General features: G+C 43.2%; 2 protein-coding genes, 1 long non-coding RNA gene and 1 pseudogene across 4 annotated transcripts; 3 read left to right on the top strand and 1 right to left on the bottom strand.

The window, feature by feature from the left end:
* Positions 1 to 83232: 83232 nt before the first annotated feature.
* LOC139991093 (traf2 and NCK-interacting protein kinase-like) lies at positions 83233 to 107855 on the bottom strand (annotated as a pseudogene).
* A 765-nt stretch (positions 107856 to 108620) lies between these two features.
* On the top strand, positions 108621 to 110186 carry LOC139990871 (uncharacterized). Of its 2 annotated transcripts, XR_011800678.1 has the most exons (3): positions 108621 to 108962; positions 109716 to 109822; positions 110096 to 110186. It is a non-coding gene; the product is annotated as an uncharacterized lncRNA (long non-coding RNA). The 2 variants fall into 2 exon arrangements; XR_011800677.1 differs by lacking the exon at positions 110096 to 110186 and having other exon boundaries at positions 109716 to 109922.
* Positions 110187 to 112441: 2255 nt separating this feature from the next.
* On the top strand, positions 112442 to 114778 carry LOC139991094 (uncharacterized). The gene has a single exon (XM_072010909.1). The coding sequence runs from the start codon at positions 112442 to 112444 to the stop codon at positions 114776 to 114778; it is 2337 nt and encodes a 778-aa protein (XP_071867010.1).
* Positions 114779 to 115821: 1043 nt separating this feature from the next.
* LOC139991095 (uncharacterized) lies at positions 115822 to 116370 on the top strand. Its single transcript, XM_072010910.1, has one exon. The coding sequence runs from the start codon at positions 115822 to 115824 to the stop codon at positions 116368 to 116370; it is 549 nt and encodes a 182-aa protein (XP_071867011.1).
* Positions 116371 to 121896: the final 5526 nt, after the last annotated feature.

The raw sequence follows: 121896 nt of genomic DNA on the forward strand, positions 1-121896 counted from the left end.
TCCATTTTACACGCCGAATGTAGTGCACCACCGTTTCAGAGTGGAAACAAGCCCAGGCGCACGCAAAACCCGATCGTTCGTGAAATTTTGACGAAAATCGACCGAAATTCCTTCCCATTGGAGATATTTCGTCGTTTAAACGCTCATTTTACTCCATTTTACACGCCGAATGTAGTGCACCACCGTTTCAGAGTGGAAACAAGCCCAGGCGCTCGCAAAACCCGATCGTTCGTAAAATTTTGACGAAAATCGACTGTAATTTCCTTCCCGTTGGAGATATTTCGTCGTTTAAACGCTCATTTTACTCCATTTTACACGCCGAATGTAGTGCACCACCGTTTCAGAGTGGAAACAAGCCCAGGCGCTCGCAAAACCCGATCGTTCGTAAAATTTTGACGAAAATCGACTGTAATTTCCTTCCCGTTGGAGATATTTCGTCGTTTAAACGCTCATTTTACTCCATTTTACACGCCGAATGTAGTGCACCACCGTTTCAGAGTGGAAACAAGCCCAGGCGCACGCAAAACCCGATCGTTCGTGAAATTTTGACGAAAATCGACCGAAATTCCTTCCCATTGGAGATATTTCGTCGTTTAAACGCTCATTTTACTCCATTTTACACGCCGAATGTAGTGCACCACCGTTTCAGAGTGGAAACAAGCCCAGGCGCTCGCAAAACCCGATCGCTCATAAAATTTTGACGAAAATCGACTGTAATTTCCTTCCCGTTGGAGATATTTCGTCGTTTAAACGCTCATTTTACTCCATTTTACACGCCGAATGTAGTGCACCACCGTTTCAGAGTGGAAACAAGCCCAGGCGCACGCAAAACCCGATCGTTCGTGAAATTTTGACGAAAATCGACCGAAATTCCTTCCCATTGGAGATATTTCGTCGTTTAAACGCTCATTTTACTCCATTTTACACGCCGAATGTAGTGCACCACCGTTTCAGAGTGGAAACAAGCCCAGGCGCTCGCAAAACCCGATCGTTCGTAAAATTTTGACGAAAATCGACTGTAATTTCCTTCCCTTTGGAGATATTTCGTCGTTTAAACGCTCATTTTACTCCATTTTACACGCCGAATGTAGTGCACCACCGTTTCAGAGTGGAAACAAGCCCAGGCGCTCGCAAAACCCGATCGTTCGTAAAATTTTGACGAAAATCGACTGTAATTTCCTTCCCGTTGGAGATATTTCGTCGTTTAAACGCTCATTTTACTCCATTTTACACGCCGAATGTAGTGCACCACCGTTTCAGAGTGGAAACAAGCCCAGGCGCACGCAAAACCCGATCGTTCGTGAAATTTTGACGAAAATCGACCGAAATTCCTTCCCATTGGAGATATTTCGTCGTTTAAACGCTCATTTTACTCCATTTTACACGCCGAATGTAGTGCACCACCGTTTCAGAGTGGAAACAAGCCCAGGCGCTCGCAAAACCCGATCGTTCGTAAAATTTTGACGAAAATCGACTGTAATTTCCTTCCCATTGGAGATATTTCGTCGTTTAAACGCTCATTTCACTCCATTTTACACGCCGAATGTAGTGCACCACCGTTTCAGAGTGGAAACAAGCCCAGGCGCTCGCAAAACCCGATCGTTCCTAAAATTTTGACGAAAATCGACTGTAATTTCCTTCCCGTTGGAGATATTTCGTCGTTTAAACGCTCATTTTACTCCATTTTACACGCCGAATGTAGTGCACCACCGTTTCAGAGTGGAAACAAGCCCAGGCGCACGCAAAACCCGATCGTTCGTGAAATTTTGACGAAAATCGACCGAAATTCCTTCCCATTGGAGATATTTCGTCGTTTAAACGCTCATTTTACTCCATTTTACACGCCGAATGTAGTGCACCACCGTTTCAGAGTGGAAACAAGCCCAGGCGCTCGCAAAACCCGATCGTTCGTAAAATTTTGACGAAAATCGACTGTAATTTCCTTCCCGTTGGAGATATTTCGTCGTTTAAACGCTCATTTTACTCCATTTTACACGCCGAATGTAGTGCACCACCGTTTCAGAGTGGAAACAAGCCCAGGCGCTCGCAAAACCCGATCGTTCGTAAAATTTTGACGAAAATCGACTGTAATTTCCTTCCCGTTGGAGATATTTCGTCGTTTAAACGCTCATTTTACTCCATTTTACACGCCGAATGTAGTGCACCACCGTTTCAGAGTGGAAACAAGCCCAGGCGCACGCAAAACCCGATCGTTCGTGAAATTTTGACGAAAATCGACCGAAATTCCTTCCCATTGGAGATATTTCGTCGTTTAAACGCTCATTTTACTCCATTTTACACGCCGAATGTAGTGCACCACCGTTTCAGAGTGGAAACAAGCCCAGGCGCTCGCAAAACCCGATCGCTCATAAAATTTTGACGAAAATCGACTGTAATTTCCTTCCCGTTGGAGATATTTCGTCGTTTAAACGCTCATTTTACTCCATTTTACACGCCGAATGTAGTGCACCACCGTTTCAGAGTGGAAACAAGCCCAGGCGCACGCAAAACCCGATCGTTCGTGAAATTTTGACGAAAATCGACCGAAATTCCTTCCCATTGGAGATATTTCGTCGTTTAAACGCTCATTTTACTCCATTTTACACGCCGAATGTAGTGCACCACCGTTTCAGAGTGGAAACAAGCCCAGGCGCTCGCAAAACCCGATCGTTCGTAAAATTTTGACGAAAATCGACTGTAATTTCCTTCCCTTTGGAGATATTTCGTCGTTTAAACGCTCATTTTACTCCATTTTACACGCCGAATGTAGTGCACCACCGTTTCAGAGTGGAAACAAGCCCAGGCGCTCGCAAAACCCGATCGTTCGTAAAATTTTGACGAAAATCGACTGTAATTTCCTTCCCGTTGGAGATATTTCGTCGTTTAAACGCTCATTTTACTCCATTTTACACGCCGAATGTAGTGCACCACCGTTTCAGAGTGGAAACAAGCCCAGGCGCACGCAAAACCCGATCGTTCGTGAAATTTTGACGAAAATCGACCGAAATTCCTTCCCATTGGAGATATTTCGTCGTTTAAACGCTCATTTTACTCCATTTTACACGCCGAATGTAGTGCACCACCGTTTCAGAGTGGAAACAAGCCCAGGCGCTCGCAAAACCCGATCGTTCGTAAAATTTTGACGAAAATCGACTGTAATTTCCTTCCCGTTGGAGATATTTCGTCGTTTAAACGCTCATTTTACTCCATTTTACACGCCGAATGTAGTGCACCACCGTTTCAGAGTGGAAACAAGCCCAGGCGCACGCAAAACCCGATCGTTCGTGAAATTTTGACGAAAATCGACCGAAATTCCTTCCCATTGGAGATATTTCGTCGTTTAAACGCTCATTTTACTCCATTTTACACGCCGAATGTAGTGCACCACCGTTTCAGAGTGGAAACAAGCCCAGGCGCTCGCAAAACCCGATCGTTCGTAAAATTTTGACGAAAATCGACTGTAATTTCCTTCCCATTGGAGATATTTCGTCGTTTAAACGCTCATTTCACTCCATTTTACACGCCGAATGTAGTGCACCACCGTTTCAGAGTGGAAACAAGCCCAGGCGCTCGCAAAACCCGATCGTTCGTAAAATTTTGACGAAAATCGACTGTAATTTCCTTCCCGTTGGAGATATTTCGTCGTTTAAACGCTCATTTTACTCCATTTTACACGCCGAATGTAGTGCACCACCGTTTCAGAGTGGAAACAAGCCCAGGCGCACGCAAAACCCGATCGTTCGTGAAATTTTGACGAAAATCGACCGAAATTCCTTCCCATTGGAGATATTTCGTCGTTTAAACGCTCATTTTACTCCATTTTACACGCCGCATGTAGTGCACCACCGTTTCAGAGTGGAAACAAGCCCAGGCGCTCGCAAAACCCGATCGTTCGTAAAATTTTGACGAAAATCGACTGTAATTTCCTTCCCGTTGGAGATATTTCGTCGTTTAAACGCTCATTTTACACCATTTTACACGCCGAATGTAGTGCACCACCGTTTCAGAGTGGAAACAAGCCCAGGCGCTCGCAAAACCCGATCGTTCGTAAAATTTTGACGAAAATCGACTGTAATTTCCTTCCCGTTGGAGATATTTCGTCGTTTAAACGCTCATTTTACTCCATTTTACACGCCGAATGTAGTGCACCACCGTTTCAGAGTGGAAACAAGCCCAGGCGCTCGCAAAACCCGATCGTTCGTAAAATTTTGACGAAAATCGACTGTAATTTCCTTCCCGTTGGAGATATTTCGTCGTTTAAACGCTCATTTCACTCCATTTTACACGCCGAATGTAGTGCACCACCGTTTCAGAGTGGTAACAAGCCCAGGCGCTCGCAAAACCCGATCGTTCGTAAAATTTTGACGAAAATCGACTGTAATTTCCTTCCCGTTGGAGATATTTCGTCGTTTAAACGCTCATTTTACTCCATTTTACACGCCGAATGTAGTGCACCACCGTTTCAGAGTGGAAACAAGCCCAGGCGCACGCAAAACCCGATCGTTCGTGAAATTTTGACGAAAATCGACCGAAATTCCTTCCCATTGGAGATATTTCGTCGTTTAAACGCTCATTTTACTCCATTTTACACGCCGAATGTAGTGCACCACCGTTTCAGAGTGGAAACAAGCCCAGGCGCACGCAAAACCCGATCGTTCGTGAAATTTTGACGAAAATCGACCGAAATTCCTTCCCATTGGAGATATTTCGTCGTTTAAACGCTCATTTTACTCCATTTTACACGCCGAATGTAGTGCACCACCGTTTCAGAGTGGAAACAAGCCCAGGCGCTCGCAAAACCCGATCGTTCGTAAAATTTTGACGAAAATCGACTGTAATTTCCTTCCCGTTGGAGATATTTCGTCGTTTAAACGCTCATTTTACTCCATTTTACACGCCGAATGTAGTGCACCACCGTTTCAGAGTGGAAACAAGCCCAGGCGCACGCAAAACCCGATCGTTCGTGAAATTTTGACGAAAATCGACCGAAATTCCTTCCCATTGGAGATATTTCGTCGTTTAAACGCTCATTTTACTCCATTTTACACGCCGAATGTAGTGCACCACCGTTTCAGAGTGGAAACAAGCCCAGGCGCACGCAAAACCCGATCGTTCGTGAAATTTTGACGAAAATCGACCGAAATTCCTTCCCATTGGAGATATTTCGTCGTTTAAACGCTCATTTTACTCCATTTTACACGCCGAATGTTAGTGCACCACCGTTTCAGAGTGGCAACAAGCCCAGGCGCACGCAAAACCCGATCGTTCCTAAAATTTTGACGAAAATCGACTGTAATTTCCTTCCCGTTGGAGATATTTCGTCGTTTAAACGCTCATTTTACTCCATTTTACACGCCGAATGTAGTGCACCACCGTTTCAGAGTGGCAACAAGCCCAGGCGCACGCAAAACCCGATCGTTCGTGAAATTTTGACGAAAATCGACCGAAATTCCTTCCCATTGGAGATATTTCGTCGTTTAAACGCTCATTTTACTCCATTTTACACGCCGAATGTAGTGCACCACCGTTTCAGAGTGGAAACAAGCCCAGGCGCACGCAAAACCCGATCGTTCGTGAAATTTTGACGAAAATCGACCGAAATTCCTTCCCGTTGGAGATATTTCGTGGTTTAAACGCTCATTTTACTCCATTTTACACGCCGAATGTAGTGCACCACCGTTTCGGAGTGGAAACAAGCCCAGGCGCTCGCAAAACCCGATCGTTCGTAAAATTTTGACGAAAATCGACTGTACTTTCCTTCCCGTTGGAGATATTTCGTCGTTTAAACGCTCATTTTACTCCATTTTACACGCCGAATGTAGTGCACCACCGTTTCAGAGTGGAAACAAGCCCAGGCGCACGCAAAACCCGATCGTTCGTGAAATTTTGACGAAAATCGACCGAAATTCCTTCCCGTTGGAGATATTTCGTCGTTTAAACGCTCATTTTACTCCATTTTACACGCCGAATGTTAGTGCACCACCGTTTCAGAGTGGCAACAAGCCCAGGCGCACGCAAAACCCGATCGTTCCTAAAATTTTGACGAAAATCGACTGTAATTTCCTTCCCGTTGGAGATATTTCGTCGTTTAAACGCTCATTTTACTCCATTTTACACGCCGAATGTAGTGCACCACCGTTTCAGAGTGGCAACAAGCCCAGGCGCACGCAAAACCCGATCGTTCGTGAAATTTTGACGAAAATCGACCGAAATTCCTTCCCATTGGAGATATTTCGTCGTTTAAACGCTCATTTTACTCCATTTTACACGCCGAATGTAGTGCACCACCGTTTCAGAGTGGAAACAAGCCCAGGCGCACGCAAAACCCGATCGTTCGTGAAATTTTGACGAAAATCGACTGTAATTTCCTTCCCATTGGAGATATTTCGTCGTTTAAACGCTCATTTTACTCCATTTTACACGCCGAATGTAGTGCACCACCGTTTCAGAGTGGCAACAAGCCCAGGCGCACGCAAAACCCGACCGTTCGTAAAATTTTGACGAAAATCGACTGTAATTTCCTTCCCGTTGGAGATATTTCGTCGTTTAAACGCTCATTTTACTCCATTTTACACGCCGCATGTAGTGCACCACCGTTTCAGAGTGGAAACAAGCCCAGGCGCTCGCAAAACCCGATCGTTCGTGAAATTTTGACGAAAATCGACCGAAATTCCTTCCCATTGGAGATATTTCGTCGTTTAAACGCTCATTTTACTCCATTTTACACGCCGAATGTAGTGCACCACCGTTTCAGAGTGGAAACAAGCCCAGGCGCTCGCAAAACCCGATCGTTCGTAAAATTTTGACGAAAATCGACTGTAATTTCCTTCCCGTTGGAGATATTTCGTCGTTTAAACGCTCATTTTACTCCATTTTACACGCCGAATGTAGTGCACCACCGTTTCAGAGTGGAAACAAGCCCAGGCGCACGCAAAACCCGATCGTTCGTGAAATTTTGACGAAAATCGACCGAAATTCCTTCCCATTGGAGATATTTCGTCGTTTAAACGCTCATTTTACTCCATTTTACACGCCGAATGTAGTGCACCACCGTTTCAGAGTGGAAACAAGCCCAGGCGCTCGCAAAACCCGATCGTTCGTAAAATTTTGACGAAAATCGACTGTAATTTCCTTCCCGTTGGAGATATTTCGTCGTTTAAACGCTCATTTTACTCCATTTTACACGCCGAATGTAGTGCACCACCGTTTCAGAGTGGAAACAAGCCCAGGCGCACGCAAAACCCGATCGTTCGTGAAATTTTGACGAAAATCGACCGAAATTCCTTCCCATTGGAGATATTTCGTCGTTTAAACGCTCATTTTACTCCATTTTACACGCCGAATGTAGTGCACCACCGTTTCAGAGTGGAAACAAGCCCAGGCGCTCGCAAAACCCGATCGTTTGTAAAATTTTGACGAAAATCGACTGTAATTTCCTTCCCATTGGAGATATTTCGTCGTTTAAACGCTCATTTCACTCCATTTTACACGCCGAATGTAGTGCACCACCGTTTCAGAGTGGAATCAAGCCCAGGCGCATGCAAAACCCGATCGTTCGTGAAATTTTGACGAAAAACGACTGTAATTTCCTTCCCATTGGAGATATTTCGTCGTTTAAACGCTCATTTTACTCCATTTTACACGCCGAATGTAGTGCACCACCGTTTCAGAGTGGAAACAAGCCCAGGCGCACGCAAAACCCGATCGTTCGTGAAATTTTGACGAAAATCGACCGAAATTCCTTCCCATTGGAGATATTTCGTCGTTTAAACGCTCATTTTACTCCATTTTACACGCCGAATGTTAGTGCACCACCGTTTCAGAGTGGCAACAAGCCCAGGCGCACGCAAAACCCGATCGTTCGTGAAATTTTGACGAAAATCGACCGAAATTCCTTCCCGTTGGAGATATTTCGTCGTTTAAACGCTCATTTTACTCCATTTTACACGCCGAATGTTAGTGCACCACCGTTTCAGAGTGGCAACAAGCCCAGGCGCACGCAAAACCCGATCGTTCCTAAAATTTTGACGAAAATCGACTGTAATTTCCTTCCCGTTGGAGATATTTCGTCGTTTAAACGCTCATTTTACTCCATTTTACACGCCGAATGTAGTGCACCACCGTTTCAGAGTGGCAACAAGCCCAGGCGCACGCAAAACCCGACCGTTCGTAAAATTTTGACGAAAATCGACTGTAATTTCCTTCCCGTTGGAGATATTTCGTCGTTTAAACGCTCATTTTACTCCATTTTACACGCCGCATGTAGTGCACCACCGTTTCAGAGTGGAAACAAGCCCAGGCGCTCGCAAAACCCGATCGTTCGTGAAATTTTGACGAAAATCGACCGAAATTCCTTCCCATTGGAGATATTTCGTCGTTTAAACGCTCATTTTACTCCATTTTACACGCCGAATGTAGTGCACCACCGTTTCAGAGTGGAAACAAGCCCAGGCGCTCGCAAAACCCGATCGTTCGTAAAATTTTGACGAAAATCGACTGTAATTTCCTTCCCGTTGGAGATATTTCGTCGTTTAAACGCTCATTTTACTCCATTTTACACGCCGAATGTAGTGCACCACCGTTTCAGAGTGGAAACAAGCCCAGGCGCACGCAAAACCCGATCGTTCGTGAAATTTTGACGAAAATCGACCGAAATTCCTTCCCATTGGAGATATTTCGTCGTTTAAACGCTCATTTTACTCCATTTTACACGCCGAATGTAGTGCACCACCGTTTCAGAGTGGAAACAAGCCCAGGCGCTCGCAAAACCCGATCGTTCGTAAAATTTTGACGAAAATCGACTGTAATTTCCTTCCCGTTGGAGATATTTCGTCGTTTAAACGCTCATTTTACTCCATTTTACACGCCGAATGTAGTGCACCACCGTTTCAGAGTGGAAACAAGCCCAGGCGCACGCAAAACCCGATCGTTCGTGAAATTTTGACGAAAATCGACCGAAATTCCTTCCCATTGGAGATATTTCGTCGTTTAAACGCTCATTTTACTCCATTTTACACGCCGAATGTAGTGCACCACCGTTTCAGAGTGGAAACAAGCCCAGGCGCTCGCAAAACCCGATCGTTTGTAAAATTTTGACGAAAATCGACTGTAATTTCCTTCCCATTGGAGATATTTCGTCGTTTAAACGCTCATTTCACTCCATTTTACACGCCGAATGTAGTGCACCACCGTTTCAGAGTGGAATCAAGCCCAGGCGCATGCAAAACCCGATCGTTCGTGAAATTTTGACGAAAAACGACTGTAATTTCCTTCCCATTGGAGATATTTCGTCGTTTAAACGCTCATTTTACTCCATTTTACACGCCGAATGTAGTGCACCACCGTTTCAGAGTGGAAACAAGCCCAGGCGCACGCAAAACCCGATCGTTCGTGAAATTTTGACGAAAATCGACCGAAATTCCTTCCCATTGGAGATATTTCGTCGTTTAAACGCTCATTTTACTCCATTTTACACGCCGAATGTTAGTGCACCACCGTTTCAGAGTGGCAACAAGCCCAGGCGCACGCAAAACCCGATCGTTCCTAAAATTTTGACGAAAATCGACTGTAATTTCCTTCCCGTTGGAGATATTTCGTCGTTTAAACGCTCATTTTACTCCATTTTACACGCCGAATGTAGTGCACCACCGTTTCAGAGTGGCAACAAGCCCAGGCGCACGCAAAACCCGACCGTTCGTAAAATTTTGACGAAAATCGACTGTAATTTCCTTCCCGTTGGAGATATTTCGTCGTTTAAACGCTCATTTTACTCCATTTTACACGCCGAATGTAGTGCACCACCGTTTCAGAGTGGAAACAAGCCCAGGCGCACGCAAAACCCGATCGTTCGTGAAATTTTGACGACAATCGACCGAAATTCCTTCCCATTGGAGATATTTCGTCGTTTAAACGCTCATTTTACTCCATTTTACACGCCGAATGTAGTGCACCACCGTTTCAGAGTGGAAACAAGCCCAGGCGCACGCAAAACCCGATCGTTCGTGAAATTTTGACGAAAATCGACCGAAATTCCTTCCCATTGGAGATATTTCGTCGTTTAAACGCTCATTTTACTCCATTTTACACGCCGAATGTAGTGCACCACCGTTTCAGAGTGGAAACAAGCCCAGGCGCTCGCAAAACCCGATCGTTTGTAAAATTTTGACGAAAATCGACTGTAATTTCCTTCCCATTGGAGATATTTCGTCGTTTAAACGCTCATTTCACTCCATTTTACACGCCGAATGTAGTGCACCACCATTTCAGAGTGGAATCAAGCCCAGGCGCATGCAAAACCCGATCGTTCGTGAAATTTTGACGAAAAACGACTGTAATTTCCTTCCCATTGGAGATATTTCGTCGTTTAAACGCTCATTTTACTCCATTTTACACGCCGAATGTAGTGCACCACCGTTTCAGAGTGGAAACAAGCCCAGGCGCACGCAAAACCCGATCGTTCGTGAAATTTTGACGAAAATCGACCGAAATTCCTTCCCATTGGAGATATTTCGTCGTTTAAACGCTCATTTTACTCCATTTTACACGCCGAATGTTAGTGCACCACCGTTTCAGAGTGGCAACAAGCCCAGGCGCACGCAAAACCCGATCGTTCCTAAAATTTTGACGAAAATCGACTGTAATTTCCTTCCCGTTGGAGATATTTCGTCGTTTAAACGCTCATTTTACTCCATTTTACACGCCGAATGTAGTGCACCACCGTTTCAGAGTGGCAACAAGCCCAGGCGCACGCAAAACCCGACCGTTCGTAAAATTTTGACGAAAATCGACTGTAATTTCCTTCCCGTTGGAGATATTTCGTCGTTTAAACGCTCATTTTACTCCATTTTACACGCCGAATGTAGTGCACCACCGTTTCAGAGTGGAAACAAGCCCAGGCGCACGCAAAACCCGATCGTTCGTGAAATTTTGACGACAATCGACCGAAATTCCTTCCCATTGGAGATATTTCGTCGTTTAAACGCTCATTTTACTCCATTTTACACGCCGAATGTAGTGCACCACCGTTTCAGAGTGGCAACAAGCCCAGGCGCACGCAAAACCCGATCGTTCGTAAAATTTTGACGAAAATCGACTGTAATTTCCTTCCCGTTGGAGATATTTCGTCGTTTAAACGCTCATTTTACTCCATTTTACACGCCGAATGTAGTGCACCACCGTTTCAGAGTGGAAACAAGCCCAGGCGCACGCAAAACCCGATCGTTCGTGAAATTTTGACGAAAATCGACCGAAATTCCTTCCCATTGGAGATATTTCGTCGTTTAAACGCTCATTTTACTCCATTTTACACGCCGAATGTAGTGCACCACCGTTTCAGAGTGGAAACAAGCCCAGGCGCTCGCAAAACCCGATCGTCCGTAAAATTTTGACGAAAATCGACTGTAATTTCCTTGCCGTTGGAGATATTTCGTCGTTTAAACGCTCATTTTACTCCATTTTACACGCCGAATGTAGTGCACCACCGTTTCAGAGTGGAAACAAGCCCAGGCGCACGCAAAACCCGATCGTTCGTGAAATTTTGACGAAAATCGACCGAAATTCCTTCCCATTGGAGATATTTCGTCGTTTAAACGCTCATTTTACTCCATTTTACACGCCGAATGTAGTGCACCACCGTTTCAGAGTGGAAACAAGCCCAGGCGCTCGCAAAACCCGATCGTTCGTAAAATTTTGACGAAAATCGACTGTAATTTCCTTCCCGTTGGAGATATTTCGTCGTTTAAACGCTCATTTTACTCCATTTTACACGCCGAATGTAGTGCACCACCGTTTCAGAGTGGAAACAAGCCCAGGCGCTCGCAAAACCCGATCGTTCGTGAAATTTTGACGAAAATCGACCGAAATTCCTTCCCATTGGAGATATTTCGTCGTTTAAACGCTCATTTTACTCCATTTTACACGCCGAATGTAGTGCACCACCGTTTCAGAGTGGAAACAAGCCCAGGCGCACGCAAAACCCGATCGTTCGTGAAATTTTGACGAAAATCGACCGAAATTCCTTCCCGTTGGAGATATTTCGTCGTTTAAACGCTCATTTTACTCCATTTTACACGCCGAATGTAGTGCACCACCGTTTCAGAGTGGAAACAAGCCCAGGCGCACGCAAAACCCGATCGTTCGTGAAATTTTGACGAAAATCGACCGAAATTCCTTCCCATTGGAGATATTTCGTCGTTTAAACGCTCATTTTACTCCATTTTACACGCCGAATGTAGTGCACCACCGTTTCAGAGTGGCAACAAGCCTAGTCGCACGCAAAACCCGATCGTTCCTAAAATTTTGACGAAAATCGACTGTAATTTCCTTCCCGTTGGAGATATTTCGTCGTTTAAACGCTCATTTTACTCCATTTTACACGCCGAATGTAGTGCACCACCGTTTCAGAGTGGAAACAAGCCCAGGCGCTCGCAAAACCCGATCGTTCGTAAAATTTTGACGAAAATCGACTGTAATTTCCTTCCCGTTGGCGATATTTCGTCGTTTAAACGCTCATTCTACTCCATTTTACACGCCGAATGTAGTGCACCACCGTTTCAGAGTGGAAACAAGCCCAGGCGCACGCAAAACCCGATCGTTCGTGAAATTTTGACGAAAATCGACCGAAATTCCTTCCCATTGGAGATATTTCGTCGTTTAAACGCTCATTTTACTCCATTTTACACGCCGAATGTAGAGCACCACCGTTTAAGAGTGGAAACAAGCCCAGGCGCACGCAAAACCCGATCGTTCGTAAAATTTTGACGAAAATCGACCGAAATTCCTTCCCATTGGAGATATTTCGTCGTTTAAACGCTCATTTTACTCCATTTTACACGCCGAATGTAGTGCACCACCGTTTCAGAGTGGAAACAAGCCCAGGCGCTCGCAAAACCCGATCGTTCGTGAAATTTTGACGAAAATCGACTGTAATTTCCTTCCCGTTGGCGATATTTCGTCGTTTAAACGCTCATTTTACTCCATTTTACACGCCGAATGTAGTGCACCACCGTTTCAGAGTGGAAACAAGCCCAGGCGCTCGCAAAACCCGATCGTTCCTAAAATTTTGACGAAAATCGACTGTAATTTCCTTCCCGTTCGCGATATTTCGTCGTTTAAACGCTCATTTTACTCCATTTTACACGCCGAATGTAGTGCACCACCGTTTCAGAGTGGAAACAAGCCCAGGCGCAGGCAAAACCCGATCGTTCGTAAAATTTTGACGAAAATCGACCGAAATTCCTTCCCATTGGAGATATTTCGTCGTTTAAACGCTCATTTCACTCCACTTTACACGCCGAATGTAGAGCACCACCGTTTCAGAGTGGAAACAAGCCCAGGCGCTCGCAAAACCCGATCGTTCGTAAAATTTTGACGAAAATCGACCGAAATTCCTTCCCATTGGAGATATTTCGTCGTTTAAACGCTAATTTTACTCCATTTTACACGCCGAATGTAGTGCACCACCGTTTCAGAGTGGAAACAAGCCCAGGCGCTCGCACAACCCGATCGTTCGTGAAATTTTGACGAAAATCGACTGTAATTTCCTTCCCGTTGGAGATATTTCGTCGTTTAAACGCTCAATTTAGTCCATTTTACACGCCGAATGTAGTGCACCACCGTTTCAGAGTGGAAACAAGCCCAGGCGCTCGCAAAACCCGATCGTTCGTGAAATTTTGACGAAAATGGACTGAAATTCCTTCCCATTGGAGATATTTCGTCGTTTAAACGCTCATTTTACTCCATTTTACACGCCGAATGTAGTGCACCACCGTTTCAGAGTGGAATCAAGCCCAGGCGCACGCAAAACCCGATCGTTCGTGAAATTTTGACGAAAATGGACTGAAATTCCTTCCCATTGGAGATATTTCGTCGTTTAAACGCTCATTTTACTCCATTTTACACGCCGAATGTAGTGCACCACCGTTTCAGAGTGGAAACAAGCCCAGGCGCACGCAAAACCCGATCGTTCGTGAAATTTTGACGAAAATCGACCGAAATTCCTTCCCATTGGAGATATTTCGTCGTTTAAACGCTCATTTTACTCCATTTTACACGCCGAATGTAGTGCACCACCGTTTCAGAGTGGAAACAAGCCCAGGCGCTCGCAAAACCCGATCGTTCGTAAAATTTTGACGAAAATCGACTGTAATTTCCTTCCCGTTGGAGATATTTCGTCGTTTAAACGCTCATTTTACTCCATTTTACACGCCGAATGTAGTGCACCAGCGTTTCAGAGTGGAAACAAGCCCAGGCGCTCGCAAAACCCGATCGTTCGTGAAATTTTGACGAAAATGGACTGAAATTCCTTCCCATTGGAGATATTTCGTCGTTTAAACGCTCATTTTACTCCATTTTACACGCCGAATGTAGTGCACCACCGTTTCAGAGTGGAATCAAGCCCAGGCGCACGCAAAACCCGATCGTTCGTGAAATTTTGACGAAAATGGACTGAAATTCCTTCCCATTGGAGATATTTCGTCGTTTAAACGCTCATTTTACTCCATTTTACACGCCGAATGTAGTGCACCACCGTTTCAGAGTGGAAACAAGCCCAGGCGCACGCAAAACCCGATCGTTCGTGAAATTTTGACGAAAATCGACTGTAATTTCCTTCCCATTGGAGATATTTCGTCGTTTAAACGCTCATTTTACTCCATTTTACACGCCGAATGTAGTGCACCACCGTTTCAGAGTGGAATCAAGCCCAGGCGCACGCAAAACCCGATCGTTCGTGAAATTTTGACGAAAATGGACTGAAATTCCTTCCCATTGGAGATATTTCGTCGTTTAAACGCTCATTTTACTCCATTTTACACGCCGAATGTAGTGCACCACCGTTTCAGAGTGGAAACAAGCCCAGGCGCACGCAAAACCCGATCGTTCGTGAAATTTTGACGAAAATCGACCGAAATTCCTTCCCATTGGAGATATTTCGTCGTTTAAACGCTCATTTTACTCCATTTTACACGCCGAATGTAGTGCACCACCGTTTCAGAGTGGAAACAAGCCCAGGCGCTCGCAAAACCCGATCGTTCGTAAAATTTTGACGAAAATCGACTGTAATTTCCTTCCCGTTGGAGATATTTCGTCGTTTAAACGCTCATTTTACTCCATTTTACACGCCGAATGTAGTGCACCAGCGTTTCAGAGTGGAAACAAGCCCAGGCGCTCGCAAAACCCGATCGTTCGTAAAATTTTGACGAAAATCGACTGTAATTTCCTTCCCGTTGGAGATATTTCGTCGTTTAAACGCTCATTTTACTCCATTTTACACGCCGAATGTAGTGCACCAGCGTTTCAGAGTGGAAACAAGCCCAGGCGCTCGCAAAACCCGATCGTTCGTGAAATTTTGACGAAAATGGACTGAAATTCCTTCCCATTGGAGATATTTCGTCGTTTAAACGCTCATTTTACTCCATTTTACACGCCGAATGTAGTGCACCACCGTTTCAGAGTGGAATCAAGCCCAGGCGCACGCAAAACCCGATCGTTCGTGAAATTTTGACGAAAATGGACTGAAATTCCTTCCCATTGGAGATATTTCGTCGTTTAAACGCTCATTTTACTCCATTTTACACGCCGAATGTAGTGCACCACCGTTTCAGAGTGGAAACAAGCCCAGGCGCACGCAAAACCCGATCGTTCGTGAAATTTTGACGAAAATCGACTGTAATTTCCTTCCCATTGGAGATATTTCGTCGTTTAAACGCTCATTTTACTCCATTTTACACGCCGAATGTAGTGCATCACCGTTTCAGAGTGGAAACAAGCCCAGGCGCACGCAAAACCCGATCGTTCGTGAAATTTTGACGAAAATCGACTGTAATTTCCTTCCCATTGGAGATATTTCGTCGTTTAAACGCTCATTTTACTCCATTTTACACGCCGAATGTAGTGCACCACCGTTTCAGAGTGGAAACAAGCCCAGGCGCTCGCAAAACCCGATCGTTCGTGAAATTTTGACGAAAATGGACTGAAATTCCTTCCCATTGGAGATATTTCGTCGTTTAAACGCTCATTTTACTCCATTTTACACGCCGAATGTAGTGCACCACCGTTTCAGAGTGGAAACAAGCCCAGGCGCTCGCAAAACCCGATCGTTCGTGAAATTTTGACGAAAAGCGACTGTAATTTCCTTCCCGTTGGAGATATTTCGTTGTTAAAACGCTCATTTTACTCCATTTTACACGCCGAATGTAGTGCACCACCGTTTCAGAGTGGAAACAAGCCCAGGCGCACGCAAAACCCGATCGTTCTTGAAATTTTGTCGAAAATCGACCGAAATTCCTTCCCATTGGAGATATTTCGTCGTTTAAACGCTCATTTTACTCCATTTTACACGCCGAATGTAGTGCACCACCGTTTCAGAGTGGCAACAAGCCCAGGCGCACGCAAAACCCGATCGTTCCTAAGATTTTGACGAAAATCGACTGTAATTTCCTTCCCGTTGGAGATATTTCGTCGTTTAAACGCTCATTTTACTCCATTTTACACGCCGAATGTAGAGCACCACCGTTTCAGAGTGGAAACAAGCCCAGGCGCACGCAAAACCCGATCGTTCGTGAAATTTTGACGAAAATCGACCGAAATTCCTTCCCATTGGAGATATTTCGTCGTTTAAACGCTCATGTTACTCCATTTTACACGCCGAATGTAGTGCACCACCGTTTCAGAGTGGAAACAAGCCCAGGCGCTCGCAAAACCCGATCGTTCGTGAAATTTTGACGAAAATCGACCGAAATTCCTTCCCATTGGAGATATTTCGTCGTTTAAACGCTCATTTTACTCCATTTTACACGCCGAATGTAGTGCACCACCGTTTCAGAGTGGAAACAAGCCCAGGCGCACGCAAGACCCGATCGTTCGTGAAATTTTGACGAAAATCGACCGAAATTCCTTCCTATTGGAGATATTTCGTCGTTTAAACGCTCATGTTACTCCATTTTACACGCCGAATGTAGTGCACCATCGTTTCAGAGTGGAAACAAGCCCAGGCGCTCGCAAAACCCGATCGTTCGTGAAATTTTGACGAAAATCGACCGAAATTCCTTCCCATTGGAGATATTTCGTCGTTTAAACGCTCAGTTTACTCCATTTTACACGCCGAATGTAGTGCACCACCGTTTCAGAGTGGAAACAAGGCCAGGCGCACGCAAAACCCGATCGTTCGTGAAATTTTGACGAAAATCGACCGAAATTCCTTCCCATTGGAGATATTTCGTCGTTTAAACGCTCATTTTACTCCATTTTACACGCCGAATGTAGTGCACCACCGTTTCAGAGTGGAAACAAGCCCAGGCGCTCGCAAAACCCGATCGTTCGTGAAATTTTGACGAAAATCGACTGTAATTTCCTTCCCGTTGGAGATATTTCGTTGTTAAAACGCTCATTTTACTCCATTTTACACGCCGAATGTAGTGCACCACCGTTTCAGAGTGGAAACAAGCCCAGGCGCACGCAAAACCCGATCGTTCTTGAAATTTTGTCGAAAATCGACCGAAATTCCTTCCCATTGGAGATATTTCGTCGTTTAAACGCTCATTTTACTCCATTTTACACGCCGAATGTAGTGCACCACCGTTTCAGAGTGGCAACAAGCCCAGGCGCACGCAAAACCCGATCGTTCCTAAGATTTTGACGAAAATCGACTGTAATTTCCTTCCCGTTGGAGATATTTCGTCGTTTAAACGCTCATTTTACTCCATTTTACACGCCGAATGTAGAGCACCACCGTTTCAGAGTGGAAACAAGCCCAGGCGCACGCAAAACCCGATCGTTCGTGAAATTTTGACGAAAATCGACCGAAATTCCTTCCCATTGGAGATATTTCGTCGTTTAAACGCTCATGTTACTCCATTTTACACGCCGGATGTAGTGCACCACCGTTTCAGAGTGGAAACAAGCCCAGGCGCTCGCAAAACCCGATCGTTCGTGAAATTTTGACGAAAATCGACCGAAATTCCTTCCCATTGGAGATATTTCGTCGTTTAAACGCTCATTTTACTCCATTTTACACGCCGAATGTAGTGCACCACCGTTTCAGAGTGGAAACAAGCCCAGGCGCACGCAAGACCCGATCGTTCGTGAAATTTTGACGAAAATCGACCGAAATTCCTTCCCATTGGAGATATTTCGTCGTTTAAACGCTCATGTTACTCCATTGTACACGCCGAATGTAGTGCACCACCGTTTCAGAGTGGAAACAAGCCCAGGCGCTCGCAAAACCCGATCGTTCGTGAAATTTTGACGAAAATCGACCGAAATTCCTTCCCATTGGAGATATTTCGTCGTTTAAACGCTCATGTTACTCCATTTTACACGCCGAATGTAGTGCACCACCGTTTCAGAGTGGAAACAAGCCCAGGCGCTCGCAAAACCCGATCGTTCGTGAAATTTTGACGAAAATCGACCGAAATTCCTTCCCATTGGAGATATTTCGTCGTTTAAACGCTCATTTTACTCCATTTTACACGCCGAATGTAGTGCACCACCGTTTCAGAGTGGAAACAAGCCCAGGCGCACGCAAGACCCGATCGTTCGTGAAATTTTGACGAAAATCGACCGAAATTCCTTCCCATTGGAGATATTTCGTCGTTTAAACGCTCATGTTACTCCATTTTACACGCCGAATGTAGTGCACCACCGTTTCAGAGTGGAAACAAGCCCAGGCGCTCGCAAAACCCGATCGTTCGTGAAATTTTGACGAAAATCGACCGAAATTCCTTCCCATTGGAGATATTTCGTCGTTTAAACGCTCAGTTTACTCCATTTTACACGCCGAATGTAGTGCACCACCGTTTCAGAGTGGAAACAAGGCCAGGCGCACGCAAAACCCGATCGTTCGTGAAATTTTGACGAAAATCGACCGAAATTCCTTCCCATTGGAGATATTTCGTCGTTTAAACGCTCATTTTACTCCATTTTACACGCCGAATGTAGTGCACCACCGTTTCAGAGTGGAAACAAGCCCAGGCGCTCGCAAAACCCGATCGTTCGTGAAATTTTGACGAAAATCGACTGTAATTTCCTTCCCGTTGGAGATATTTCGTTGTTAAAACGCTCATTTTACTCCATTTTACACGCCGAATGTAGTGCACCACCGTTTCAGAGTGGAAACAAGCCCAGGCGCACGCAAAACCCGATCGTTCTTGAAATTTTGTCGAAAATCGACCGAAGTTCCTTCCCATTGGAGATATTTCGTCGTTTAAACGCTCATTTTACTCCATTTTACACGCCGAATGTAGTGCACCACCGTTTCAGATTGGCAACAAGCCCAGGCGCACGCAAAACCCGATCGTTCCTAAGATTTTGACGAAAATCGACTGTAATTTCCTTCCCGTTGGAGATATTTCGTCGTTTAAACGCTCATTTTACTCCATTTTACACGCCGAATGTAGAGCACCACCGTTTCAGAGTGGAAACAAGCCCAGGCGCACGCAAGACCCGATCGTTCGTGAAATTTTGACGAAAATCGACCGAAATTCCTTCCCATTGGAGATATTTCGTCGTTTAAACGCTCATGTTACTCCATTTTACACGCCGAATGTAGTGCACCACCGTTTCAGAGTGGAAACAAGCCCAGGCGCACGCAAAACCCGATCGTTCGTGAAATTTTGACGAAAATCGACCGAAATTCCTTCCCATTGGAGATATTTCGTCGTTTAAACGCTCATGTTACTCCATTTTACACGCCGAATGTAGTGCACCACCGTTTCAGAGTGGAAACAAGCCCAGGCGCTCGCAAAACCCGATCGTTCGTGAAATTTTGACGAAAATCGACCGAAATTCCTTCCCATTGGAGATATTTCGTCGTTTAAACGCTCATTTTACTCCATTTTACACGCCGAATGTAGTGCACCACCGTTTCAGAGTGGAAACAAGCCCAGGCGCACGCAAGACCCGATCGTTCGTGAAATTTTGACGAAAATCGACCGAAATTCCTTCCCATTGGAGATATTTCGTCGTTTAAACGCTCATGTTACTCCATTTTACACGCCGAATGTAGTGCACCACCGTTTCAGAGTGGAAACAAGCCCAGGCGCTCGCAAAACCCGATCGTTCGTGAAATTTTGACGAAAATCGACCGAAATTCCTTCCCATTGGAGATATTTCGTCGTTTAAACGCTCAGTTTACTCCATTTTACACGCTGAATGTAGTGCACCACCGTTTCAGAGTGGAAACAAGGCCAGGCGCACGCAAAACCCGATCGTTCGTGAAATTTTGACGAAAATCGACCGAAATTCCTTCCCATTGGAGATATTTCGTCGTTTAAACGCTCATTTTACTCCATTTTACACGCCGAATGTAGTGCACCACCGTTTCAGAGTGGAAACAAGCCCAGGCGCTCGCAAAACCCGATCGTTCGTGAAATTTTGACGAAAATCGACTGTAATTTCCTTCCCGTTGGAGATATTTCGTTGTTAAAACGCTCATTTTACTCCATTTTACACGCCGAATGTAGTGCACCACCGTTTCAGACTGGAAACAAGCCCAGGCGCACGCAAAACCCGATCGTTCGTGAAATTTTGACGAAAATCGACCGAAATTCCTTCCCATTGGAGATATTTCGTCGTTTAAACGCTCATTTTACTCCATTTTACACGCCGAATGTAGTGCACCACCGTTTCAGAGTGGAAACAAGCCCAGGCGCTCGCAAAACCCGATCGTTCGTAAAATTTTGACGAAAATCGACTGTAATTTCCTTCCCGTGGGAGATATTTCGTCGTTTAAACGCTCATTTTACTCCATTTTACACGCCGAATGTAGTGCACCAACGTTTCAGAGTGGAAACAAGCCCAGGCGCTCGCAAAACCCGATCGTTCGTGAAATTTTGACGAAAATCGACCGAAATTCCTTCCCATTGGAGATATTTCGTCGTTTAAATGCTCATTTTACTCCATTTTACACGCCGAATGTAGTGCACCACCGTTTCAGAGTGGAAACAAGCCCAGGCGCACGCAAGACCCGATCGTTCGTGAAATTTTGACGAAAATCGACCGAAATTCCTTCCCATTGGAGATATTTCGTCGTTTAAACGCTCATGTTACTCCATTTTACACGCCGAATGTAGTGCACCACCGTTTCAGAGTGGAAACAAGCCCAGGCGCTCGCAAAACCCGATCGTTCGTGAAATTTTGACGAAAATCGACCGAAATTCCTTCCCATTGGAGATATTTCGTCGTTTAAACGCTCATTTTACTCCATTTTACACGCCGAATGTAGTGCACCACCGTTTCAGAGTGGAAACAAGCCCAGGCGCTCGCAAAACCCGATCGTTCGTGAAATTTTGACGAAAATCGACCGAAATTCCTTCCCATTGGAGATATTTCGTCGTTTAAACGCTCATTTTACTCCATTTTACACGCCGAATGTAGTGCACCACCGTTTCAGAGTGGAAACAAGCCCAGGCGCACGCAAGACCCGATCGTTCGTGAAATTTTGACGAAAATCGACCGAAATTCCTTCCCATTGGAGATATTTCGTCGTTTAAACGCTCATGTTACTCCATTTTACACGCCGAATGTAGTGCACCACCGTTTCAGAGTGGAAACAAGCCCAGGCGCTCGCAAAACCCGATCGTTCGTGAAATTTTGACGAAAATCGACCGAAATTCCTTCCCATTGGAGATATTTCGTCGTTTAAACGCTCATTTTACTCCATTTTACACGCCGAATGTAGTGCACCACCGTTTCAGAGTGGAAACAAGCCCAGGCGCTCGCAAATCCCGATCGTTCGTAAAATTTTGACGAAAATCGACTGTAATTTCCTTCCCGTTGGAGATATTTCGTCGTTTAAACGCTCATTTTACTCCATTTTACACGCCGAATGTAGTGCACCACCGTTTCAGAGTGGAAACAAGCCCAGGCGCTCGCAAATCCCGATCGTTCGTAAAATTTTGACGAAAATCGACTGTAATTTCCTTCCCGTTGGAGATATTTCGTCGTTTAAACGCTCATTTTACTCCATTTTACACGCCGAATGTAGTGCACCACCGTTTCGGAGTGGAAACAAGCCCAGGCGCTCGCAAAACCCGATCGTTCGTAAAATTTTGACGAAAATCGACTGTAATTTCCTTCCCGTTGGAGATATTTCGTCGTTTAAACGCTCATTTTACTCCATTTTACACGCCGAATGTAGTGCACCACCGTTTCAGAGTGGAAACAAGCCCAGGCGCACGCAAGACCCGATCGTTCGTGAAATTTTGACGAAAATCGACCGAAATTCCTTCCCATTGGAGATATTTCGTCGTTTAAACGCTCATGTTACTCCATTTTACACGCCGAATGTAGTGCACCACCGTTTCAGAGTGGAAACAAGCCCAGGCGCTCGCAAAACCCGATCGTTCGTGAAATTTTGACGAAAATCGACCGAAATTCCTTCCCATTGGAGATATTTCGTCGTTTAAACGCTCATTTTACTCCATTTTACACGCCGAATGTAGTGCACCACCGTTTCAGAGTGGAAACAAGCCCAGGCGCTCGCAAATCCCGATCGTTCGTAAAATTTTGACGAAAATCGACTGTAATTTCCTTCCCGTTGGAGATATTTCGTCGTTTAAACGCTCATTTTACTCCATTTTACACGCCGAATGTAGTGCACCACCGTTTCAGAGTGGAAACAAGCCCAGGCGCTCGCAAATCCCGATCGTTCGTAAAATTTTGACGAAAATCGACTGTAATTTCCTTCCCGTTGGAGATATTTCGTCGTTTAAACGCTCATTTTACTCCATTTTACACGCCGAATGTAGTGCACCACCGTTTCGGAGTGGAAACAAGCCCAGGCGCTCGCAAAACCCGATCGTTCGTAAAATTTTGACGAAAATCGACTGTAATTTCCTTCCCGTTGGAGATATTTCGTCGTTTAAACGCTCATTTTACTCCATTTTACACGCCGAATGTAGTGCACCACCGTTTCAGAGTGGAAACAAGCCCAGGCGCTCGCAAAACCCGATCGTTCGTAAAATTTTGACGAAAATCGACTGTAATTTCCTTCCCGTTGGAGATATTTCGTCGTTTAAACGCTCATTTTACTCCATTTTACACGCCGAATGTAGTGCACCACCGTTTCAGAGTGGAAACAAGCCCAGGCGCACGCAAAACCCGATCGTTCGTGAAATTTTGACGAAAATCGACCGAAATTCCTTCCCATTGGAGATATTTCGTCGTTTAAACGCTCATTTTACTCCATTTTACACGCCGAATGTAGTGCACCACCGTTTCAGAGTGGAAACAAGCCCAGGCGCTCGCAAAACCCGATCGTTCGTAAAATTTTGACGAAAATCGACTGTAATTTCCTTCCCGTTGGAGATTTTTCGTCGTTTAAACGCTCATTTTACTCCATTTTACACGCCGAATGTAGTGCACCACCGTTTCAGAGTGGAAACAAGCCCAGGCGCTCGCAAAACCCGATCGTTCGTAAAATTTTGACGAAAATCGACTGTAATTTCCTTCCCGTTGGAGATATTTCGTCGTTTAAACGCTCATTTTACTCCATTTTACACGCCGAATGTAGTGCACCACCGTTTCAGAGTGGAAACAAGCCCAGGCGCACGCAAAACCCGATCGTTCGTGAAATTTTGACGAAAATCGACCGAAATTCCTTCCCATTGGAGATATTTCGTCGTTTAAACGCTCATTTTACTCCATTTTACACGCCGAATGTAGTGCACCACCGTTTCAGAGTGGAAACAAGCCCAGGCGCTCGCAAAACCCGATCGTTCGTAAAATTTTGACGAAAATCGACTGTAATTTCCTTCCCGTTGGAGATATTTCGTCGTTTAAACGCTCATTTTACTCCATTTTACACGCCGAATGTAGTGCACCACCGTTTCAGAGTGGAAACAAGCCCAGGCGCTCGCAAAACCCGATCGTCCGTAAAATTTTGACGAAAATCGACTGTAATTTCCTTCCCGTTGGAGATATTTCGTCGTTTAAACGCTCATTTTACTCCATTTTACACGCCGAATGTAGTGCACCTCCGTTTCAGAGTGGAAACAAGCCCAGGCGCTCGCAAAACCTGATCGTTCGTAAAATTTTGACGAAAATCGACTGTAATTTCCTTCCCGTTGGAGATATTTCGTCGTTTAAACGCTCATTTTACTCCATTTTACACGCCGAATGTAGTGCACCACCGTTTCAGAGTGGAAACAAGCCCAGGCGCTCGCAAAACCCGATCGTTCGTAAAATTTTGACGAAAATCGACTGTAATTTCCTTCCCGTTGGAGATATTTCGTCGTTTAAACGCTCATTTTACTCCATTTTACACGCCGAATGTAGTGCACCACCGTTTCAGAGTGGAAACAAGCCCAGGCGCACGCAAAACCCGATCGTTCGTGAAATTTTGACGAAAATCGACCGAAATTCCTTCCCATTGGAGATATTTCGTCGTTTAAACGCTCATTTTACTCCATTTTACACGCCGAATGTAGTGCACCAGCGTTTCAGAGTGGAAACAAGCCCAGGCGCTCGCAAAACCCGATCGTTCGTAAAATTTTGACGAAAATCGACTGTAATTTCCTTCCCGTTGGAGATATTTCGTCGCTTAAACGCTCAATTTAGTCCATTTTACACGCCGAATGTAGTGCACCACCGTTTCAGAGTGGAAACAAGCCCAGGCGCTCGCAAAACCCGATCGTTCGTGAAATTTTGACGAAAATGGACTGAAATTCCTTCCCATTGGAGATATTTCGTCGTTTAAACGCTCATTTTACTCCATTTTACACGCCGAATGTAGTGCACCACCGTTTCAGAGTGGAAACAAGCCCAGGCGCACGCAAAACCCGATCGTTCGTGAAATTTTGACGAAAATCGACCGAAATTCCTTCCCATTGGAGATATTTCGTCGTTTAAACGCTCATTTTACTCCATTTTACACGCCGAATGTAGTGCACCACCGTTTCAGAGTGGAAACAAGCCCAGGCGCTCGCAAAACCCGATCGTTCGTAAAATTTTGACGAAAATCGACTGTAATTTCCTTCCCGTTGGAGATATTTCGTCGTTTAAACGCTCATTTTACTCCATTTTACACGCCGAATGTAGTGCACCACCGTTTCAGAGTGGAAACAAGCCCAGGCGCTCGCAAAACCCGATCGTTCGTAAAATTTTGACGAAAATCGACTGTAATTTCCTTCCCGTTGGAGATATTTCGTCGTTTAAACGCTCATTTTACTCCATTTTACACGCCGAATGTAGTGCACCACCGTTTCAGAGTGGAAACAAGCCCAGGCGCACGCAAAACCCGATCGTTCGTGAAATTTTGACGAAAATCGACCGAAATTCCTTCCCATTGGAGATATTTCGTCGTTTAAACGCTCATTTTACTCCATTTTACACGCCGAATGTAGTGCACCAGCGTTTCAGAGTGGAAACAAGCCCAGGCGCTCGCAAAACCCGATCGTTCGTAAAATTTTGACGAAAATCGACTGTAATTTCCTTCCCGTTGGAGATATTTCGTCGTTTAAACGCTCAATTTAGTCCATTTTACACGCCGAATGTAGTGCACCACCGTTTCAGAGTGGAAACAAGCCCAGGCGCTCGCAAAACCCGATCGTTCGTGAAATTTTGACGAAAATGGACTGAAATTCCTTCCCATTGGAGATATTTCGTCGTTTAAACGCTCATTTTACTCCATTTTACACGCCGAATGTAGTGCACCACCGTTTCAGAGTGGAATCAAGCCCAGGCGCACGCAAAACCCGATCGTTCGTGAAATTTTGACGAAAATGGACTGAAATTCCTTCCCATTGGAGATATTTCGTCGTTTAAACGCTCATTTTACTCCATTTTACACGCCGAATGTAGTGCACCACCGTTTCAGAGTGGAAACAAGCCCAGGCGCACGCAAAACCCGATCGTTCGTGAAATTTTGACGAAAATCGACTGTAATTTCCTTCCCATTGGAGATATTTCGTCGTTTAAACGCTCATTTTACTCCATTTTACACGCCGAATGTAGTGCATCACCGTTTCAGAGTGGAAACAAGCCCAGGCGCACGCAAAACACGATCGTTCGTGAAATTTTGACGAAAATCGACTGTAATTTCCTTCCCATTGGAGATATTTCGTCGTTTAAACGCTCATTTTGCTCCATTTTACACGCCGAATGTAGTGCACCACCGTTTCAGAGTGGAAACAAGCCCAGGCGCACGCAAGACCCGATCGTTCGTGAAATTTTGACGAAAATCGACCGAAATTCCTTCCCATTGGAGATATTTCGTCGTTTAAACGCTCATTTTACTCCATTTTACACGCCGAATGTAGTGCACCACCGTTTCAGAGTGGCAACAAGCCCAGGCGCACGCAAAACCCGATCGTTCCTAAGATTTTGACGAAAATCGACTGTAATTTCCTTCCCGTTGGAGATATTTCGTCGTTTAAACGCTCATTTTACTCCATTTTACACGCCGAATGTAGAGCACCACCGTTTCAGAGTGGAAACAAGCCCAGGCGCACGCAAAACCCGATCGTTCGTGAAATTTTGACGAAAATCGACCGAAATTCCTTCCCATTGGAGATATTTCGTCGTTTAAACGCTCATTTTACTCCATTTTACACGCCGAATGTAGTGCACCACCGTTTCAGAGTGGAAACAAGCCCAGGCGCACGCAAAACCCGATCGTTCGTGAAATTTTGACGAAATTCGACCGAAATTCCTTCCCATTGGAGATATTTCGTCGTTTAAACGTTCATTTTACTCCATCTTACACGCCGAATGTAGTGCACCACCGCTTCAGAGTGGAAACAAGCCCAGGCGCACGCAAAACCCGATCGTTCGTAAAATTTTGACGAAAATCGACCGAAATTCCTTCCCATTGGAGATATTTCGTCGTTTAAACGCTCATTTCACTCCACTTTACACGCCGAATGTAGAGCACCACCGTTTCAGAGTGGAAACAAGCCCAGGCGCACGCAAAACCCGATCGTTCGTGAAATTTTGACGAAAATCGACCGAAATTCCTTCCCATTGGAGATATTTCGTCGTTTAAACGCTCATTTTACTCCATTTTACACGCCGAATGTAGTGCACCACCGTTTCAGAGTGGAAACAAGCCCAGGCGCTCGCAAAACCCGATCGTTCGTGAAATTTTGACGAAAATCGACTGTAATTTCCTTCCCGTTGGCGATATTTCGTCGTTTAAACGCTCATTTTACTCCATTTTACACGCCGAATGTAGTGCACCACCGTTTCAGAGTGGAAACAAGCCCAGGCGCTCGCAAAACCCGATCGTTCCTAAAATTTTGACGAAAATCGACTGTAATTTCCTTCCCGTTGGCGATATTTCGTCGTTTAAACGCTCATTTTACTCCATTTTACACGCCGAATGTAGTGCACCACCGTTTCAGAGTGGAAACAAGCTAAGGCGCACGCAAAACCCGATCGTTCGTAAAATTTTGACGAAAATCGACCGAAATTCCTTCCCATTGGAGATATTTCGTCGTTTAAACGCTCATTTCACTCCACTTTACACGCCGAATGTAGAGCACCACCGTTTCAGAGTGGAAACAAGCCCAGGCGCTCGCAAAACCCGATCGTTCCTAAAATTTTGACGAAAATCGACTGTAATTTCCTTCCCGTTCGCGATATTTCGTCGTTTAAACGCTCATTTTACTCCATTTTACACGCCGAATGTAGTGCACCACCGTTTCAGAGTGGAAACAAGCCCAGGCGCACGCAAAACCCGATCGTTCGTAAAATTTTGACGAAAATCGACCGAAATTCCTTCCCATTGGAGATATTTCGTCGTTTAAACGCTCATTTTACTCCATTTTGCACGCCGAATGTAGTGCACCACCGTTTCAGAGTGGAAACAAGCCCAGGCGCTCGCAAAACCCGATCGTTCGTGAAATTTTGACGAAAATCGACTGTAATTTCCTTCCCGTTGGCGATATTTCGTCGTTTAAACGCTCATTTTACTCCATTTTACACGCCGAATGTAGTGCACCACCGTTTCAGAGTGGAAACAAGCCCAGGCGCTCGCAAAACCCGATCGTTCCTAAAATTTTGACGAAAATCGACTGTAATTTCCTTCCCGTTCGCGATATTTCGTCGTTTAAACGCTCATTTGACTCCATTTTACACGCCGAATGTAGTGCACCACCGTTTCAGAGTGGAAACAAGCCCAGGCGCACGCAAAACCCGATCGTTCGTAAAATTTTGACGAAAATCGACCGAAATTCCTTCCCATTGGAGATATTTCGTCGTTTAAACGCTCATTTTACTCCATTTTGCACGCCGAATGTAGTGCACCACCGTTTCAGAGTGGAAACAAGCCCAGGCGCTCGCAAAACCCGATCGTTCGTGAAATTTTGACGAAAATCGACTGTAATTTCCTTCCCGTTGGCGATATTTCGTCGTTTAAACGCTCATTTTACTCCATTTTACACGCCGAATGTAGTGCACCACCGTTTCAGAGTGGAAACAAGCCCAGGCGCTCGCAAAACCCGATCGTTCCTAAAATTTTGACGAAAATCGACTGTAATTTCCTTCCCGTTGGCGATATTTCGTCGTTTAAACGCTCATTTTACTCCATTTTACACGCCGAATGTACGGCACCACCGTTTCAGAGTGGAAACAAGCCCAGGCGCTCGCAAAACCCGATCGTTCGTAAAATTTTGACGAAAATCGACTGTAATTTCCTTCCCGTTGGCGATATTTCGTCGTTTAAACGCTCATTCTACTCCATTTTACACGCCGAATGTAGTGCACCACCGTTTCAGAGTGGAAACAAGCCCAGGCGCACGCAAAACCCGATCGTTCGTGAAATTTTGACGAAAATCGACCGAAATTCCTTCCCATTGGAGATATTTCGTCGTTTAAACGCTCATTTTACTCCATTTTACACGCCGAATGTAGAGCACCACCGTTTAAGAGTGGAAACAAGCCCAGGCGCACGCAAAACCCGATCGTTCGTAAAATTTTGACGAAAATCGACCGAAATTCCTTCCCATTGGAGATATTTCGTCGTTTAAACGCTCATTTTACTCCATTTTACACGCCGAATGTAGTGCACCACCGTTTCAGAGTGGAAACAAGCCCAGGCGCTCGCAAAACCCGATCGTTCGTGAAATTTTGACGAAAATCGACTGTAATTTCCTTCCCGTTGGCGATATTTCGTCGTTTAAACGCTCATTTTACTCCATTTTACACGCCGAATGTAGTGCACCACCGTTTCAGAGTGGAAACAAGCCCAGGCGCTCGCAAAACCCGATCGTTCCTAAAATTTTGACGAAAATCGACTGTAATTTCCTTCCCGTTCGCGATATTTCGTCGTTTAAACGCTCATTTTACTCCATTTTACACGCCGAATGTAGTGCACCACCGTTTCAGAGTGGAAACAAGCCCAGGCGCACGCAAAACCCGATCGTTCGTAAAATTTTGACGAAAATCGACCGAAATTCCTTCCCATTGGAGATATTTCGTCGTTTAAACGCTCATTTCACTCCACTTTACACGCCGAATGTAGAGCACCACCGTTTCAGAGTGGAAAAAAGCCCAGGCGCACGCAAAACCCGATCGTTCGTGAAATTTTGACGAAAATCGACCGAAATTCCTTCCCATTGGAGATATTTCGTCGTTTAAACGCTCATTTTACTCCATTTTACACGCCGAATGTAGTGCACCACCGTTTCAGAGTGGAAACAAGCCCAGGCGCACGCAAAACCCGATCGTTCGTGAAATTTTGACGAAAATCGACCGAAATTCCTTCCCATTGGAGATATTTCGTCGTTTAAACGCTCATTTTACTCCATTTTACACGCCGAATGTAGTGCACCACCGTTTCAGAGTGGAAACAAGCCCAGGCGCTCGCAAAACCCGATCGTTCGTGAAATTTTGACGAAAATCGACTGTAATTTCCTTCCCGTTGGCGATATTTCGTCGTTTAAACGCTCATTTTACTCCATTTTACACGCCGAATGTAGTGCACCACCGTTTCAGAGTGGAAACAAGCCCAGGCGCTCGCAAAACCCGATCGTTCCTAAAATTTTGACGAAAATCGACTGTAATTTCCTTCCCGTTCGCGATATTTCGTCGTTTAAACGCTCATTTGACTCCATTTTACACGCCGAATGTAGTGCACCACCGTTTCAGAGTGGAAACAAGCCCAGGCGCACGCAAAACCCGATCGTTCGTAAAATTTTGACGAAAATCGACCGAAATTCCTTCCCATTGGAGATATTTCGTCGTTTAAACGCTCATTTTACTCCATTTTACACGCCGAATGTAGTGCACCACCGTTTCAGAGTGGAAACAAGCCCAGGCGCTCGCAAAACCCGATCGTTCGTGAAATTTTGACGAAAATCGACTGTAATTTCCTTCCCGTTGGCGATATTTCGTCGTTTAAACGCTCATTTTACTCCATTTTACACGCCGAATGTAGTGCACCACCGTTTCAGAGTGGAAACAAGCCCAGGCGCTCGCAAAACCCGATCGTTCCTAAAATTTTGACGAAAATCGACTGTAATTTCCTTCCCGTTCGCGATATTTCGTCGTTTAAACGCTCATTTTACTCCATTTTACACGCCGAATGTAGTGCACCACCGTTTCAGAGTGGAAACAAGCCCAGGCGCACGCAAAACCCGATCGTTCGTAAAATTTTGACGAAAATCGACCGAAATTCCTTCCCATTGGAGATATTTCGTCGTTTAAACGCTCATTTCACTCCACTTTACACGCCGAATGTAGAGCACCACCGTTTCAGAGTGGAAAAAAGCCCAGGCGCACGCAAAACCCGATCGTTCGTGAAATTTTGACGAAAATCGACCGAAATTCCTTCCCATTGGAGATATTTCGTCGTTTAAACGCTCATTTTACTCCATTTTACACGCCGAATGTAGTGCACCACCGTTTCAGAGTGGAAACAAGCCCAGGCGCACGCAAAACCCGATCGTTCGTGAAATTTTGACGAAAATCGACCGAAATTCCTTCCCATTGGAGATATTTCGTCGTTTAAACGCTCATTTTACTCCATTTTACACGCCGAATGTAGTGCACCACCGTTTCAGAGTGGAAACAAGCCCAGGCGCTCGCAAAACCCGATCGTTCGTGAAATTTTGACGAAAATCGACTGTAATTTCCTTCCCGTTGGCGATATTTCGTCGTTTAAACGCTCATTTTACTCCATTTTACACGCCGAATGTAGTGCACCACCGTTTCAGAGTGGAAACAAGCCCAGGCGCTCGCAAAACCCGATCGTTCCTAAAATTTTGACGAAAATCGACTGTAATTTCCTTCCCGTTCGCGATATTTCGTCGTTTAAACGCTCATTTGACTCCATTTTACACGCCGAATGTAGTGCACCACCGTTTCAGAGTGGAAACAAGCCCAGGCGCACGCAAAACCCGATCGTTCGTAAAATTTTGACGAAAATCGACCGAAATTCCTTCCCATTGGAGATATTTCGTCGTTTAAACGCTCATTTTACTCCATTTTGCACGCCGAATGTAGTGCACCACCGTTTCAGAGTGGAAACAAGCCCAGGCGCTCGCAAAACCCGATCGTTCGTGAAATTTTGACGAAAATCGACTGTAATTTCCTTCCCGTTGGCGATATTTCGTCGTTTAAACGCTCATTTTACTCCATTTTACACGCCGAATGTAGTGCACCACCGTTTCAGAGTGGAAACAAGCCCAGGCGCTCGCAAAACCCGATCGTTCCTAAAATTTTGACGAAAATCGACTGTAATTTCCTTCCCGTTGGCGATATTTCGTCGTTTAAACGCTCATTTTACTCCATTTTACACGCCGAATGTACGGCACCACCGTTTCAGAGTGGAAACAAGCTAAGGCGCACGCAAAACCCGATCGTTCGTAAAATTTTGACGAAAATCGACCGAAATTCCTTCCCATTGGAGATATTTCGTCGTTTAAACGCTCATTTTACTCCATTTTACACGCCGAATGTAGTGCACCACCGTTTCAGAGTGGAAACAAGCCCAGGCGCACGCAAAACCCGATCGTTCGTGAAATTTTGACGAAAATCGACCGAAATTCCTTCCCATTGGAGATATTTCGTCGTTTAAACGCTCATTTTACTCCATTTTACACGCCGAATGTAGTGCGCCACCGTTTCAGAGTGGAAACAAGCCCAGGCGCTCGCAAAACCCGATCGTTCGTGAAATTTTGACGAAAATCGACTGTAATTTCCTTCCCGTTGGCGATATTTCGTCGTTTAAACGCTCATTTTACTCCATTTTACACGCCGAATGTAGTGCACCACCGTTTCAGAGTGGAAACAAGCCCAGGCGCTCGCAAAACCCGATCGTTCCTAAACTTTTGACGAAAATCGACTGTAATTTCCTTCCCGTTCGCGATATTTCGTCGTTTAAACGCTCATTTTACTCCATTTTACACGCCGAATGTAGTGCACCACCGTTTCAGAGTGGAAACAAGCCCAGGCGCTCGCAAAACCCGATCGTTCCTAAAATTTTGACGAAAATCGACTGTAATTTCCTTCCCGTTGGCGATATTTCGTCGTTTAAACGCTCATTTTACTCCATTTTACACGCCGAATGTAGTGCACCACCGTTTCAGAGTGGAAACAAGCTAAGGCGCACGCAAAACCCGATCGTTCGTAAAATTTTGACGAAAATCGACCGAAATTCCTTCCCATTGGAGATATTTCGTCGTTTAAACGCTCATTTCACTCCACTTTACACGCCGAATGTAGAGCACCACCGTTTCAGAGTGGAAACAAGCCCAGGCGCTCGCAAAACCCGATCGTTCCTAAAATTTTGACGAAAATCGACTGTAATTTCCTTCCCGTTCGCGATATTTCGTCGTTTAAACGCTCATTTTACTCCATTTTACACGCCGAATGTAGTGCACCACCGTTTCAGAGTGGAAACAAGCCCAGGCGCTCGCAAAACCCGATCGTTCCTAAAATTTTGACGAAAATCGACTGTAATTTCCTTCCCGTTGGCGATATTTCGTCGTTTAAACGCTCATTTTACTCCATTTTACACGCCGAATGTAGTGCACCACCGTTTCAGAGTGGAAACAAGCTAAGGCGCACGCAAAACCCGATCGTTCGTAAAATTTTGACGAAAATCGACCGAAATTCCTTCCCATTGGAGATATTTCGTCGTTTAAACGCTCATTTTACTCCATTTTACACGCCGAATGTAGAGCACCACCGTTTCAGAGTGGAAACAAGCCCAGGCGCTCGCAAAACCCGATCGTTCGTAAAATTTTGACGAAAATCGACCGAAATTCCTTCCCATTGGAGATATTTCGTCGTTTAAACGCTCATTTTACTCCATTTTGCACGCCGAATGTAGTGCACCACCGTTTCAGAGTGGAAACAAGCCCAGGCGCTCGCAAAACCCGATCGTTCGTGAAATTTTGACGAAAATCGACTGTAATTTCCTTCCCGTTGGCGATATTTCGTCGTTTAAACGCTCATTTTACTCCATTTTACACGCCGAATGTAGAGCACCACCGTTTCAGAGTGGAAACAAGCCCAGGCGCTCGCAAAACCCGATCGTTCGTAAAATTTTGACGAAAATCGACCGAAATTCCTTCCCATTGGAGATATTTCGTCGTTTAAACGCTCATTTTACTCCATTTTACACGCCGAATGTAGTGCACCACCGTTTCAGAGTGGAAACAAGCCCAGGCGCTCGCAAAACCCGATCGTTCGTGAAATTTTGACGAAAATCGACTGTAATTTCCTTCCCGTTCGCGATATTTCGTCGTTTAAACGCTCATTTTACTCCATTTTACACGCCGAATGTAGTGCACCACCGTTTCAGAGTGGAAACAAGCCCAGGCGCTCGCAAAACCCTATCGTTCCTAAAATTTTGACGAAAATCGACTGTAATTTCCTTCCCGTTCGCGATATTTCGTCGTTTAAACGCTCATTTTACTCCATTTTACACGCCGAATGTAGTGCACCACCGTTTCAGAGTGGAAACAAGCCCAGGCGCTCGCAAAACCCGATCGTTCGTAAAATTTTGACGAAAATCGACCGAAATTCCTTCCCATTGGAGATATTTCGTCGTTTAAACGCTCATTTTACTCCATTTTACACGCCGAATGTAGTGCACCACCGTTTCAGAGTGGAAACAAGCCCAGGCGCTCGCAAAACCCGATCGTTCGTGAAATTTTGACGAAAATCGACTGTAATTTCCTTCCCGTTGGCGATATTTCGTCGTTTAAACGCTCATTTTACTCCATTTTACACGCCGAATGTAGTGCACCACCGTTTCAGAGTGGAAACAAGCCCAGGCGCTCGCAAAACCCGATCGTTCCTAAAATTTTGACGAAAATCGACTGTAATTTCCTTCCCGTTCGCGATATTTCGTCGTTTAAACGCTCATTTGACTCCATTTTACACGCCGAATGTAGTGCACCACCGTTTCAGAGTGGAAACAAGCCCAGGCGCACGCAAAACCCGATCGTTCGTAAAATTTTGACGAAAATCGACCGAAATTCCTTCCCATTGGAGATATTTCGTCGTTTAAACGCTCATTTTACTCCATTTTGCACGCCGAATGTAGTGCACCACCGTTTCAGAGTGGAAACAAGCCCAGGCGCTCGCAAAACCCGATCGTTCGTGAAATTTTGACGAAAATCGACTGTAATTTCCTTCCCGTTGGCGATATTTCGTCGTTTAAACGCTCATTTTACTCCATTTTACACGCCGAATGTAGTGCACCACCGTTTCAGAGTGGAAACAAGCCCAGGCGCTCGCAAAACCCGATCGTTCCTAAAATTTTGACGAAAATCGACTGTAATTTCCTTCCCGTTCGCGATATTTCGTCGTTTAAACGCTCATTTGACTCCATTTTACACGCCGAATGTAGTGCACCACCGTTTCAGAGTGGAAACAAGCCCAGGCGCACGCAAAACCCGATCGTTCGTAAAATTTTGACGAAAATCGACCGAAATTCCTTCCCATTGGAGATATTTCGTCGTTTAAACGCTCATTTTACTCCATTTTGCACGCCGAATGTAGTGCACCACCGTTTCAGAGTGGAAACAAGCCCAGGCGCTCGCAAAACCCGATCGTTCCTAAAATTTTGACGAAAATCGACTGTAATTTCCTTCCCGTTGGCGATATTTCGTCGTTTAAACGCTCATTTTACTCCATTTTACACGCCGAATGTACGGCACCACCGTTTCAGAGTGGAAACAAGCTAAGGCGCACGCAAAACCCGATCGTTCGTAAAATTTTGACGAAAATCGACCGAAATTCCTTCCCATTGGAGATATTTCGTCGTTTAAACGCTCATTTCACTCCACTTTACACGCCGAATGTAGAGCACCACCGTTTCAGAGTGGAAACAAGCCCAGGCGCTCGCAAAACCCGATCGTTCGTAAAATTTTGACGAAAATCGACCGAAATTCCTTCCCATTGGAGAAATTTCGTCGTTTAAACGCTCATTTTACTCCATTTTGCACGCCGAATGTAGTGCACCACCGTTTCAGAGTGGAAACAAGCCCAGGCGCTCGCAAAACCCGATCGTTCGTGAAATTTTGACGAAAATCGACTGTAATTTCCTTCCCGTTGGCGATATTTCGTCGTTTAAACGCTCATTTTACTCCATTTTACACGCCGAATGTAGTGCACCACCGTTTCAGAGTGGAAACAAGCCCAGGCGCTCGCAAAACCCGATCGTTCCTAAAATTTTGACGAAAATCGACTGTAATTTCCTTCCCGTTCGCGATATTTCGTCGTTTAAACGCTCATTTGACTCCATTTTACACGCCGAATGTAGTGCACCACCGTTTCAGAGTGGAAACAAGCCCAGGCGCACGCAAAACCCGATCGTTCGTAAAATTTTGACGAAAATCGACCGAAATTCCTTCCCATTGGAGATATTTCGTCGTTTAAACGCTCATTTTACTCCATTTTGCACGCCGAATGTAGTGCACCACCGTTTCAGAGTGGAAACAAGCCCAGGCGCTCGCAAAACCCGATCGTTCGTGAAATTTTGACGAAAATCGACTGTAATTTCCTTCCCGTTGGCGATATTTCGTCGTTTAAACGCTCATTTTACTCCATTTTACACGCCGAATGTAGTGCACCACCGTTTCAGAGTGGAAACAAGCCCAGGCGCTCGCAAACCCCGATCGTTCCTAAAATTTTGACGAAAATCGACTGTAATTTCCTTCCCGTTGGCGATATTTCGTCGTTTAAACGCTCATTTTACTCCATTTTACACGCCGAATGTACGGCACCACCGTTTCAGAGTGGAAACAAGCTAAGGCGCACGCAAAACCCGATCGTTCGTAAAATTTTGACGAAAATCGACCGAAATTCCTTCCCATTGGAGATATTTCGTCGTTTAAACGCTCATTTCACTCCACTTTACACGCCGAATGTAGAGCACCACCGTTTCAGAGTGGAAACAAGCCCAGGCGCTCGCAAAACCCGATCGTTCGTAAAATTTTGACGAAAATCGACCGAAATTCCTTCCCATTGGAGAAATTTCGTCGTTTAAACGCTCATTTTACTCCATTTTACACGCCGAATGTAGTGCACCACCGTTTCAGAGTGGAAACAAGCCCAGGCGCTCGCAAAACCCGATCGTTCGTGAAATTTTGACGAAAATCGACTGTAATTTCCTTCCCGTTGGCGATATTTCGTCGTTTAAACGCTCATTTTACTCCATTTTACACGCCGAATGTAGTGCACCACCGTTTCAGAGTGGAAACAAGCCCAGGCGCTCGCAAAACCCGATCGTTCCTAAAATTTTGACGAAAATCGACTGTAATTTCCTTCCCGTTGGCGATATTTCGTCGTTTACACGCTCATTTTACTCCATTTTACACGCCGAATGTAGTGCACCACCGTTTCAGAGTGGAAACAAGCCCAGGCGCACACAAAACCCGATCGTTCGTAAAATTTTGACGAAAATCGACCGAAATTCCTTCCCATTGGAGATATTTCGTCGTTTAAACGCTCATTTCACTCCACTTTACACGCCGAATGTAGAGCACCACCGTTTCAGAGTGGAAACAAGCCCAGGCGCTCGCAAAACCCGATCGTTCGTAAAATTTTGACGAAAATCGACCGAAATTCCTTCCCATTGGAGATATTTCGTCGTTTAAACGCTCATTTCACTCCATTTTACACGCCGAATGTAGTGCACCACCGTTTCAGAGTGGAAACAAGCCCAGGCGCACGCAAAACCCGATCGTTCGTGAAATTTTGACGAAAATCGACCGAAATTCCTTCCCATTGGAGATATTTCGTCGTTTAAACGCTCATGTTACTCCATTTTACACGCCGAATGTAGTGCACCACCGTTTCAGAGTGGAAACAAGCCCAGGCGCACGCAAAACCCGATCGTTCGTGAAATTTTGACGAAAATCGACCGAAATTCCTTCCCATTGGAGATATTTCGTCGTTTAAACGCTCATTTCACTCCACTTTACACGCCGAATGTAGAGCACCACCGTTTCAGAGTGGAAACAAGCCCAGGCGCTCGCAAAACCCGATCGTTCGTAAAATTTTGACGAAAATCGACCGAAATTCCTTCCCATTGGAGATATTTCGTCGTTTAAACGCTAATTTTACTCCATTTTACACGCCGAATATAGTGCACCACCGTTTCAGAGTGGAAACAAGCCCAGGCGCTCGTAAAACCCGATCGTTCGTGAAATTTTGACGAAAATCGACTGTAATTTCCTTCCCGTTGGCGATATTTCGTCGTTTAAACGCTCATTTTACTCCATTTTACACGCCGCATGTAGTGCACCACCGTTTCAGAGTGGAAACAAGCCCAGGCGCTCGCAAAACCCGATCGTTCCTAAAATTTTGACGAAAATCGACTGTAATTTCCTTCCCGTTCGCGATATTTCGTCGTTTAAACGCTCATTTTACTCCATTTTACACACCGAATGTAGTGCACCACCGTTTCAGTGTGGAAACAAGCCCAGGCGCACGCAAAACCCGATCGTTCGTAAAATTTTGACGAAAATCGACCGAAATTCCTTCCCATTGGAGATATTTCGTCGTTTAAACGCTCATTTTACTCCATTTTACACGCCGAATGTAGTGCACCACCGTTTCAGAGTGGAAACAAGCCCAGGCGCTCGCAAAACCCGATCGTTCGTGAAATTTTGACGAAAATCGACTGTAATTTCCTTCCCGTTCGCGATATTTCGTCGTTTAAACGCTCATTTTACTCCATTTTACACGCCGAATGTAGTGCACCACCGTTTCAGAGTGGAAACAAGCCCAGGCGCTCGCAAAACCCGATCGTTCCTAAAATTTTGACGAAAATCGACTGTAATTTCCTTCCCGTTGGCGATATTTCGTCGTTTAAACGCTCATTTTACTCCATTTTACACGCCGAATGTAGTGCACCACCGTTTCAGAGTGGAAACAAGCTAAGGCGCACGCAAAACCCGATCGTTCGTAAAATTTTGACGAAAATCGACCGAAATTCCTTCCCATTGGAGATATTTCGTCGTTTAAACGCTCATTTCACTCCACTTTACACGCCGAATGTAGAGCACCACCGTTTCAGAGTGGAAACAAGCCCAGGCGCTCGCAAAACCCGATCGTTCGTAAAATTTTGACGAAAATCGACCGAAATTCCTTCCCATTGGAGATATTTCGTCGTTTAAACGCTCATTTTACTCCATTTTACACGCCGAATGTAGTGCACCACCGTTTCAGAGTGGAAACAAGCCCAGGCGCTCGCAAAACCCGATCGTTCCTAAAATTTTGACGAAAATCGACTGTAATTTCCTTCCCGTTGGCGATATTTCGTCGTTTAAACGCTCATTTTACTCCATTTTACACGCCGAATGTAGTGCACCACCGTTTCAGAGTGGAAACAAGCCCAGGCGCACGCAAAACCCGATCGTTCGTAAAATTTTGACGAAAATCGACCGAAATTCCTTCCCATTGGAGATATTTCGTCGTTTAAACGCTCATTTCACTCCACTTTACACGCCGAATGTAGAGCACCACCGTTTCAGAGTGGAAACAAGCCCAGGCGCTCGCAAAACCCGATCGTTCGTAAAATTTTGACGAAAATCGACCGAAATTCCTTCCCATTGGAGATATTTCGTCGTTTAAACGCTCATTTTACTCCATTTTACACGCCGAATGTAGTGCACCACCGTTTCAGAGTGGAAACAAGCCCAGGCGCTCGCAAAACCCGATCGTTCGTGAAATTTTGACGAAAATCGACTGTAATTTCCTTCCCGTTGGCGATATTTCGTCGTTTAAACGCTCATTTTACTCCATTTTAAACGCCGAATGTAGTGCACCACCGTTTCAGAGTGGAAACAAGCCCAGGCGCACGCAAAACCCGATCGTTCGTAAAATTTTGACGAAAATCGACCGAAATTTCTTCCCATTGGAGATATTTCGTCGTTTAAACGCTCATTTCACTCCATTTTACACGCCGAATGTAGAGCACCACCGTTTCAGAGTGGAAACAAGCCCAGGCGCTCGCAAAACCCGATCGTTCGTAAAATTTTGACGAAAATCGACCGAAATTCCTTCCCATTGGAGATATTTCGTCGTTTAAAGGCTCATTTTACTCCATTTTACACGCCGAATGTAGTGCACCACCGTTTCAGAGTGGAAACAAGCCCAGGCGCACGCAAAACCCGATCGTTCGTGAAATTTTGACGAAAATCGACCGAAATTCCTTCCCATTGGAGATATTTCGTCGTTTAAACGCTCATTTTACTCCATTTTACACGCCGAATGTAGTGCACCACCGTTTCAGAGTGGAAACAAGCCCAGGCGCTCGCAAAACCCGATCGTTCGTAAAATTTTGACGAAAATCGACTGTAATTTCCTTCCCGTTGGCGATATTTCGTCGTTTAAACGCTCATTCTACTCCATTTTACACGCCGAATGTAGTGCACCACCGTTTCAGAGTGGAAACAAGCCCAGGCGCACGCAAAACCCGATCGTTCGTGAAATTTTGACGAAAATCGACCGAAATTCCTTCCCATTGGAGATATTTCGTCGTTTAAACGCTCATTTTACTCCATTTTACACGCCGAATGTAGAGCACCACCGTTTAAGAGTGGAAACAAGCCCAGGCGCACGCAAAACCCGATCGTTCGTAAAATTTTGACGAAAATCGACCGAAATTCCTTCCCATTGGAGATATTTCGTCGTTTAAACGCTCATTTTACTCCATTTTACACGCCGAATGTAGTGCACCACCGTTTCAGAGTGGAAACAAGCCCAGGCGCTCGCAAAACCCGATCGTTCGTGAAATTTTGACGAAAATCGACTGTAATTTCCTTCCCGTTGGCGATATTTCGTCGTTTAAACGCTCATTTTACTCCATTTTACACGCCGAATGTAGTGCACCACCGTTTCAGAGTGGAAACAAGCCCAGGCGCTCGCAAAACCCGATCGTTCCTAAAATTTTGACGAAAATCGACTGTAATTTCCTTCCCGTTCGCGATATTTCGTCGTTTAAACGCTCATTTTACTCCATTTTACACGCCGAATGTAGTGCACCACCGTTTCAGAGTGGAAACAAGCCCAGGCGCACGCAAAACCCGATCGTTCGTAAAATTTTGACGAAAATCGACCGAAATTCCTTCCCATTGGAGATATTTCGTCGTTTAAACGCTCATTTCACTCCACTTTACACGCCGAATGTAGAGCACCACCGTTTCAGAGTGGAAACAAGCCCAGGCGCTCGCAAAACCCGATCGTTCGTAAAATTTTGACGAAAATCGACCGAAATTCCTTCCCATTGGAGATATTTCGTCGTTTAAACGCTAATTTTACTCCATTTTACACGCCGAATGTAGTGCACCACCGTTTCAGAGTGGAAACAAGCCCAGGCGCTCGCACAACCCGATCGTTCGTGAAATTTTGACGAAAATCGACTGTAATTTCCTTCCCGTTGGCGATATTTCGTCGTTTAAACGCTCATTTTACTCCATTTTACACGCCGAATGTAGTGCACCACCGTTTCAGAGTGGAAACAAGCCCAGGCGCTCGCAAAACCCGATCGTTCCTAAAATTTTGACGAAAATCGACTGTAATTTCCTTCCCGTTTTCGATATTTCGTCGTTTAAACGCTCATTTTACTCCATCTTACACGCCGAATGTAGTGCACCACCGTTTCAGAGTGGAAACAAGCCCAGGCGCACGCAAAACCCGATCGTTCGTAAAATTTTGACGAAAATCGACCGAAATTCCTTCCCATTGGAGATATTTCGTCGTTTAAACGCTCATTTTACTCCATTTTACACGCCGAATGTAGTGCACCACCGTTTCAGAGTGGAAACAAGCTAAGAGCGCACGCAAAACCCGATCGTTCGTAAAATTTTGACGAAAATCGACCGAAATTCCTTCCCATTGGAGATATTTCGTCGTTTAAACGCTCATTTCACTCCACTTTACACGCCGAATGTAGAGCACCACCGTTTCAGAGTGGAAACAAGCCCAGGCGCTCGCAAAACCCGATCGTTCCTAAAATTTTGACGAAAATCGACTGTAATTTCCTTCCCGTTCGCGATATTTCGTCGTTTAAACGCTCATTTTACTCCATTTTACACGCCGAATGTAGTGCACCACCGTTTCAGAGTGGAAACAAGCCCAGGCGCACGCAAAACCCGATCGTTCGTAAAATTTTGACGAAAATCGACCGAAATTCCTTCCCATTGGAGATATTTCGTCGTTTAAACGCTCATTTTACTCCATTTTACACGCCGAATGTAGAGCACCACCGTTTCAGAGTGGAAACAAGCCCAGGCGCTCGCAAAACCCGATCGTTCGTAAAATTTTGACGAAAATCGACCGAAATTCCTTCCCATTGGAGATATTTCGTCGTTTAAACGCTCATTTTACTCCATTTTACACGCCGAATGTAGTGCACCACCGTTTCAGAGTGGAAACAAGCCCAGGCGCTCGCAAAACCCGATCGTTCGTGAAATTTTGACGAAAATCGACTGTAATTTCCTTCCCGTTCGCGATATTTCGTCGTTTAAACGCTCATTTTACTCCATTTTACACGCCGAATGTAGTGCACCACCGTTTCAGAGTGGAAACAAGCCCAGGCGCTCGCAAAACCCTATCGTTCCTAAAATTTTGACGAAAATCGACTGTAATTTCCTTCCCGTTCGCGATATTTCGTCGTTTAAACGCTCATTTTACTCCATTTTACACGCCGAATGTAGTGCACCACCGTTTCAGAGTGGAAACAAGCCCAGGCGCTCGCAAAACCCGATCGTTCGTAAAATTTTGACGAAAATCGACCGAAATTCCTTCCCATTGGAGATATTTCGTCGTTTAAACGCTCATTTTACTCCATTTTACACGCCGAATGTAGTGCACCACCGTTTCAGAGTGGAAACATGCCCAGGCGCTCGCAAAACCCGATCGTTCGTGAAATTTTGACGAAAATCGACTGTAATTTCCTTCCCGTTGGCGATATTTCGTCGTTTAAACGCTCATTTTACTCCATTTTACACGCCGAATGTAGTGCATCACCGTTTCAGAGTGGAAACAAGCCCAGGCGCTCGCAAAACCCGATCGTTCCTAAAATTTTGACGAAAATCGACTGTAATTTCCTTCCCGTTCGCGATATTTCGTCGTTTAAACGCTCATTTGACTCCATTTTACACGCCGAATGTAGTGCACCACCGTTTCAGAGTGGAAACAAGCCCAGGCGCTCGCAAAACCCGATCGTTCCTAAAATTTTGACGAAAATCGACTGTAATTTCCTTCCCGTTGGCGATATTTCGTCGTTTAAACGCTCATTTTACTCCATTTTACACGCCGAATGTAGTGCACCACCGTTTCAGAGTGGAAACAAGCCCAGGCGCTCGCAAAACCCGATCGTTCCTAAAATTTTGACGAAAATCGACTGTAATTTCCTTCCCGTTCGCGATATTTCGTCGTTTAAACGCTCATTTTACTCCATTTTACACGCCGAATGTAGTGCACCACCGTTTCAGAGTGGAAACAAGCCCAGGCGCACGCAAAACCCGATCGTTCGTAAAATTTTGACGAAAATCGACCGAAATTCCTTCCCATTGGAGATATTTCGTCGTTTAAACGCTCATTTCACTCCACTTTACACGCCGAATGTAGAGCACCACCGTTTCAGAGTGGAAACAAGCCCAGGCGCTCGCAAAACCCGATCGTTCGTAAAATTTTGACGAAAATCGACCGAAATCCCTTCCCATTGGAGATATTTCGTCGTTTAAACGCTAATTTTACTCCATTTTACACGCCGAATGTAGTGCACCACCGTTTCAGAGTGGAAACAAGCCCAGGCGCTCGCACAACCCGATCGTTCGTGAAATTTTGACGAAAATCGACTGTAATTTCCTTCCCGTTGGCGATATTTCGTCGTTTAAACGCTCATTTTACTCCATTTTACACGCCGAATGTAGTGCACCACCGTTTCAGAGTGGAAACAAGCCCAGGCGCTCGCAAAACCCGATCGTTCCTAAAATTTTGACGAAAATCGACTGTAATTTCCTTCCCGTTTTCGATATTTCGTCGTTTAAACGCTCATTTTACTCCATCTTACACGCCGAATGTAGTGCACCACCGTTTCAGAGTGGAAACAAGCCCAGGCGCACGCAAAACCCGATCGTTCGTAAAATTTTGACGAAAATCGACCGAAATTCCTTCCCATTGGAGATATTTCGTCGTTTAAACGCTCATTTTACTCCATTTTACACGCCGAATGTAGTGCACCACCGTTTCAGAGTGGAAACAAGCTAAGGCGCACGCAAAACCCGATCGTTCGTAAAATTTTGACGAAAATCGACCGAAATTCCTTCCCATTGGAGATATTTCGTCGTTTAAACGCTCATTTCACTCCACTTTACACGCCGAATGTAGAGCACCACCGTTTCAGAGTGGAAACAAGCCCAGGCGCTCGCAAAACCCGATCGTTCCTGAAATTTTGACGAAAATCGACTGTAATTTCCTTCCCGTTCGCGATATTTCGTCGTTTAAACGCTCATTTTACTCCATTTTACACGCCGAATGTAGTGCACCACCGTTTCAGAGTGGAAACATGCCCAGGCGCTCGCAAAACCCGATCGTTCGTGAAATTTTGACGAAAATCGACTGTAATTTCCTTCCCGTTGGCGATATTTCGTCGTTTAAACGCTCATTTTACTCCATTTTACACGCCGAATGTAGTGCACCACCGTTTCAGAGTGGAAACAAGCCCAGGCGCTCGCAAAACCCGATCGTTCGTGAAATTTTGACGAAAATCGACTGTAATTTCCTTCCCGTTCGCGATATTTCGTCGTTTAAACGCTCATTTTACTCCATTTTACACGCCGAATGTAGTGCACCACCGTTTCAGAGTGGAAACAAGCCCAGGCGCTCGCAAAACCCTATCGTTCCTAAAATTTTGACGAAAATCGACTGTAATTTCCTTCCCGTTCGCGATATTTCGTCGTTTAAACGCTCATTTTACTCCATTTTACACGCCGAATGTAGTGCACCACCGTTTCAGAGTGGAAACAAGCCCAGGCGCTCGCAAAACCCGATCGTTCGTAAAATTTTGACGAAAATCGACCGAAATTCCTTCCCATTGGAGATATTTCGTCGTTTAAACGCTCATTTTACTCCATTTTACACGCCGAATGTAGTGCACCACCGTTTCAGAGTGGAAACATGCCCAGGCGCTCGCAAAACCCGATCGTTCGTGAAATTTTGACGAAAATCGACTGTAATTTCCTTCCCGTTGGCGATATTTCGTCGTTTAAACGCTCATTTTACTCCATTTTACACGCCGAATGTAGTGCACCACCGTTTCAGAGTGGAAACAAGCCCAGGCGCTCGCAAAACCCGATCGTTCCTAAAATTTTGACGAAAATCGACTGTAATTTCCTTCCCGTTCGCGATATTTCGTCGTTTAAACGCTCATTTGACTCCATTTTACACGCCGAATGTAGTGCACCACCGTTTCAGAGTGGAAACAAGCCCAGGCGCTCGCAAAACCCGATCGTTCCTAAAATTTTGACGAAAATCGACTGTAATTTCCTTCCCGTTGGCGATATTTCGTCGTTTAAACGCTCATTTTACTCCATTTTACACGCCGAATGTAGTGCACCACCGTTTCAGAGTGGAAACAAGCTAAGGCGCACGCAAAACCCGATCGTTCGTAAAATTTTGACGAAAATCGACCGAAATTCCTTCCCATTGGAGATATTTCGTCGTTTAAACGCTCATTTCACTCCACTTTACACGCCGAATGTAGAGCACCACCGTTTCAGAGTGGAAACAAGCCCAGGCGCTCGCAAAACCCGATCGTTCCTAAAATTTTGACGAAAATCGACTGTAATTTCCTTCCCGTTCGCGATATTTCGTCGTTTAAACGCTCATTTTACTCCATTTTACACGCCGAATGTAGTGCACCACCGTTTCAGAGTGGAAACAAGCCCAGGCGCTCGCAAAACCCGATCGTTCCTAAAATTTTGACGAAAATCGACTGTAATTTCCTTCCCGTTGGCGATATTTCGTCGTTTAAACGCTCATTTTACTCCATTTTACACGCCGAATGTAGTGCACCACCGTTTCAGAGTGGAAACAAGCTAAGGCGCACGCAAAACCCGATCGTTCGTAAAATTTTGACGAAAATCGACCGAAATTCCTTCCCATTGGAGATATTTCGTCGTTTAAACGCTCATTTCACTCCACTTTACACGCCGAATGTAGAGCACCACCGTTTCAGAGTGGAAACAAGCCCAGGCGCTCGCAAAACCCGATCGTTCCTAAAATTTTGACGAAAATCGACTGTAATTTCCTTCCCGTTCGCGATATTTCGTCGTTTAAACGCTCATTTTACTCCATTTTACACGCCGAATGTAGTGCACCACCGTTTCAGAGTGGAAACAAGCCCAGGCGCACGCAAAACCCGATCGTTCGTAAAATTTTGACGAAAATCGACCGAAATTCCTTCCCATTGGAGATATTTCGTCGTTTAAACGCTCATTTTACTCCATTTTACACGCCGAATGTAGAGCACCACCGTTTCAGAGTGGAAACAAGCCCAGGCGCTCGCAAAACCCGATCGTTCGTAAAATTTTGACGAAAATCGACCGAAATTCCTTCCCATTGGAGATATTTCGTCGTTTAAACGCTCATTTTACTCCATTTTACACGCCGAATGTAGTGCACCACCGTTTCAGAGTGGAAACAAGCCCAGGCGCTCGCAAAACCCGATCGTTCGTGAAATTTTGACGAAAATCGACTGTAATTTCCTTCCCGTTCGCGATATTTCGTCGTTTAAACGCTCATTTTACTCCATTTTACACGCCGAATGTAGTGCACCACCGTTTCAGAGTGGAAAGAAGCCCAGGCGCACGCAAAACCCGATCGTTCGTGAAATTTTGACGAAAATCGACCGAAATTCCTTCCCATTGTAGATATTTCTTCGTTTAAACGCTCATTTTACTCCATTTTACACACAGAATGTAGTGCACCACCGTTTCAGAGTGGAAACAAGCCCAGGCGCTCGCAAAACCCGATCGTTCGCAAAATTTTGACGAAAAGCGACCATAATTCCTTCCCATTGGAGATATTTCGTCGTTTAAACGCTCATTTTACTCCATTTTACACGCCGATCGTAGTGCACCACCGTTTCAGAGTGGAAACAAGCCCAGGCGCACGCAAAACCCGATCGTTCGTGAAATTTTGACGAAAAGCGACCGAAATTCCTTCCCATTGGAGATATTTCGTCGTTTAAACGCTCATTTTACTCCATTTTACACGCCGATTGTAGTGCACCTCCGTTTCAGAGTGGAAACAAGCCCAGGCGCTCGCAAAATCTGATCGTTCGTGAAATTTTGACGAAAATCGACTGTAATTTCCTTCCCGTTGGAGATATTTCGTCGTTTAAACGCTCATTTTACTCCATTTTACACGCCGAATGTAGTGCACCACCGTTTCAGAGTGGAAACAAGCCCAGGCGCTCGCAAAACCCGATCGTTCGTGAAATTTTGACGAAAATCGACCGAAATTCCTTCCCATTGGAGATATTTCGTCGTTTAAACGCTCATTTTACTCCATTTTACACACAGAATGTAGTGCACCACCGTTTCAGAGTGGAAAGAAGCCCAGGCGCACGCAAAACCCGATCGTTCGTGAAATTTTGACGAAAATCGACCGAAATTCCTTCCCATTGTAGATATTTCTTCGTTTAAACGCTCATTTTACTCCATTTTACACACAGAATGTAGTGCACCACCGTTTCAGAGTGGAAACAAGCCCAGGCGCTCGCACAACCCGATCGTTCGCAAAATTTTGACGAAAATCGACTGTAATTTCCTTCCCGTTGGAGATATTTCGTCGTTTAAACGCTCATTTTACTCCATTTTACACGCCGAATGTAGTGCACCACTGTTTCAGAGTGGAAACAAGCCCAGGCGCTCGCAAAACCCGATCGTTCGTGAAATTTTGACGAAAAGCGACCGAAATTCCTTCCCATTGGAGATATTTCGTCGTTTAAACGCTCATTTTACTCCATTTTACACGCCGAATGTAGTGCACCACCGTTTCAGAGTGGAAACAAGCCCAGGCGCACGCAAAACCCGATCGTTCGTGAAATTTTGACGAAAATCGACCGAAATTCCTTCCCATTGGAGATATTTCGTCGTTTAAACGCTCATTTTACTCCATTTTACACGCCGAATGTAGTGCCCCACCGTTTCAGAGTGGAAGCAAGCCCAGGCGCACGCAAAACCCGATCGTTCGTGAAATTTTGACGAAAATCGACCGAAATTCCTTCCCATTGGAGATATTTCGTCGTTTAAACGCTCATTTTACTCCATTTTACACGCCGAATGTAGAGCACCACCGTTTCAGAGTGGAAACAAGCCCAGGCGCACGCAAAACCCGATCGTTCGTGAAATTTTGACGAAAATCGACCGAAATTCCTTCCCATTGGAGATATTTCGTCGTTTAAACGCTCATTTTACTCCATTTTACACGCCGAATGTAGTGCCCCACCGTTTCAGAGTGGAAACAAGCCCAGGCGCACGCAAAACCCGATCGTTCGTGAAATTTTGACGAAAATCGACCGAAATTCCTTCCCATTGGAGATATTTCGTCGTTTAAACGCTCATTTTACTCCATTTTACACGCCGAATGTAGAGCACCACCGTTTCAGAGTGGAAACAAGCCCAGGCGCACGCAAAACCCGATCGTTCGTGAAATTTTGACGAAAATCGACCGAAATTCCTTCCCATTGGAGATATTTCGTCGTTTAAACGCTCATTTTACTCCATTTTACACGCCGAATGTAGTGCACCACCGTTTCAGAGTGGAAACAAGCCCAGGCGCACGCAAAACCCGATCGTTCGTGAAATTTTGACGAAAATCGACCGAAATTCCTTCCCATTGGAGATATTTCGTCGTTTAAACGCTCATTTTACTCCATTTTACACGCCGAATGTAGTGCACCACCGTTTCAGAGTGGAAACAAGCCCAGGCGCTCGTAAAACCCGATCGTTCGTAAAATTTTTACGAAAATCGACTGTAATTTCCTTCCCATTGGAGATATTTCGTCGTTTAAACGCTCATTTTACTCCAGCTTACACGCCGAATGTAGTGCACCACCGTTTCAGAGTGGAAACAAGCCCAGGCGCTCGCAAAAACCGATCGTTCGTAATATTTTGCGAAAATCGACTGTAATTTCCTTCCCGTTGGCGATATTTCGTCGTTTAAACGCTCATTTTACTCCATTTTACACGCCGAATGTAGTGCACCACCGTTTCAGAGTGGAAACAAGCCCAGGCGCTCGCAAAACCCGATCGTTCGTGAAATTTTGACGAAAATCGACTGTAATTTCCTTCCCGTTGGAGATATTTCGTCGTTTAAACGCTCATTTTACTCCATTTTACACGCCGAATGTAGTGCACCTCCGTTTCAGAGTGGAAAGAAGCCAAGGCGCTCGCAAAACCCGATCGTTCGTAAAATTGTGACGAAAATCGACTGTAATTTCCTTCCCGTTGGAGATATTTCGTCGTTTAAACGCTCATTTTACTCCATTTTACACGCCGAATGTAGTGCACCACCGTGTGAGAGTGGAAACAAGCCCAGGCGCTCGCAAAACCCGATCGTTCGCAAAATTTTGACGAAAATCGACTGTAATTTCCTTCCCGTTGGAGATATTTCGTCGTTTAAACGCACATTTTACTCCATTTTACACGCCGAATGTAGTGCACCACCGTTTCAGAGTGGAAACAAGCCCAGGCGCTCGCAAAACCCGATCGTTCGTGAAATTTTGACGAAAAGCGACCGAAATTCCTTCCCATTGGAGATATTTCGTCGTTTAAACGCTCATTTTACTCCATTTTACACGCCGAATGTAGTGCACCACCGTTTCAGAGTGGAAACAAGCCCAGGCGCACGCAAAACCCGATCGTTCGTGAAATTTTGACGAAAATCGACCGAAATTCCTTCCCATTGGAGATATTTCGTCGTTTAAACGCTCATTTTACTCCATTTTACACGCCGAATGTAGTGCACCACCGTTTCAGAGTGGAAACAAGCCCAGGCGCACGCAAAACCCGATCGTTCGTGAAATTTTGACGAAAAGCGACCATAATTCCTTCCCATTGGAGATATTTCGTCGTTTAAACGCTCATTTTACTCCATTTTACACGCCGATCGTAGTGCACCACCGTTTCAGAGTGAAAGCAAGCCCAGGCGCACGCAAAACCCGATCGTTCGTGAAATTTTGACGAAAAGCGACCGAAATTCCTTCCCATTGGAGATATTTCGTCGTTTAAACGCTCATTTTACTCCATTTTACACGCCGATTGTAGTGCACCTCCGTTTCAGAGTGGAAACAAGCCCAGGCGCTCGCAAAATCTGATCGTTCGTGAAATTTTGACGAAAATCGACTGTAATTTCCTTCCCGTTGGAGATATTTCGTCGTTTGAACGCTCATTTTACTCCATTTTACACGCCGAATGTAGTGCACCACCGTTTCAGAGTGGAAACAAGCCCAGGCGCACGCAAAACCCGATCGTTCGTGAAATTTTGACGAAAATCGACCGAAATTCCTTCCCATTGGAGATATTTCGTCGTTTAAACGCTCATTTTACTCCATTTTACACGCCGAATGTAGTGCACCACCGTTTCAGAGTGGAAACAAGCCCAGGCGCACGCAAAACCCGATCGTTCGTGAAATTTTGACGAAAAGCGACCATAATTCCTTCCCGTTGGAGATATTTCGTCGTTTGAACGCTCATTTTACTCCATTTTACACGCCGAATGTAGTGCACCACCGTTTCAGAGTGGAAACAAGCCCAGGCGCTCGCAAAACCCGATCGTTCGTGAAATTTTGACGAAAAGCGACCGAAATTCCTTCCCATTGGAGATATTTCGTCGTTTAAACGCTCATTTTACTCCATTTTACACGCCGAATGTAGTGCACCACCGTTTCAGAGTGGAAACAAGCCCAGGCGCTCGCAAAACCCGATCGTACGTGAAATTTTGACGAAAGTCGACCGAAATTCCTTCCCATTGGAGATATTTCGTCGTTTAAACGCTCATTTTACTCCATTTTACACGCCGATCGTAGTGCACCACCGTTTCAGAGTGGAAACAAGCCCAGGCGCACGCAAAACCCGATCGTTCGAGAAATTTTGACGAAAAGCGACCATAATTCCTTCCCATTGGAGATATTTCGTCGTTTAAACGCTCATTTTACTCCATTTTACACGCCGATCGTAGTGCACCACCGTTTCAGAGTGGAAACAAGCCCAGGCGCTCGCAAAACCCGATCGTTCGCAAAATTTTGACGAAAATCGACTGTAATTTCCTTCCCGTTGGAGATATTTCGTCGTTTAAACGCTCATTTTACTCCATTTTACACGCCGAATGTAGTGCACCACCGTTTCAGAGTGGAAACAAGCCCAGGCGCTCGCAAAACCCGATCGTTCGTGAAATTTTGACGAAAAGCGACCGAAATTCCTTCCCATTGGAGATATTTCGTCGTTTAAACGCTCATTTTACTCCATTTTACACGCCGAATGTAGTGCACCACCGTTTCAGAGTGGAAACAAGCCCAGGCGCACGCAAAACCCGATCGTTCGTGAAATTTTGACGAAAATCGACCGAAATTCCTTCCCATTGGAGATATTTCGTCGTTTAAACGCTCATTTTACTCCATTTTACACGCCGAATGTAGTGCACCACCGTTTCAGAGTGGAAACAAGCCCAGGCGCACGCAAAACCCGATCGTTCGTGAAATTTTGACGAAAAGCGACCATAATTCCTTCCCATTGGAGATATTTCGTCGTTTAAACGCTCATTTTACTCCATTTTACACGCCGATCGTAGTGCACCACCGTTTCAGAGTGGAAACAAGCCCAGGCGCACGCAAAACCCGATCGTTCGTGAAATTTTGACGAAAAGCGACCGAAATTTCTTCCCATTGGAGATATTTCGTCGTTTAAACGCTCATTTTACTCCATTTTACACGACGATTGTAGTGCACCTCCGTTTCAGAGTGGAAACAAGCCCAGGCGCTCGCAAAATCTGATCGTTCGTGAAATTTTGACGAAAATCGACTGTAATTTCCTTCCCGTTGGAGATATTTCGTCGTTTGAACGCTCATTTTACTCCATTTTACACGCCGAATGTAGTGCACCACCGTTTCAGAGTGGAAACAAGCCCAGGCGCTCGCAAAACCCGATCGTTCGTGAAATTTTGACGAAAATCGACCGAAATTCCTTCCCATTGGAGATATTTCGTCGTTTAAACGCTCATTTTACTCCATTTTACACACAGAATGTAGTGCACCACCGTTTCAGAGTGGAAAGAAGCCCAGGCGCACGCAAAACCCGATCGTTCGTGAAATTTTGACGAAAATCGACCGAAATTCCTTCCCATTGGAGATATTTCGTCGTTTAAACGCTCATTTTACTCCATTTTACACACAGAATGTAGTGCACCACCGTTTCAGAGTGGAAAGAAGCCCAGGCGCACGCAAAACCCGATCGTTCGTGAAATTTTGACGAAAATCGACCGAAATTTCTTCCCATTGGAGATATTTCGTCGTTTAAACGCTCATTTTACTCCATTTTACACACAGAATGTAGTGCACCACCGTTTCAGAGTGGAAACAAGCCCAGGCGCTCGCAAAACCCGATCGTTCGCAAAATTTTGACGAAAATCGACTGTAATTTCCTTCCCGTTGGAGATATTTCGTCGTTTAAACGCTCATTTTACTCCATTTTACACGCCGAATGTAGTGCACCACCGTTTCAGAGTGGAAACAAGCCCAGGCGCTCGCAAAACCCGATCGTTCGTGAAATTTTGACGAAAAGCGACCGAAATTCCTTCCCATTGGAGATATTTCGTCGTTTAAACGCTCATTTTACTCCATTTTACACGCCGAATGTAGTGCACCACCGTTTCAGAGTGGAAACAAGCCCAGGCGCTCGCAAAACCCGATCGTTCGTGAAATTTTGACGAAAAGCGACCGAAATTCCTTCCCATTGGAGATATTTCGTCGTTTAAACGCTCATTTTACTCCATTTTACACGCCGAATGTAGTGCACCACCGTTTCAGAGTGGAAACAAGCCCAGGCGCACGCAAAACCCGATCGTTCGTGAAATTTTGACGAAAATCGACCGAAGTTCCTTCCCATTGGAGATATTTCGTCGTTTAAACGCTCATTTTACTCCATTTTACACGCCGAATGTAGTGCCCCACCGTTTCAGAGTGGAAACAAGCCCAGGCGCACGCAAAACCCGATCGTTCGTGAAATTTTGACGAAAATCGACCGAAATTCCTTCCCATTGGAGATATTTCGTCGTTTAAACGCTCATTTTACTCCATTTTACACGCCGAATGTAGAGCACCACCGTTTCAGAGTGGAAACAAGCCCAGGCGCTCGCAAAACCCGATCGTTCATAAAATTTTTACGAAAATCGACTGTAATTTCCTTCCCATTGGAGATATTTCGTCGTTTAAACGCTCATTTTACTCCAGCTTACACGCCGAATGTAGTGCACCACCGTTTCAGAGTGGAAACAATCCCAGGCGCTCGCAAAAACCGATCGTTCGTAATATTTTGCGAAAATCGACTGTAATTTCCTTCCCGTTGGCGATATTTCGTCGTTTAAACGCTCATTTTACTCCATTTTACACGCCGAATGTAGTGCACCACCGTTTCAGAGTGGAAACAAGCCCAGGCGCTCGCAAAACCCGATCGTTCGTAAAATTTGGCGAAAATCGACTGTAATTTCCTTCCCGTTGGAGACATTTCGTCGTTTAAACGCTCATTTTACTCCATTTTACACGCCGAATGTAGTGCACCACAGTTTCAGAGTGGAAACAAGCCCAGGCGCTCGCCAAACCCGATCGTTCGTAAAATTTTGACCAAAATCGACTGTAATTTCCTTCCCGTTGGAGATATTTCGTCGTTTAAACGCTCATTTTACTTCATTTTACACGCCGAATGTAGTGCACCACCGTTTCAGAGTGGAAACAAGCCCAGGCGCTCGCAAAACCCGATCGTTCGTAAAATTTGGCGAAAATCGACTGTAATTTCCTTCCCGTTGGAGACATTTCGTCGTTTAAACGCTCATTTTACTCCATTTTACACGCCGAATGTAGTGCACCACAGTTTCAGAGTGGAAACAAGCCCAGGCGCTCGCCAAACCCGATCGTTCGTAAAATTTTGACCAAAATCGACTGTAATTTCCTTCCCGTTGGAGATATTTCGTCGTTTAAACGCTCATTTTACTTCATTTTACACGCCGAATGTAGTGCACCACCGTTTCAGAGTGGAAACAAGCCCAGGCGCTCGCAAAACCCGATCGTTCGTAAAATTTGGCGAAAATCGACTGTAATTTCCTTCCCGTTGGAGACATTTCGTCGTTTAAACGCTCATTTTACTCCATTTTACACGCCGAATGTAGTGCACCACAGTTTCAGAGTGGAAACAAGCCCAGGCGCTCGCCAAACCCGATCGTTCGTAAAATTTTGACCAAAATCGACTGTAATTTCCTTCCCGTTGGAGATATTTCGTCGTTTAAACGCTCATTTTACTTCATTTTACACGCCGAATGTAGTGCACCACCGTTTCAGAGTGGAAACAAGCCCAGGCGCTCGCAAAACCCGATCGTTCGTAAAATTTGGCGAAAATCGACTGTAATTTCCTTCCCGTTGGAGACATTTCGTCGTTTAAACGCTCATTTTACTCCATTTTACACGCCGAATGTAGTGCACCACAGTTTCAGAGTGGAAACAAGCCCAGGCGCTCGCCAAACCCGATCGTTCGTAAAATTTTGACCAAAATCGACTGTAATTTCCTTCCCGTTGGAGATATTTCGTCGTTTAAACGCTCATTTTACTTCATTTTACACGCCGAATGTAGTGCACCACCGTTTCAGAGTGGAAACAAGCCCAGGCGCTCGCAAAACCCGATCGTTCGTGAAATTTTGACGAAAGTCGACCGAAATTCCTTCCCATTGGAGATATTTCGTCGTTTAAACGCTCATTTTACTCCATTTTACACGCCGATCGTAGTGCACCACCGTTTCACAGTGGAAACAAGCCCAGGCGCACGCAAAACCCGATCGTTCGTGAAATTTTGACGAAAAGCGACCATAATTCCTTCCCATTGGAGATATTTCGTCGTTTAAACGCTCATTTTACTCCATTTTACACGCCGATCGTAGTGCACCACCGTTTCAGAGTGGAAACAAGCCGAGGCGCACGCAAAACCCGATCGTTCGTGAAATTTTGACGAAAAGCGACCGAAATTCCTTCCCATTGGAGATATTTCGTCGTTTAAACGCTCATTTTACTCCATTTTACACGCCGAATGTAGTGCACCACCGTTTCAGAGTGGAAACAAGCCCAGGCGCTCGCAAAACCCGATCGTTCGTGAAATTTTGACGAAAAGCGACCGAAATTCCTTCCCATTGGAGATATTTCGTCGTTTAAACGCTCATTTTACTCCATTTTACACGCCGAATGTAGTGCACCACCGTTTCAGAGTGGAAACAAGCCCAGGCGCACGCAAAACCCGATCGTTCGTGAAATTTTGACGAAAATCGACCGAAATTCCTTCCCATTGGAGATATTTCGTCGTTTAAACGCTCATTTTACTCCATTTTACACGCCGAATGTAGTGCACCACCGTTTCAGAGTGGAAACAAGCCCAGGCGCACGCAAAACCCGATCGTTCGTGAAATTTTGACGAAAAGCGACCATAATTCCTTCCCATTGGAGATATTTCGTCGTTTAAACGCTCATTTTACTCCATTTTACACGCCGATCGTAGTGCACCACCGTTTCAGAGTGGAAACAAGCCCAGGCGCACGCAAAACCCGATCGTTCGTGAAATTTTGACGAAAAGCGACCGAAATTCCTTCCCATTGGAGATATTTCGTCGTTTAAACGCTCATTTTACTCCATTTTACACGACGATTGTAGTGCACCTCCGTTTCAGAGTGGAAACAAGCCCAGGCGCTCGCAAAATCTGATCGTTCGTGAAATTTTGACGAAAATCGACTGTAATTTCCTTCCCGTTGGAGATATTTCGTCGTTTGAACGCTCATTTTACTCCATTTTACACGCCGAATGTAGTGCACCACCGTTTCAGAGTGGAAACAAGCCCAGGCGCTCGCAAAACCCGATCGTTCGTGAAATTTTGACGAAAATCGACCGAAATTCCTTCCCATTGGAGATATTTCGTCGTTTAAACGCTCATTTTACTCCATTTTACACACAGAATGTAGTGCACCACCGTTTCAGAGTGGAAAGAAGCCCAGGCGCACGCAAAACCCGATCGTTCGTGAAATTTTGACGAAAATCGACCGAAATTCCTTCCCATTGGAGATATTTCGTCGTTTAAACGCTCATTTTACTCCATTTTACACACAGAATGTAGTGCACCACCGTTTCAGAGTGGAAAGAAGCCCAGGCGCACGCAAAACCCGATCGTTCGTGAAATTTTGACGAAAATCGACCGAAATTTCTTCCCATTGGAGATATTTCGTCGTTTAAACGCTCATTTTACTCCATTTTACACACAGAATGTAGTGCACCACCGTTTCAGAGTGGAAACAAGCCCAGGCGCTCGCAAAACCCGATCGTTCGCAAAATTTTGACGAAAATCGACTGTAATTTCCTTCCCGTTGGAGATATTTCGTCGTTTAAACGCTCATTTTACTCCATTTTACACGCCGAATGTAGTGCACCACCGTTTCAGAGTGGAAACAAGCCCAGGCGCTCGCAAAACCCGTTCGTTCGTGAAATTTTGACGAAAAGCGACCGAAATTCCTTCCCATTGGAGATATTTCGTCGTTTAAACGCTCATTTTACTCCATTTTACACGCCGAATGTAGTGCACCACCGTTTCAGAGTGGAAACAAGCCCAGGCGCTCGCAAAACCCGATCGTTCGTGAAATTTTGACGAAAAGCGACCGAAATTCCTTCCCATTGGAGATATTTCGTCGTTTAAACGCTCATTTTACTCCATTTTACACGCCGAATGTAGTGCACCACCGTTTCAGAGTGGAAACAAGCCCAGGCGCACGCAAAACCCGATCGTTCGTGAAATTTTGACGAAAATCGACCGAAGTTCCTTCCCATTGGAGATATTTCGTCGTTTAAACGCTCATTTTACTCCATTTTACACGCCGAATGTAGTGCCCCACCGTTTCAGAGTGGAAACAAGCCCAGGCGCACGCAAAACCCGATCGTTCGTGAAATTTTGACGAAAATCGACCGAAATTCCTTCCCATTGGAGATATTTCGTCGTTTAAACGCTCATTTTACTCCATTTTACACGCCGAATGTAGAGCACCACCGTTTCAGAGTGGAAACAAGCCCAGGCGCTCGCAAAACCCGATCGTTCATAAAATTTTTACGAAAATCGACTGTAATTTCCTTCCCATTGGAGATATTTCGTCGTTTAAACGCTCATTTTACTCCAGCTTACACGCCGAATGTAGTGCACCACCGTTTCAGAGTGGAAACAATCCCAGGCGCTCGCAAAAACCGATCGTTCGTAATATTTTGCGAAAATCGACTGTAATTTCCTTCCCGTTGGCGATATTTCGTCGTTTAAACGCTCATTTTACTCCATTTTACACGCCGAATGTACTGCACCTCCGTTTCAGAGTGGAAACAAGCCCAGGCGCTCGCAAAATCTGATCGTTCGTGAAATTTTGACGAAAATCGACTGAAATTCCTTCCCATTGGAGATATTTCGTCGTTTAAACGCTCATTTTACTCCATTTTACACGCCGAATGTAGTGCACCACCGTTTCAGAGTGGAAACAAGCCCAGGCGCTCGCGAAACCCGATCGTTCGTAAAATTTTGACGAAAATCGACTGTAATTTCCTTCCCGTTGGCGATATTTCGTCGTTTAAACGCTCATTTTACTCCATTTTACACGCCGAATGTAGTGCACCACCGTTTCAGAGTGGAAACAAGCCCAGGCGCTCGCAAAACCCGATCGTTCGTAAAATTTTGACGAAAATCGACTGCAATTTCCTTCCCGTTGGAGATATTTCGTCGTTTAAACGCTCATTTTACTCCATTTTACACGCCGAATGTACTGCACCTCCGTTTCAGAGTGGAAACAAGCCCAGGCGCTCGCAAAATCTGATCGTTCGTGAAATTTTGACGAAAATCGACTGTAATTTCCTTCCCGTCGGAGATATTTCGTCGTTTAAACGCTCATTTTACTCCATTTTACACGCCGAATGTAGTGCACCACGGTTTCAGAGTGGAAACAAGCCCAGGCGCACGCAAAACCCGACCGTTCGTGAAATTTTGACGAAAATCGACCGAAATTCCTTCCCATTGGAGATATTTCGTCGTTTAAACGCTCATATTACTCCATTTTACACACAGAATGTAGTGCACCACCGTTTCAGAGTGGAAACAAGCCCAGGCGCTCGCAAAATCTGATCGTTCGTGAAATTTTGACGAAAATCGACTGAAATTCCTTCCCATTGGAGATATTTCGTCGTTTAAACGCTCATTTTACTCCAGTTTACACGCCGAATGTAGTGCACCACCGTTTCAGAGTGGAAACAAGCCCAGGCGCTCGCAAAAACCGATCGTTCGTAAAATTTTGCGAAAATCGACTGTAATTTCCTTCCCGTTGGAGATATTACGTCGTCTAAACGCTCAGTTTACTCCATTTTACACGCCGAATGTAGTGCACCACCGTTTCAGAGTGGAAACAAGCCCAGGCGCTCGCAAAATCTGATCGTTCGTGAAATTTTGACGAAAATCGACTGAAATTCCTTCCCATTGGAGATATTACGTCGTCTAAACGCTCATTTTACTCCATTTTACACGCCGAATGTAGTGCACCACCGTTTCAGAATGGAAACAAGCCCAGGCGCTCGCAAAACCCGATCGTTCGTAAAATTTTGACGAAAATCGACTGTAATTCCCTTCCCGTTGGAGATTGTTACGTCGACCGACTCTCTACCTGGACCAGGCGTCGCATCGCGAGCGGGATGGCAACCATATGTCTGCACATCCTTATTGCGTACTCTAAAGAACGTCAAGGACCGACCATAAATCTTAGAAAATTTCAACTAAAGACTCTCAGGTCGAACAAGGATCTTTTCTACGAAAGTATTTTCTAAGATCTCTGGTTTATGTCCGGAAAACACTTAAAATTTGTTATTTTCACACGTGCGATGCTTCCCACCACAAACCTTCTATCGAGGGCGGCTAAGACCCCTCCTAGTCCACCAACAATCGTAATGGCCAATAGAAACAATGTCTATTACCCTCACTTTCCTGGCCAAAAAACTGTCATCTACGAATCCGATGATCCCGTGCGTTAGACACACCCTTTCCTAGCTCTCCTCTGACACAGCATCGTCACTCTCAGAGTAGTCTATTTTCGTCGTCCGAACAGTCAGTAAGTCTACCACGGTTCTACCTAACCCCAATCAATTCGTTTGCAAAGTCCAACTATCTCATCGAGAGATATCGTCAAATCGGGTCACATTTTCTGTAACGCATAAGCTGTACTCATCGTCAAATACTTGTGACGCTCATAAGATTGTATAATCCATTGTTGAATATATCTATCATATTAACCTGTTAACACAGTGTTAATTTCAATTAACCACCCCTGTTATCCTAACCAAAACACGGGGAACGACTACTTCGCGGCGTCGATTAGACGAATCGTAGTGAGAATTTACGCCTCTCGCTGACGCGTTTTCCTCGCGACCGCGTCTCTCCGCGAACGGTCGTAACATTTGGTCCTTCGAGCCGGATTCAGTGGTAAGTGAAAAGTGCACACCAGTGACACCCACTACCATACAGTGCCACATGAATCCAACATAACCAGCAGCGGAAGCGTTACCACTCCAGCGAAGTCAGTAACGTCAAGGGACCGTCACCTTGGAAGAGGCATAATTTAATGGTTGAAGACGCAACCAGGCAGCCTCCCGCCGCAACTGGACAATCGTAAACATAACGATATTCAACAACTTCGATCGAACGACAAAACACGTCACTTTCGGGAAGAATCGCCTTCCTCACGAACGTACGTCAACGACATTCCACTGCACAGGGACAAGCGACAACCTGCAGTCGGAACAACTTCAGTTTCACTACAACACGAGTGATCTTCGGGAAGAACGCCTTCCTCGCGAACATCACGATATCCCGCTGCACAGTGACGAGCGAGCACTGCAGCCGGAACAATTCTGCATCGGGAAACACCGATCACACATCACAAGTACCACCTTCGTTAACGAAGTATCTTCGTCACAAAAAATGGCAAACGAAGCAAGAATCACCGCCTTGAAACAGGAGTACGACGATATAAGCGAAGAATTCAAGACCATATGGAGACTACTCGACCAATACGAACAGTCCGGGCAGCGCAACAAGGGCAGCTTAAAATTTTATCAAACACTGGTCGACGACAATTGGAAACAATTCAACATTGTCCTTAACAAATTGCTCGACATCGACGACAACGAACCTGAGGACTTGTCGGATATCTATTTAGACCTGATTGTACGATTGATCAGACTCAACAACATTGATTCTTCCTCAATGGATGTCTCCAACGCAGTGGCGAATCCAAAACTATCGGAATGCAACAGCAATACTTCCAGCAGTTTCCAGAGACGTAAGAATAATCCAAATAATAACAGTAACAATGATCATACTCCGCCGAGGGAGAATGTCGTATCGAATCTAGCACCGATTCCGTCGCATGACACGCGAAGTTCATTGCATGATACTCGCAGCGCGCCAGCACGCGACTTGGCGACGGCCAGGCTCGCGTCATCGTTGTCTGAACAATCTGATTCAACACTACCAAACGCCGTGAATCAGACAACCTCTAACGTTCTCTGCTCATCGCCTGCATGCGACTCGACGACGACCAAGTTCGTGTCCTCATTACCCAAAAAATCTGATTCAACGATACCGATCGCCGTGAATCAGACAACTTCTAACGCCCGCTGCTCATCGCCAATACGCGACCGGACGACAATCACGGTAGCATTATCATTACCCAAACAATTTGATTCGACGATACCGATCGCTGTGAATCAAACTACCTCTAACGTCCGCTGCTCATCGTCAATACGCGACCGGACGACAATTACGGTAGCAACGTCTCTACCTGAACACTCTGATTCAACGTCACCGATCGCCGTGAATCAGACAGTCTCTCACGTTCGCAACTCATCGCCTGCATGCGACTCGACGACGACCAAGTTCGCGTCCTCATTATCTGAAAAATCTGATTCAGCGATACCGATCGCCGTGAATCAGACAACCTCTGACACCCGCAGCTCATCGCCTGCATGCGACTCGACGACGACCAAGTTCGTGTCCTCATTGCCCGAACAATCTGATTCAACGTCACCGATCGCCATGAATCAGACAATCTCTAACGTTCGCTGCTCATCGCCAATACGCGACTTAACGACAAACAAGCTCGCGTCGTCATTATCTGAACGATCTGATTCAACGCTACCAATCGCCTTGAGTCAGACAACCTCGAACATTCGCTGCTCATCGCCAGCACGCGACTTGGCGACGGCCAGGCTCGCGCCATCGTCTGAACAATCTGATTCAACAATGCCGATCGTCTTGAATCAGACAACTTCTCACGTCCGCAGCTCATCGCCTGCATGCGACTCGACGACGACCAAGTTCGCGTCCTCATTATCTGAAAAATCTGATTCAGCGATACCGATCGCCGTGAATCAGACAACCTCTGACACCCGCAGCTCATCGCCTGCATGCGACTCGACGACGACCAAGTTCGCGTCCTCATTACCTGAACAATCTGATTCAACGTCACCGATCGCCGTGAATCAGACAATCGCTCACGTTCGCAACTCATCGCCAATACGCGACTTAACGACAAACAAGCTCGCGTCATCATTATCTGAACGATCTGATTCAACGCTACCAATCGCCTTGAATCAGACAACCTCGAACATTCGCTGCTCATCGCCAGCACGCGACTTGGCGACGGCCAGGCTCGCGTCATCGTCTGAACAATCTGATTCAACAATGCCGATCGTCTTGAGTCAGACAACTTCTCACGTCCGCAGCTCATCGCCTGCATGCGACTCGACGACGACCAAGTTCGTGTCACGTAATTTTTAAAGTGAAAAACACAAGATTCGGTCTGAAGTCAAGTTTATTTTTCACAGTTAGGTTTTGCTACAAAAAGATCGGAAGAAGAACTGTTTGGTCCTGGCTCGTACCATCAGGGAAGAAAGCTCGGTGTGGGTGTGCCCTTTTGAACTCAGAACGCGGATTCGTCGTCCGCACTTTTCGATAGAAAAGTGAGGGTAATGATCCGCGATGCCCATTGGCTAATGAATGATAAAAAAAACTAGATATGGGCATCCTTGTTCCTGGGAAAAGTTTGTTATCTCGCCAGACACCCGCTTTCTCCGTAATAGTTAAGAGCGTGCAACAAATATGCGGACCATCTGTAAACCGAAAATGTTTATGTGAAGAGAAATGAAACAGAACAGATTCGGTTTACGGTGTCTCCTTAGGCCTGTTGAGGGTTAGCGCTAACAATGGGTAGTCCTTAACGCCCAGACTATGAGGAATCTCGCAAGGGCCATAGCATCTGGCGTAGCACGTGCTAAACAAAAATTTGATCCGTGACATTCCCCCCTTCTTAGATTTAACTTGGTCCCTCAAGTTTTCCTCAGGAGGCCTTTGCGAAATCGTACTCGATGTGGTTTGAAAATTACACCTGATTCCTATTTTCCTTCGGGGTGGCACGTATTGGTTGAGGTATAGGTGTTGGGTGTTGCGGCCAGGGCGTTTGGTGCTGGTGGGGCTGTTGACTAAAATTTCATTTCGGCAAAAAAAAATAGATTAATAAATAAATTGTTATACAAATATTCTTTTCTCTTTTTTTTTTCTTCTTTTTTTTTTTTTTTTTTTGTAAAGAGAAGTGTCGACCTGGAAAGTAGGGCTTTAAACGATTGCTGTGTATCTTTTTGTTTGTATGAATAATTTTCGTCTCGTCTAGTTAGAACATGTATTCTAGGTAGTGCGTCGGCTGCGGTATTATCTTTTCTTTTCAGATTGACTGTTTTTGACACTGTTTGTTTTGGGGGTACGTCGTTTTCCCGTTGCAACAAGAGAATGTTATTGTCTAGTTTGAGTTGTTGGTTTGATAGTTCAAATTTAAATTTAGATAGGGCTGAAAAACCGAGTATGCCGTCCTCTATGATCGGAAAGTCATTGTCTACCACGAAGAATTCTACAACCTTACCAAATAATTTTATCAACGCGTGTTCGTTAGTCTTAAATCTAGAGTGTCCCATCGAGAATTTCTGTTCTTTCACTATTGTTGGTCGCAATACACATCGTCGTTTGAGTATATTAATTCCTGCTCCGCTATCGACGAGGAGTCTAAGTCGTCGTCCGTCGGACCGTAGAACCACTGTGGGTAGTCTTCCTGTTGTGGCGTTAATTCGAAGGTCTGGTCTGTTGGTTCCTCTGTTTCTTCCTGGCGTGTTTCGAGGCTGTGAACTGCTGGTGGTCTCGGAGGTTGGCCGATTGTCTGAAAATTTCTACTCTGACTAGGGGCCTGTCCTGTTTGGTTACTCTTTGAATATTTCGATTGACCTCTTTGGGCCGGTGGCATTTGTTCGGCTTGCTGGGAGTTTCTTGACGTTGGATAAGGTGGTGGAGCTGGGTTTTTAATGGTTGGGTTGGGATCATCGGTCATCGGTCGTCGCTGCTCGGGGAATCGTGATCGTTCCGTTGGTCTTGATCGTCGATTTCTATCTTCCCTGAGGTATCGCTCGACGTAGGAGGCTCTGTTTTCGGCTTCGGCGATATTGTATAGTGGGTAGCCGAGTAATATTCTTCCTATTTCGGGTTTTAACCCTTGGATGAAATCGATTATGGAGTCTCTTAAGATCCTATCGTTCGTCGTTCGCCTAGTGATTTCGTCATGGTACTCATTCGTTATGCTGTTTTGTAATTTATTGAGTGCTCTGCGAAATCTGATAATGTAACTCTGAACACTTTCGCCGTGTTCCTGTCTTGTTTCGCGTAGTTCGTCTTGTTGTTCCCTAATGGAGGTTTGAGTGGCTACGTTTCGTCGTAGGGCATCGTACAAGTGTCCGTATTCGTGGATTGGTACATTGCGGATAGCCATTGCGGCTTTACCCGTAATTTTCCCGAACTTAATCATTCTGAGCAGTACCGTTTGTTCACAACACAAGGCTCGCACTTCGCGCACTTCGCGTATGAACTCTTCTACTCCGATATCGTCTTCGAGGCTTAGCTGTGGTAGACATGCCATCGCCTCCATGGCTCGTAACCTCGGAGGATCGAATCGCGGTAAACGGTCTTCGTAGGAAGGATAGTTTTCTGCTTCTGTTTGAATTGGAGCGAATGGTGGGGGAGTTCTGTCTCTCGCGGTAACAACTTCGTCCACGGTAATCATGGAGCTCCGTTCCGTATTAACGTTGTGTCCTAACGTAAATTTCGAGATGTTTTTGTTTAATAGCTCTATTTCTGCTGTACGCTTCTTATTTTCATTGTCGGTTATCTGTCGCGTTTCTTCCATACGTCGCGCAAGAAGTTCGATTTGTTTGACGAGGTCCTCATTTTGTTTCTGTATCGCGTCGAGTATGGCACGAGTCGATTTATCCATAACTCCGGTTGCAGAAACGGTTTCCTTTTTGTCCTTTTGTGGCATGGACATGATTCCAATCAAGCTTATCGAATCGGAATTATCGTCGTTTGAATTCGAAACGCTTGGGAAACTTGGTTTTCTCGCACGGTAACGCGAAAATGAATTGAGTTTTGTAGCTTACCGTAGTAGCTATGCCCGTCGAGGAGTCTCTGGGATGTTTCCTCTCTGGCTGGTTCTGGATTCTGAATCTTATTTGTAGGCTTGCTCTGCGCTGACCGTAGTCCTCTCGTCTAGTTTCACCGTAGTGGAACGTTGAAAGTTGCTGCAGGGCTTTGTGGTAGTGAAGATTCACAATGGTCCGCTGATCCTTCGATCTTCAATGATGCGCGCACGCCGAAATCGTGATTTCGTTTACACTGAAGCGAATGGATCCTTAGCAGGATCGCCAAAATGTCACGTAATTTTTAAAGTGAAAAACACAAGATTCGGTCTGAAGTCAAGTTTATTTTTCACAGTTAGGTTTTGCTACAAAAAGATCGGAAGAAGAACTGTTTGGTCCTGGCTCGTACCATCAGGGAAGAAAGCTCGGTGTGGGTGTGCCCTTTTGAACTCAGAACGCGGATTCGTCGTCCGCACTTTTCGATAGAAAAGTGAGGGTAATGATCCGCGATGCCCATTGGCTAATGAATGATAAAGAAAACTAGATATGGGCATCCTTGTTCCTGGGAAAAGTTTGTTATCTCGCCAGACACCCGCTTTCTCCGTAATAGTTAAGAGCGTGCAACAAATATGCGGACCATCTGTAAACCGAAAATGTTTATGTGAAGAGAAATGAAACAGAACAGATTCGGTTTACGGTGTCTCCTTAGGCCTGTTGAGGGTTAGCGCTAACAATGGGTAGTCCTTAACGCCCAGACTATGAGGAATCTCGCAAGGGCCATAGCATCTGGCGTAGCACGTGCTAAACAAAAATTTGATCCGTGACATTCGCGTCCTCATTATCTGAAAAATCTGATTCAACGCTACCAAACGCCGTGAATCAGACAACCTCTAACGTTCGCTGCTCATCGCCTACACGCAACTCGACGACGACCAAGTTCGCGTCCTCATTATCCGAAAATTCTGATTCAACGCTACCGGACGCCGTGAATCAGACAACTTCGAACGTTCACTGCTTATCGCTTACATACGACTTGACGACAAACAATTTCGTGTCATCATTATCGGAACAATCCGATTCAACGCTACCAATCGGCTTGAATCAGACAATCTCTAACGTTCGCAACTCAGAGCCAAAATGCGACTCGACGACAAACAATTTCGCATTATCATTATCTGAACAATCCGATTCAACGCCAGCAAGCGCCTTGAATCAGACAACCTCTGACACTCGCAACTCTTCGCCAACACGCGACTTGAAGACAACCTCTCACGATCCTCTGGACCGGAAAAAACTGAATCCCGTTCAGGACAACAGAGGCAATTTCGAATCAAAACCTACAGCAGGGGTTTCGAAATCCACGATAAGACTCTCCAGGAACATTTCCTCCTCAATCAGCATCTCAATGTTCAGTGTTCTTCATTCAGTAGTTCTTCTACTTGTCAATTTTCAGATGTAATCCGTACTCTACGAAGGGAATCTCGCCCATTCATCAACCTCGGAATCATCTATTGCAAATCGTTTACGTCAAAGAGCGAAAGAATCGCAACCACCGCAGAATCCAGGTATTCGTATCCAACTTATACGTCTTGCAGTTAAGGCAGTCCACATCGAGCTGGTCAACGATCTCATAAGCAAGGCCTTCGTCGCGTCTCTGGGAAGATTCATCGCTCATCGAAGGGTCAGTCTTTCTAGCCGACCGATGGATCGAATGGCACTTCACAACTCTCAACTCGCCTCATTTCAACGGATTGTGGAAGCTAGCAGCAATTCTTCAAACGACATCTCAGACGTGTCGTCATTAACAAGCTTCATACAATTAAGACGCGAAACACACTCCCTACCAAAATCAAAACCAATCCTCAACTCCAGACCGCCAACTTCGATATCTCCAGATCGAAACGATCTCTTTATCCTTACTCCCAGTCACTTCCTCATCGGAGACTAACAAGTTTGCGAGATCGAGCTTTCAGGGACACTCCATCCAGCCGTCTCCAGCGAGCATCAAGAGTATCAACACGAGTTGAATATCCAAAAAAGATGGAGTAAGGCAGTCACGGCATACGAAAAGGCATCATCATCCTCCTCAGAGGAGACAACGTTCCCCCAACGCAATGACAACGCAATGGGCAGATTCATCAAGGTCCAGCCCGGCGCAAACGGCATCATTCGGCCGGCCACAGTTCGAACGGCAACGAGCACTCTGGATCGGAGCATCAAACGGATGGTACCACTACCGATCAGATCGACCCCAGATGCCTCCGACACAATCAACAGCAACATTTGATCGGGATCCTCTCAACGGGGGGAGGATGTTACGTCGACCGACTCTCTACCTGGACCAGGCGTCGCATCGCGAGCGGGATGGCAACCATATGTCTGCACATCCTTATTGCGTACTCTAAAGAACGTCAAGGACCGACCATAAATCTTAGAAAATTTCAACTAAAGACTCTCAGGTCGAACAAGGATCTTTTCTACGAAAGTATTTTCTAAGATCTCTGGTTTATGTCCGGAAAACACTTAAAATTAGTTATTTTCACACGTGCGATGCTTCCCACCACAAACCTTCTATCGAGGGCGGCTAAGACCCCTCCTAGTCCACCAACAATCGTAATGGCCAATAGAAACAATGTCTATTACCCTCACTTTCCTGGCCAAAAAACTGTCATCTACGAATCCGATGATCCCGTGCGTTAGACACACCCTTTCCTAGCTCTCCTCTGACACAGCATCGTCACTCTCAGAGTAGTCTATTTTCGTCGTCCGAACAGTCAGTAAGTCTACCACGGTTCTACCTAACCCCAATCAATTCGTTTGCAAAGTCCAACTATCTCATCGAGAGATATCGTCAAATCGGGTCACATTTTCTGTAACGCATAAGCTGTACTCATCGTCAAATACTTGTGACGCTCATAAGATTGTATAATCCATTGTTGAATATATCTATCATATTAACCTGTTAACACAGTGTTAATTTCAATTAACCACCCCTGTTATCCTAACCGAAACACGGGGAACGACTACTTCGCGGCGTCGATTACACGAATCGTAGCAAGAATTTACGCCTCTCGTTGACGCGTTTTCCTCGCGACCGCGTCTCTCCGCGAACGGTCGTAACAAAGTTGAAACATTGCGGTCGTATCGAACAGTCTAGTCTGACGCTGCGTCGCTTTACGAAGCATTTGGGCGCCGCCTCACAGAGAAAACCATGAATATCGACAACGGCGTCAACGTGTTAAATAACGCTGTGTAATCTAATTTTCACCTCTGACCTTATCCCAGTTAGCTGTATACTCGGTTAGTAGGTATCGATGAAAATAATGGTTGATATCAGTAAGCATAAATAAAAGAGCAACATCCATGTTTAGTGACGTATCTGCGCGATGTGGAGATCTTACGATAATTGGAACATACGTTTAAACTTGAAAAGTTTCTACAGATTTTATGAAGTGTCGGCTATTTATTAGAGACAAGTGTGGAACTTGATTGACACAAGTATATTCCTTGTTTCAGTTTCAATTTAGCAGAACATTTGATGCCAGTTACGGCAAGAAGTAAAGAATTAACAATGGAGAAACATTCTTCTATCACAATTTTGAGACTATAGTGGAAACATCAATGTTTTGATTGGATTATACCAAGTGTTCAAATACTTAAGCACGATAGTGCACATAACAACATCATAGCGTTATAAGGTTCTTCGAATGTTTCAGTTTCCTGTTGGATTAGTATCGTAGTGCATCGCGTAATTTGTGATTCAAAAAGTCGATTAAAACTCGCTTTATTTTCAGACTATTCCTTTCGCTTTACAGGCTTTGTCCGTTGAAAGCGACAGCGATGACGATCTTGAAGATGCAGGGGGAAATAACGCAAGGAACGATGGCACATTACTTGCTAGCGACCCACCGAAACCTTTGTAAGTAGAGAAATTAATTTATCAATTTAACAGCGACAAAGCAGGAATTTACATTTAACGATTAACCCTTCAGTGATAGATGGTCGTCGTTATTTATAACAGAACACGATCTTTTCTGTTTTCCCGTTCTTTACTTCATCCTGATACAGCGTATCTCGTATATCTCGAACTAAATTATTTCCACTGTTATACGAAGATTCAAATAATTGAGAGATCGAAAGGAACTTTTAGTTGTTGGAAGTTCGGGATAATACATATTTGCTGCTGAAAATTTTGCGAAAATCCATGCAACGCGTTCGTGTAGTGCAAGTAAAAATATCATCTTGATACTATTGCACAAAATTAAAAAATTGTTTATAAAGTTCTAATGCCCGAGCTCATCTTGACTAATTTAACAGTAAAATGATCGCCTCTGGCATCACATCTGTTGCTGACTCAGCTCTTTGGATATCATATTGTAAACTGATCATAAGTATTATCTAATTGAATATTATGAAATCTCTTGTACCGATTATTCGTAACAATAGATTTCAATTTTACTACTTAATAATATTTAAAAATGATTCCGTGTTTCTTATGGCGATATTTTTGTAAAATATCAAAAACTGAGTCAAAAAAATTGGAGATTAAGGGATTTGTAAGATATTTCCAACGGCTTAATATTGGGTTGGCAACTAAGTGATTGCGGATTTTGTCAATGCCACCTAATGGCAAGATCCGCAATCACTTAGTTGCCAACCCAATAATTGTTACACGAGGCTCGTTCAGTTGCAAACAATTACGTTAATAAGTTAATTACGTTAGGAAACGAAGAAGACTAGGATTATAGAATAACGATGTATAATAGGTGGGAACAATAGGGTGGGATTGTAAAATCGGTCAGTGGTTAAAGTTTGCAACTGTCGATGATCGCAACAGTTATCACGAAAGGGACATAATCATAAGAATTCATTACTGCTAGATAATAGCATTTTCGTTATCAAATAACAATTACCATATCACTTCCCATTTTTAACAAAGATTGTGCAAAGAAAATTATACTCAGTTATATCCAGCACAAGATTATTTCATCAAATTATATTCATAATTATATCAACTTACAAAACAACAATATAATATTATAAATCACTTATAAATCGGTATCGATGGGAACTTTACTTGTATTAATAATAAATTTTTCGTTTGAAAGAAGAATTTTAACTAATAGAGTAGCCATTTAACAAATAGTTAATTAAACAAAATTAAATAGTTCATTTAACAAAGGAAAAAGTTGAGTCAATGCGCAGTAATAAATGTTAAATAACAAATAGAGGATAATTTACAGTTAACTTTATATGTTTATATATTTTATATGTAAGGAAAAATGAAATTAATTTTACCGATGTTGTTTTGTTTGATTTCATCTTTCATTCCGCTTCGACACGTTGCTTCTCGAGAAAGGACTAGACCAGTATGGAACGCTTCAAGCCTCCTAGACGCTAGCTCAGCAGAAACACAGGACCGATGGGAACTAAGTCGAGATATGGAACTTACATTCTCTCACGTACGATTTCAGGAAGCCCAAACTGCAACATCCTGATTCCCACGGAAGCGTACCCGCAGTGGACCACCACCTCGTGGGGGATGGCATTATAAATAAGCGTAGCAACATAGAGCAGCGCTCATTATAACGTTTTATATCGTGCTCATTATATCGTACTCATTATTACGTGCTATATCGTGCGTTTAGAAATTTTGTGTAGCATTTTGCGTTTCGGCGGTCTTTAGTTGTTCAGGCAAGAAAAGAGAGTCGCGACTAAGGAAAAAAAAAAAAATATTTTTGAAATCCTCATTTCATCGCTTAGACAAAAGAAAGCACATTGTAATTGCGGTATTAATCCGGTTAGTAATTTGTAAAGCGTGTATCGAAACAAATAAATAAAGTAAAAGTTTGATAATAAATTGTATCCGAGTTCGAAAAATAAACCCAGAAATAAAAAACACCGACGACCATTAGAGCAGGCGAAATAATGGCACCCGACAGCACTTATTCCTCAAGGTAAGAAAATTAATTTTAAAAATTTCCTTCTTCTCTGATAATTTCGTTGCACTCGAGAATCAAACTAGAACTACCTATCATCGATCTCGTTTTATTTCCGTGAACAGTTTGAAGATAAAATCACTATTTTAAAATTTAAACAAAGGCGTTCTTCACTGTGTTGGCTTGTGCAAACGGTGTTTTCAGCTACTGAAACACCCACTGATCTTCGCATTCCTCCTCCCATTGTTGGCAAAATATTGCCCGTCTTTGGGCAAGGCTTGCGAAATCACACAAGTCCCGCACAGAGATGACCATTAAATACATCGTTGACGTCGATCGAAAATTAAGAGCAATACCGGCATTGCTATTAACCGATTTTCTTGCCATCATTGCATGCAATTATAAAAAAGGAGAGAAGTAGTAGAACAATTTCCTTTGAAAATTTAACTGAAGGATCGTTCGCTGTGTTGGCTTGTGCAAACGGTGTTTTCGATTATCGAAAACACCTATCGATCTTCGCATTCCTCCTCCCATTGTTGGCAAAATATTGCCCGTCATTGGGCAAGGCTTGCGAAATCACACAAGTTCCACACAGAGAGGATCGTTAGAATCATCCTCGATAAACAAACGCAAAGGCAAGAAAATCGTGGCAATAGAATCCATCGTAACAAATGAACTGAGCTTTGGTTCTAACAACAAACTATTATAGCGAAATTAAAAGAGAAGAAGAAGGCAAACGTAAAAAAGTAAATTCATATAAGCAACGAACAATTTGACATTCAAATATTGTACCCAGCTTTAATCCTCTCCCGTGCTAGTATCCCTGCACATAGCAGGTTAGCCGAAAAGTGGAATCGGTTTTGCCAGTAGCACTAAACTCTAGTCGACGCTACCCGTAACGTTTGAAATAAATAAAAATTTGAAATAGTCCTTAGACTATTTCTGGTGGCAGCAACTACCGTATTAATCAGAAATCCAAATAAATAATTCATACACAATAATATCATTTCAATATTTCCCTTCCGACTAAACTCTAAATCAAAAGAACAATTTTTACAAAATTTCAATCTCAACTTGACTTAAAACAAATAAATACGTAACAGAGGAAAATTTTTTGGTGGCAGCGGTGGGATACGCTCCACAGAGGATTAAAGCTCTTATGAATATCAACTAAAAAAAAAAATAGGTAGGAAAATGTCGACCGCCCGAGATTCGCTAGGTGAAGATACGCTTTTGGCGTTGACGGAAAAATTGAAAGCGTGGGACGAAAATTTCCGTGTATTGACCGACATAAACTCAAGACTAATTAAATTAGAAGATGACGTGCGCCTAAGCAGACAAACGAACGAGACCGAAATACCTGTACCATCACCGATAACACCGCGAGAAACAAGACTGACCGATAATTACCAACCGATCATATTAAAGGACGCGATTGAATCAGTACCAGTATTCGACGGATACCGGCCGTCTGTGTTCCAATTCTTGAGATCATGCGAGCGAGCGCGAAGTATGATTCCTAGGCATCAAGAGCCTCAGTTGGTAAAACTATTAATGAATAAACTTCGCGGACACGCGTTTCTCGCCGTAGAGGACCATGAGCTAGAGACCTTAAACGATTTCGGGAATAAATTAAAAGATATGTTTGGCCCAGGAAAAACCGTTAACGAATACAGGGGAGAGTTGGGAACGGTATTCCAACGACCAGGAGAAAATATATTAGATTACATCGACCGCGTCAGAAACCTCAGATTAGCTATAATTGATGGAGAAAGAAGTCAGTACGGTCCCATATCACAAGACGTTCAAGATACGATCGATTGGGACACGAGGGAGGCTTTCGTCAAGGGGCTCCCGAACGAAGTATATTTACGAGTAAAGTTATCAGAATACCAATCCTTAGAAGACGCGTATCGCCAAGCCGTAAAGGCGACGCCGAAACTAAAACAAGTAAACGACAGAATGCGATACCAACGTCCGACATTCTCGAGTAATAACAACCGAAACAACGTTAACTCTCCTAATAATAACTACACCAGGAACAACATTCAAGATCGAAGATCGGTACCTCCATCGCAGAATTTTTCGAATACTACGAGACAAAATATCACATGTAATTATTGTAAAAAACCCGGGCATTTAGTGAAAGATTGTTACAAATTTAAAGCCCGAGTAGACGCCGGATTAATCGTACCCTATACCTCAAGACCATCGGGAAACCAGACACGTCCTTCGGGAGAATGGGGCGAGCCACGAAGGAACGATACGCCGAATCGCCCAAGAGTACAGGTGGCAACCAGGAGACCGGCGCCGACGGCAACAAACAGAACGAGGGCAACCGCCCCCGCGAGATCGACTCCACCACCCATAACGAGAGACAGAGGGAACGCAATGCCGACCGTAAGGTCGAACGAACAACCGTTAAATACTGTGGGGGAGTCATCCCACAACCAAACGAGGTCGCAGACGGAGAATCCGGAATCTCAAGACAAAAAGGAAAGAGTGAAGCACAAGCAACCGGCGAAGGAAAATCACCAAGGGTCGGACTCAGATTCGGACAACGACCACTCCAGATTATTTCAATAAAGTCAAATAATTCTCTATGTACTCCAACCGCGCGAATAGTCTCCCCAGATTTAAAAACCAAGACGAGTTTATTACTGGACTCCGGATCAGAAATCAATATTATCAAGAAACCTGCCTTACCCGCTTCAGCAATCATCAACGAGCAAGAATCGATAGAAGTTCGAGGAATCACGGCAACGAGCCTGGTCTCCCTAGGGCAGACGGTAATACAGGTTGCGGGCCATCCAGTTATTTTTCATGTAGTTGATGACTCATTGCTGATCGATCAAGACGGAATTCTAGGATCCGAATTTTTTGCAGGTTGTAAAGCTCGTTTAGATTATGAGGAAAAGCATATCAAATGGGGAAATATTTATATACCCTTCGACACTAGAGAAAAAATAATTATACCGAAGCGAAGTTCAGTAACATGTTCAATTAATATTGCGAATCCGGAAATAAACGAGGGATTTATTCCAAAAATCGAGCCAATTAAGGGAGTCTATTTTGGTAACGCAGTTGTGAGAAACTACAAGGGACGAGGTTACCTAGGGATAATAAATACCACATCAAGAGACTACGAATTTATCACTCCTACTATGGTAATCAAAGAATTCGAAAATACCACCTCGCTCCCTAGCATGACGTGCAACGTGATCTCGAAATCAAAGGAAAGCAGATTCGACGAAATAATCAAATTATTACGGCTCGAACACTTGAATAAAGAAGAGAGAAAAAACGTCGAGGAATTAATACAGAAGAATCAAGACAGATTTCATCTTCCAGGAGACACGCTGGAAGGAACAGAAATCCTAGAGCATCGAATAATTACGACGGTCGAGGTACCAATAAATGTCAAACAATATCGTTATCCGCCTGCACATCGAGAAGAGATAAATCGCCAAATTCAAGAATTACTGGATACTGACGTCGTGGAACCATCGATATCTCCATACAATTCTCCGTTATGGATTGTGCCGAAAAAACCAGATTCACAGGGAAATAAACGATGGAGACTGGTTATCGATTATAGAAAGCTTAACGATAAAACGATTGGCGATGCTTATCCCCTACCCAACATAACGGAAATACTAGATCAATTGGGGAGTGCAAAATATTTTTCCACGTTTGACTTGGCGTCAGGCTTTCACCAGATCCGAATGGCACGAGAGGATGCCCACAAGACCGCATTTTCGACACCATACGGACACTTTCAATTTAAAAGAATGCCCTTTGGATTAGAAAATGCTCCAGCAACATTTCAACGTTTGATGAATTCAGTGCTATCAGGATTGCAAGGAATAGAGATGTTTGTCTATCTGGATGACATAGTGATTTATTCGAGGTCTCTCCAGGAACACAAAATCAAATTTGATAAATTAATGGAAAGACTGAGGAAAGCTAAATTGCGATTGCAACCCGATAAATGCGAATTTCTACGCCATGAGGTGAATTATTTGGGACATGTGATCAGTGAAAACGGAGTTAAACCAGATTCAAAGAAAATCGAGGGAGTACTAAATTTTCCACGACCAAAGAAAACAAGAAACATCAAGCAATTTCTAGGATTAGCGGGATATTACCGGAGATTCATACCTAATTTTTCCAAAGTTGCAAAACCACTAACACAATTGTTAAAGAAGGACATTCCCTTCAAGTGGCAGGAAACTCAAGAAAATGCATTCAACTCTCTAAAAACAACTCTCACGACAGAACCCATTCTGCAATATCCGGATTTTTCCAAACCCTTTAACCTTACTACAGACGCATCAGGATACGCAATAGGCGGTGTACTGAGTCAAGGGCCAATCGGAAAAGATTTACCAATCGCATATGCCTCAAGACTATTAAATTCCGCCGAACAAAACTACTCTACCATAGAAAAGGAGTGTCTGGCAATCGTTTATTGTACGATGCATTTCAGACCATACCTGTATGGTAGAAAGTTTACGATAATAACCGATCACAAACCGTTAGTATGGATGAATTCCATTAAAGATCCCACGTCGAGAATTTGGAAATGGAAGTTGAAATTGTCGGACTTTGAATTTGATATCCAATATAAAGAAGGTAGAGCGAACGCGAACGCGGATGCATTATCCCGAAATCCGCCAGAGATGTGCTTGCCAATCAGGAAACGAGAAGAAGATTCGCCAGATCGATATCCACATCTAAAAAGATTTCAATTGGATACCTCGACCGAGGACTCTCCGATATTCGAGGCTAAGCCACGCGTATTGTCGCATTACGATAAACAGGGAAAACCTACTCGAAAGCATCTCACCATAGAAGAAACACCCGTAAAATATTTTGACGAAGCACTAGCCGAGCTCGATCGAGAAAAAGAAAACACGGATACAACAAGCGAAGAAGAGCCCTCCACTGAAGATCTAGAACTAATTCAACAACGAGAAAAGGATACGAGACCTACGATAATCGCGGAACTAAGAATTTCAGAAACCCGAGACTCAATTACGAGAGTAAATGACCATAGAGTAATATTTATAGATGTACATGGAAATCCGATAGATAAAGGAGCATTAGAAATGAAGGAGACGGGAAAATTGCCTCGTTACGAAGATTTAATGTTGAAAAAAGCAAGATTGAATTACGATTCCGGGAAATACATCGTATCCCTACCGATAAGAGAAAATAGAAATATTCCAATAACACCAGGAAATTTATTAAACTCGCTAAGATCTCTACTAGATGTAGTAAATGAAAAACAATTAACATCCTTTAGCATCAGCAAAGGAAATTTAGAAGAGATACCCTGGCGGCATACAATCAGAAAATTAAAAGAAATATTTATTGAAAAAACCTTAACCATCACCATTTGCACTGGGGAAGTAATTACCCCGCCTGTGGAAGCACGAAATAACATAATAAGAGAAAAACACGAATCATCCGTAGCAGGACATAAAGGAGTAACGAAGACGTATCAAAGAATACGACAGTGTTATTATTGGGAAAATATGAAGAAGGAGATCCAGGAATACGTAAGAACATGTAAAGAATGCCAATTGAAAAAGTTAACTAGAATAAAAACAAAGCAACCAATGGTACTCACTGATACGCCGGGCAGGGCTTTCGACAAAATTAGTATGGATATCGTCGGTCCATTACCAAAGACAGCAAAAGGAAACGAATACATATTAACAATTCAAGATTTATTAACAAAATATTCAATCGGAATTCCAATAGGAGGAATATCTTCAGCCGAGATAGCGGACGCTTTTATAAAACGATTTATTTGTCGTTTCGGGTCACCGAGAGCTATTCTTACCGATCAAGGAAGAAACTTTACATCCTCACTAATGAAGAAAATAGCAAAAAGATTCCGCATCAAACAATATACCACGACGGCATATCATCCACAAAGTAACGGTTCAATCGAAAGATCTCACCACGTATTGATTGAATATCTCAAGTTATATATCGAAAATTCCAGAAATTGGGACGAATGGGTGGAATTAGCCATGTTTTCCTATAACACCTCCGTACACGAAGGAACGAAATTCTCTCCGCACGAATTAGTCTTTGGACACTTGGCCAGAGAACCCACTGGCGAAATACTAATCGAAGAAAACATGGAACCAACTTATACGGAATATCTCAGAGACCTGTTCGATAAAATCAACACCGTGCAGCAAATAGCAAGAGAAAATTTGATAAAATCCAAACTAAGATCAAAAGAATACCACGACCGACGAATCATTCACGAACGATCGGGTTTTGCGAGCGCCTGGGCTTGTTTCCACTCTTGTTACGTATTTATTTGTTTTAAGTCAAGTTGAGATTGAAATTGGTAGTTGCTGCCACCAGAAATAGTCCAAGGACTATTTCAAATTTTTATTTATTTCAAACGTTACGGGTAGCGTCGACTAGAGTTTGGTGCTACTGGCAAAACCGATTCCACTTTTCGGCTAACCTGCTATGTGCAGGGATACTAGCACGGGAGAGGATTAAAGCTGGTTGAAAGTAGTTTAACAATATCTAATGATATATTCAAATCTTGCTCGATTTTGATATTGACAATTGACTGACAGATATAAAATTCTTCGGTTGACAAAATGATAACTCTTTGAACGGTAATATTGTTATTCGATAGACGAAGGATAATTATTGTACTGACTTCTCTGAGTCGCTACATTTATTTATATCTGTCGGAGATGGAAATGCGTCGGGGTCCTTCCTTTGAAAATGTTTGGGAAGATCTCCAACGTTTGTACAACTGACGACTTTGTTTACAATTTAAATTGTCTCAATATCATTATGAAAACATAATTAGATAAATATAAAAACATAGATAAATTTTCGCAAGATATAGCTTTTAGCGGCTTTAACTGCCTTTCACTTCAAATACTGTAAACACGGTTTCAAATTGCAAATCGGTTATTGGTATGTTTATTTAGATTTGTGTATAGAGTGGTTTCTTGTTCTCGTTACGGCTCGTGCGGAGCGCGGGACGTGACACCCCCGCCCTTGGAGTTCAAATTTCCAAAGGAAATTTGACTGATGGTGTCTCTGAGTTCGTTCATGGCGGATGTAGATATCTTAGCGAGTTTAATAAATTTTCTGGTGTTATTGGAATATTTCTATTTTCTTTTATCGGTAGGGATACGATGTATTTCCCGGAATCGTAATTCAATCTTGCTTTGTCCAACATTAAATCTTCGTAACGAGGCAATTTTCCCGTCTCCTTCATTTCTAATGCTCCTTTATCTATCGGATTTCCATGTACATCTATAAATATTACTCTATGGTCATTTACTCTCGTAATTGAGTCTCGGGTTTCTGAAATTCTTAGTTCCGTGATTATCGTAGGTCTCGTGTCCTTTTTTCGTTGTTGAATTAGTTCTGGATCTTCAGTGGAGGGCTCTTCTTCGCTTGTTGTATCCGTGTATTCTTTTTCTCGATCGAGCTCGGCTAGTGCTTCGTCAAAATATTTTACGGGTGTTTCTTCTATGGTGAGATGCTTTCGAGTAGGTTTTCCCTGTTTATCGTAATGCGACAATACGCGTGGCTTAGCCTCGAATATCGGAGAGTCCTCGGTCGAGGTATCCAATTGAAATCTTTTTAGATGTGGATATCGATCTGGCGAATCTTCTTCTCGTTTCCTGATTGGCAAGCACGTCTCTGGCGGATTTCAGGATAATGCATCTGCGTTCGCGTTCGCTCTACCTTCTTTATTCAAGTGTTCGAGCCGTAATAATTTGATTATTTCGTCGAATCTGCTTTCCTTTGATTTCGAGATCACGTTGCACGTCATGCTAGGGAGCGAGGTGGTATTTTCGAATTCTTTGATTACCATAGTAGGAGTGATAAATTCGTAGTCTCTTGATGTGGTATTTATTATCCCTAGGTAACCTCGTCCCTTGTAGTTTCTCACAACTGCGTTACCAAAATAGACTCCCTTAATTGGCTCGATTTTTGGAATAAATCCCTCGTTTATTTCCGGATTCGCAATATTAATTGAACATGTTACTGAACTTCGCTTCGGTATAATTATTTTTTCTCTAGTGTCGAAGGGTATATAAATATTTCCCCATTTGATATGCTTTTCCTCATAATCTAAACGAGCTTTACAACCTGCAAAAAATTCGGATCCTAGAATTCCGTCTTGATCGATCAGCAATGAGTCATCAACTACATGAAAAATAACTGGATGGCCCGCAACCTGTATTACCGTCTGCCCTAGGGAGACCAGGCTCGTTGCCGTGATTCCTCGAACTTCTATCGATTCTTGCTCGTTGATGATTGCTGAAGCGGGTAAGGCAGGTTTCTTGATAATATTGATTTCTGATCCGGAGTCCAGTAATAAACTCGTCTTGGTTTTTAAATCTGGGGAGACTATTCGCGCGGTTGGAGTACATAGAGAATTATTTGACTTTATTGAAATAATCTGGAGTGGTCGTTGTCCGAATCTGAGTCCGACCCTTGGTGATTTTCCTTCGCCGGTTGCTTGTGCTTCACTCTTTCCTTTTTGTCTTGAGATTCCGGATTCTCCGTCTGCGACCTCGTTTGGTTGTGGGATGACTCCCCCACAGTATTTAACGGTTGTTCGTTCGACCTTACGGTCGGCATTGCGTTCCCTCTGTCTCTCGTTATGGGTGGTGGAGTCGATCTCGCGGGGGCGGTTGCCCTCGTTCTGTTTGTTGCCGTCGGCGCCGGTCTCCTGGTTGCCACCTGTACTCTTGGGCGATTCGGCGTATCGTTCCTTCGTGGCTCGCCCCATTCTCCCGAAGGACGTGTCTGGTTTCCCGATGGTCTTGAGGTATAGGGTACGATTAATCCGGCGTCTACTCGGGCTTTAAATTTGTAACAATCTTTCACTAAATGCCCGGGTTTTTTACAATAATTACATGTGATATTTTGTCTCGTAGTATTCGAAAAATTCTGCGATGGAGGTACCGATCTTCGATCTTGAATGTTGTTCCTGGTGTAGTTATTATTAGGAGAGTTAACGTTGTTTCGGTTGTTATTACTCGAGAATGTCGGACGTTGGTATCGCATTCTGTCGTTTACTTGTTTTAGTTTCGGCGTCGCCTTTACGGCTTGGCGATACGCGTCTTCTAAGGATTGGTATTCTGATAACTTTACTCGTAAATATACTTCGTTCGGGAGCCCCTTGACGAAAGCCTCCCTCGTGTCCCAATCGATCGTATCTTGAACGTCTTGTGATATGGGACCGTACTGACTTCTTTCTCCATCAATTATAGCTAATCTGAGGTTTCTGACGCGGTCGATGTAATCTAATATATTTTCTCCTGGTCGTTGGAATACCGTTCCCAACTCTCCCCTGTATTCGTTAACGGTTTTTCCTGGGCCAAACATATCTTTTAATTTATTCCCGAAATCGTTTAAGGTCTCTAGCTCATGGTCCTCTACGGCGAGAAACGCGTGTCCGCGAAGTTTATTCATTAATAGTTTTACCAACTGAGGCTCTTGATGCCTAGGAATCATACTTCGCGCTCGCTCGCATGATCTCAAGAATTGGAACACAGACGGCCGGTATCCGTCGAATACTGGTACTGATTCAATCGCGTCCTTTAATATGATCGGTTGGTAATTATCGGTCAGTCTTGTTTCTCGCGGTGTTATCGGTGATGGTACAGGTATTTCGGTCTCGTTCGTTTGTCTGCTTAGGCGCACGTCATCTTCTAATTTAATTAGTCTTGAGTTTATGTCGGTCAATACACGGAAATTTTCGTCCCACGCTTTCAATTTTTCCGTCAACGCCAAAAGCGTATCTTCACCTAGCGAATCTCGGGCGGTCGACATTTTCCTACCTATTTTTTTTTTTAGTTGATATTCATAAGAGCTTTAATCCTCTGTGGAGCGTATCCCACCGCTGCCACCAAAAAATTTTCCTCTGTTACGTATTTATTTGTTTTAAGTCAAGTTGAGATTGAAATTTTGTAAAAATTGTTCTTTTGATTTAGAGTTTAGTCGGAAGGGAAATATTGAAATGATATTATTGTGTATGAATTATTTATTTGGATTTCTGATTAATACGGTAGTTGCTGCCACCAGAAATAGTCTAAGGACTATTTCAAATTTTTATTTATTTCAAACGTTACGGGTAGCGTCGACTAGAGTTTAGTGCTACTGGCAAAACCGATTCCACTTTTCGGCTAACCTGCTATGTGCAGGGATACTAGCACGGGAGAGGATTAAAGCTGGGTACAATATTTGAATGTCAAATTGTTCGTTGCTTATATGAATTTACTTTTTTACGTTTGCCTTCTTCTTCTCTTTTAATTTCGCTATAATAGTTTGTTGTTAGAACCAAAGCTCAGTTCATTTGTTACGATGGATTCTATTGCCACGATTTTCTTGCCTTTGCGTTTGTTTATCGAGGATGATTCTAACGATCCTCTCTGTGTGGAACTTGTGTGATTTCGCAAGCCTTGCCCAATGACGGGCAATATTTTGCCAACAATGGGAGGAGGAATGCGAAGATCGATAGGTGTTTTCGATAATCGAAAACACCGTTTGCACAAGCCAACACAGCGAACGATCCTTCAGTTAAATTTTCAAAGGAAATTGTTCTACTACTTCTCTCCTTTTTTATAATTGCATGCAATGATGGCAAGAAAATCGGTTAATAGCAATGCCGGTATTGCTCTTAATTTTCGATCGACGTCAACGATGTATTTAATGGTCATCTCTGTGCGGGACTTGTGTGATTTCGCAAGCCTTGCCCAAAGACGGGCAATATTTTGCCAACAATGGGAGGAGGAATGCGAAGATCAGTGGGTGTTTCAGTAGCTGAAAACACCGTTTGCACAAGCCAACACAGTGAAGAACGCCTTTGTTTAAATTTTAAAATAGTGATTTTATCTTCAAACTGTTCACGGAAATAAAACGAGATCGATGATAGGTAGTTCTAGTTTGATTCTCGAGTGCAACGAAATTATCAGAGAAGAAGGAAATTTTTAAAATTAATTTTCTTACCTTGAGGAATAAGTGCTGTCGGGTGCCATTATTTCGCCTGCTCTAATGGTCGTCGGTGTTTTTTATTTCTGGGTTTATTTTTCGAACTCGGATACAATTTATTATCAAACTTTTACTTTATTTATTTGTTTCGATACACGCTTTACAAATTACTAACCGGATTAATACCGCAATTACAATGTGCTTTCTTTTGTCTAAGCGATGAAATGAGGATTTCAAAAATATTTTTTTTTTTTTCCTTAGTCGCGACTCTCTTTTCTTGCCTGAACAACTAAAGACCGCCGAAACGCAAAATGCTACACAAAATTTCTAAACGCACGATATAGCACGTAATAATGAGTACGATATAATGAGCACGATATAAAACGTTATAATGAGCGCTGCTCTATGTTGCTACGCTTATTTATAATGCCATCCCCCACGAGGTGGTGGTCCACTGCGGGTACGCTTCCGTGGGAATCAGGATGTTGCAGTTTGGGCTTCCTGAAATCGTACGTGAGAGAATGTAAGTTCCATATCTCGACTTAGTTCCCATCGGTCCTGTGTTTCTGCTGAGCTAGCGTCTAGGAGGCTTGAAGCGTTCCATACTGGTCTAGTCCTTTCTCGAGAAGCAACGTGTCGAAGCGGAATGAAAGATGAAATCAAACAAAACAACATCGGTAAAATTAATTTCATTTTTCCTTACATATAAAATATATAAACATATAAAGTTAACTGTAAATTATCCTCTATTTGTTATTTAACATTTATTACTGCGCATTGACTCAACTTTTTCCTTTGTTAAATGAACTATTTAATTTTGTTTAATTAACTATTTGTTAAATGGCTACTCTATTAGTTAAAATTCTTCTTTCAAACGAAAAATTTATTATTAATACAAGTAAAGTTCCCATCGATACCGATTTATAAGTGATTTATAATATTATATTGTTGTTTTGTAAGTTGATATAATTATGAATATAATTTGATGAAATAATCTTGTGCTGGATATAACTGAGTATAATTTTCTTTGCACAATCTTTGTTAAAAATGGGAAGTGATATGGTAATTGTTATTTGATAACGAAAATGCTATTATCTAGCAGTAATGAATTCTTATGATTATGTCCCTTTCGTGATAACTGTTGCGATCATCGACAGTTGCAAACTTTAACCACTGACCGATTTTACAATCCCACCCTATTGTTCCCACCTATTATACATCGTTATTCTATAATCCTAGTCTTCTTCGTTTCCTAACGTAATTAACTTATTAACGTAATTGTTTGCAACTGAACGAGCCTCGTGTAACAATTATTGGGTTGGCAACTAAGTGATTGCGGATCTTGCCATTAGGTGGCATTGACAAAATCCGCAATCACTTAGTTGCCAACCCAATATTAAGCCGTTGGAAATATCTTACAAATCCCTTAATCTCCAATTTTTTTGACTCAGTTTTTGATATTTTACAAAAATATCGCCATAAGAAACACGGAATCATTTTTAAATATTATTAAGTAGTAAAATTGAAATCTATTGTTACGAATAATCGGTACAAGAGATTTCATAATATTCAATTAGATAATACTTATGATCAGTTTACAATATGATATCCAAAGAGCTGAGTCAGCAACAGATGTGATGCCAGAGGCGATCATTTTACTGTTAAATTAGTCAAGATGAGCTCGGGCATTAGAACTTTATAAACAATTTTTTAATTTTGTGCAATAGTATCAAGATGATATTTTTACTTGCACTACACGAACGCGTTGCATGGATTTTCGCAAAATTTTCAGCAGCAAATATGTATTATCCCGAACTTCCAACAACTAAAAGTTCCTTTCGATCTCTCAATTATTTGAATCTTCGTATAACAGTGGAAATAATTTAGTTCGAGATATACGAGATACGCTGTATCAGGATGAAGTAAAGAACGGGAAAACAGAAAAGATCGTGTTCTGTTATAAATAACGACGACCATCTATCACTGAAGGGTTAATCGTTAAATGTAAATTCCTGCTTTGTCGCTGTTAAATTGATAAATTAATTTCTCTACTTACAAAGGTTTCGGTGGGTCGCTAGCAAGTAATGTGCCATCGTTCCTTGCGTTATTTCCCCCTGCATCTTCAAGATCGTCATCGCTGTCGCTTTCAACGGACAAAGCCTGTAAAGCGAAAGGAATAGTCTGAAAATAAAGCGAGTTTTAATCGACTTTTTGAATCACAAATTACGCGATGCACTACGATACTAATCCAACAGGAAACTGAAACATTCGAAGAACCTTATAACGCTATGATGTTGTTATGTGCACTATCGTGCTTAAGTATTTGAACACTTGGTATAATCCAATCAAAACATTGATGTTTCCACTATAGTCTCAAAATTGTGATAGAAGAATGTTTCTCCATTGTTAATTCTTTACTTCTTGCCGTAACTGGCATCAAATGTTCTGCTAAATTGAAACTGAAACAAGGAATATACTTGTGTCAATCAAGTTCCACACTTGTCTCTAATAAATAGCCGACACTTCATAAAATCTGTAGAAACTTTTCAAGTTTAAACGTATGTTCCAATTATCGTAAGATCTCCACATCGCGCAGATACGTCACTAAACATGGATGTTGCTCTTTTATTTATGCTTACTGATATCAACCATTATTTTCATCGATACCTACTAACCGAGTATACAGCTAACTGGGATAAGGTCAGAGGTGAAAATTAGATTACACAGCGTTATTTAACACGTTGACGCCGTTGTCGATATTCATGGTTTTCTCTGTGAGGCGGCGCCCAAATGCTTCGTAAAGCGACGCAGCGTCAGACTAGACTGTTCGATACGACCGCAATGTTTCAACTTTGTTACGACCGTTCGCGGAGAGACGCGGTCGCGAGGAAACGCGTCAGCGAGAGGCGTAAATTCTCGCTACGATTCGTGTAATCGACGCCGCGAAGTAGTCGTTCCCCGTGTTTCGATTAAGATAATAGGGGTGTTTGAATGAATCTAACACTGTGTTAACAGGTTAATATAGCATGTATTTTTAACAATAAATTGAATAAGAGTAGAATCGTCACAAATTGTTTTGTGATAGATACAGTTAATGATTTATAAAGATTCGATTCGATTTTTGATGTATGCGGCGTGAATATTTTAATGAGACTGTTCAGATGCGAGCGTTCGGTTAGAATTGTCGAATGAGACTGTTCAGATGCGAGCGTTCGGTTAGAATTGTCGAATGAGACTGATCGGTTACAGATTTCGATTCTTTGTCTTTCGGGGAGACGACCCGCCCTATGCTCGGATCACGCCACCGCACGCGCCGATGATCACGCAGGCCGACTTCTTCGTTATAAAATAACGGTCCGAGATCGACGGTTCCAGAACTCGTTGCTTGGTGACAAGTATGCGCTCGTCGATTCAATGTATGTTTTTCGTCGGGCACATAAGAGGATATATCTGCGACGCTGGAGGACCGCGAGCGACGGTTGGAAATACGATCTCTACAAAGCCTCGTGGCGTAACAAACTTTGACCTCAATTTATAACAAAATTACAAAACCTATACGATTCCTGTTGGGTTCAATGAATTCCGTGAATTTCAACTAATACATTGATATACAATAGTTTGACAATATCAATTTGCATATATCTATAAATGCTAAGTAAAGCTGACGGGACCAGATTTGGCTCCGATTTTGTACTCTTTTCGATTTTTCTCAAAAAGTGGAGGTCTGACGCGAATTCTGATCATCGCACGCAATTCTGTGAACATTTTTCCATAAGAAACGTTCATAGCGCGAATCAAAAAATTTTTCAATTCCGTGGAGGAAAAAAGATAGTCGTGCGTGTTCGTCGGAGAAAGACGGCGCGCGTAAGGAACACACACGACGAAAATAGTGTTAGGTTACGTTAAATTTTTAGAATGGACTGACAAAAGGCTAGTATGTATGCTAGCTACTTCCAAAAACCACAAGTGTCTTATAATATTCAGATAAAATAATATAAACCTATTTTGTACTATCTATTTTGTGAAATACATGTATGACCCATCGCGATGCACGCTGCCCCACGGAAAAACTCGAGTGACCCATCGGTAGTGTACGCCGCCTAGACGGACAGACACGTACAACCCGCCGATGGTACACGCCGGCGTTAACGTGTTAAAGTGTATTTTATATATTTGCAATAATTTAGAAGGACCCTGATACTTACGCAGGACAGTGTACATCGCTGTAACACTTACTTGATCGAGTATACTGGAAGACTGTGGCATTTGTTTATTGTTTTGATCATTGCTGCTTGCGGGCTGACCGGAGTTGGATGTTGATGACGCAGCCTTATGCTACCTGTTCGGCCTTGGCGGGGCCTCTGGGCCCTGTGACACACCAAGCTCGCTGAGTTGAGCGGCCAGCATGTCCAAGTCCTACCACCCACACACACACGCGCATAGCCCCGTTAGTCACTGTTCCGAGACACCTCCAAAAATTGTTTAAAAGCCGCCACCAACCAGCCAGACGAAGCAAATAACAATGGTACAAAAGATGCAAGCTACTCTTATGTGAGACTGTTACACTCTCTGTAGTACAGTGCAAATTGTTTGTCACAGATCGAATTGAATGATTTAAGAATGATTTATGACGATGAAATTCGTGGATAGATTCCCGATTTTTTGGCAATTCATAAGAAACAATAATTCGGGTCCAAAGTCAATTAGTCATTAATTATTATCCATATAATCTAGATCTGCTGGTTCGTAATGTTATGTTTAATTCTAATTCGAAAGAGAATTAATTGGAACACGCTACTTTGCGAAAATTCCGATAAACGCTACATAAAGTAAATTGTACGTTGTGTACAAGGAATTTTTAATAAACGACTTCGCTGCATGTATGAAAGAATAATGACAATCGACATGTTATTTTCCTAATAAAATTTTCCTTAACATTTAACATCGTGTATATGTAATTGCATTTATAGATTACAATTGGCCACCCTGTGTATGATATTATCTTTTATATCGAAATGATAGATTCAATTAACAGTAATGTAATGATCTCAAAGTACATATACATATTTATACTAATATTTCCTAATAATCTCGAATAATTACCGGATCATGGATTAATACGTAATGCCTGTGATTATAGCGATACGCGTCATTGAGAACGATAATCGAACAGATACATTGGTGGATCATGGAAATGAATGGATTGTTCCTTCTCCGGTATTTTTAACGGAAACTAGAAAACGATTGTATTATTATACTGTATAAGAAGCTATTGATATGACCCTAATTTTTAATAAAAAGAAAAAAACCAAAATGTTATAAATGACACGTTAATACAATGATGGGTAATTCTAATTCACATTCGAGCTACATTGTACGCATTTTGTTGTGCACGTGTGAAACAAATTAAACTGTTTTAAACTAAACATAATAGTATGGACGATCAAAGACACAAACACGTTAAAAAAAATATAATTTGCATTGTAGCTACAGTACCTCGTGAACCGAATACGAATAGACGATAATTTCCGCAAAAACATAATATCAGTGGGAAATCAATTACGAGAATACTTCATCGAAACAAAATTCTAAACTTGCATCAAAAGCTGCGCTATTTCAACCTTGTTCTATTTTTTCTCCTAGTACGGTATCAATTAGAAGTAGATAACGACAATATGTATATTATCGGTCTTATCTGTTACAAATCCATATTAAGGAAAATAGATAAGCAGATCGTTAACGCGTGGCAAAATTGTGTATAACTAATCAAAGTTTATGACCATACTTTACAGATAACTTTATCTGACCTCCCATTGATTATTTTCTTCAATACTTGATTTATATGAGAAAACTTTCCAAAAGTGTTTATAAATCATACTAATTTATCTTACACTTTTATCGGCCTATTACGTTAAAAACGTACTTAAAGAACGCAAATGAAAAAATAATTAATGCAACGTTATCTATCGCGAGCAATAAAAAACAACTAAATTGTGATAATAATTTGTTACTTCTTTCTTTAACAGCGTTCAATTATTATCAGACCATGATTAAGTTAAATTTTAACATACACCGAAAATGGCAATGATAAACTTGTCCGTTTGCCTGATAACTAACATTATGACGGTAGTACATTAAATGGTGACATTAAATAATTATTATGTTACTTCTGAATTTGTTTTTCTTCGCCGAAACACAACACATATACATATAAAAAAGAAACGAATGCCAACAGGGATAAGATAGTCTGAATCGTAATTGTTAGTCCTTGTTTCGATATTGTGTCCATAACAATAACAAATTGTATATAGTTTTAATGTCGGTTTAATGAAATATCTCGTACGTTGATAAAAATGTTAAAGATATATTTCTTAAAATACCAACAATTACAAACACAACCATGAATTGCACTTAATGCGTTTAAGCAGTGTGTAATCGATCTCCGTGAAAGCATACATTCAGGGAGCTTGTCTGAAGCATTCAAGAACGTTATATCGTCTAAGTAATGGGGACTAAGCACGATAGCGGTAAATAGTACACATTTGCTAAAGATAAAATTCAGAAGTGTTGTTGAAACTTCGTATGTATAAAAATAAACCAAGCAAATTATGTAGTAATACCAAGACTACGTCATAGCGCGTGTAACCTGTTTTATATAGACTGCATGTATAAACAATTAAAAATGTTACGCGTAGAGATAAGAATACGTGTAACTGTATGTATAAATGTAAAAATGGGAATGTAAAGAGGAAAATAAGTGTACGTGTTCTTACCTCTGGCTTCCTTGGAGGCAGCTACGGTACGTGTGAACATGGAAAAAAAACAAAAACCGAATAATTTGAAATCTGCGTGTAAGAAGCGCGCGCACGTGTTTATGTGGATATATCTATGTGTGCGTTTATAGGCGTGTGACATGTGTGGTGTGCACGTGTCGCGTTCATGAATGCAATTAAGTATACGCGCCCTAGGAAATAATTGTGCAGTTATATTTGCGTGCACGCCAACGACTTAATAGCAAAATAGAAGGAAAGTCTACGTGCTACCGATTAAAATATGTATCTGTTTATGAGTATGTAGCAAAAGAAAGATATAAAGATATATATTTATATATACAATATAGCCTGATTTAGATGGAAACCAATTAAATATCTCAAATGATATGGAAAATGTGGAAGAGTATTTCAGGCAAAAGTTATAGATGGCCATGAAAGTTCTGAGGGAAATCACAATAGAATGTTCAGAGAGAAACCAATATCTTTTATCGCATATTGTATTTTCGAAACAATAACCATCCGTATCTTTTGCACAGACTGTTCCCAAGATATTACTTTTTAAACGTTGTACGCTGTCGGTGTTAATATTACTCGACATTGTAGATCGCAAGATTGCTCGTCCGGACTTTGTACATTATCGCTCAAAAGTATACCGACACTTGCTTACTTTCAATAAGCTGCAACAAGCTTTCAGCAAATTCCGATAAATTGATTCTTCGTAATCACTCTAATTACGTATAATGGCAAGTTATACTGGATTAGCAACTAAATGATTGCGGATTTTGTCATTACCACCCAATAACGCAATAATCTAATTAAGTTGATCTTCAAGAGTCGATATATAATAACATAACTGGTGTTCGCAATTGTCAAACTTTGTAGAATCAATATTTCTTCACCTGATAAACTCTCTTTATCTCCAGATTCTTTGATTCTTTTAATTATGAGATAGACTACGAGGATATAGAGACTCCCGGTGTTAATACAATCAGTGTTTTTTAAACAACAAATGAATATATTAGTATTCACAGTGAAATAAATCTTCATTCCATAAAAAGGTAGTAATTGCTGCTTCTAATTATTAATTCATCGTTAATTTATACAATTTGGTAAAATTCACGTACCGTTAGTACAAATCGACCAAAACGACCATACTTGCAAACGATAGCGTAGCTTATATCTTGCAAAGTATTGCATATAAGATGTGGATACTATCGAACAGGACATAATTCTACCGCGTATTAATAAAAGCTACCGCGCAATGAGTTGATTAGCATATAACTGTTTTTACATAACTGCTTATATTTACAACACATTTAACTATTTATTATTACAGGTGGTATTAAGAGCATCGCAAACAGATTCGAGCCTTCCTGGAAAGTTTCAAGCATCTCGTAACTACTTTGGTAAAGAAAACGGAGAGAAAAGGAATAAATTTTTGTAAACTCAAATTTAATAGTAAATAAGCACATAGTTCCAAATATAATCGAAACTCGACAAGTAGGTTCAAAATATCCTTTCGTAAATAATTTAACGAAAAACTTGCGATAACTTTTTACTTACATACAGAATTCAAATAAAATTCAAATATCAACATATCTGTTGTATGTATGTAATTTCTAATCTCTGGAAGTTCAAGTATTACTTATACGAGACTTGACTTTTCCAAACATCATAGCTAGAGCGCGGCTATCTATGTAAATTTATATTTTTATCATCGCAATTAAAAAAATGTTAACTTGAATAGAGACTTTCCTCACCTACTAGATATTATAACGTGTGCTTTATTTCAGATATTAAGCATATATTTTTTACGTTATGTGTACGCGTTCTGTAAATTTGTCATAAACACCTAACATCCGCGGTCTAATAATAATACTTGCATGTACGTAGATTTATTCCTGAACATACATGTTGTACCTAATCTCGTTCCTACTTATCATCTTACTGATTTGTTATCAATATGAAAAATCAATCGAATCAGAATTATCGATTTTGACTTATCGAAGTTAAATACACGAATATCTACCGGATTTTCGAAATTGGAACGATTATTTTCTCAGAAATAAAGCCTTATTTTAAAAATTTCATATTTTATTTCCGATTTATTATCACGTATGTGTTATTAATGTTATAATGATATTACATAATCGGCCACGTATCACCTTTGAAAGTTACCATTTCGAGAATATGCTTGAATACTGGTTTCCATTTGAAATATTAATCATGCTATTCTTAAGAATTTTCGTGCTCTTTGCAAGACTAAACGTCTGATATTTTACAGCTATTGTTTAGAACGTATTTTTCTGTATCTTGCATACTCTGCGAGATATTTAATCGTTTCCATTCAAATTGGACAAACTGTATATATATACGTAACAAAATATATGATACACAAAATACATTAAGTTGATGAAAGGCAGCAAGAAGGCAAAGTAGGATAAAAATAGCATGTGCTCTTCTACGATCTTTATAAATTGAAGTAGTTTGTAGACTATATCTATCTATATATAACATGTGCATGCTGAGTCATCTAACTTAGAACTTGGCATTTCTTCATTAGTTTTAATGATACCAGAAAATGTCCAAGGAAAAGATATTTGCTATAAGAGAAAAGATATTATGACAAACAAATTTTTGTCGCGTGATCATATTTTCCAATGTTTTAAGGTAATCTGTATTTTTCTCTGGTAAACAAAACAATGTTTTTATTGTTGTAACATTGAAATAAAACAATTTTGAACAGATCGAGCGATCTTTCTGAAAAGTAATCTATTTTATGGAAACGATGTTTCCACGTTTAGAACGCAACAAATTTATTATTCGGTAAACAGACGCAAAGCCACATAAAAATATTCGAACTTACATTTGCAACTATTAACGCAATCAAACATGTACGTCGAACAGAAGTATTTAAAGCAATATCACATCTACAGGAGGAAATGCAAGAGAAGTACCTAAATTCTAGATCATATCCGTAAAATTGGAAAATTCACCATTACATATCTACACTTGTTTATAGTAAATTTATTATAACCGCAGATCCATAGCGAGTCACGAAAGTATTTTCGAATGCGTATAAACGATATTTACGATGAATCTCCGCGTCAGATACAACGAGCGATAAATTCAACTAATGTCAATAAAAGAAGATCTTGAATTTAACGAGTTTTTATAAAACAAGGATATAGATTCTTAACGATATGTATAGAATGTCAGATGTAATTACTTGATAAGCTTAAAGATATAGATGATTAAAATTACGTACCTAATGATGTTACGTGAGTATACAAGCAATGTTATCAAAACTGCATTGACACAGTAAGATGGTTGCATGGTTTATAAACCATGGTTGCGATCAAGCTTTTTATTTACTTTTTTCTTTTTTTTTTTGTATTTTTATTGCGATAAAATATCATCGATGATATCGCGGTATTGGGGACGTAAAATATCTTAGATATTAAGATACTTTTATTCGATCGAAAATACTATGATGAAACTACACCTAATTGGAATTATTAATTGCAAAAAAATGTTGATACTGTACTGACAAAGCTTCTCGCAAACCACTACCTAAATAACTGAATGACATATATTTATATCGTTGTTGATTATGACTTTTATTATTTGTGTTAAAAATAGGAAAATCCGAAAAATTTGTTTCCTCGATTTTTACGACATAGAAGTTAACGATACTGAAATTTTTACATTTATTGCTGGAATTTTTGGTAAATACAGGCATGCGCGTGTATCAAAAAGGAAAAAGATAAATAATTTTATTTTAGGAATATGCTAGTATCGGTGAATCAACTGATGAACATTTCTCTTTATCTTACTCATAGTTGATATTTCTCGCTTTTAAGACCCGGCCTCAACCAGATAAGTGCCCCAGAAATTCAAGTGTCCAAAGGGGAAAAAAGGAATGTCAGTAAGATATCGATATTTAACACGAACGTAAAACGCGAACGCATCGATGATAACACGATATTTTTCCTTCGGTTGATAAATTACAACTGAAACTAAAATTATTTAGTAGTAGCATGCGTTCATATGTTTATAGAATAATTTTATTCTGATTTTTATCCTTGCAGTACTATGTGGACATTTATACGTCATCTATGTCACGGAGAGGACAATTGTAACAGTACATTTTTGGTGAATATACATATGTGTGATTGAAGTGTGAACATGATGTTTCCGTTGTTTCGATTCGTTGCTCTCAAAGTAAGAAACATTAAGCATAAGTGAAACAGAGATAAAAGTTCGTTGGTATTGAAATTTGCACAATTATCAATGTAATTTAAATTGAATCGTACACGATGATTGTTGATATCGTTTTCCTTGTAGAAACCTCGGAAGTGATAGGAAATATATAAATTTGGAAAATACGTTCACTGCGTTTAATCGAAAATCTCCTATTTAATCTCAGTCCCAAGAAACGATTCGTTTACGATTTTAAATAAAATTCCGTATTAACTTACAATGCCGAATATAGCAAAATCTGTTGCAACTTGTAAAACGTCGTTGAACAAAAAAAAAAAAAGTTGAGGGTACATTAAAAAATTTCTGTTCTATAAGATATAAGTACAAGTGCGTGCGTGTGTGCGCGCGTGCGTGTTAACGTTGCGAATTGCCTGTGTACAGAGATTTCTAGCCCGAAATTCAATTGTTTAGAACTTGCATATCAACGTTCATGTTTGTTTCGGTTTCCAAAGGAGGAGTGCCCCACATATGTATGTCACTTGTTGAAAGTTGCAAAGGTAAGCGTTTGGATACTTCCGTGTACCTGTCTATGTAGATTCTTTTCACTATGGATTATTACTAACATACATATACATATATTAAACAAGAAACGCCAAAGGTCTTGCGAATATTGGAAAATATTAATCGCGTGAAAAAATCTCTTTGCCGTGATATTCGTCTTCTTATAATGAATATCTTAGTAATTATAACGATCTGGGCAAAATATTTTTATGAACGTTCCGGAAATTACAACCGAGCGGCGGTTATACGCATAACGTACAAGTAAAATTGCTCAGAATGTCGACGTTGGCAATGCGTTTGAAAATCATCGAAATCGGTGAGCTGTGCCCTGATCGATATAATTATCAATACTTTTCCTCTTCGAATCTAAATCTAAATAAATCTGACATATAGTCGGTCAAACGTATAAGATACCAATGTTAAATAACTCAGTTTATTTATTATTTTGTTATTGGCATAAAATAAGTGTCGGAGGAGAAGTTATAAGATACAAAAAAAGATAATTGCAAAAATAAAAAAATTGAAAAGACTTACCATAGGCTTAAACACATGACTGTTTCTTTGCGATGCAGCTTGTCCACCAGAACCTCCACTACCAGCCCCACCAATAAGGGGAGCATGAGGCGGGTATGGGTTTTCGGGCCGTAGGACCACGTCCCGGGAAACCCCGATAGATCTGATGCTCTCTTACAGTCGGGTGGCAGCTGGTCGGTGCGTCTGGCGCCCGTCAATTCTGTCGATCCGATGCGGAGAGTTTCGGAGAAGTTGGTGGGCCCATGCCTGTCAAGACCACTCACCTCACCTTCTTGTGGGGCTCCCCGACACCCTGCACCGGCTTTGACCGGGGCAGGGTGCGAAAGAGTGAGTGGCACCAGGACGGACTTTGTTGATGACCGCGGCGACAACAAATTACACTTTACTATGGATTGCGACCACAAAAGAAAAACGGTTTACGGTGCAGGGGAGGGATACCCCAGTACCGGCGCAGCGGTGGGTAGTCAAGTGGGCTCACCTGCGTCGTCATCTCACGACCACGGCCGTTCGGGGGTGGACCGCCAGGCCCCCGGATGTGTTTTCACGTCTGGTGAGGCGGGATGCAGTAGTACGGAGATTCACAAGGAACCTCCGAGAAGAATGACAAGAGCATCGCGGAGAACCGCGGGCGGGGCAGACGGCATCTTCCTCGCACCGGCCGCGGTAACGGGCCTCGCGCCGGTAAGGGAGCTACGAGCGCGGATGAGGTCCGATGACGGGGATTCGGACGCCTCTTTCGCGTCGCGGTCATCCCTGGGATCGACCGTCTCCGGGGGGAAGAGAAGGCGCATTATGACGCTGACCCCGGAGATTTCTGTGGATTTGGCGCTGGACATACGGATGAGCTCGGCGGCCGACGTGAGCGCCGAGTTCACCAGGCAGGTGTCTAAGATCTTGCGGGTGGCGGCGGTATCGTCGAACCTGAAGGGAGCAAGCATCAAGGACCTAAAGGACGCGGCGACCTACGTCGCCGCCGCATGGAGGGAGCTTAACCTGCAGAGGGCTGAGGTGGTCCACAGCGGTAGCTCCACGGCCGCCAGGCTCGCGGAAGCAAGGCTGACCGCGTTGGAGGAGGAAAACGCGGCCTTGCGTAAAGAGATAACGAGGCTGGCCGCTCGCACCCACGAGTGCCCGCGGTGCAACGGTCGGGCTATTGAGCCCGGCCACCCCCCGCGGGAGGGGAAACAAGAAGGCGCGCGTCTGGACGCCCTAGAGAAAAAGATGGACGAACTCGGTCCCTCCATCATGAGGGCCATCGAGGAACGGTTCGGGGGCCGAAGACCGCGCAGCCCCGAACTTCGGCGCAAGGCGGACCAACCCGCTGTCCCACGCGTCACCCAAGCCACAATGCTCCCGAGGGAGCAGGAGGGTGGCGAATGGAGGGTGGTGGAAAGACGGCAGCGGAAGAAAAGGGCCGCAAGGAAGGAGGAGACAAAAGAGGGAATGCCTGCTGCTCCTTCGTCAAGACTAACGGGCGCACGGAAGACGGGCGCCGCACTAGTGACTAAGGAAGGAACGGCGCAGGCGACAAAAACGGCCGGGCTCCCCCGCGCACCGCGTACGTCCGCGGTGACGTTGACTATCAACGAGGGGGTTAAGACATCGTACGCCGATGTTCTCGCGACGGCGCGACAGAAGGTCCCGCTTGCGGAGATCGGCGGCGAGTCCCTCGGAATGAGGAAATCGATGACCGGGGGTATAACTATCCGGCTCCCCGGCGACAGAGACAGAGGAAAGGCGTCGCGATTGGCGACGCGTCTGGCCGAGGTGCTGGACCCGGCCGTGGTGAGAGTAGCGGCCCCGAACAGGACGGCGGAGTTGAGGATGGCCGGGATAGACATCTCGATCGCTAAGGAGGAGCTGCGGCAGGCGCTGGCCTCAGCGGCGGGATGCGGCAGTGCGGAGGTGCAGGTCGGTGCAGATACGGCCTTGGGACTGCATGGGTAAGGTGCCCAGTGGCCGGAACCCGGAAATTAGCCCGGGACGGGAAAGTAGCTCTGGGCTGGTCCACGGCGAGGGTCACGGCTATCCCGAAGAGACCCTTGCAGTGTTTTAAGTGCCTGGAGCTGGGGCACGTGCGGGTAACCTGCACGTCCAACGTGGATCGCGGGCATCTGTGCTACAGGTGTGGCGGTAGCGGGCATCGTGCCAGGGGGTGTCCCGCCTCCGCGCCCAAGTGCCCATTGTGCGAGTCGCTGGGGGCGCCAGCCAACCACAGGATGTGCGGGGCGGCATGTGCTCCGCCGAGAACTAAGAGGAAGCCACAGATCCGCGAACCGACCGCGGAGGTAACGCAAGAGGGGAGCACCGTCGAACATCCAGCGGTAGATGGCCGGGAGGAGGCCATGGAGGTGATTGAGTGATTTTAACCGTCTCCTCCAATGCAACTTGGGCAGATCGAGAAGGGCGCATGACCTGCTCCTCCAGACCATCCGGGAGGGAGAGGTCGCCATCGCGACAGTGGCCGAGCCGTATCGCGTCCCTGACGCTCCCAACTGGATCGGGGATTTGGACGGACTGACGGCCGTAACTTGGACGCCGACCCTGGGCGCCTTTGGCGCCCTGCTTGACCGTGGCAGCGGCTACGTCGCGGTCGAATGGGCAGGAATAGCGGTGGTGGCGGTCTACGTCTCCCCCAACAGCGGCCTGGCCGCGTTCGGGGACTTTCTAGACGATGTCGGTGAATGTGTCAAAAGGTGCTTTCCCCGCCAGGTGCTGGTCCTCGGGGACTTCAATGCTCACTCGACGCAGTGGGGGAACTCCGCGACGAACACCAGAGGAAGATGGCTGACAGACTGGGCTGCGGGACTCGGACTCCTGCTGGTACACAAGGGTACGGCGAGCACCTGCGTGGCCTGGAGGGGGTCCTCCGTGGTCGACATCACGTTCGCCACCTCGGAGCTGTACCCGAGGATCCGTGACTGGAGAGTGGCCGAGGAAGTCGAAACCTTGTCCGATCACCTCTACATATTTATGGAGGTGGTCTCGGAGGACGTGGACGAAAATAACAACCAAGTCGCCCGAGGTGGTGCGAGCCGCTCCGGCCCATCACAACCACCCAGATGGCGCCTGAAGGAGCGGGACAGGGAGATGCTGCGGGCGGCAGCCATCGTCTCGGCGTGGAGCTGGGACGCCCAAGGGACGACCAGTCTGGGAAGCGTCGACGAGGAGGCGGAGATCCTCCAAGGATACATGAGCGCGGCGTGCGACGCCTCGATGCCGCGCTCCGTCCCGGGCGGTGGACGCAACCGCTGCGTTCACTGGTGGACGCCGGAGATCGCGGAGTTGCGGGCGAGCTGCGTGCGGGCACGCAGAAGATTTCTGAGGGCCCGTCGCCGTAGAAGGACGCGCGACGAGGAGGAGATCTCCGCTGCTACGGGGTCTACAGAGAGGCGAAACGGACTCTGCAGCGGGAGATCAAGATCGCGAAGGCTCGGTCTTGGAAGGAGCTGATCGAGGCGGTTGAGTCAGACCCGTGGGGGCGGCCGTACAAGGTGGTAACGAGGAAGTTACGACCCGCGGCCCCCCCGCTGACCGCCAACATAGATCCGGTACTGCTGGCCAAGGTCATCGGGACGCTGTTTCCGCGTCAGGACAGCGACGCGGGGCGGTCGGGATCGTCCCTCTCCTCCGGCAGGAGCGAGACGTCGTCAACAGCAACGGCGGCGACGACGTCGACGGAGCGGAGCGAGGAGCTGCAGGTCACTCAGGAGGAGCTTCTCGCGGCGACTAAGAAGATGGCGTCCCGGGACGTGGCACCGGGTCCGGACGGAGTTCCGGGCCGAGTCTGGGCGGAGACGATGGAGGTGGTGGTCCCCCGCGTGCGGCATCTGTTTACCCGATGCCTGAGGGAGGGCATCTACCCGCGGATGTGGCGGACGGCGAGATTGGCCCTGCTGCGAAAGGAGGTTCGTCCGCCGGAATCGCCGTCGGCGTACAGGCCGATATGCCTGCTGGACGAGATCGGGAAGCTCCTCGAGAGGGTGATCGCCGCCCGTCAGGAGGACCATATCTCGGGGCGGGTTCCCGGATGGCACGACAGTCAGTACGGCTTTCGCCGAGCCTACCTGAACGATAGGTGGATCACCTTCACTGGGAGGAACGGGGAAGAGAGAAGACGTGTGGAGCGCGGCGTCCCGCAGGGTTCGGTGCTAGGACCGATCTTGTGGATCACGGCTTACGACTCCGTCCTTCGATGCCCGATGCCCCCGGGCACGGGCTTGGTTTGTTACGCCGACGATACCTTGGTGCTAGCCGGGGGACGGTGATTCTCACGGAAGACGCTGTGGCATGCGCGGTGCACGCTATTCAGCGACTGGGATTGAGCGTGTCGCCGGCCAAGTCGGAGGCCCTGTGGTTCTTCGACCGCCGCCGCAGGGGATCCCCTCCCGATGGTTTGTCCGTGGCCATAAATGGCGAAGCGGTGCCGGTGAAGTCTCGTATGAGGTACCTGGGCCTCACCATCGACAGTCGGTGGACGTTCAGACCACATTTCAAGCTCCTGGTCCCGAGGGTGACGGCCGCAGCCAACGCCTTGTGCGGCCTTCTTCCGAATATAGGCGGAGCAGGGTCGGGAGTCCGCCGACTCTACGAGGGAGTGATCTGGTCCCGGGTCCTCTATGGGGCACCGGTGTGGGCCCAAGATCTGATGGCCAACCGTCGCAGTCGTACCCTGGTGAGGAGACTGCAAAGGACGATCGCTATTCGAATAGCCAGAGGATATCGAACAATATCCTACGAGTCGGCGACAGTGCTGGCGGCGTCCCCCCCCCCGTTTGAGCCGCGGGCCCTTGAGCTCTATCGGGTGTATGAACACCTGAGGGCACCGCCTTCGACGGCGGCGCTGTCGCTGGACGGCCTCTCGGCCTCGAACGTCCGGGAAGAGGCAAAGCTGGAGATCTGGGAGCGGTGGCGCTCCCAGCTGATGGAGGAGGACGCCAGGCGGCCACACCGAGCCGTCCGCGCCGTGCTTCCCAATTGGGAGGCTTGGAGAGATCAAGGCGGGGTTCCGCTCACCTTCAGGACGACACAGATGCTCACCGGACACGGGGTCTTCGGTGAGTACCGGCTGAAGATCGGGCGGGAGGTGACGTCCACCTGTCACCACTGCGGGGTAGAGGAGGACACGGCACAGCACATGCTGGAGTTCTGTCCAGCGTGGGCGGAACCGCGGCGCGTCCTGCAGCTCGACATCGGCGAGAGGCGGAAGCGGTCGTTGAGGCCATGCTCCGAGGGCCCCGGGAGTTTAACGCTGTCCGCACCTACTGCGAGGAGGTTATGCAGAGAAAGGAGCGGGCAGAGAGGGATCGGAAGAGAAGAGCCGATCCCAGTAGATCGTCGCATCAACGTCGCTGGGGCTCCGTACGACGCAGGGGCGCGGCGCCGCCGTCGCTGCCCCGGGTGCGTCAGACTAGGGGACGTGGTGCTAGGAGGAGTGGTTCCCCCTAGCTTTCCAACTCAAGCCGGGACGCCTCCCTAGACAGCTACAACGGCAGGGAGATAGACGACGAGGTTGCACTCGGTAGTGATTCGCAAGAGACCCCGGGTGCACCTCAGAACGTCGGGATGACCACCGTGGGGTTTTAGTCGGTAAGAGTCCGACACTACACGGTCGTTGCTACGCAGCGCCGAGTGTCCATGAGGATTTCCCCACGATAAAAAAAAAAAAAAAAAAAGCCCCACCAATAAGAGGTTGATGATTGAATGGCGGTGTAGAAACTTTATGAGGTTGTCGTGGATCATCTCTGGGTGTTGGAGGTAATGGCCGAGATGGTGGTTGGGGGTCTGGAACTACTAAACAGTGCAAAAGTAATTACGTAACATTTGAGAAAGTTTATTCAGCGTAACAATGGATAGAAATTTTACATACAAATGTAGAAGATAATTAACGGTATACTATCAAACGCACCAATTAATCTGTGTGGTATAGCAGGACGTGCAGGTGGCCCTGGTTCCGGTATATGTCTTTGAGTTCTGCTACTCGGTTTTTCTTTAGCAGCGGGTGGTTGTGGATTTACTTCTTGGGTTAGAGTCCTACCTTCCTGAATTTGTTGGAAATTTCTACGCAAAGTATCACCACCAGGTGCTTGAACAATGGATGACGCTTCACCAGCTAATGTCGATTCGTCTTCTTCATTTTCACTACCACTATATCGATAATCGTCTCTTTCTGTGTGACAAATTACAAATAACGGGTTACAGCGATTAAGCAAATTATCGTTGACGAATCGCTTCCGCGTGTCTTTCATACCTTTCTCCTGTTTACGCTTTTTACAGCGGTCAATATGATCTTTAAGTTGTATCCTAACTTGTCTCTCGGTCAGTTGGTCCCGAATAAACGGATGCTTAAGAAGCTGCTCTGTATACGGCCGTTGATGATAATCCTTTACTAAAACCGTTTCAATAAAACCGTGGAATTTCTTCGCCCACTTTTTCGATTTGAGTCTTGGTGGTGGATTACGTGGAATCAGAAATAAAGCCTTTTGTGTGAATTAAGCATAATCAATAAAATTAAATCAATAAAATTTCACCCTTTTTAAAACAGAGTAGTAATGTAGAAGAACGGTGAAGGAGATTCACAGCCGTTACAAATACTCACTCGCATCGGATGAAGATCACAAAGCGGAGGTTGTGATTCGGCCATTTCTAAAGCCGTAATTCCCAATGACCAAAGATCGCTTCTGTTATCGTATGTAGCATCAGGATTTTCATCACAGGCTATTACTTCTGGAGCCATCCAATATGGCGTTCCAATAAATGTATTTCTTCTACCTATTGTCCGATCTAATTGTGCGCTAACGCCAAAATCAACTACGGCATAACGGAGTAAACGATTACTTAATCATTCGAACGATTTAGCAACGAACGACGCTGTATTCAGTTGAAATATCGTCCAAGTACTATATACTTTGGTTAAGATATAGATGGTCGAGGAACATACCAAGCTTAACTTCAGCATTATCGGTTAACAAAACATTTTGTCCTTTGATGTCCCTGTGTATAACCTTATTGCTGTGAAGATAACTAAGTCCTCTCAATATTTCCCGTGATATATAAGCAATCCATTCCTCCTTTAAACTCTGACCTTTAGTTGACTTGACAAGGTCTGTAACGGAGCCAGCTCCGCAGTACTCCATAACCAACCACAATTGATCATCCTTTCCAGGTGATGACTTCTTCACGAAGGCACCGTAATACGTTGCTATATTTCTGTGATTCGAATACTGCAACACGCGACAGAAGGCGAATAATGTGATCTCGTCCTCTTTGAATCCGTTTTCACAAGCAAATATTCATATTCTTTACGGTATTGGTATACTCACCCTTTTTAATATATTTATTTCTAATTTGATTTCTTCCTCTTCGTCCTGAAACAGATAATAACGCAAATTAATTACTCGTAACACGTATAACTTCCAACTAATTTTCACGATATCTGAATCACACATCTTCCACACGTCTTCTCGATACTTGATAGTTGATAGTTGACACATTTTAAATAATTGTTTCGATATGAAAAAGCTGTTCAAATATAAGATATAGTATAAGAATACTTCTACTTATATCGTTATTTATGTTAACACTTTACTGACCACTGGCGGTTCAACAGCATACGCACGTCCGACCGGCAGCTCAGGCGCAGATTCTCCCTGGCGCCGGCTCTGTTTCGATTTAGACTCTTCAATAACATTCTTTTCGTTCATCGCGAACGGTAAGTTTCTCAAATTGGTATAAAACTGTGGGAGCTTACAAAGCAACGCGACTGACGAAACTGAGCAAGGTACCTTAGTACTAAATAACAAATTACTGTTCAAATAACGAGAAAGATTGTAGACGATAAGAAGCCGATTAATCGGTTACCGGTCGGTAAGCGTCGGCGACAAAATCCGATTAATCGGCTACCGGTCGGTAAAGTGTTAAAAAAACTTACGAATGTTATAAACAAATATCTTCTGACTAAAACGAGATCCTCTGAACTATTTGTTGGAACATTGATGGCTATCAAGATATTATGAGAAATACTTTTAAGTTGAATACTGTTGATTACTATCAGGAAGATAGGTAAGTATAACAGTATAAATAAAAATAACATATTCATTTGTTGATTGAACATTTTACAAAATACGCAAAATGCTGACCAAACAAGTATTCCAAAAATAGATATAACGTAATTCTCCGCTTGTAAATACGTAGAAAAGACGTCGTTTGAAAATTTCGTTTGAAAATACATACGTGTATTACTTGTAATTATATTGTTTAATTGAAAAACGTGTTTCTATAATTTAATGTTATTGCAATTCAATATTGAAAATTATTCAAGCAATGAAAAAATCTTACTCTACAATATATGCTTAATACTTGTATAAAATACAGTAGTATATAACAAGATACAATAAGAGAATAACTATAAAATTCAAATCGCGTCACAATTTTATCAACAATTAAGTATAATGTGGGAAAAAGTGCTGTATAGTTTGCAGGAAATGATTGAAATTAACTATGACACTAAAGTAGTAGTCGGACATCGACAATCACGAAAGCCTACATATACTAAGCAAATTTTGTATATTTCTAGCCTACCAAAGAAACTAAAAACGTATTCTGTAAGAAAATTATTTATACTTAAATATCAATAGAATTATCATGAATGTATTTATGTATATATTAGAGATTACAAATCATTAATTTTTTCAACGCTAAGAAGATAACATGATATTATTTATAGTTATTATATCGATATAATATTACGTTACTTATTATTTTTATGATTTTATATAGATACAACAGGTGCTTGTAATTTTTCTAATACATTGTCTTATATTTATTTCGCTGCTTTATTTCTTAATAAAGGTAGAAGCAAATAAATTGCGTTACATATTTAAAATATTAATTAAAATAATAATTAATAACTTAGTTATTATATCGATATAATATTATGTTAGTTATTATTTTTATGATTTTATATAGATACAACAGGTGTTTGTAATTTTTCTAATATATTGTCTTTTATTTATTTCGCTGTTTTATTTCTTAATAAAGGTAGAAGCAAATAAATTGCGTTACATATTTAAAATATTAAAATATTAATTAATAACTTAGTTATTATATCGATATAATATTATGTTAGTTATTATTTTTATGATTTTATATAGATACAACAGGTGTTTGCAATTTTTCTAATATATTGTCTTATATTTATTTCGCTGCTTTATTTCTTATTAAAGGTAGAAGCAAATAAATTGCGTTACATATTTAAAATATTAATTAAAACTTATTGAAAAACAGAGATAAAAATTCTAATGTCACCACTGGACTGTGGATCTTTATGCAAATTTATATTTTTCAGAATATAATTGAAAAAGTGAAATTATTTTACTTGCACAGCGTTATCAAAAGCACTGTACTCTGGATATTTTATATATTTTTCGTATGATGCAGTTTTACGCTTTTAAATTTCGCATAAATACATGAAAACTTGCAATCTAACCCTTTCGCTGCGCAGCGCTCAGAAACAAATTGCTTTGTGAGCAGCCGGCGTGACAGTGGCAGATCGGTCGCACGGATCGCACGATGCTCGGAGAAAGATATTCTGTCTGAGCGTCTATAAGCGCTGTTCGCAGCGAAAGAACTAGTCATGAGATATTAGGTTGCCCGAAATGTTTCTTTCGTTTTATAAAGAAATAATAGACGCACAATGTTTTTTCTTTTATATTAGTTTATTGAATTATGCACGAACATAATAATAGAAATAGAACGAAATGGATCATACTTAATTCAATAAAACAATATAAAACGAAAATTGTCGTTCATCTATTATCGCCTTATGAAATGAAAGAAACTTCTCGGAGAACCTAATATTATTCGGTGACTAAACTGTTAGCTACGTAAATCCAAAGAAGACCGATGTGTCATATACAGCAAACATTGTAAATATGATGTAAGCCGGAAGCCATACTAAGCAAACATTTAATAATCAATAAGATTAAGCATATATACTTACGCAATTGTATTTATTTTTTAATTTATCAATTAATTAATTTATTAGATATTTAATTTATTAAGAAATTCATTCTAACTATCCTAAATAGGAATACGTGTTAAATTATCTTTAATAAATATTACTTTATAACTATCTAAAATATTTTTTATCAATCGTGGATACCATTCAATCAACAAATCATGATATTGATAGGATGTTAGAGTTTCTTTATACAAATACAATTCAATGAACACTTTATCTACAGTGCGTTTTGACAGAGCATTACAAGCTGTATTCGGTACGATATTCGCTTATCGCACGAATGATAACAATAAAATGTACTTCGTGTATAACGCATTTAATGATCATAATATATATGGTAAGTTTTGAAAAATCTGTCGGTACACATCGTAATTCTTAGATTGATATCTATCGTTACGGCCTTGAAAGTTTTCTTTATAATCGTTGCGTACCATGTTTCTAGAATTAAACGATAAGAGTAATTAAAGAGTAATCCGGAATTAACGTGAAATTATAAAAATTGCAGAGCTTTAAATAAATGCGTCACGGGCTCCTTTTACTCGATCATTCTGAAAGTTTCCCGGATATCATTTTCTCACCAAGTGTCGTATTTTTAGAAATTACGGTAAAGAAATGTTTTTGAAAGAAAATTTGATCAGTATACTTATGTGGTTGACTGCACGTACAACTTTTCCCGCGTAACTTCGGCGTTTTAAATATCTCGCTTATCTTTTATGATAAGCAAAAGTTTCAGGGGGAAACTTTTTTCCTGGTATTTCAAGGTTACTGAATTCTACTGAACGAGGATAGATATTTTTATCATCGTGAAATGATAGTTAAAGTCAAGGCGAATTGAACAATCTATATTATGAACTTCGTGGTATTGTAATTAAACGAGAACATAATTAAAAAAAAAATTGCTAAATAAATTACCTTATTTTATTATATTATTACTTACTATCGCTTTAAAAAAAAAAAAAAAATAGCCTTAAGCGGCGCCAATGAGGCAATTTTTTAGAAAAATCCCCCCCTCCCCCTCGAGTCTAGAAACAGCAGACATCAGTTTAATACGATCATTTGTACCAGATACTTACAATTTAAAAAATAACTTTTAGAAACGAATTTCTTATAAAACAATGTTATTTTTCTAACGAAAATATAACTTTAATACCTTTCATTTTATTCTTAAATTAATCTCTCCTGGTTTATACTTATTATATTCGTAACTTTAATAGTGGTTTTTTAACACACGTAGTCTTTCTTGACTTGAGAATTAACAATAATTATCAAAGCATATAAGCTACAGTAATCGTGTATAGCCTGATCTAAGCACGAGACAACAAGACAATGTAGCAAATCTAAACACGCCATCAACGCTCAAGTTACGTCAGTGTTGTTTATTGGAATAAATTTTTATTCCACTATTATTTTATTCTACTATCTACTACTATTATTTATTCTACTATCTCACTCGATCCCTTATTTTAACCGCGCGTTTCTTAATCACTTCCCCTTGTCTAATTAGGTTGCCTAATTAAAATTGAAATGGATGTTCCTTGTCTTAAGATATTCAGACAGTTCGATAAATGGAGATCAAAGCCCTGGAGCTGAATTTCTCAAAAGTATTTGAGAGATGCGCCTTGTTATTGTTGTACGAAGCTTTATTCCAAACTGTTTCGCAATATTCGTGCATTCTTCTCCTCGGAAAATTTGTAAAGAATGCATTTGTCGTGTATGCATTCTTGCGAACTATACTCGTCGGAGAATTTAGTCACTGGCAGACCGTTGCTATTTACCGACACACGTAGTTAACAATGGAAATTTTTATAGGTGAATCTACATACGGTGGCTGCCGAAAGTATTCGTGCGTTTGCCCATATATTTTATAAACATATTACGTGTTATGCGAAACATTTTGAAATTTCATTAGCACTAAAATGAAGCGCAACTATCGTGGTTACATTAGCAAAATTCTAAGTAATTCTGAAAATGTATACAGAAAGTTGCAAAATATTTTACACAAATCAAAAAGCTACTTAAACAGGCAATTATTCGCGATATTAATAGATTGCAATATTCAACGACGCTTATCTTCGTAGATCATTTTGAACGCTTTATTACTTATATTTATATACTTAAAGTCATTATTCACATCGTACATTAATTTTTTATTAACTATGAGTTTACGCTAGGTATCTTGCAACTTGTATATACATTTCCAGATTGGCTTCAAATTTTACCAATATAATTATGAGAGTCGCATATTTCGTTATAACGCTAATGAATCATTAAAATGTTTCTTCCATAAGACGCGGCGTAAAAGTTTTGTGTAAGCGTACGTATACTTCTGCGAACCACTGTACGTACTCGAGCAATTATTTATACTTATTCGCATATAGTAATCCCTACAATTTTATACCCATTCTGAAAGAACATTGTTTCTATATGGACAACATAGAATACCATTAGTCATTCTTTTACATCTTTAATATAATTATTGTTATCATAACAGTAAAATCGTTACGATTGTAACATTTATTATTATTATTGTAACATTTTAGATACACACCGGGGTATATAGTCAAAGAGGAGGCCAAAATAGAGCAAATAAATGAAGAATCTGGAGGCAGACCTCTAGAATTCCGGGAGAAAATGAAGACGACCACGAAGAATGAAATACCGAAAGAATGTAGAGGAGAGATAAACAGCCAGGAATAGGAGGAAAACGAAATGGAGAGAAAAATGCAGGAATTCTACGAGCAAGAAGAAGCTGATCAATGGGCGAAGCAAAGGACGACCGTTGGTATTAACGTCATAGAAGAGTGAATAAGGAAATACGGAAAGAAAAAGATAGAGGGAAGGAGGAAGAAAATAGAGAGATCAAGATCGTTGAAACAATACAACAAGTGGAAAACAAAGGTAGAGCAAAATAGCGAGAAGAGAAGGGAAAAATCACAAAGCTGAAAACAATGGCGAGATTTTAGACGTGGAAATGAATGGGAACGAAGTAGATACTGGGTGGAAGTGAATCGGAAAATGTGTAGATTATGCGAGGAGAAAGAAGAATCATGGCAACATATATGGAGGGAATGTAAAAAGTCTGAAGCGATGAATACAACAGAAGAAGAAATTCTGGCGGAAGAAAAGAAAGGAATGAAATGGGTGCTGGAAATCGGTAAGTAGAGGAAAGTAAAAGAAAAACAGACGATCCGAGAAGGAAAGTAAAAGTATAGAAGGTTAAAATTTGGTCATGTTAGAAAATCGTTAACTAATTTCTTATTTAGTGTTTTATATTATTTGTGTTAAATCGAGCTACAGTAGACTTTCGTGTGTATAGAGAAGGTAAATACTGTTATGAGACAAAACAATAGTATGTTTTAAAGACAGTTACTTACTTCTGTAACGTCCATAACTTTGATGGCTGCCAATTGTCCAGTTTTGGTATGTCGGCCCTGCAAAGTAAAAATACAGATTATTAGTATTGTATTCAAATAAAACTAATGTTAAATAATCAAAAATGCCACTGCCAGTCAACACTGCCAGTCGACAAAAGATACAAAATTAATATCTGCTTTAATTAATTAATAACTTAATCGTTTTAATATAGTGGAAAGTAAAAATCGCACGAATCGTCAGGAAGAATCATTTCAATTATTACAAGAATCGCTTCGATCGTCACGAGAGAGAATCATTTCAATCGTCGAAAGAATCAGTCGGATCGTCAACTGAATCACATCGAACGATAAAACAGTCATTTCGTCCTTCAAGAGTCGTTCGAAACCCTGACAGAGTTCTATCCTTTGTTATTAGAAAATCGACTTGATAATCGTGTAATCGTGTAATCAAGAAATCGTCTCGACCTTCAAAAAGCATCGTCTCGCCAAATTGAATTATCCACGACATCGTTTCGGTAGCATAAAGTTCATCCTACATAATAAATTAAACCGTGGCGGCACCTTCAGGACTCAAGACTCTATCCTGAAACAGTCGTTTCAGTATTAATTTGGCAGGTAATTGGTTGCGCGACAGTCGTGGACCAGCGTGGCTAATTCAAGATTTACAAGGAGAGCTCAAGAAGGATCTGATCTCCGTGATTAGAAAGTGATAACACGATATATATAACGGATAAGGTGATTATCTGCACCTTAATTCACGCGAACAATTTTTGAAATATCATCAGCAAATCAAGGATGTGATATAGTCAAAAGCCGGTCTGAACTTTGTTTAATACAAAGTCAGAAAAGTTTGCAAATTTAAACTCATAAGAAATTCAGGTAGCCTGCTACAAGTAAATATTTCTTACAACACTTAAATAGTTTTTTCTTTCACGAACTTTCTTCGCCAAATCGATCACTTCTTTAATTATCTTTTTTTTTTCTTATTTTATTTCATTTTTTTTCTTTTTTTCTGTTTTTTTTTTTTTTTTTTTTTTAATATCCATCGATATTCCAAATTCCAAGTTTCAGCGTTATATCTTCTTTATAGCCCAGTAATTAACATCTAGCCAAAGATACAGCGGCTCGCGAAAGTATTTGAACACTTACAGAAATTTTCGTCCATATACCATGTCCAATGTAAGGAACATCTTGAAATTTCATTAGCATTTCATTAGCAATTTAATGACACACGACTATGTATATACTGATAAAATTTGAAACGAATCTGAATATGTGTATAACAGATATAAAATATTTAACCCAAGCATACACACCACAAAGATCACCCAAGTATTTCAAGTCGATCATTTGTTACATTAATATGTCAGAACATTTAGTGAGACCGATTGTGGCATTAATTATACGTTTAAAACCACCATTTATACTGTACATTAATTTTTTACCGAGTGGGCGATTTGTAATAAATGTCTCATCATTTTTAATACATTTTCGGACTGACTTTATATTTTACCCGTACAATCGCGGTAATCGCGTGTCGGAGCAGTGTTAATGAAATTTCAAAAAATGTTGTATAACGAACATAATATATTTATCGCAAGCGATAGTTATTTCTGACTGCAGAAGTTTGGAAGGAAGTATTCGTCGAAGGCCTGGCTAACTTAATCGAAAAGAACATCCGTCCGGCAAGCAGCCGAATATCTTTCTGCTTACGTTGTATAAATTTTCTATGGTAATTGTTCGAGTAGTTTCGTGAGCAACCGCACTTGCTTCGAACCATATCCCAAAATATTGGAGTTTCGCCAAAGTAATACGTCATGGTGCATCGATGCTTACTATGTCGCGTATTATCCGCTAAAATAAAGCAGAGCGCAACATCTTGCGTGTTTTTCAAATAGCCATTTCTCTTAAGAATTTCGAAAACGATTGAATTAATTTTTCGTGGGTGCATCTGTAGTTTGTGAGACCATTGTACATTGTTCGATATGAAAGGAATTCAAAGAAGATGTAATGCGGATAATTATCGGTAAATTAGGAAATAAATTTACGAACGAGGGAACAGTAAACAATGTGAAAAATCCCACGATTCAATAAGGAAAGCAAACGTACAAATGGTTATGCAAACCTGCACGTAATCTAAGAAATCTGTCAAGCGATACAATCGCGTGATGGTTATCGCGAAAACCGCAATTCATCGTTGTGCGAAGAGCGAATAGTACATACGGATGCGTGGGAAAATTTTCGCTTGATGTTTTAAATGGGATATCTGAAACAAGTTTCAACTAATATTGCGTTTCGGATATTCCAGCTAAAAGTGTAAAATAATATTTAAAAAAATATTATAGACGAAAATATTATTCACGATTTTCCGACTGCTTTATAAGATAATTCTGTACACATTTCATAATGTAAATAGATTTACGTATTTTATTGTAGATCTTCGGTAATATTTTGTCATCATGTCATTTGTATAAACGCGATGACGAAAACAATTAAATAAAAACCAATTTCTGTCACAAAACAATAAACGATCTTTATTTGTCACGAATGTTTGCTTCACTTGTCACGCGACCATAATATCTACGTATCTATTAGTTAAAAATTGTTTACATATCGAAAAATCTATCGGGAACCTTTCGTTACCCCAACTGTATAACCCACGATCAGTAAATATATAAAATAACTGCGGACTACTGCGAGCGTCAAGCTTGTAAATGTGGAATAACTTTTTTAAATTTCGATATTTGTCTTGACGAAGTCAAATAGATCCGTTTATCGACATAATTATTACGTATGCTATATTGTACGAAATTCACACATCATAAAAGAACAAGGCGTTAATCAGCCAGGAACGCAGATGTGAAATAGTTTACCTTTGAGAGATTCTAAAAAATTTTTTTTCTTCCGCAAAAAAAAAAAAAAAGACAGCAGTTAGAAGACGACACACGATCTAAATATTTCATTAAAAAAATTGTGTATCGGTCGACTAGTGTGAGATAGGTGGAGCACCATCATCGACTGATTCACCAATTTTATCATCGTCTAAAGTCAATGCGTACTCTTCGGTAGGAACATGCACGGAATGTAGAAATGCGAGTCCGGCGCTGCTTAAACAGCAAGAAAGAAAGAAAGAAAGAAAAGAAGGAGGACACGGGATATATAATGGTGACTCTGAGGTATTTACCAGCGACATTAGACTATAAAAACTATTTTTCCTGCGTCTGACTGCAAGATGTAAGCGTATTAAAAATAAAGCGAGCTGGAAAAGCAATGAAACTTTTTTTGTAGTTTAGAACTAACATTCTTTCCAAGAGAACGGATGAGTTGCGAATTACACGGTTCCCCCGACACTTTTTATCCTCGCGATGAATAGGATACGATGCAATGAAAAAAAAATGTTGCCTGGAACTTCAAGGTCCAAGTCAATTTTGTGGCTACTTTTTTTGCAGATCTTCAACGATCCAGAGGTGTAGCATAACGCTACGGTGTTCGTGACAAATCATCCTTGAACACCTTGTACTATTCACGAATCACAGATAAGAAATCTTGTTACGTCGTGAAGCTTGATATGGATCGTGTTTCTAACCGTCTCTCGCGGTCCACTAGCGTCATACACAAATCGTTTCATCTCCCCAACGGGATATACAATGTATCGACGAGCGCACGGTTGCCGCCCGGCCGCGAGTTCCAGAAACGTCGACTCGATCCGTTCTTTAATTACACAAAGAAGTCGGCATACGTGATCATCGGCGCGAACGGTGGCGTGATGGGAGCGCGGAGGGGGTCGTCTCCCCGAGAGGACAAAAAATTTATCCTAGGGCAGTCAGTCTTTCTTCCAAAATCTTACCGCACACGTCTTAACCGCTAACGGATAAAATCGCGAATTCATCGAACATCGATACATATCAAAATCAATCTCTCGGCGTTCTATCCATCAAATCGATCCATTTTCGGATTAATCAATTACTGTGCTTTCCGACACGACGAAGTCAAACAATTTCTGTCGACGCAATAATTATTGTAGGCTAGTGAAAATAAATATATATATATATTCTATAACTGTGGATTCCAGTTATATTAAAAACTAATCACCCCTATTATCCTAAAAGAAATAAGGGAATCGCCCTGCTCGTGGTGTCGATTCGTGCAATCGTAGCGGGAATTTACGACTCCCGTTGACGCGCTACATCAAACGATCGCGTCTCCCCGCGACTGGACGAAAATACATAGTCCTTCGAGCCGGATTCACGTGCCAGTGAAAAGTGTACCTAACAGTGACCACACAGTGCCACGTGAAAACACCGCCATTCAATAATATGCGTGGACCTCGGAAAGCAGCAAAAGTAAGTAACTGCAGCATCGTCAGTATAAAATACGCATAGCTCGTTGGTCGAGGAACGCAACCAGACAGCGTCCCGACATAGCTGGAGAATCAGTAAATTGCAAGTTTAAATAACGTACATATCGACTACAGCGCTAAGCATGCCGGCTACGTCAAAGAGCAATCTCATAAGAAATAAACGCGATAAAATGAGGGTGTTTTCGAATATTTCCTCAGTTCCTCAGGGAAAGTATTGACGAATATGAGCAGTCCACCGAACCACAAACCGCGCTTTTGAATTCATATCAATCCCAGCTTCAGGATGGGTGGGAACGATTTAAACTCTTCCAAGGCGAGTTAGATGATCTCGACGATGATGACCTCGCGCGAGAAACGGAGGCTCTGAAGATTTACGGTTCCCTGAACGCGCGACTCACGACCCTCGTGAATAGAAATCGGTCATCGACCCTTCTGACACCATCAAAATCCGAATCAGAAACCAATTCCGAAGTGATCGCCATTAAATTGCCAGAAATCCATTTGCCCACTTTCGACGGTACTATTGAAGAATGGAATTCCTTCTACGATACATTTATGTCCACCATTGATCGCAATGAGAAACTAACGCCGGTTCAAAAATATCACTACCTTCGATCGTCCGTGACTGGCAGAGCCGCGAGAAGCATACAGTCGTTAGATATCACCGAGTCCAACTATTCCATCGCGATGAACGTGTTAAGAGACTATATCATCAACTATACGCAAGTGGCATCATACATTGCCCGTTAAAAGAATGCCCTCGTATACGCATCTAATAGATTTTCTGACGGTACGGGCAAACGGCGACCAACCCAATACCAGATCGAGGGAGACAAAAGAGTCTTATCAACGTCCCAGTCATCGACATAATTTGTCACGAGGACAAACTTTCTCTACCGCAAAAGGGACCTGGACATGTCACATATGCCGAGGGTCTCATGACATAAAGAATTGCCAATTCTTCAGAGCAAAGCCCGCCAAGACACGCGCTGAACTAATAAAGAAGGCATCGTTATGCACAAATTGCCTAGGCAAAGGCCACACCATTACCCATTGCCCCGCCGGATCATGTCGCATATGTCGACGACGACACCATACTCTTCTCCATCGAGATGACATTCAGGTCAGTGATAAGGTTTTGAACTCGCGATCACCCTGCAGTAGGCCACCGAGCGATCGATCATTAAGCAAACGATCATCAAGCGGTCGATCGTCGAGCGATCGATCCTCTAACAGTCATTCATCGAACAACCGTTACAATAAAAGCCGATCTCCCACCGGGTCACCGACACCTCGTTATACCCACCGTTCAAGACGTACTACCGAATCCAAACAAAGATCTACTCATCGCCACGAACCACGTTCACCGCGACCTAACTCGATCGAATCGCACGGATCAGCCAAAGAACAGCGATCCAAGAAAAAATGACTGAACATGACAATAGAAAAGGCGACCGAGGCACCAGATATATCTCCACAAGCTCCACTAAATCACGATTTGTTAGTCACCGCGCAGATAAACATTTTAAATAACAGGGCACTTCCCATCCGAGCTAGGGCGTTGCTAGACACCGGATCTAGCATGAATTTCATGACTGAAAAATTCGCCCACTCACTTTACCTCAAACAAAGAAGATGTTCGGTGCCGATCGGAGCTCTAGACAATTTGACCACCACTGCTAAGCGACAAATCACGGCCACCCTTACTTCTATAGACGGCAAATATACACGTACGATGACTTTTTTGATAATACCCACGATATCGCCGGCAGTTCCAGACCAACCCATCGATCGATCGCTAATCAATCTACCTAAGAATCTACGACTAGCTGATCCAGAATTCCACCAGTCACGCCCGATCGAAGTATTATTAAGCGCAGGACCAACTTTAGCATCATTATGCATCGGGCAAATCAAGTTGAATCAAGCAAACCATTCCGAGTTATGCTTACAAAAGACTCGATTCGGTTGGGTCATCGGGGGGAGCCCAAACGCACAAATAGCTACACGTTCTTTTCACGTCAACACAACTGATTTGCAAGCCGATCTAGCGCGTTTCTGGGAACTCGATGAAGGACCCCCCACCACATATTTGTCGGAATCAGAAAGAACATGTGAGGAGCATTTCCGAGATCATGTCCGACGCACGAAAGAAGGGCGATACATCGTCGCCCTACCATTCAATGAAAGACTTCCTTCATTGGGAACTTCGAAGGCCGTAGCCATGAATAGGCTCACCTCACTTCATCGTCGATTCCGCCGCGATAAGCAATTCGAAACAGCATATCGCGCGGTTATTCAAGAGTATCTAGACCTGGGACACATGAGCAAAATCACATCCGCTGATCCCTCCGATAACGTATATTATTTACCGCATCACGGCGTGGTCAAGGAATCGAGCGATACCACTAAACTTCGGGTTGTGTTCGACGGATCAGCATCCAGCAGTACCGGAGTTTCACTCAACGACACTCTTCACACCGGTCCAAAGCTACAAGAAGATCTAGTTAGCATTTTGTTGAGATTTCGCTCTCATCAGTATGTCCTAACTGGCGATATTGAAAAAATGTATCGTCAAATCCTAGTGAGACCAGAAGATCGAAAGTATCAGCATATTCTGTGGAGCAATTCCAAAAACGAGGTCGAAACCTACCGGCTCAACACCGTGACCTTCGGGTTATCCGCAGCTGCGTGCCTTGCCCTTCGGTGCCTAAAACAATTGGCAGAGGACGAGGGCCATCGATTCCCACGCGCTTCATCGATTTTGAGACGTGATTTCTACGTCGATGATGCTCTCACCGGAGCTGACACAAAGGAAGAAGCAGTGTCTATCCGAAAAGAATTAACCAAACTACTACGATCTGCCGGGTTGAATATAAGAGAATGGGCATCCAACGACCAAGACATACTACGTGGGCTGTCAGAAGTCGATAAAAATCGAAGACTACAATTGGGTGAGTCTGCAACTCTGAAAACTCTTGGGGTTTTTTGGGATTCGCATGACGATGCAATCCTCTACTCAGTTGAAACAAAAATTAAAATGTCACATATCACCAAGCGATCAATCAGCTCTGTGATTGCCAGAATATATGATCCACTGGGATTACTCGCGCCAGTGATAGTTCGAGCAAAAATCCTATTGCAACGAGTCTGGGCACTGAAGGTGGACTGGGATGAATCGCTTCCATCAGATCTACATTCAGAATGGAATCGATACTATTCCCAATTACCATTATTGAATAACATCCGGTTTCCCCGAAAAACCATCATCAAAACAGCTGTTAACATCGAACTTCACGGTTTTTGCGACGCCAGCGAGAAGGCGTACGGAGCCTGTGTGTATATACGTACGATCAATGTTGACGGAATCATCCAGACTATATTACTAACGGCGCGCTCCAAAGTAGCCCCACTCAAAACTCTGACCATACCAAGACTCGAATTAAGCGGAGCACTACTTCTTACCTCGTTGATTTCAGTTGTAAAAAATTCTTTAACGACAAGGATTTCTCGAACCGTTTACTGGACGGACTCATCTATCGTGCTCCAATGGATCAAATCTTTATCACACACACTAAAAACCTTTGTGGCGAATCGAGTATCCGAAATTCAAAACAAAACCAATATCGACGACTGGCGACATGTGTCCACCACCGATAATCCAGCGGATTTGATCTCCAGAGGTCAAACGCCTAAAGAATTCTTAAATCAGGCCATTTGGAAAACCGGACCGGAGTGGCTTAATCAGACCGAAGAGAGTTGGCCAAATTGAAGCCCCATAACGGCGGACGAAATCCCAGAACAAAAAAGAACAATATGTTTAACCAGCAACACGATCGAACCTTCCATCTTAGACTGATATTCTTCCTGGCCGAAGCTCATAAGAGTCGTCGCTCGATGCCTTCGTTGGAAAAACAAACAAAATCGAGCGACACCGCTGACAGTAGATGAAATTAATTCATCCCACAACAAATTGATACAGGTGATACAAAACACTTATTTCTCAAATGAAATTCGCCAGCTCCAGAAGGACCGGATCAACGAGGTTGGAGGGAAGCTCCAAAGCTTAAATCCCTTCATCGATAAGGAGGGGGTACTACGAATCGGAGGAAGACTCAGTAACTCACCGATTCCGTTCCAACAAAAACACCCTATCATTTTACCGAAAGCCCCAATTACAAAACTGATCATTTATCATGAGCACACGACTAATCATCACGCAGGAACACAATCAACATTATACGCAGTGAGGCAACGCTATTGGCCCATCGATGGTCGTAGTCAAATATGGCGAACTATCAAAGGGTGCGTACGATGTTGCCGATCTAACCCACCCCCAGTAGAATTCCTGATGAGGGATCTCCCAGAGGCGCGCATTACCGAGTCACGGCCCTTCACCAACGTCGGGACTGATTATTGCGGCCCCTTCTACATCAAAGAGAGGAGGCACCGCAACCGCAGCAAGGTCAAGGTTTACGTCGCTATCTTCATATGTCTGGCAACCAGAGCTGTACACATCGAATTGGTAAGTGACCTTACCACCGAAGCTTTCATAGCAGCTTTACGACGATTTATATCCCGGCGAGGACATTGCGCGACAATTCTCTCGGATAACGGCACCAACTTCGTCGGGGCTAATAGAGAATTGAACGAGCTCCGAGCCCTCTTCCAGTCAGACGAGCACAACGAGAAGATACAGAGTTTTCTCACAGAAAAATACAATGGAGTTTTAATCCGCCCAACTCACCACATTTCGGGGGTTTGTGGGAAGCCGCAGCGAAATCGTTCAAACGTCATCTAATACGCGTCGTCGGCATGGAAGTATTAACGTATGAACACCTCAACACACTTGTTATTGAGATTGAAGCCATCTTGACCTCCCGTCCCATTACTCCGATATCATCCGATCCTAATGATCCGCCTGTCCTCACCCCCAGTCATTTTTTAATAGGAGATGCACTAACCAGTTTACACGAACGAGATTTCAGAGATATTCCACCAAACCGATTATTCAGTTGGCAGCGGATCAACCAGTTAAAACAATATTTTTGGAACCGATGGTACCGCGAATACCTCACTGAGTTAACCAGACGTAACAAATGGAGCAAGGGCGCTCACAGTATTCGCGAAGGCACCATCGTCCTAATCCGGGAGGACAACATTCCTTCGATGCAATGGCCCTTAGGCCGCGTCATCAAGGTACACCCTGGAGCAGATGGCATCATCCATACAGTCACGATAAAGACAGCAACCAATACCCTGGATCGTGGCGTCAAACGACTGGTTCCCCTGCCCTGTCAACCTGATACGGAGAGGTCCGAATTACAAAGAAGGGCGAAGGAGGTGGAGAAAATAGATGCCTAAACATTTCCAGAAATTTTGATCAGTATCCGATCAACGGGGGGAGTATGTTACGTCGCGAAGCTTGATATGGATCGTGTTTCTAACCGTCTCTCGCGGTCCTCTAGTGTCATACACAAATCGTTTCATCTCCCCGACGGGATATACAATGTATCGACGAGCGCACGGTTGCCGCCCGGCCGCGAGTTCCAGAAACGTCGACTCGATCCGTTCTTTAATTACACAAAGAAGTCGGCATACGTGATCATCGGCGCGAACGGTGGCGTGATGGGAGCGCGGAGGGGGTCGTCTCTCCGAGAGGACAAGAAATTTATCCTAGGGCAGTCAGTCTTTCTACCAAAATCTTACCGCACACGTCTTAACGCGAATTCATCAAACATCGATACATATCAAAATCAATCTCTCGGCCTTCTATCCATCAAATCGATCCATTTTCGGATTAATCAATTACTGTGCTTTCCGACACGACAAAGTCAAACAATTTCTGTCGACGCAATAATTATTGTAGGCTAGTGAAAATAAATATATATATATTCTATAACTGTGGATTCCAGTTATATTAAAAACTAATCACCCCTATTATCCTAAAAGAAATAAGGGTAGAAATAAGACGCCCTGCTCGTGGTGTCGATTCGTGCAATCGTAGCGGGAATTTACGACTCCCGTTGACGCGCTACATCAAACGATCGCGTCTCCCCGCGACTGGACGAAAATACAAATCTCATACAAATAAATCTAACGAAGAAACACGGAACTATCTAACTTCGAAATTCAGTGTTGTACTCGCACAAAAGTAAATGTAATATATTATAATGCAATAATTCATAACGATTATGTGTTTGTTAGTAGGAAAAAATATAATGTTGCTATAAATTTGAAATATTTGCAATTTCTTATAAAGCACGAAGACTGTATGTGGTGTGTGTATATGTATACGTCGGAGATGAAAGGACAACGGGGCCACCCGTTGGAATTACTTGGAAAAACCTCAATAGCATTTACAAAATAACCCAAACACAGTCGTTCGAAACTTGAGGCAATGAGCTTGGGCTCGAGGCGACGACCGGTCGCCGAGTGTAGCCACGGTCACAGGATGAACGTTCCACCTAACAGAGATACGAAGTTACATAGCTTTCCTTTAAAGAATTGGCCGTACCGGCACTTGACAATGAGACATTCCAGCGGCCACGCACAGACCCCATTCTTTGGGTGAGATGGTCGCCAGATGCCGACGCATCATTCGCAGTTTATGTTCAGATAGCCTGAGAAACCGTTACAGATCTTAGGATCTGGTTAACTAAAGTCCTTTAGATTGGAAAACAGTCTTTATTATATCAGCCAGTATATCTGTCACCTATTGCGGCAAGATACGTGAGATCTGCTTTCCTCACGTACGACGTTTCCCGCTAGGAGCTCTCTCTCGAGAGCGGCTAGCATCCTTTTCTAACCACCAACATGGAGATTAACCAATTAACAGCAACGTCTATTTCCCTCACCCTCCGAGCGGAGGTTTTCTTTGACGAATCCTATGACCTCGTGCCCTTAGGCACATCCCACCATAGTTTTCCTCTGCAGCGTCGTCGCGACGGAGAGGCATTCTTTTTCTTACAGTTGCACTAGTTAGATACCTATTGTGTTTGTACGATCAGTGAATAATCTACGTCTTAGTAAAGAGTTAATCAAGCGATCCTTGCATCACAAGGAGTAAGTCGAGTTCGACTTAGACTTTGAAGTAAAGTAGATCAGTTATCCCGTGGGCCGTGGATTCGCTATACCGACCCCGCGATCATTGTCATTATCGTTCGAGTATCGACACCGGTAGTTTATCTTGTATTTGCGACAATAAAAGATATCATCGATCGTACACCGACGATGAGCGACCCTGGCGCAGATTCTTTACACGCCCCAAATCCAAGTGTTAACCCCAACCCGACATATATATTTATTTATTTATTTATTTATTTGTTTGTTTATTTATTATTGTATATAGAAATATATGAAACATATCTATCTATCTATCAAACGAAAGATCTTACAAAAAGATTGCAAGCATTATTTATACAAGTTATACAATAACAGGGAAGATTATAAGAAGGATAGGAATGAAAGGATAGGAATAGAAAACGAAGCAGATTAAGATAAAAAGAAACTATAAAATTTGCAAAAGTATTATAAAGTAGCTCGTATAATAATCTGTTTGAAAGAAGGCGAAGAAAAAATGGGAAAATATTTTTAATGCAGCGGAAGACAACGTAAATATTCTACATCTGCTAATAAATCAAAGTGATTTAGCAAATTTTAAATCGTAATGAACAATAGGTAATAGTCTAGTATAGGGTGTATATTGAAGTTGAATGAGAGCGTGTGTGAAAAATCTATATAGATCAATATCATCCTATAGCCGGTAGGCAAAAATTAGTAAAATATATGTATAATACATGAGTAATATTAATTGCATAAGTTCTGTATTCATAGAATACGAACGTGAAGAATGAGCGAAGAGAACAAGTTTTAAAAACACAGTTTGGCCCAATTGCGTAGGATTCTCTGTATTGAATTCATCTCAGATTTGTAAAGAGGCTAAGTCTTGTTCAATTTAATGTCGAAGTAACAACTGAGCGTCAAGTTTCGCCTTTCGGTATCATTGAACCTTACTTTGAGGAAAATAATCGGACTGTGACAGTAAGAGGAGAATGTCACTGGGAGATACATGTATATTGCTAGAATTTCCTGATACCGGGGAACACGGTAAGCTCTAGTTTCAGCAGGAAAATACAACGGCACATGGAGATTTTCTGCAAATTGCGCAAAAACTCTTTCCCATTCAACGGCAAACGAGATGTTCGGATTAACAGCTGCGAACACGTTCTTTTTCACGCTTGAAAATAAAAATTTATACAATGAAATCACGATTATCCGAACACGTTTCGTACACAAACAATTCGATCTTCTATAGAAAAACATTTGTTACAACCAACGATAATACCGACGGAAGGGTCATACAGCTTTGCAAGCAATTTTTAAAGGATTGCTGTCATACGGCGACGTAAACTTGTTTGGGTGTTAAATGTACGACGCTAAAAAGAACACGAAAAAAGCTAGTAAACTACGCTGAAGACACCATAAAGAAGAAATGGAAGATAATATTACGAAAGATATAAAAGAAGCTCCTTCTGCATTGAGTACAATACCAGGATTCAGTGATTGTGATAATGTCGACGCGACGTGATAGAACGGTTACAATGTGATGAAACTTCTTCAATAATTGACTATGGTACTGTCACGGATCAAATTTTTGTTTAGCACGTGCTACGCTAGATGCTATGGCCCTTGCGAGATTCCTCATAGTCTGGGCGTTAAGGACTACCCATTGTTAACGCTAACCCTCAACAGGCCTAAGGAGACACCGTAAACCGAATCTGTTCTGTTTCATTTCTCTTCACATAAACATTTTCGGTTTACAGATGGTCCGCATATTTGTTGCACGCTCTTAACTATTACGGAGAAAGCGGGTGTCTGGCGAGATAACAAACTTTTCCCAGGAACAAGGATGCCCATATCTAGTTTTCTTTATCATTCATTAGCCAATGGGCATCGCGGATCATTACCCTCACTTTTCTATCGAAAAGTGCGGACGACGAATCCGCGTTCTGAGTTCAAAAGGGCACACCCACACCGAGCTTTCTTCCCTGATGGTACGAGCCAGGACCAAACAGTTCTTCTTCCGATCTTTTTGTAGCAAAACCTAACTGTGAAAAATAAACTTGACTTCAGACCGAATCTTGTGTTTTTCACTTTAAAAATTACGTGACATTTTGGCGATCCTGCTAAGGATCCATTCGCTTCAGTGTAAACGAAATCACGATTTCGGCGTACGCGCATCATTGAAGATCGAAGGATTAGCGGACCATTGTGAATCTTCACTACCACAAAGCCCTGCAGCAACTTTCAACGTTCCACTACGGTGAAACTAGACGAGAGGACTACGGTCAGCGCAGAGCAAGCCTACAAATAAGATTCGGAATCCAGAACCAGCCAGAGAGGAAACATCCCAGAGACTCCTCGACGGGCATAGCTACTACGGTAAGCTACAAAACTCAATTCATTTTCGCGTTACCGTGCGAGAAAACCAAGTTTCCCAAGCGTTTCGAATTCAAACGACGATAATTCCGATTCGATAAGCTTGATTGGAATCATGTCCATGCCACAAAAGGACAAAAAGGAAACCGTTTCTGCAACCGGAGTTATGGATAAATCGACTCGTGCCATACTCGACGCGATACAGAAACAAAACGAGGACCTCGTCAAACAAATCGAACTTCTTGCGCGACGTATAGAAGAAACGCGACAGATAACCGACAATGAAAATAAGAAGCGTACAGCAGAAATAGAGCTATTAAACAAAAACATCTCGAAATTTACGTTAGGACACAACGTTAATACGGAACGGAGCTCCATGATTACCGTGGACGAAGTTGTTACCGCGAGAGACAGAACTCCCCCACCATTCGCTCCAATTCAAACAGAAGCAGAAAACTATCCTTCCTACGAAGACCGTTTACCGCGATTCGATCCTCCGAGGTTACGAGCCATGGAGGCGATGGCATGTCTACCACAGCTAAGCCTCGAAGACGATATCGGAGTAGAAGAGTTCATACGCGAAGTGCGCGAAGTGCGAGCCTTGTGTTGTGAACAAACGGTACTGCTCAGAATGATTAAGTTCGGGAAAATTACGGGTAAAGCCGCAATGGCTATCCGCAATGTACCAATCCACGAATACGGACACTTGTACGATGCCCTACGACGAAACGTAGCCACTCAAACCTCCATTAGGGAACAACAAGACGAACTACGCGAAACAAGACAGGAACACGGCGAAAGTGTTCAGAGTTACATTATCAGATTTCGCAGAGCACTCAATAAATTACAAAACAGCATAACGAATGAGTACCATGACGAAATCACTAGGCGAACGACGAACGATAGGATCTTAAGAGACTCCATAATCGATTTCATCCAAGGGTTAAAACCCGAAATAGGAAGAATATTACTCGGCTACCCACTATACAATATCGCCGAAGCCGAAAACAGAGCCTCCTACGTCGAGCGATACCTCAGGGAAGATAGAAATCGACGATCAAGACCAACGGAACGATCACGATTCCCCGAGCAGCGACGACCAACAACCAACAGACCAGACCTTCGAATTAACGCCACAACAGGAAGACTACCCACAGTGATTCTACGGTCCGACGGACGACGACTTAAATTCCTCGTCGATAGCGGAGCAGGAATTAATATACTCAAACAACGATGTGTATTGCGACCAACAATAGTGAAAGAACAGAAATTCTCGATGGGACACTCTAGATTTAAGACTAACGAACACGCGTTGATAAAATTATTTGGTAAGGTTGTAGAATTCTTCGTGGTAGACAATGACTTTCCGATCATAGAGGACGGCATACTCGGTTTTTCAGCCCTATCTAAATTTAAATTTGAACTATCAAACCAACAACTCAAACTAGA

Source organism: Bombus fervidus, chromosome 9 (genome assembly GCF_041682495.2).
Source record: "Bombus fervidus isolate BK054 chromosome 9, iyBomFerv1, whole genome shotgun sequence".
Lineage (NCBI taxonomy): Eukaryota > Metazoa > Arthropoda > Insecta > Hymenoptera > Apidae > Bombus > Bombus fervidus.

Bases quoted from the DNA above. Each gene is read 5' to 3' on its own strand.
- LOC139991094 (XM_072010909.1), top strand. From the start codon at position 112,442: ATGACAATAGAAAAGGCGACCGAGGCACCAGATATATCTCCACAAGCT.
- LOC139991095 (XM_072010910.1), top strand. From the start codon at position 115,822: ATGGAAGTATTAACGTATGAACACCTCAACACACTTGTTATTGAGATT.